This window comes from Akebia trifoliata, chromosome 9 (genome assembly GCF_017979445.1).
Source record: "Akebia trifoliata isolate Shusen 1 chromosome 9, ASM1797944v1, whole genome shotgun sequence".
Taxonomy (NCBI): Eukaryota; Viridiplantae; Streptophyta; class Magnoliopsida; order Ranunculales; family Lardizabalaceae; genus Akebia; species Akebia trifoliata.
Window position 1 is genome coordinate 20368571 of NC_141383.1, and position 144179 is coordinate 20512749.

The 144179-nt window shown below is 34.5% G+C and overlaps 9 protein-coding genes and 2 pseudogenes across 13 annotated transcripts; 4 read left to right on the forward strand and 7 right to left on the reverse strand.

The window, feature by feature from the left end:
- Nucleotides 1-7108: 7108 nt before the first annotated feature.
- COX10 (cytochrome c oxidase 10) lies at nucleotides 7109-16023 on the reverse strand. Its single transcript, XM_086453845.1, has 7 exons — nucleotides 15552-16023; nucleotides 14164-14293; nucleotides 11572-11709; nucleotides 11329-11462; nucleotides 11084-11209; nucleotides 10427-10530; nucleotides 7109-7704 (listed from the first exon to the last, which is right to left on the reverse strand). Exons 1-7 carry the CDS (start codon nucleotides 15917-15919, stop codon nucleotides 7328-7330), a joined length of 1377 nt encoding a protein of 458 aa, XP_086309971.1. The 5' UTR covers nucleotides 15920-16023; the 3' UTR covers nucleotides 7109-7327.
- Nucleotides 16024-21438: 5415 nt separating this feature from the next.
- LOC147394554 (cyclin-B1-2-like) lies at nucleotides 21439-26373 on the forward strand. The gene is made up of 4 exons (XM_086454401.1): nucleotides 21439-21611; nucleotides 21692-21792; nucleotides 25250-25353; nucleotides 26108-26373. Exons 1-4 carry the CDS (start codon nucleotides 21483-21485, stop codon nucleotides 26206-26208), a joined length of 435 nt encoding a protein of 144 aa, XP_086310527.1. The 5' UTR covers nucleotides 21439-21482; the 3' UTR covers nucleotides 26209-26373.
- Nucleotides 26374-33185: 6812 nt separating this feature from the next.
- Nucleotides 33186-49659, forward strand: LOC147394555 (uncharacterized). Its single transcript, XM_086454089.1, has 7 exons — nucleotides 33186-33920; nucleotides 37837-37959; nucleotides 46102-46478; nucleotides 47607-48351; nucleotides 48467-48563; nucleotides 48830-48884; nucleotides 49271-49659. The coding sequence occupies exons 1-7, from the start codon at nucleotides 33374-33376 to the stop codon at nucleotides 49331-49333; spliced, it is 2007 nt and encodes a 668-aa protein (XP_086310215.1). The 5' UTR covers nucleotides 33186-33373; the 3' UTR covers nucleotides 49334-49659.
- A 1831-nt stretch (nucleotides 49660-51490) lies between these two features.
- Nucleotides 51491-58319, reverse strand: LOC147394556 (transmembrane ascorbate ferrireductase 2-like). Its single transcript, XM_086454090.1, has 4 exons — nucleotides 58043-58319; nucleotides 53986-54034; nucleotides 52047-52246; nucleotides 51491-51940 (listed from the first exon to the last, which is right to left on the reverse strand). Exons 1-4 carry the CDS (start codon nucleotides 58184-58186, stop codon nucleotides 51635-51637), a joined length of 699 nt encoding a protein of 232 aa, XP_086310216.1. The 5' UTR covers nucleotides 58187-58319; the 3' UTR covers nucleotides 51491-51634.
- A 1303-nt stretch (nucleotides 58320-59622) lies between these two features.
- On the reverse strand, nucleotides 59623-73589 carry DCP5 (decapping 5). Of its 2 annotated transcripts, XM_086454853.1 has the most exons (8): nucleotides 73350-73589; nucleotides 68337-68437; nucleotides 67402-67473; nucleotides 66288-67286; nucleotides 62063-62134; nucleotides 60463-60666; nucleotides 60263-60373; nucleotides 59623-60160 (listed from the first exon to the last, which is right to left on the reverse strand). In XM_086454853.1, the coding sequence occupies exons 1-8, from the start codon at nucleotides 73492-73494 to the stop codon at nucleotides 60008-60010; spliced, it is 1857 nt and encodes a 618-aa protein (XP_086310979.1). In that variant the 5' UTR covers nucleotides 73495-73589; the 3' UTR covers nucleotides 59623-60007. The 2 variants fall into 2 exon arrangements, with proteins under 2 accessions (XP_086310979.1, XP_086310981.1); XM_086454855.1 differs by lacking the exon at nucleotides 62063-62134.
- Nucleotides 73590-86005: 12416 nt separating this feature from the next.
- LOC147394558 (Nucleic acid-binding, OB-fold-like protein) lies at nucleotides 86006-90359 on the forward strand. Its single transcript, XM_086454645.1, has 4 exons — nucleotides 86006-86325; nucleotides 86713-86939; nucleotides 88527-88627; nucleotides 89734-90359. The coding sequence occupies exons 1-4, from the start codon at nucleotides 86062-86064 to the stop codon at nucleotides 89808-89810; spliced, it is 669 nt and encodes a 222-aa protein (XP_086310771.1). The 5' UTR covers nucleotides 86006-86061; the 3' UTR covers nucleotides 89811-90359.
- Nucleotides 90360-94119: 3760 nt separating this feature from the next.
- Nucleotides 94120-97016, reverse strand: LOC147394559 (early nodulin-like protein 6 pseudogene; annotated as a pseudogene). The gene is made up of 3 exons (XR_015181313.1): nucleotides 96981-97016; nucleotides 94987-95194; nucleotides 94120-94508 (listed from the first exon to the last, which is right to left on the reverse strand). The product of XR_015181313.1 is annotated as an early nodulin-like protein 6 pseudogene (transcript).
- On the forward strand, nucleotides 97009-98346 carry LOC147394560 (early nodulin-like protein 6). The gene is made up of 2 exons (XM_086454455.1): nucleotides 97009-97299; nucleotides 97780-98346. The coding sequence occupies exons 1-2, from the start codon at nucleotides 97113-97115 to the stop codon at nucleotides 98115-98117; spliced, it is 525 nt and encodes a 174-aa protein (XP_086310581.1). The 5' UTR covers nucleotides 97009-97112; the 3' UTR covers nucleotides 98118-98346.
- Nucleotides 98347-100627: 2281 nt separating this feature from the next.
- On the reverse strand, nucleotides 100628-114551 carry LOC147394561 (P-loop containing nucleoside triphosphate hydrolases superfamily protein). Its single transcript, XM_086453396.1, has 12 exons — nucleotides 114115-114551; nucleotides 112419-112604; nucleotides 111154-111339; nucleotides 109145-109228; nucleotides 103958-103999; nucleotides 103809-103880; nucleotides 103427-103726; nucleotides 103267-103305; nucleotides 102606-102710; nucleotides 102444-102509; nucleotides 101082-101207; nucleotides 100628-100978 (listed from the first exon to the last, which is right to left on the reverse strand). Exons 1-12 carry the CDS (start codon nucleotides 114478-114480, stop codon nucleotides 100796-100798), a joined length of 1755 nt encoding a protein of 584 aa, XP_086309522.1. The 5' UTR covers nucleotides 114481-114551; the 3' UTR covers nucleotides 100628-100795.
- A 7025-nt stretch (nucleotides 114552-121576) lies between these two features.
- Nucleotides 121577-122773, reverse strand: LOC147394562 (protein MIZU-KUSSEI 1 pseudogene; annotated as a pseudogene).
- A 5355-nt stretch (nucleotides 122774-128128) lies between these two features.
- On the reverse strand, nucleotides 128129-142235 carry LOC147394563 (uncharacterized). 3 transcript variants are annotated; one of them, XM_086453158.1, is made up of 9 exons: nucleotides 142082-142235; nucleotides 139851-140293; nucleotides 139531-139612; nucleotides 139343-139415; nucleotides 135954-136034; nucleotides 134240-134358; nucleotides 130732-130981; nucleotides 129211-129274; nucleotides 128129-129117 (listed from the first exon to the last, which is right to left on the reverse strand). In XM_086453158.1, the coding sequence occupies exons 2-9, from the start codon at nucleotides 140230-140232 to the stop codon at nucleotides 128426-128428; spliced, it is 1743 nt and encodes a 580-aa protein (XP_086309284.1). In that variant the 5' UTR covers nucleotides 140233-140293; nucleotides 142082-142235; the 3' UTR covers nucleotides 128129-128425. The 3 variants fall into 3 exon arrangements, with proteins under 3 accessions (XP_086309284.1, XP_086309282.1, XP_086309283.1); XM_086453156.1 differs by having other exon boundaries at nucleotides 128129-129123; XM_086453157.1 differs by having other exon boundaries at nucleotides 128129-129123; nucleotides 139851-140263; nucleotides 142082-142229.
- Nucleotides 142236-144179: the final 1944 nt, after the last annotated feature.

The following is a 144179-nucleotide window of genomic DNA, read 5'->3' on the forward strand; positions in this document are numbered from 1 at the left end:
ACTCTTCTGATTGATCGAGATGCTAAAATTTCACCTCTAAATATAATTTATATATAAATTGGAGGGGAAGTATCAAATCTCAAGTATTACGAATCACTATACTCAATTAACCTAATTTATAATCTAAGAACAAAAACTAATCATATCTACACTGATCAAAAACTAATTTTTCTCAAAATTTTATTTTCTAACCTAAGTCGAGCTTTGGATAACTCCCAATAACACTGTCCGTAATGTCTAATCGCTTCAGCAACCTCTCTAACCTTCGACAAAGTTGAAGATTCAAGAATAATAGCCGAAGAGGCGAACCCTAGAGCTCTCTCTCCTCTCGATTTATTCTTCTTTAAAACATAAGAATTCTAGTACTTAACCTGTGCCTTCTTCTTCCATCTTCTAGATCTCCTGAGGCAACCATGTTGAGGAACTCTACGAGACTTCCTTCGAAACTCGTTTCCCTATAAAATCCAAACCCTAATTCTACCATCTTAATCTTTCCAAATCCTCATTGTTCTAGGAGTTTTTTCTCTATCCATGGCATCCACAGAGGAATCCTTGAGAATTACTTCCACTCATCTACCAAGGTAATGCCTCACGAGATCTAGAAGATTGAAGAAGAGGGTTTGAGGGTTTGGATAGAGCTTCTTGGCGACATCTACTCCTGCAGGGAGCTAGCAAACGTTTGGATAAAGCTCCTTAACTTTTTTGCTCTTACATAGAGAGATTTTTGCTCGTGTGCAGAGAGGTTTTTACTATTTGTTGAGAAGCCCCAAAAATATGTTCTTGAGCGGAGAAGTTGAGTTGCTATTGCAAGTAGAAGTTGGGCTTCTGCTTTTGCATAGAGAGGTGTATCTATTCAGGGCCTGTTCGGATACCAGAAGCAGAAGTACTCTGCCAAAGAGTAGGAGTTAGAGTATTCTATGAAGGAGCTGGAAAAGTACTTCTGTGCTGAAAGGGTGTTTAGGAATCAACTCTTTGAAGTACTAACAGCAATACTTTTGTGCTGGAAGTGTGTTTTAAAATCATACTGACTCTTCATGATTTTCGAAAAAAAATACCAGAGTACCATTATATTCTACTTGTTACTAGTTTTTGTTTTTTAGTGTCATAATATGTCTTCAATGTGTACTGTTTTTGACATTTTAACTATAAATATAATATAATTGTATTTAAACCCAAGTACACTCAAAATTTAAAAAAAATTGACAGCATCTCCCTTAAAAACTGGATGTTTTCACCTATCAAAACTACATTCAAAGATTTACGACCAAACATATGTATTTAAATTCAAATGCATGAAAAAGCAAAATAGATAAATCAAAATACATAAATCACCATTATGTATTTATGATAATGGTGATGATGATGAAACATATAGCATCAAGTCTCCTACTCTTTGGTAGCCTTTTAGAAGAATAGATGATGCAATGATCCACTCTTGGAGCCATTTCCACTCTTTGTTGTAAAAGCTCAAATTTGATCAAAATAGAAAATATGAAGTGTAATGATCCAGAAAGTCCATATATCAGACAAGAAAAATTTATGATCAAAGGCCATGTTTAATGGGCAGGCGGGCTATATTTATAGTATGCAGTACCTGAGGGAGGATTTGAAACTTGATTAATTCTCCAAGTAAGTAATTGTAGGATCTCAACACATGACATCTTAAAGTACAACCAAACCCCCAAAGAATTACCAAAAAAAATTATCGATCAACAAAACACAAAAACCAAATATTCAAAATAAAACATGATAAAAAAAGACCTAGAAACACCCATAAACAGAAAATTTCAAAATATACCGAAAAAATAATCAAAAAGCATAACTTTTCTTTTTCAAATTTATACCTTCTGGCCATTGTGGGAGTGAAGATGGTAGCGAAAAAGGCACTGGTTCGACTGAAAAAGGATTAGAGAGTTTGTTCCAATAAAAACACTCGCACTCAAACATCTTCTCAAAGCACTTAAGAGTATCAAATCCCCCCAAAACTCGTAAGTTTCAAGTCTTTGGGTCTTTGCAATTTGTATATGATTCTAAGCATATTCGCTAAGCGAATATTCAATTATTTAAACAGTCATTGATGGAACATTGAAAGCAAAAAAGAATAAAGTAAGATCTAAGAGTTAGTGAAGCACATATAGAAATATGAGGGATATCCTCATAGAAAAACATAAAAAGGTCAAGGGCATTTTTGAAAATCTACAGTATTTTTACTGTGTAAATTGACTACCCACAAGATCTATTTGAAAAGCAGTATTTTCAGACTTCTAGTCAAGAAGCAAATATTGCTCTTGTGCGGAGTAACTCTTGGATGGAGTTCGTTACTCAAACAGTCGCCAAGCGACTTCTAGCTCTCCGCGAGAGTCAAAAGTAGTCAAGAAGTCCTATCCAAACACCTTTTGAAGTTCTTTTTTTTTTTAAAGAATTGGATAATTAGAAAACTACCCTACAAATTAACAAGGGCGACCCACACCAAAACCTTTTTTTTTTGTCTTATATGAGTTAAAAGTTTGATGAAAATCACTCTCATCCTCACCAAAAATCAGTTTTCAAAACTTGCAATCCCATCAAAACTGGTTTTCAAAAAAAAAAAAAAAAAATGAATAATTTATGATTCTTGAATTTGTTTTGATATGGTTAGAAGTTTCAGGACGGTTTTTTTTTTAATTTTTTATGAGGATGATCTCCTCATCATAGAGACCATCCTCACCAGTTGGGATGCCAATAGCATTTCTCTAGACAAATCATCATTGCATTGTATTCTCCTATTTATTGTAATTCTACTTAAGATCAATCTATGAATTTTTTGATAAATGACTGGTCTTCGAATTGACTATCTGAAATTGTCTTCCTTTTTTTTTCCTAAAAGGACAATTTTCATTCAAGAAGAAAAAGACTGCTTAATATTTTTAGGGGATATGCTCTCAAAATTTTAAGAAAATTATTCTAATTTTTTAGGTTGTATGTCTTCAAAATCAATATTTTTTTTTTATAAAAAACTTGAATAAGTATGATTTTATTTTTATTTTTTGAAATTTATATGTGAACTTTTTTAGGTTTTTAGGTGTTAGATTATTGAATTAGTTAAAAAAAATATTAAAAATTCTTTTACATTTTTTTACATTCTTTGCACAACCATGCAATTGAAAAGTTTTATGATGATAAGAAAATGGGTCTACCTAGCACTACAATCGCAAACAACCACGACTGACAGGAAATGAAAAGTTTTACGTTTTCCTGTATTTCATGAGATACCAAGCAGGGTCTATGTGTTTATATTATGCTAACTTTGATCATCATTGTAATTGCTCTCAAATTTTTTATGTTAACTTTGATCATCATTGTAATTGCTCTCAATTTTGAGATAATTTCATTGTTATTCTTGATTCATGTTGATTATCGAAAAACCCTAGGGTTATTTTCTTATTTGGTCAATTTAGTTTTACGTGAATGATTCTTAAATAGGATTTAATGGGTATTTTAGAATCATTTTTTACCATTGTCATATGGAGGATAACAATTTAAAGGGTGCGAAAGCAAATTGAACACCCAAACAACATAAAGTTTGGGTTGAGATATGTTACGGATTAGTTAAAAATGGAAGCAGACCACATAAAGTTCTTGACAAGATTACATATAGAATCATACTGAGGGAGTTTTAAAAAAAAGTGTTGTTTACTATGATAGAGGACAAATGAAGAACAAGTGGGATAGACAAAAAAATATTTGGAAATGTTGAAATAAGATTTTCTTGAATATTGGCGTGGCTTATGATCCTAACATGGGTATGTTAGATGCAATCAAAGAGTGGTTGGATGGGTGGTTAGAGATATATAATGTTAGTTTTTTATAAGAATTTTTTTTTCTTTATATAATTTAGGATTAATATTTTTTATAGCATCATCCAAAATATGCAGTATTTTGAATGAAACTTATGAAATTTACGAAGGAATTGAATTTCATCTTTTGAAGCACGTATGCTAATGGTGGGAGGATGTGGTTACTTGCATCTGGTACAATCTCACTTGTTAGTAGATTAGGAGCTCATAAGGAGGACCTTGATGAGGACGATCCAGATTATGTCATTGAAACCCAGTCCCCCAAAGTCTCAGACACTTTTGGACTTGACTCCTGATGATGTCGACGAGGATGATGTTAGCCCTATTATACCCCCAACCCCAAAACATGTTCATCGTAGAGGTAGAGTTACTCTAGAACTTTAAGGTCATAGACAAAAGATGACTACTATGCGATTTGACCAGACACTGGATAGGCTTGTAAATGTGGTTCACACCCAAACATATACTACTAGAAAACATCCAGTATTCAAGAGTACATCAACCTTTTGGATCAGCTAATAGATGTAACCCCCACCAGTGATCTCTATCATTTTGTGTCGAAAATATTTATAAAGAACAAAAATTTAGGGAGATCTTTGGTGGGTTGTGAGCAACAGTTATTCGTTGTGAATAGTTAAAGGGCGAGATGGCTAATTTTCTTACTAGGCATAGTTCTCTTTTTTCATGGATATGTTTGTATAACTTTTTATGTGTTTGTTTGTCACCCTACCTATAGGGGTGCAATATACTTTAGTTTCACTATGGATCTATAGTATGAATTATACAGTGATTACATCTTGTACCTATAGGGTACAATATACATGGTTACATTTTGTACTAATATGATGCAATATACTTTATGTTGGATGGATACTTTTATTTATGCTTTTTATGTTTAATTGATATAATTATCTATGTTTTCTGTTGTATGTGGTTGACATTATTATTTGTGTTTCGTACTGTCAGTTAGTTTGTGTCTAATTTAATATATATTCATATGATGATATCACTGATACTATTGATTCAATCGATGAAACAAATCCCCTCAATTCAAGTATTTTAAATTTAATCACGACGAGAGCGACATTAGGTTCATTGTTTCATTACAAGAATTTCTTAAGTAAGGAGCCACGTAGTAATGGTCAGTACACAGGGACTAACTTTGTGCCGGATACATTCAATGGTAATCCTATAACATGTCACCAACTATTTAGAATGGAAAGACACGTCTTTATGAATTTGTATACCATTTTGAAGGAACAATATCTACTTAAGATGGAATGATATGTTACCATTCAAGAATAAGTAACGATGTTCTTATTGGTAATAGGACACAATCAAGGGTAAAGAATACTTGCAAATCGATTTAATCACTCATTTCAAACGGTTAGCATGTATTTCAATATAATTTTTTGACTATCGTGAACTTATCTATGTCCTTAATTGTACCTCCCAATCTTAATGAAATCTCATTTCACAACCGTAATAATCCTTATTTTTTATATCGTATTTTAAAGTAAATCCTTATACATATACTTTACAAATATTTGTTTCATTAATATTTATAAATTAAAGTACTGAAATACACATAGAATTGTATTGGAACGAAAGACGTGACACACCTTACTACGTAAATATTTTTGTCCCGATAGAATAACAAGTGTGATATCGAGGACATAATGACCTCACACAAAACATAATAATAAGATGTTCGTTTGACATGTTGTTCACTCATGTGATGACTGGTTGAGAATGGTCGATTAATGATTCACGTGTCTTCATAGATATATTGAATAATCTCAGTTTAAAATTTGCATATCCTCTACCAGGTCTGAATGTGCTAAATGAGAAAAAAAAAACATGTTTTTTAATGAAAAGTTACTTTTATAATCCTTTTTTTAGCTTATCGTGGATTATCCTCACCCTTCGGGTGAGACATATCCCACGGCCATGCACCACGCCCTCGAAAAATCCTAGATGCAATTGGTTGAATCAAGGGTCAATTGGACCCTGGCGCGTGGCCCTAAGGAATTCATTGTTTTGTGGGTTTCAAACACTTGACTTACCTTTCCCAAGGAGCTTGTCAAGGCTCGGCTTGCTCCTCGTTAGCAATTTCACTTTTTATTCTTGAAAAATTCACGAATTTTTCATTTTTTTTTTTTTTTCAATGAAAGTGTCTCCAAATTATTAGACTATTCTGAATAATTCACAGGTTTTAAGTTTGAAATTTTAAAATGTAGTTTTTACGAATTTTTATAAAATTTGGTGAAAAAAAATGCTATTATAACTTGTTATATGTTGTGAAGTGTAAACTTGTAAGTTGTGACATGTAACACAAGTCGACTTTAAAACAGCCATACTCCAAAATTTTGGAAGAATCTACTTTTTTACATGACAAATATCCATTTTATCTTTATAAAAACAATGACACAGCCCTCTACATTTATTTGAGTTACACCTTAATTTTCCAAATTTATGATTTGTCCCTCTACTTGATCTTCTTTTAAAAATCAATGGAACAATAACCTCGATGTGCTCATTAGCACTAGCATCACCAATTTCATCATCGCGATCACTATTAAAATCACTATCATATAGCCGAATTTTTGATTTTTGAATTTTTGAAATGAAATGAATAATACACACGTATGAAGCATATGCCGCATATTTTTCATTTATTGAATTTTTTGTCGAATTTTAGACCTGCCTTTTACAATCCCAAATCGAGTTCTACTGCTAACAAGGGACTTGCCACTAGGGCAACCCCCTCGGGGTTAGTTACTTTCATAATCCAAGAATATTAATGTGGATGTACATTAACAAACGGGACGGCTCATGAGCGTAAGTAAAACCATATGTAAAAACAATCATTTTTCAAAATATGGGTTAAAAGTTTTGGATTGAGCTGATTTTTTATGAGGATGATCTCTATGATGAGAAGATCATCCTCACAAAAAATCAACCCAATCTGAAACTTCCAAATTCATCAAAAGTAGTTACTAATTATCAGTAAAAAAAATCTATGGTCCACACTCTAAATCATTTTTTATGGGATTAGAAGGTCTGGACTGGGCTGATTTTTTGTGAGGATGATCTTCTCATCATAGAGATCATCATCACAAAAAATCAGCTCAATCCGAAATTTCTAACCCATATTTTGAAAAACAATTGTTTTTACATATGTTTTTACTTATGTCCCATGCATGAACCGTCCCCTTAACAATAACTCACCATTCTAGAATCAGATTTCCTCTTATCCAACTGTTATTAAATTGAAGTCAAATCAAAATGCCAATATCTAATACCGATGCAATCCAAGAAATTATCCAAACATCAAATACAACTTCTTAATTTGTTGTAACATTTTGATAAACATATAATGGTAAAACCAGAGAAGGAAAAATGGGTAGTACCTCAAAAAATACATGAAGTGAGTAGCTTCTGCTTTTATTGGACAAGAGTCGTGCAGACTACTCAGCACCATTGGCCCATCATAAATCAGAATTAGCATACACAGGAGCTGGCAAGAACGGAAATGGGGCAATGGAAGCATACGCAACAGGTGGGCGTGTTTGGATGCCTATGGAGGACTCCCTCCCCCTCAGTTTCATTCCAAGGTGATCATTCTCACTTTCCTGCACCTCGTCAAGTCTACTCGGATTTGTTTCTGTCAGATCTTGTTGATTATCGGTGGTGAGGCGATGAAGCAGTAACCCAGACATAAACACGGGAAGATACAAAAGGCTGGTATGGAACATCCGCCTGGCAGTTTTGGTTGTGCGATCACGATAAAATGAGAGAGCCGTGACACTCATAGCTAGAGTTAATAGGCTTGATTCAAGGCAAAACCATCCAGAAGTGATACCCCCTGCCAGATATTTTGGTTATTAAAACACTTACAATTATTGAAATAATGTATCTGCTGATGAAATCACCGTAATAGTATTTATTATTCTGAAAAGACAACAATTGTTACGTAACAAAATAAGGAAGAGAAGCACAATTTTTTTTGTTATCTTGCTTCTTCTGTTATTTGCAAGGGTAGAAAGATTGGTGATGATGTTGCCTATAGAATTAGAGCTGAATGGTTCAAGTGCAAGTATGCCCCTGGAGTAGTGTATGATCTTACATTTAATCAACTTGATACAAAAAACGACAATAAAACTGACTATGCTTTTACATAGGTGAATTTTGATTAATCAAGAAATAATATATTCGTAGATTGACATTGGAAGAGATGGAGACACTTATATTTGACAAACTGATCAGCTAGATTGCCAAGTCATAAAATTAGATAAAATATAAGAAATAAAGTAAAGGGGGCAAGCTGTGGGACTAGCAGATATGTATATGCCTTTATATGATTTCCAAAAAGAAGGGAAATACAAGCCAAGGAGATCAAGAAGGCCTATCTTATTCTTAGTCAACCAAAATAAGTGGAAACTAGTTAGTTGTCCCCTCAATGATCATATGACATCTGAAGACGAAATCCTCAAAAAAAATGACAGATGACATTCTAAAGAGCTTGGACAAAAGAAATATAAGAGGATTTACCATTTAAAACAGTTGATTGGATCTGTTCATTCTTCCTACGAAAAACCTTTCGATATGCTCCTTTAACTGCTCTCAAAATGAGAAGTCCAACATAAACCAGCTTTGGAGGTAGGATTGGCCATGGCTTGGATTTTATCCGGTTCCCATCCGAAAAAATTAGGATTTAGATCAGGATTTTGAATTTTAGAATCAGATTCAGTGTGAAATTTACTGATCCAATAAAATTTCGGATTGGTTTTGGATTAGCTACAGCCAGATCCGGTAAAAATCCACAAACCAAAATTCCATATAAACACCCATAAAAGATCCCATTGCAGATACAAAACCCATTTAACCTCTGATCTCTCTCATGTTTAAAAGTAAAAATCTCTAATAAAACCTATCATCCTCAACCTGGAGAAACTCTCCCAAAACCCATCTTCTTCAACATCTTCCACGGCCAAATCGTGACTCCTGCTCCACAGACCCTCTCTCGAAGACAACTCCTTCTTCTTCTACACCACAAAACACTACTTACAGGTCCCCACTCGAATCCTCTACAGGAAATCTTCATCTTCAATCTTTTGTTTCATCTAAGGCTGTGTCATCTTCTTTAATTCTCCAAAAACGTTAGGCTGTATCATCCTCTTCAATCTTCTCAAACTCTAGGTATTTCTTCCAAACCCTAGTTATTTCTTCCCTAAAATCTCACTCTCAAACCCTAGCTATTTCTTCCCCAAACCCCAATTTTCTCTCTCACACACACACAGACACACAAAAATTCTTGGATCAGATCGGTTTTGGGAAGAGTGAAATCTAAACGGAACAAATTCAGTTCAATGATTCATTGATTCGATCGGATCGGATTGGATATGGATCATAGGGAAGATATTTCGAATTGGTGACAGTTTGGTGCAGATCCGGTACCAAACCTATCCAATGCCAGCCCTATTTGGAGGTGGTGCAACATTGAGCATGGCAAATTCCAGTAGAAAACCAAATAAGCAAATAAAGGTGAATCACAAATCCTTTGCAACGTTAAAATGAAGAACGTAACGGCTATTTCACCGATATATTTTTGCAGGAACTTAAATTAGCAATGATCCCCATACATCAATCTGATGGTCGATGGTGAAAATTTGTATAGAAAGGCAGCCCAAACAAAGAAAACCACTTAAACGAACAAAGCAAGAGCTATCATGGTTCCTCCACCACAGCCCTCAACCCGGGGGGCAGGAGAGGGGGGGAGGGGTTGTTGATCCAAGTGATCAAACTAGATATGGAGTCTACCTCCAATCATTTTGCAGATATATATCCAAAGTCATATGGTAGTTCATCACCATATCAATCAAACAATAAAATCCGACACCCCACTAACCCCGTGCTTGCTTTAGCCAGAAAAATGATCTTTCCTAATAGAAAAGAGGAAAAGGACAGGAACAGAACCCAAAGAAGAAAATGGATCCTATCACCTTTGCTCGCCTTAAAACACAACTCTTAAGTAAATTCTGTGTAACATTCAAAATTCCTTTCCAAACACCAAAACAAGATTGCGCCTCACCAATACCACACCTAAGATTTCCACTACTACCATACGAGTTCAGAATATTCCTCCCCAAAAGCTTAGAATGCTTTTCAACAGACCTCTGCAACAATTTCGCATTCATAACCTAGACTTCTCTAACCTCAATTCACCCCATTTTTTAGGAGGATAGATTGTTCTATATTCCAACAAATGGTATTTATGAATATTCCATATTATTCAACAAGTATTTGATCAACTTTTGAATCTTCTTCATGATTGGTACTAGGATGGAAATAAAACAAATAGTAGGCACAGCTGCTAACCAATGTGCTCTTAATCAACATCCCATTTTCCCTTGAGAAGATACTGTTTTACCAAACTACATTCGTATTTGTGCATCATTTGAATGTAATTGGCATGTGGAAACTATTTCCTTTAGTTGAAATTTTTTTTGTCGTATATAAGAACAAGATATCAAATACAATCCTTACGAGAAATGAGGAAATGATTTACACAGAAAATTAGAACTCACAATCATAAGCTAAGAACCCCAATGGAAGAAGATACATGCAGTTCCTCAAAGCCACCAAAGCAGTTCTCCGCCCAGAAGTATCGGCAAGAGAAAACATCCTAAACCTGAAAAATGCAACAGATGCCACAATGTGAGAAGCAGTCATTTAGTTCAATTGAAGACTTTACGGGCCAGAATATTCCCACAGATGACCTCCATCTGACATATACATCACACATAACAGAGTTGGAATCAACCAAATGATAAACCCTAGCAGGGCTACCACGGGTCAAAGACAGATCCATGCATCCCCATCCATGGACTTCAATTTTGAAAGGTTGAGAGTTGAACACTTCTCAAAAACCATTCACAACATCCTTGCCCTTAACCAACCTAAACAACAGGAAAAGATTGGATGCTGACGATTATTCCTATTTTTTTACATGGAAGATTTCCTACCCAAGAACCCCAACATTTGTTCATATGCAGCAGCAGGTGACATGAAGGTCATAAGGAGAAATCCTGACTGAAGCATTTCTAAACCAACAAAGCCATTACTGAGTTCATCTACTATATTAGGGTTTTTTTTTTTTTTTTTTTTTTTTGTTTAGTGTAAAAATTTTATCAGATATGAAAAAAAGCAGATCTACTATATAAGGGTTTAGTTGCCACGAATACCCTCCAACAGCATAATCATTTCGACACAAGTACGCAAGGGCCATAAAATGGGGTATTTGCCAAAAATATAGAGCTGCTGGAAGAATCATCCCGTTAAGCGAGATCTGGCCAGAAGCAGCAGCCCACCTAAAAACAAACACAAAAATGGTGTTAGCATGTTCTATGACATATAGGATGAATCAAGAAAATACAAATGCTTCCAAAGAAAACTATGTGACAGACATCTTTTATCTGAAATAAGTTACCCAAGAAGTGGAGGAATGGCGCCAACAATAGCTCCAACCCATGTATTAACTGGGTGTATTTGCTTTAATGGAGTATAGACAAATGCGTAAAGAGCAAGATTAGAAGCTGCAAGGCTAGCTGCCAAGATATTAGCCTGCAATGACCTTGTCATAGAAGTTTTTACAATTAGCCCCTACGCACATTCATGGCATATTCTTTTTGTACGTAAACGGATGCAAAAAAATGGAGAAACAAGTGCACACCTTGCACAGTAATAAACCAGTGCCAGCAACTCCAATACTAGTTGCCCAGATGGCTGCGTGAGGGACAGAAAGACGCCCAGAAGGTAGTGGTCTTTTACTCGTTCTCTTCATTTTAGCATCGTTATTTTTTTCAAAGACCTGATGTACAAAAAAGATGATTAAACTGTAACACGTGATCCTCTATATTATTTCACAGAAACAGAGAACCATATGCACATATGCAATCCAGTAATAAGTATAGGTACGGGTTGATAAAAACAGGAACTTCCTTAAAAAGGGATATAGAAGGAAGGCAAAGCTTTATATATTATATCCTCAATGAAGTAATGGTATCATAAAAATAATTTGATAAGAAAATGAGCAGATTTATTAAAATGTAGTCAAGATGACCAGCAAAGGTACAAAAGAAAACACAAATTCAGAGGAGCAATATTACAAACCCACTTCCATCTAACCATGAAGCCATCAAAGAGAAAAACCCCTCTAAACTCTTTATACACTTTACACCAAAAGAACAAAAACCCATAATGGATATAATCACATCATCAAAGGTAAGCTCCTTTCCATTGAAGGCACGCCAAAGCCGCTCTCTACAAACACTTTAACAGACCGCAAAAGGTGTAATAAACCATTAAATTTTCTTGGTGACCCTGAATGGTACTCCCAAAAAGGCCCAGGATTCAAAAAGAGCTCTCACTGTTTTTGGATAGCAAATTGAGACCCCAAACAAACCTAGGAAGGAGCGCCAGTTGGGTGAACAAAGGCTTTTATGGATAAGTTGGTCCATCATAAGAATTTTCTCCTAGGTCGCCATCCAAATGAAGAAGGAAATCTTAGACAGGACACTCAGCCCCCAAATAGCTGCAGCCGGAAAGTGCAACCCCTCCATTTGGGCAAGAGAGCGAACAGAAAATGGACCATCTTTCGATTCCTCCCACACTCGAGTGTCATTCACCCCAATAGCCAAGGAAGCACCCGCCAAGCAATCAATAACCCTTTCCAAATCCTCCACTTCCCAATCATTGAATGCTCTTTTGAAGCCATAATCTCAGGCACACAAGCCATCCAAGAGTACCATAAAGCAGAAAATCAACTGTCCGTTCTTAGAAGACAAACCAAAGAGTTGCAGGAATTGATCTGATAGGGGGCCACAACCCAACCATTTATCCTCCCAAAATCTCCCAGTGTCTCCCTTTCTCACCTTAAACCGAGTTCTTGTATGAACAAGAGGGTGTACCTTATGGATCCCTCTCCACACTCCACATCCAAGTGCCCCTTTAGGCAAACCACTCTCCGACTCATGGTGGCTTTTACCATGCTTATCCACCACTACTTTTCTCCAGCAACTCTGTTTCTTGATTCCAAATCTCACTCTCCCAATAATGCCATATTCATCACCCCAGCTTCTAAAACCAAGCCCCCCTTATCTTTAGGAGTGCACACCCTACTCCAACGAACAAGGTGAAATATGCCCCAAGAAATTGTGACACATCTTATCCAACTTGATCTCCACACTTCTTGGCATCCTAAATAGAGACAAAAAAAAAAAATTGGAACGCTGGAGAAAGTGCTCTTAATTAGGGTCAACTTGCCACCTTTAGATGGATACTTTGCTTGCCACCTACTAAGTCACTTTGGAAGTGACATATATCACTTTGACGGAAGGAGAACTTGGAACACCTTCAATACTTAATGAGGATGTGCTTAAAAAGGCACATGCAGCCATATTAAGACATATGTAATGACCAACAAAAATACATCCTAGAGTCAGCCATACGACTCTCAACTTCTATACAACTGTTCATAATCCTTCTAAAATCTAACCCCCATGTCCCACCACCCTTTTGAAAACCTCCAAAACACTACTCCCATACACCCTAGTCAAAGCACCAATTCCTTATTGTCCCAATTATAAACCAGCACCTATATTGGAAGGTATTCCCATGAATTAGCATATCACTATTTTGGTTTGTGTCTTAGTGGTACATATTTAAGGAATAGGTATTTCAGCAATAAGAATCTATGCACCAAAAAGCACCATTTATGCATTACTTCTCCTCACCCCATGTTCTTGATAAAACCTTATTTTTGACAAGCATGTTCTTGCAAAAACTGAAAGCACCATAATTGTAAACACCCCTATCTGAGTGTGTAGGCTGGATAAAGGACAAAAACAAAAAATTCCTTCTTGGATGAAAATTGAAAGTTCTTACCAAATTGTAAATTGATTTCATATAAAAACTACAAACATGAAAAATTCAAAATTTCCATCAAATCCCAAGAATGCAACACTATAAAATAAGAAACTACTTGGCTAAGTTGCAATTTCATGTGACATTTGAGTTAAATGTTATGAGGGTGATGATGAAAAGAAACAGCAGCTGCACATGCTTGTCCATATTCACTAGAGTTGTCATTTTAAGATTTAAAACAAATGGTATCTTTAGGTCATAAATTACATAGGGGAACATTACATATGAAAGAAGTTGATAAAAAAACAGAAAATAATCAAATTCGGATAGGAATGTAGAAGTAAAATAGTTTGAGAGAGAGAAATTGGTCATGATTTTGTAAGATAGTTCAAGTACCGACTTGATTTAAGGAATTGGCAGATGCAGCGACCATCATGGTTCCAGTACAAGTCCAACAAAGGCCTGCAAAATCAATGGCATTGCCACTCCCAAGGACAAACCCAGCTCCAGAAGTTGCAACAACTAACATGCTGGAAACAAACACACATGAAGAAACACAATAGTTACTTCCAAAAATAGGATATTTAACTCCCCTCAACAAGGCATCTTTACTAATATATTAAGGGAAGTAGACCCTAGCTAGATAGCAAAATGGTGTTTCATAGCCCTATAAGCCCACCAGATTTTCCCAATATTTTTCCAACAATACACTTAAACTATTCTATCAAAATATACAATATCATGGTCAACATACTAATACATGTAATAGTAAAAAAAATATAACTTATTAAGAAGTCAGTACTCAGTTACAATTCAAAAAACCCAAGTACACCACTCATATCTTTACTCTTGGAACTAGTTTATAATTTCTCCATCTTTCTGAGTCTCTTCTAGTACTTCACCTTTTCTTCACCCATTTCTTTTTCTAATAGGTAACAAGAAACTTAATTAGAATAAGAAAAACTTTTATTATAATTTCCTTCTCTCTTTTCGGAGGCACAAACTCTCCCCCGTTTCAATTCTCACCTGTTAACACCTATTTCCTTTTGTTCAATGATCTCTTTGTATTAATTTTAAGGCAATAGAAGAAAATGGATTAGGTTCAAGGTGGGCAAAGGAGACAAGGTGAGATTCTTCGCCATGATCTCCACCCTTTAAATATGTGCTGTGTGCATGATATATCTATAGCTGATAGTCAAATTCAATATACAGTTGGCAAATTTGATGTGTGCATCAAAGATTTGGCTAACATTGAGCAATGTAGATCATGGTTTTCAAATCCGGTTTCTCATATTGGTCCCCATGAAGACCGAGATGTCTCAGATGAGTCAACTCTTGTCAGAAAGTTAAATCATTTTAAAAGGTCTAAATGAATTTTAAAATAATATTTACGAATTTTTTTTTTTTTTTTCCTGTGATATATATACTAATGTAATATAAATTATAAAATGAAAGAAAGAAAGGAGAATCCATATCTTTATGCAGAACAAGTTTGAAATTTCTGCAAATAGGATCGAGATGAGAAGCATAAAGTTCCTTGTTGGTCTCAATCAAGGTTTTAAACTATGAATTGTAGATCAAGTGCAATCATTCCGAACTGTTCTGATTGATCGAGATGCTAAAATTTCACCTCTAAATATAATTTATATATAAATTTGGGGGGAAGTATCAAATCTCAAGTATTACGAATCACTATACTCAATTAACCTAATTTATAAACTAAGAACGAAAACTAACCATATCTACACCAATCAAAAACTAATTTTTCTCAGATTTCTATTTTCTAACCTGAGTCGAGCTTTGGATAACTCCCAATAACACCGTCCGTAATGTCTAATCGCTTCAGCAACATCTCTGACCTTCGACGCAGATGAAGAAGACAAAGCTGAAGATTCGATAATAGTAGCCGAAGAGGCGAACCCTAAAGCTCTCTCTCCCCTCGATTTATCGAATCTTAAATCCAAGGAATTGGTCAAAGGAGGTATCACCTTGGTAGATGAGTGTAGATGACTCTCGAGGATTCCTCTGTGGACGCCATGGAAAGAGTAAAAACTCGCAGAACGACGAGAAATTGGAGAGATTAAGATGGTTGAATTAGGATTTGGATTTGATAGGGAAACGAGTTTCCAAGAAAGTCTCGCGGAGTTCCTCAACATGGCTGCCTCTCGAGGCTCTGCTACAAGTAAGAAAGAGAGAGACAGAGAGAGAGAGAGAGAGAAGATGACGATCTCACACGAAATTGGCGTTAAAGAGCGAAATAGTTGGAGTTCATCCTTTCCAGGTTTGATTGATTTTTTTATTACTATTATTTAAAACTCGGTTTCGCGTCTCGTCTCGTCCGTGCCAGATACCGAGTCGTCTCGGACGAGTTTTTCAATATCGTTCAAAATTTTGAAAAATGAACATGACATATTAAATCTCGTTCAAAAAATTGATTTGTCCGTCCATCTCGTTCATATATGATATCGAGATGACTTGAGCAATATGTCTCGATCTCAGACGAATTTTTAAACCATGAATTAATGTTGATGCTAATTAGGGTTTTTACGGGTGTTCGTTTTTCCTCGACATTTTAATGTATAATGGAAATTTAGATAATAAGTCTCTAAACCTTGAACTCTCAGTGCAAAATTTTATAACCAACTGCTAGCAAATTCTTTGTTTTTGGTTGGTTGCATAGAAATATGATAATGTGAGGAATTTTTTAAAAATAAAAATAAAATTCTTTTAGTAATTCACTTGGGTTGGATATTACGAGCCCATTTTAATAATTAAATAATTTTAGTGGTTATTAAATTTGATATTTGATATCTACTCTAAATAGGTTTTGTCGTTTTGGGTTGGGATTCTTATTTCTTAGAGATTTGATTATGTGATTGATTAGGTTAGTTTGGCTTTCATATCTTATCTTTAGGAAGTGTTTTATAAATAACTAGAGTTCGTTCGTGTCTACGGCTCGTACATCCTCTTTGGGGTTAAGGTTGTAAAAAAGGAAAAATAATAAAATTAGAGGGGTATTATTAAAAAAAATCTTAGAAGATGATGGGATAAAAGAATAAAGATAGTAAAGTTAGAGGAGCATTATTAAAAAAAGGAAGAAAATTGGGGAGGAAGAGAGTAAAGACAATAAAGTTGAAAGAGGATGAGGAAAATAATAAAGTGGGTCACTATAGTTGGATGGGATGTTTGTTTCCTGCAAATGGGCCCTACTATTATTTTATTATATAGATGGTATAGGAATCTAGGTTGATAAAAAGACCATCATTCCTTATATGGACTGCTAATTCCTTGAATAAATGTATGTCTAATTATAGAGTTAAATGGAAAAAAAATAAGATTTTTTTTTTTAATTGTCAATAAACCCATTTTTTTATGCCCAGTGATTACAAGATTAAACCCAATCCTATGGTATCATTGAACATAGAATTTACCAACTAAGCTAGCTTGCACCTTCAAATAAGGCTAAGAAATTTAAAGAGATTATAATTTATAAGAAGCACCGATGCAGGACTAAAAACTAATTAAAATGTGGTTAAGAAATTTCGAAAAAAATTATCAAGGACAAAGGATATTATAAACTTCCAAATTCTACCACAAAGAAATAAGAAAAGTTTAGTAAATAGCTAACAAATAATTATAAACAATATTTTAAGTCTTATCAATTTTATATATATATATATATATATATATATACTATTAAATTAATGGATCTTATAAAAAGGTAGAACTTCCAACTAGCCTAGGGTATAGTCTAACAATGTCTAAGATGATCTAGTGAATTAAGGTTACTAAGGTCAGATGTAGGGTTGGAATAAGTTTAGATTAATAAAAATATGAATTTAAAATGGTCTAAGCTTGCTGTAAATTATTGGGTAGAAAATAGGGATGATTTATTTTTGATTTAGGTCATTTTTAGATTAGTTTGGGCTGTGCGGCAATATGGTAATTTTGAGAGGGGTTTTAGTAGGTTCTAGTATGTGTAGGATCTCTTAAAGAAATGTTGGTAAAGGCTCACCTAGGGTCTAGGAAGAGAAAAATCACAGAAAACTATAAAAATAAGATGAAAAAACGAAAAAAAAAAAATTAAATTAAATTATACATGCAAATCAAGAAGAAAATATGAGATAGATGATTTCTGCTCATCAAGACGAATGCCCCAACACTCAAGATAAGAAAACTAAAAATTCTATAAATTGTATTTAGAAAAAAAAATCCTATAAAATAACATAAAAATATTTTTAAATAGTAAAAACAAAATCCTAAAGAGAAAAGACCTAAACTACCCTTAAATAAAAAAAATAAATTACAAAAATTATATAATTTTCATAACTTTCTCTCTCCTAAAATTTCAAATCTTAAAAACTTAAATAAAATACAACATAAAGTTACTAAGGTGCTGTTTGATTGAGTTTCAAAACGTGGATTTTTTAGTGTTTGCGGTGAGAAGCTGCGTTTTAAAGCTCAATCAAACGCGTCCTACACTTTTAAATTTTGCGTTTTGAAAATTTTAATGCAAATTTTCGTTTTTAACCATTGTTTTGAAAATGGATTGGAGAAGCTTCACACAACAACGTTTAAACACATTCATGTGAAATGGCATTTATACCCTTCGACATTTTTAGAAATTCCATCACTGTCCGCAATCAAAACTTCGTTCACACTTCATATGTCTTTACCCTTCGATTTCAACAGCAGAAGCTGACTGATCTCATTGACGACGACAACTACCGAAGCACCAATCTAACCCATTGACGACGACCACCACCGAAGTACCGATCTAACCCATTGACGACGATGACGACGTTAGTTTTGTTCAAATGAAACCCATCGATAAAGACGTTAGCTTCGTTCAAACGAAATCCACAGGCTTGAAAAATCCACTGTCAATTAACAACATTCATCGTTGAACCCAACCCTGATCAAGACACCGACGAAAATCGACGCCATTAACGATCCCATTTGCGATCGATGGCATTAACGATGACGATTCGAAGTCAGATTGAAATCAATCCCTCCGTTTGACCCATTTTTCCGATCAACACCTTTTTCCAATCTCTGTGAGCTCTCTCTCTCTCTCTCTCTCTCTCATCGATTTCAATTTTTATGATTCTTGACGAAATTGCATATTTCAGGTTAGATTAACAACAATTTTTCTGTTAGGGTTCTAATTTCTTAGTAGATTTTTATTAAAATAAAATAATAGAAATAATTTCTATAGAACTTGAACAAAAGGGCACGTATATTGATTTCAATTTTTGTGAATGATTCTTGACAAAATTGCATATTGAAGGATGGATTAACATAAATTTTTCTATTAGGGTTCTAATTTCTTGATAAATTTTTATTAAAATAAAATAAAGAAATAATTTCTATAGAACTTGAACAAAATGACATTTATATCGATTTCAATTTTTGTGAATGATTCTTGACGAAATTGCACTTTGAAGGTTGGATTAATAGAAATCGGCATATTAGATTAATATAAATTTTTTTGTTAGAAATTTTTGTGAATGATTGTTGTTTGATTTAATTGTTGCTTGTTTTGTTGTTTAAATTATTGCTTGTTTTGTATAATTTTTGTTTGAATTTGCAAAAATAACTTGGAATTTTTCGATTTGAAATTTTTCTGTTTATAAAATGAACTTGGAAAATTTCAATTAGTATAATTATATATTTAGTGTAATTATATATTTATAGGGGTATTTTAGTAATTTTTTATACATTCTGAGTACATTATGTTGGATTGCGTATTATGCAGGTATTTTGTTTATCAGGAAAATTTCATATGTCTATTTTTAAAAGGAGATGCTGCCGAAATTTTTATAGAATTATAAATTTTTCTATATTTTTTTTAGAATTATAAATATTTTAAAATTAATACAATTATATATATATATATATATTGTAATTACATATTTATAGGGGTATTATGATCATTTTTAATGCATTCTGGGTACACTATCAACCTTAAGGGTATTCTGATCATTTTATCCTAATACAGTAGATTCTTAAAGTTATATCAAACAATAATTACCAGATTCTGATCAACAACACAACACTTTTACAAAGCTTTATTAAACAAACTTTTCAATGTTTCAGCTTCTAACAACAAATTCAAGAAGCTGAATCAATCAACACCTAAACTACCCCTAAACTTTAAACTATGACCATAAGCCAATAAAACATAAAAATAAGCCCAAAACATTTAAAAAATCTAAAATAAAGTCCAAAGCAGAAAATGAAATAAATTTCTAAGTATTCTAATACTATAGTTACGTGTTCATTCTAATTCAACCAATAAGTCCTCCTCGATCCAAATGCAATCTATATGCACTCTCCAATGTAAAGTCTTCAAAAAAGATTTTGCACATACGGTTTTCAAGTCCTTTTCGTAGCTATCACAAATTCATGAAACAGCTTGTGATTTCCTTATCCTATGATGATATTTAGAGGGTGATGATCTGATGTCCCCATCAAGCATGATTTTAAATCTCTTCTAAGAGTGAGACGACTCATCCGATTCGTCTCGATATCGTCCACCAACGAGACGGGTTGAATAAGTCATCTCAAACTCGATGTGTTTCTCAAAAGCCACTCCATTGTCTCATTGTTGAATGAGATGAGACAACAAAATGAGTTTTAAAACCATGATAAGAAGACTACTAAACAAGTACATTTGTGTTAAATAACTTAGTAAAGTAATGTATGGAGACTGGAACACAAACATTTTTTTTAAGTGTAAGATTTTATAAAACCAAGAAACACAAAGGCAAACAAGTGAGATGAAAGGACCTACCTCCAAGATCAAAAGAACAAACAAATATAAAATTACAGAGCTAGATATCTTCCTTGATGACAAGCTCCCAATCGAATACAAAATCATGCCTTGTGTCCTTAATAGTCGGTAATATCTGAGAGAGGACTTCTTGCTACATGTCTTCAATAAACAATTATTTTCATTGATTTCTACTTTATTTTAGTTTCCAAAACATGATTTTCCAAAGAATTTGTTACTTTTATATTCAACGCGAATTCGTTTATAAAATACCAATGAATTGACAAAGATGTTTTTGGAATTAAAATGAATAATGTATTGGACTTAGAATTCTGTCATATTCATAGCATGAAATGGAATTTCACCATTATAAAAACAGCTATGGTGTTTATTCATAATATAATGGTGTGATAATATCACAACCCGTCAACTCAATTCAATATAGGGTTTTAAATCTGGTTTGAGACCGAGATGACTCGCCCGAGTCATCTTGGTATTGTGTGATACGGATATACTCTATGCCTCAACTTTCGCATCATCTTGCGAGACAAACGAGATGTATCGAACGACATTTTGAAAATCTCGGCTGAGTCAATTGGGATTTTGTAGATTGTAATTAAAATAATTAATTTTTTTAAATTATTATTTTTAGAATTTAATTATTTTTTATATAAATAAAACATGATTTTATGACTAAACATCGTCTACTCTACCTTATTTTATTAAAAAAATTATAATTATTTCAATTTAAATATATGTAAATCAATCATTGTAAACCGAGTTAAATGATTTGTCTCGTTTGAGACGAGTTGACTCATCCGAGACAACTCGGTCGCTTCCAGACGACAAGCCGAGTTTTGGATTCAGTAACTCAGTTTCTTGGGTAAAAAGATGCTCTGCTACAAGTGAGTGAAAGAGAGAGAGAGAGAGAGAGAGAGGGAGAGATGGAGAGTTCGAAGATGACGATCTCACACGAAATTGGGGGAATCCAAAACGACACTCTGCGATTCGGATTACAGGGCGTTAAGAGCGAAATAGTTGGAGTTCATCCTGTAGAAGTTGCCTATGAATCGGTATTAATTTTTTCCAGAAAGTTTTTTTCTTCATTCTTCTATGTTTCTCTTCTGAGATTTAAATTTCGTTTATCGATCAGACTAAGAGGTCGCAGAACGAGATGAATCGAATGACCCTCGCAAATGCTTACGGATCGGCTTTTCCCTTGAAGATGGATCTCGACCGTCAAATCCTTTCCAGGTTTGATTGAATTTTTTATTATTTAAAAACTAGGGTTCTTTTGATGTTAATGCTAATTAGGGTTTTTATGGTGTTTGTTTTTCCTCTTAACATTTTAATTTATAATGGAAATTCAGATAATAAGTCTCTAAACCTTGAACCCTCAGTACAAAATTTGATAACCAACTGCTAGCAAATTCTTTGTTTTTGGTTGATTGCAAAGAAATATGACAATGTGAGGAATTTTTAAAAAATAAAAATAAAATTCTTTTAGTGATTCACTTGGGTTGGGTATTACAAGCCCAATTTAATAATTATATAATTTAGTGGTTATTATATTTGATACTTGATATCTTCTCTAAATAGGTTTAGCCGTTTTGGGTTGGGATTCTTAGAGATTTGATTGAGGATGTGATTGATTAGGTTAGTTTGGCTTTCCTATCTTATCTTTAGGAAGTGTTTTATAAATAACTAGAGTTCGCCCGTGCCTACGGCTTGTACATCCTCTCTGGGGTTAAGGTTGTAAAAGAGGGAAAATAATAAAATTAGAGGTGTGTTATTAAAAAATATCTTTGAAGATGACGAGGTAAGAGATGAAAGATAATAAAGTTAGAGGGGCATTATTGAAAAAGGGAAGGGCGTTGGGGAGGAGGAGAGTAAAGACAATAAGGTTGATGGGGTAGGAGAAAAGCAATAAAGTGGGTCACTATAACTGGATGGGATGTTTGTCTCCCACAAAAGGGCCTTGCCGTTGTTTTATTATATAGATGGTTTAGGGATCAGGGGCGGAGCTAATAAGGAGCTGGTGGGGGCAATTGCCCCCACAGAACTTTGAGACACCCCTATATTTTCAACTAATTACATGCCCCATTTGTCCCCACTCCCTCACCTCTTTCCCCATTTTCCCCCACACCTTCACCTCCCTCCAATTTTTGCCCCCACACCCTCACCTCCCTCCATTCAAGTTCTTCAACCATACATCTAATCATAGTTTGCCCCCACTACAAGAAAATCCTAGCTCCGCCCCTGTTAGGGATCTATGTTGATAAAAAGATCATCAATCCTTATATGGACTACTCATTCCTTGAATAAACATATGTCTAATTATAGAGTTAAATGGAAAAAAATAATGTTTTTTTTTTTTTAAATTTCCAATAAGCCCGTTTTTAATGCCCAGTGATTACGAGATTAAACCCATGCCTATGGTATCATCGAACATAGAATTTACCAACTAAGCTAGCTTGCACCTTCAGATAAGGTTAAAAAATTTAAAGGGATTATAATTTATAAGAAGCATGGTTGTAAATCTCTTTTGAGACCGAGACGACTCGTCCAATTTGCCTCGGTAGCGTCCACCAATGAGACGGGTTGACAAGTCATCTCAAACGTGATGTGTTTCTCAAAAGTCACTCCATTGTCTCATTGTTGAATGAGACGACTCGGTCTTGTTCATGGACGAGATGAGACATCAAAATGAGTTTTAAAACCATGATAAGAAGACCACTAAACAAGTACATTTGCGTTAAATAACTTAATAAAGTAATGTATGGAGACTGGAACACAAGCATTCTTTTTTCTTTTTTTTATAAGTGTAAGATTTTATAAAACCAAGAAACACAAAGGCAAACAAGAGAGATGAAGGGACCTACCTACAAGATCAAAAGAACAAACAAATATAAAATTACAGAGCTAGATATCTTCCCCGATGACAAGCTCCCAATTGAATAAAAAATCCTCAAAATATACCTCGAGATTCTTTAAAGAGCTACTTCATGAACTGCCCAATCTTTTCCATAAAAAATAATCATGTTCCTTTCCTTCCAAAGGATGTAACAAACCATGGACGTATACAAACTTAAGAGGATCCTCTTTCTATATTTGAAAACCATGATATGCCACAAACTGCAAATGTTATCCAACTTTGTCCACAATTGATGTCCATCCTTCTGTGGCTAGCTTGTAAATACCAATGTTGCTTACCTCTTTATCCCGTACAACGTTAATACCACTTGATACACAAACAATTGGAGATTGCTCCTGGCTAAGATCCCTATGTTTCCAAACTTCCCAAACTATGGTCTCATCTCGTAACTCCAATTTAGTTTTCTGTATGATATCAGTGACTACTTTGCATTTCTTAATCATCTCCTTTATGATAATTCGTTGGTCTCTAAGGCATACCCTTTGCATTCTTAGATAATGTCTTTGACTTTGTTGGTCCCAAGACATCTCCCCCCTCTCTCTTTTTGGCCGTCATGATCAGCATCAATTGCAAAACTCTATTTGATGAAGTTCCCTGTTGATTCTTTTTTTTTTCTTCCCTAATATTTTAGATTCCATTTGCTTGGGATGAAAATAAAACTGTTTGACTGGTCAATCCTTTCTTGTAATTCCTCCTGAAGCAAAATTCATTCTGTTAAATCATTTGTTAAACCATATGAGAACTGTTGTTGACTTCTGCTCCATACACAAGGCAAATGGAGAATCTGTTGATCATCTCTTTTATTGTGATTCTGCTAAAGTTCTTAGGGGTTCTTTTTTTAATAATAATTAAAATCTTGGAAGCTTCCAAGTTATTTTATTTTATCTTTTGATAAATATTACATTTTAGTAGAACAAAGAAAGAGAATATAAGGGAAAAAAAGGTCGTGTAGACCACCCTAAAAACAAAGAAGAAAATAAAAGAGAACAAATTGAGAGGATGTGTCAGAGGTTCCATCCCTTGTGATTTATGGGTTTGTTTGTGTGGGAAGCAGAGAGTTTTCTCAAAGGCAAGGAAAAAACTTGTGATATCATTCTAGATATTAAACCTCTCATTTACCATAGGTCCTAACTATGGGTTGTAGAGGTTTAATTTTTGAGGAGTTTGTTTTCAGATAGTGTATTATTGTACGAATGTGTGGATTATTCTCTTTATGTGCTTGGTATGTCTTCTTACCTCCTTAGGCTTCTTTGTATTCTCCTCTTGCTTTTATTAAAATTTATATTTACCTAAAGAATGTGCTGCATGGCTTTCACGCTCGTGTACATAGTCCACATTCAAGTTTTTTCTATAATGACTGGGATCATAGGGAAGTCTGACTCGACCAGCTCTTATTTATGACAGCCTTGAATAAATGGTTTGAATGAAGGGAGAGAAATGTAATACTGATAAAGAAAGAAAAAATTTCCGAGTAAGAAAAGAAGGCAAAAATTTCATCCTTGGATGGGCTTTACTAATGACGAAATAAACAATTTATAGACACCACTTGTTTCTGCAGTGCTATTTTTAACAGATGAACAATGCAAACAGGAAACGGAATATGATCATGAAATTGGATCATCATCATTATTTGTAAATAGTGATAATAGTGCATGTCTTAATTCGTACTACTTGTTTTTTTGTTTAGTTTGTTCTTAAGCTTTCTCACCTATTTCACTTATTTCGTTTATTCTTTTTCATTTTGTTTCTTTTCTCTTCTTGTTTTGCCTTCTGCAGATTTCAGAGGCCTCCAGGTGCTTTGCCATCTGCAGCACTAGGTTTCGAGGCAATCACCGGTAGACTGGACGACTTTGACTTTGAAGATTACCATTACCTCAATGGTTAGGACACAGTATTGACATATGAGTGTTTTTCTAAAACAATCTTTTTCTGCATTACTCTCTGAAGAAGTTTGCCAAAATTTCCTATATGTGGCTGATGGGGATTGGGGATAAGCTAGTGCTCAAGTTCTCATAACTTGCTTGAGACAAAGCCAGGGTTCGGGAACAACTCAGCAAGAGAAAACTACGGAAAAAGTCGGGAAAACATTTGATAAGTTAAAAAATAAAAATAATTTATTTTTAGTATAAGATATGTATTTCATATACTAAATAATAAAATAACACTTAAAAATGTTTAAAAAAAAATAATTTGTGATTTTTTTTCAAAAAATCGTTGATTAAATCATGATTGATCGTAATTTTTTGAAAAAATCGTGAATTAATCAACAACTATTGACATTGTGTTTTTTTTATATAAAAAAAAATCACAGATTTTTGTCACGATGCTCTCTAGTGATAACCTGTCGATGTAACTTTTTGTATTATTTTTCTCCTATCAATCGGTAGGAAAACAAATAACCTTATGAAATCAAAATGGAATCTGTGCTTTGATCTTGTCTAGTACACACCAATCCCTTGTTTATGCATCATTGTGTGGTGAAGTGCTTCCCTAATCCATACAGGTCTATGAATCTTGTTGAAACACCTTCAAATTTTACAGGCGATATTTTAAGTAACTGCTACTGTTAAATGTTCTAAAATGTTTATTACTTTGGGTTTTTGATTTACCTCTTTTCATTGTTACTTCCTACAGATCCACGTGAATCCGAAACTTTCAGGCCAGCAGACATGCATCATGGGATGGAAGTCCGCCTAGGTCTCTCCAAGGGACCGGTCTGCCCAAGTTTCATCTGATCTATGCCTTCAGCCTAAGATGGTGATAAGCTATAATTTTTCAATCGCAGTTTTATGGTGTTAGTGTTGGTGGTTACTAGATGTTGACTGATGCCATGATCTATTTACTGTCACATGCAATTGATTATGAAATCTGAAGCAGTGTTTAGATTTCTGTTATTAGAACTTTGGGCTTCTCTTACCACAAAGTACTCTTTTCATTTAGAGTCAAGATCCTATACGGTGTTCCCGTTTCTATAGATAGGAACGGTGTCTACGTGGCACAATTTAATTAGGAAACAAATGCATTGGGCTGCATGAACGACTTGATTAGGAGTCTGAGGTGTTTTAAACACCAACTAAAGTGTGCCACACAGACACCTATCCTATTTTATAGGAACGGGAGACCGAATTCGATCCTGAGTCTTTTGTTTATGCTGACCAATCTGTTGTGTGCAACACATCCTTAATTAAGCAACAAACAAAAAGAATGTTTAGATAAATTTTCCGATCGTCCTCTAATATCTATAATCATCAATATTTCAAAACATCATATTGTTTCTAAAGACATAAAGATCAACATACATTAAAAAGAAAAAAAAAGTAGTTAGTATAGTGGGTGGAGTGAGACTCTTCATGAAAAGCAGTTCTCAATATATTTGGAGGAACTGGTATTGAAAAAGGATTATCTTGGAAAGTGTGCTAGAGTGAGGTTTGGGAAAAAGTGCAACAACCCTAATAGAAGGACCTGATGACTCAGGTCCACGGCATTTGTCAAATGATGTTATGTGAACTATTCAAAAGAGAAGTCTAGAGTGTTTGAAAAACGGAGGTCAAGTGTGAGAGTTGAAATTTCAAGAGTTCAACTCTCGCAAAAATAGGGATGATGACAGATGACAATTGCCTGAGAAAGGGAGTGAGAGTCTTACATGATTTTGAATCAGAAGTCTCCAAAAATGGGGATGATGAGTTTGGGTGAAAGTTGGAAACCCTTATTTTAGGTTGTTGGATGGTTGGGTGAGTTGGGGACTCACGTTAATTGAGTCCCCCACACCCCCTCCCAAAAAAAAAAATTGCGAAGTGCGAAGTTTTATGTCACAAATGAAATATCGTGATTTGTGATTCTTGCCTTGAAAGTGTCATATATTCCTATTCTTGCATATATTCTATAATTGATGGATGGTATTTTAGTGTGTAATATCTTTATCTACACCCTTGTGACTTGTGAGTTCTACATAGGTATCATGTGACCTGTCAAATAATTGTTCACATCTTGTAAGTCATCCTCACTAAATTTCAAAAGTGAGTTCTATTTAAGAACTAGATTATTTGTTTAAATTGTTACTTTATATTAACTTTTTATATAATTAATGATAGATTTTTTATTTATTTACCCCCCCCCCCAAATTGGTTAGATCGATGACTCGAGTTCTCAAGATCCATAATTCAAATTATTGAGATTGACCTCTATTCCAATTGTTGAGATCACCTTTTACAATCATTGAGATCAAAAGATTGTAAATGATCGATATCTACATTTGAACTTGAATCATCAAGATCAATACTCAAGTTGTCGAGATCAACCTTATCATTGTCAATCTTGACATTTCAACATGAATCATTGAGAATAAAAATTCAAATTGTCAAGATCAAATATTTGAATTGTTGATCTTGACAATTTGAGTTCGATGTTTTACCAGGAGAGGGGACTTTTAGAAAGAAAATTTTTACTAATTGGATTGTTAAGAAATCATCCCAAAATTCAAGGTGTATTTAGAAATGCATCCCTCCTGTAGGGTCTGTTAAATAATTTTCTCTTAAATATTGGTTGTATCATCGAAATTATTATCCATAAGAAGGGCAAATGTGGATAAGAACAAAAATATAGGTAAAAAAAACTTGTATTTTAATTACTTATGGTCAGCTATCTTTTCAAAATATATTGGATATAACCTACTTTTAAACCTTTTGGCCCACAGAATCATTGAAATAAAGAAAATTATTCAAACGATAGTGATCGAAATATCGATAAATAAAAGGAATTTAATGAAAAGAGATTCTTTCACTACCATCCTCACGTATGATTTTCAATAAGTCTTTGAGGATGAGTTGATTGTAACTTACGAGGCTAAAAAATCTGTTGTCCTATTGGCTTTTTATAAATGAATAATGATTTTCTGACGCCCCCCCTTTGGCATATGCTCCCTGATATGGCATGTGCTAGAATCATAGAATTTTTTTTCCTTAGAATACAAAAATGCATATATTTATAAAGATGTGCCATTGTGTATCCCGAGAAAAATCTATGATTCTTACCCGTGCCACATCAGGGGCGTAAGAAAATCATGACTCATGATTAATAACATGAGTTTAAGAAAAAAAACTTTTTTTTTTTTTTGGTGAGATATTGTAGGGTATCCCTTTGAAGACATGGACTAATCCTACGGTTGCACACCCTACCCCACGAAAGTTTTCTAGTATGCAAGAAGGTAAGTCTAAAGACTATTTAGTTTTGAACACATTTGTCATTTGTTTTACCACTGAGCCAACTCGTTGTGTGTAAGTTGATATTGTGGATTGTCCTGTTTGATCCTCAAAAGGATCCTATCATTTAAAATGCAACCAAAAATTGGCCTATAAGCTTGTGCAACAACACTGAGTGAGCTTGAGCTTGAATTGCATATACCACAACCTCAATGGCTATATATCGTTATAACCTCTCAAGATTGCCCTCTAAACCCCTTGACTTGTCTGTAAGGAATCACCAACTTGGTGGAGATACACATGCACAAGGGTCGTGAATAGATTAAAAAAAATTGCACTAGAATTGACATGACTTCAATTGAACTTGGGGTTTAGCTGAGATGGTAAAGAGCGATTAGGTTTGCTTCCCAGGTTATGACTTCAAGTCTCAACATGTTCCTCCACAGAAATGTGGCTACTTAAATGTTGTAACACTTAACAGAGTGTTGGATGGTGCATGCGCTCCCAGGTAGATTAGTCTTACCGAAGGTGGAGATACTCCCTGGTTACCAATATATCTATATATATGTATGGTGACGTTCGGGAGCCAACACATTTGTCCAATGTGGCTTAAAAGTTTCGAATTGATATGATTTTTCATCTATGGTGAGGAGATCATCCTCAGCAAAAATCAGTTGAATCTAAAACTTCTAAGTCCATTAAAAGTGATTTAAAATCGTAAATCATCACTTTTTTTTTATCAAAAATTGTAAATCACTTTTGATGAACTTAAATTTTCAGATTCAGGTGATTCTTGGTGAGAATGATCTCCTCGCCATAGAGACCATTCTCACAAAAAAACCAGCTCAATCCGAAATTTTTAAACCACATAGGACAAACGTGTTGGCTCTCTAACGTTGACTTCCGAACGTGAGGTCAAGTTCGAAAGCCAACATTAGGGAGCCAACACGTTTATCCTATATGACTTGAAATTTTTTGGATTGAGTTAATTTTTTTTTTTTTGTGAAAATCTCTCTAGTGAGAAGACCATCCTCACCAAAAATCAGTCCAACATGAAAGTTCTATGCCCATAAAAAATAGTTTAGAAATTCTGGATCGTCAAATTTTTATTGAAAATCTGTAAATCACTTTTGATTGGCGTAGAAGTTTTAGATTTGACCGATTTTTTGTGACGATGATCTCCTCATCATAGAGATCATCCTCACAAAAAAAATCAGTTTAATCTAAAACTTTTAAACCATATAGGACAATGTTGATTGCCAAACGCCACTCATATATATACATAATTCTCTCAAATGTTTGTGAGTTGAGATAAGTATTTATTTTCAAATGTACTTCTCATCTTTTCGTTGATGTATAATATTTTCTTTCAATTATTAATAGAGATATTATTAAAATCTTTACTAACTTGAATGTAAGATTGTATTTTTGACAAGTACCTCACAAATAAATGAAGAAAGTAAAGATCCATATAATTTATGACTCAAATCATGTATGTGGAACTATGGGTGTCAATGGGTCGGTTTCGATTGAGTTTCTAAGGATCTTAGAATCATAACCATTATATTTAGTTCGATTCCAGGGTCTGATTCTAAAATAAATGGAATCGGGAACCATAAAAAATCACGGGTACCCATCTGTTCCGATTTTCAAGAATCAAATGAGAAAAAAAGTATTTCAAATCCTTATAATTTTTTTTAACATATTATCAACAAAATTATTAACTTAGTTATAATTTATCATACTAAAGATACAAATTAATGATTTTTTTTCAAGAAATTTTTTTTTATCTTATTTAAAAGTAAAATATTTTTAAAAGAGTAACTCATTTTAAGCTCCAATCAATAATTTATATGAAATGTTGAAGACTTTGATATAACATGCATTTATTTTGGGGAAAAAAAAGTAACATGCATCTATAATATGAAAAGAAATGACAAAATAAATTGGTTTTGGGTACCCTTGGGTCCCTATTGGATAAAATCTAACAGTTTCAATTCCTATCAATTCGATTCCTTTTTAGACCCGACTTTAAGCGGTTCCAATAAAAGGGAATCAAAATCAGAGTTTTCGATTCCAATAAAAGGGAATTGGAATCAGAGTTCTCGATTCGAGTTCGATTTCAGATAAATGGGTACCCATCAACACCCCAATGTAGAACCCAAATTACCTATTTATACCTCTAGTCGAAAGTTGACTTTTGACTTTTTGACTTGTACCCTTGATTGAGCTTGAAATCCACAGTTGGATACTTGGATTAGGATTTTGCCAATAGTCCGGATCGTTTGAGTTGTCTCGGTGTCCGAGTTAGACGATTCAGTGGTCGAGTCTAACACACAACTTTAAAACAAAAGACGTGGTAATTGCACGACCTCATGGCGCACGTTAGTTTTTGACTAAAATGAACGTGGCTCTTTCTAGTTACGCATCCCAACTCAGAAAAAAGACAAAATTTACCCGACAAAGAACAGCAAGGCTGCTCCACCGTTAAAAGCCAGCTTTATATCAAACTCTCCCGTCAAAACAAAAGAAAATGGTAAATTACACTTTAACCCTCTATAGTTTGGCATAATTCCATTTTAACCCCTAATATTTTGATAATTACACTTACCTAAAATTTAGATGTTATTTTACTATTTTATTTTCTTATTTTATGTTATTTTTTTATTTAACAAAAAAAAAAAACCAAATTTTAGAAGAATAATTAAAAAAAAAACCCACCTAGGCATTGGTTGAACTCATTTTCTCATTGTCATATTTTTGTGTGTAAAAAAAAAAGCATTTTAAAAAGGGCAAAATGATATTTATGAAAAAAAATTAAGTATTAAGATGATGGAAGGGATTAAGTGAACCCGTTAGGGGTTTAAAGTAGAATTATGCCAAATTATAAGGTAATTTACATGTATCCCCTAAGTTTTAGTTAATATTTAAGATACTTCTCATTCTCAAATCGATGACAAACCCTTTGTCTGCCTGACCTCTTGTTTGATAAAATAAAAATGATTTCTTAACTTCAGTCTCAATTTTAAAACCCCTTGAATTTTTTAATAAAATAATAATTTAGTTTATTTTATTATGAGAAAAAATTGAATGGATTGAGGAAAAAATGAGAATTAAATGTTGAATTTGAAAGAAAATGGACTTAAGGTGCAATTATTTGTGTAATGGAATTCTTTAATTACTTGGTTATCTTCTATGAGTGGGTTTTTTTAATAATCTTTTGCCTTTAGATAAACCATGATCAAGCTGGAGTGATTTGACTGCCTTGTCACAATAATGAAAGAAATGGCTCTGAATAGAGTGAAAATGAAGGAACAAGATTTGTTTAGTTGTCCTTGAATCATTTGAATAAGGCTTTGATGATGATAATGATGATCAACGATTTTTTTCTAATACATGGTAACAAAATTTTCTTTGTTGGATGGACATCATCCTACACATGAAAGGAAGCATGATTGATGATTTTTATTTGTTAGATTTTGATATATTTTTTTCATGATGGATGAAATAGTCTTACTTTTGGTATTTTGATCTATGACGTGAGGGCCAAAATGATTTAATAGGTTCAATGAGTGTCACATGCCTTAATAACCCACATGTAATAAGGAGAACGAGGGATGGGGGTTACAAGGACCATCATAGAATTTGTTAATGGGTTTGTGGTAGTTAGGAAAGTGATGGTGGAGGTTTGGCATAATGAAGGTTTGTGAAAAAGAGTTACTCAAATAAATAATAATTTTGATTGGAAAAGTGTTGTACAAAAGTCTCACGGCTATGAGGTGTGGATGGGTATCTAAAGAGTGCTTCATGTGCATTGAAAAGAGTTTTGTTCAGAGTTGGCAAAGATATTTGAATTCCTTATTAAGAGAATCATTGGTAGGGTCAATGAAATGGTCGTTAAAAAACAACAACAACAATAATTGAAGAAATAAACAAAACATATCGAAGATGCAAGTAGTGCATGACACAAATTTTTACATTATTTCCCCAAGATAGAGGTACGTCAATAGAGTACAATATCTTTTCCACTAAAAATAACTACAAACACCCCTGACGAATTAGGGTTTACAATCTACCATAACAAGAATTCTTTGTCAGCACCATCATACTCCACAAACTATAACAATGAATTGCAGGTGGTAGATACCAGTTAGCTTAGTTGGTAAAATCTTTAGATAATGATACTAGAGACCTGAGTTCAAATCTTGCCAAAATCCCCTTAAAAATAAGTTCTCTTAGTTATTCTTCATGCCTAATAAGAATAATTTACCTATTAAAAACTTCATGGTATGGTCAAAGAGAGAGTTGACATGAGGCTTTAACTTTAGAAGTTGCAATGACCAATAGTAATTCTTTAAAAAAAAAATCATTTTCCGTTAGTATCTCACAGAAGACTCAGTCAAGGGGTGTGTTGCCAATTTTGAAAAAGTTTGAGGCGTCTCAAATATTGAAAAGTATCCAAAGGAGCATATTTAAATTACTTTAAAATAAAATAAAAAGATTCTCCAACTTCTTTTTCTCTGAAACGAGAGCCGTGAATGATCACTCTTCTTCTTCTCTCTCTCTTCTCTGCAACTCTTCAAACCCTAGTTTCTCAAACGAAACTAATTTCTTCACTCCAATCTCGAAAACCTACTTTTAATGGAAGAAAAACTCAATTTCAACTATCCAGAATCGAAACCCTAGCATTCCCTCTCCATCCATGGACACGCGAAGATCTTCAAGAACTGTGATCGATCCTAAAGTTCGCCAAGTCGGATTCTTCGCTCCAAGTGCTCCTCCAGATCGAACACAATCCGTACCGATCGAATTAGCTTCTCCTCCACTCTCCAACGTATCTCCATCTGGAAATTCTCTCTCTCCAGTCATGATTCCTCCTCCACGACACGCATCCGATAATCCTTCTTCGTCTATAGCTTTTCAACCATCTCGAGCTGCGCCAGTTCCGGTCCCAATGTCGCCTCTTCGGAGAATTTCGATTGGAGATAACATGCCGCTTGGGAGCTATAATCCTTCCGAATCACTTTTTGGGACGTCTCTTACGCCGTCTCCTTCGAGTAAGATCGATGATGGAGAGTTCTCGGAGTTTACGCCCTCTCCAGGAAGGATTCGGAGGAGTAATTCTGGAAAAGTTGCATCATCTTTACCGAGTGGTGGATTTGATATGAAGGCAGTGAAGTCGATTAATTTTACAGCTGTGAGTAAGCTGACGACAGTTTCCGTGGTGAAAATGCCACCTGGTGTATCTGGTTAGTCAGAAATCTGTTTTATTTTTTATGGTTTTTTAATATTAATTATTTAATTGAATTTAATTGCTATTATGGTTGGCACAAATAAGTGGAATAGATTGAAGACCTAAAAGAAATCTTTTTTTTATTGAGAAATTTAAGTAATTCTAAGGCTGTCCCTGTTAATGCTACTTGATTGAGATTGATATAGGGTATTTCAAAATGTGATTTTTTTTTCCTCTGTGAAATAGTCAATCTTTTGCAGTAAACACCTTTTTTATGTTCAACATCAATATAGGCAATCACATAGTGTCTGTGGTCAGCAATAGAGGAGAAGAGTAAACAATTCAATTGTTGTCAAGTTTGAATGACTTGGATGCTTTGCTCTCATTTATTTCTTGATTATTTTTTATAAATAAAATTTATTCAAGAAGAAATGAAACTAAATAACGAAGGAGGAGGTTGAAATGACCTACCTACAAAAGGAAAAAGCGAAAAAAAAGGGACAACAAAACAACTACATCTAACTACCTATACTATCGTTCTCTGTTTTCAATACTTAGAAGCATGGAATTGAGGATAGCAACGTTGTTCAAAGATTTCTTTGGCATGACAAGGAATGGAGGAGTAAATTCCCTTTAGTTAGTTGGAGAAATGTTTGTACGGTAAGGAGTCAAGGAGGAATCGGCTTCAGAAAGTTGGGGACTTTGAATGGGGCCTTGTTAGGGAAAATTCTATGGAGGTTTGGTGTGGAAAATGAAGGTTTGTGGTGGAAGGTAATAGCGGAAAATTTTGGGGAGGACATTTTTGGTTGGAAAATTGGGGAAGCAAAAAATCTGTTAGGGTGTGGGGTGTGGAAGGATATTTTAAAGATTCTTCTTCAATTGAAAAAGAGGATGACGCTTTAGGTAGGGAAAGGGGATAGAGTAAGGTTTTGGGAGGATTTGTGGTGTGGAGGGGGACTCTTGAGGGATATATTTCCCATGCTTTTAGCTATCTCTAGAAAGAGAATTCTTCCTATCGCAAGCTTTCGGGAGGTGAATCATGAGACTTTGGGTCGGGATTTGGGTTTAAGGAGGTCGTTGAATGATTGGGAAGTGCCAAAGGTCACAAAGTTATTGGGTCTTCTTGATATAGCATCTGGAGGTTTGAGTGAGGAAGATGTGAAAACTTGGGTCACTAATACCTAATGCTTGTTCTCGGTTAGAGAGTTCTATATAGAACGAGGACCCTACTTTTTCGCATGTAGCAGTGTGGAGTCCAAGTGTGCCTTCCAAGGTGGCGTCCTTTATTTGGTCTGCAGTTTGGGAAATGATCCAAACGCTTGATCTATAGAGGAGAAGGGGCTTTAACTGTCTGAATGGTTGTTTTATGTGCATGTTAAACGAGGAATCAACTAACTATTTACTTTTGCATTGTGAGGTGGCAAAGGAGGTATGAGCTCATTTCTTTTATTTGTGTTTGGGGTGGATTGTTGTGTTCCAAGCTTGGTTAGAGAAGTTCAGGGGGAATGGATTCAATTGGGGTTGAGCTTTCGGCACTCTAAAAGATTGCTTTTGGAACATTACTCCGTTTTTGTTGGGGCATTTGGAAAGAGAGGAATGCAAGAACTTTTGAAGGATAAGCTCAATCAACTCGAGTTGGTCAAAATGGTTCTCGGGTTTTTATTCTTTTAGTGTAAAATTTTCAAAGAGTTCAAAGGGTTTTTTTTTAGGACTTCATTGTCTAGTGGGATAGCATTTGTAACATTTCAGTTCCCTAAGTTGTTTTTCCTTTTTCTTATTTTCTTTTCTTTCTTGGGTGGGTCACTCGACCTACCTGGCTGTTATTGCTGTTTTTCTTTCTTTATCAATAAATAATAAAAAAATGATTTCTAGCTTAGAGACAATAACATCATGGTTAGATCTCTCCTTACCTTGAAACATCCGACCATTTCTCTCTTTCCACAATAGCTACAAATAGCAAGTAGAGTCAACTTCCGTATAATTCTTTTTTGGTCTATAGAAGTCGAGGATTGCCAACTTTGGAATAAGGGGGACACGGACCTTGAAAAAGGCCAAGAGATATGAAAGAGAGATCTAATGATCTGAGCTTATGGACAATGAATAGGAATGTGATCAAATGATTCCCCATTACTTTTACATAAGAAACAAAATTTGATACTTGTGATACGCCACAATTACATGATCTTGAGTTAGAATCCTATCAAGAGCCCCTGCTAGCCAAATTAAAAAGGAGACCTTGGAGGGAATTTTATTACCCCAAAATGCAGATGTTGGGAACTAACGAGAAAAATTGGGATTTAAAGTAAAGAAGAGAGATGGAACAAAAAAAGGACCACACCTACTTTTCAAGCTGGCTCTACTGTCATCTGTTGAACAAAAGATATGGGCTTAGTTGATACCCGACTAATCAAGTCAGCAACGAACTCAATCTTCCAATCATTAAAATTTCTTTTGATGCCAAAACTCCAAGATATGTTGTCTCTAGTCAAAGACATGAACCATTGAATTGCTAGACCTTTCTTTTTTGTTTTTATAAATGATAATACATAAATTTTAAACTGATCTTCAAGAGGAGAAGAACCATAACAACAGTGGTTCCAAATTCCCCATTGCCTACCTATTCTTGAATCCTGACTTACTGACTATGCTTCCACAGACCAACAACCTCCTCCTCGAACCTTGACAACCACTTACCAAAGAGCATAATCAGTGAGTCTAGCTCTTCGAATACCTACCCCTCCATTTTTCTTCAGTTGGTAAATGGACTTCCAACTAACAAGATGAAACTTCCTCCAATCTACCTTATGATTCCACAAAAAAAAAAAGCTCCACGTAATTTGGAATGAATACAAGATATAAGAAATAAATGGAGATGCTAGCCAAGGTGCTCTTGAAATTGAAACTGATTGCCCTAATACTCAGATGTTATTTATAATTGATCTGTAGTTTTTTGATAAGTTAATTGGTCTGTATTTTAATAGAGAGAGTTTATTGTACCAATGTTCTTCAGATGTTTTCTGGACCTCTGACGGACCATAGGTAGTAAATGTCTTTAGGGGGAAAAAAGAGCAATCACATACTCTAAATATTATGAAGAGAACGGAAGCTATCACCAGGAATCTCTCTCTCTCTCTCTCTCTCTCTCTCTCCACTATCATGATAAAATAAAGGCAGTAGATGGAGGGGGGCTCCAGTGTTTGGTTCACATTGGTAGTTACGTATCGCATGGGATGTACTGTCTTCCCCTTTTTTGGAAAACGCTATACGATTAGCATTCACACGAAATTATGAAATCTCATAAGGGATATAATCTGAAATTATACTGGAAAGCTTGTTCCAGGATACCCAGGATTCCTAGTGGTTGAGTAAGGATTGACCCATCAATGACATGCACAACAAACACACAAACTGACTTGTCTTTTAATCTGGGTCCTGCTGCTTGTTTCCCAAAACCATCAATCGTCCATGTGAAGTTTAGAATCCTATTCTTTTTCCAAATTAATATAATGGTTTCAAATATGACAAGAGCTTGAGTTATCCAAAAACAAATAAAAATCACAAGGGCTTATCCTCACTTTGAAAACTGGGCTAACAAGTTTTATGTTGGATTGAAGACATTCCTTTGCCTTGTTATCTATGTGGTGTGCTTTTTAAAATAAGCTTGTCCATCCATCCTCTCTCTAACTGCTTATTGAGTTAAAAGATTCGTACTTCATGAAATTTCTGGTCTCATTCTCAAATCTGATGCCTTCACAATAAATGTATACATATAAAATAAAATAAAAACAAAAAACAAAAACAAGCTGACCTCATGTAAATCTACTTTGTGCTATTTCATATGGACATTGTGTGTGGCTATATGTCTAGCCATTTTAGGGGTTTCCATTGCTCTCATAATGAACTGCAGCATTTGATTAAAATTTTTCATACAGAAAAAGGTGATGGAGGATTGGTAGAAGTGCGTAAGGAACGCCCGCCAAGTTCGAATAAATTGAAAGAGAAAACCTCGAAAGCTGAAAGGCGTGCCCTTCAGGAGGCTCAGCGAGCTGCAAAAGGTACAAATAATCCATTTCCTTATTTTCTTGAATACTGCTATTATTTGAAGTTTTTGTTTGATATATGGTATTTAACTAAATCTGAGACCATTGTCTCAGTATCTATATTCTTTGATAAGTAACAAGTGTTTGGGAAAAAAATTGCAAACAGCTCCAAGGAAAAGAAAATTATAAACAGCAATAAGGGCACAGTTTTTTTAGTGGAAAAGAGCAAGAAGATGCATTCAAAGTATATTTTTTTTCCACTACTTTAAGGGATAGTTCAATTTGCTTGCTGGAAATTTTATATTTGATAAGCACGTGATAAAAAATCAGTAGGAGCCTTTTGGCATCATGAGCATGTGCTGTGTTGTGTAGATTTCTCCATACATAATATGGACATTTTTCCATGTGACATGTGATAGAATGCATTATTTTATATAGATATGAAAATTGGCTTATGATATACAATCCTTGTATTTTGTGATTAGACAATGGGATTTATCCAAATCTATTCTATTTGTTTCATTTGAGTCTTTTACTGGGTAATGTTAAAAATAAGTGCCGTTTACATATTATCCCTTAAAGTTGAGAAAACTCTCTCTACCCTCAACTTCGTCAATTTCATTACGCATTCACCCATCTAGTGGGTCCCACACATATCTTTATCTTTAAAAGACTCAAATACCCCTCATTTATAAATATATTTAAACTGCCTTCTCAATGCATTCACCCATCTAGTGGGTCCCACAAATGTCTTTGTCTTTAAAAGACAGATATACCCCTCATTTATAAATATATTTAAACTGCTTTCTCAAAGTAACATGGCTCTGCTATTAGTCTTTGGAAATTCTATAAAACAAGGATAAGAGATAAAAAAAAATTGATGGATCCATGGTACAAAAAGCTTGGTGCCGCATAAAAAGTGACTTCTCATATTTTTCTAGGTACATATGAATATTTCGTCTATCTCATTTAGTAAATTGGCCAGAGACTTTTTGTGGCACTATAAGAATGGGGTCAAGGCAATGCATTTAGTAAATTGGAAAGTGGTTTGCAATTCCAATAAGGATGAGTGTTTAGGTATTAGGGGTTTCAAGGTCTCAAATAGGGCTTTATTAGCAAAGTGGTTGTGGAGATTTGGAGTTGAAACATCTAGATTTTGGAGGAAGATAATCAAGGCTAAATATGGGAAAAGTTGGAATGGTTGGGAGACTGGGGAGGTGAAAATGTAGGCAAGGGAGATAGGGTCAGGTTTTGGGAGGATTGGTGGTGCAGGGATTCAATGTTTTGTACTCAATTACCGCTCTTTACAATCTCTCCTTGAAAAGTGGCTACCTTGTGCTTTTTTCTTGAATCTTGAGGGAAACGAGAATGTTTGGGAATTAGGTTTCAAGAGGGTTTCAATGATTGGGAATTGCATGATGTACAAGATTTAATGACTTAGCTTGATCATGTTCATTGGGCGACCACGGAAGATGATGGGATGGACTGGATTCGTACTAAAGGTTCTAACATCTCTATTAGTTCGTTTGCCTATGGTATATCCACGCCTACCACTTCCTCTTTGCATTTCCCTTTCAAGTTCATTTGGGGATCAAAGGCTCTCGCTCCCTCAAAATTGTGTTTCTTTACTTGGTTAACAACTTTTGATAAATTACCACTCCTAATCATTTAATCAACCAGGGTTTTGTGACTCCAAACTTTTGTTATCTTTGCAATTCGAATGGAGAGTCCGTGGACCACATTATGATGCATTGCTAGTTGTCGTATTCCATAGGGTCCCATTTCCTATGACTTTTCAAAGTTTTCTGGTTTTTTTTTTTATATGTAAAGATAGATTAATGGTTAGCATAAGAAGTATGGGTTGATGGGGGTTTTCCCTAATACATTATCATCTTTATTCCGAAGTTGGGATTCTTCCATTTTCTGAGGAGAAAGAAAATCCTTGGAGGTTCCTTCCTTTTGCTTTTACCTAGGGGTTATGGTTGGAGAGCAATAGGAGAATTTTTGAAGGGGTGGTTTCTTCTTTTCAGGATATTGTGTTGAATGTTCTGGACCTATTGTTTTTTTGGTGCAAATTATGTCTAGAGATTAAGGGTGTCTACTTTGAGGACTTCGTTTTTAGATGGGAATCTCTATGTAACACTTAGATGTTTTTTATTTTTTGTTGGTCATCTCGGCTGGTTGTTGTTTTTGGCTCTCTTTTAATAAATTTATACTTATGAAAAAAAATATTTCATCTATCTCATGGTGTGTGTCCATTGAAGATTTTTCGAATATTCTTGCGTCAATAGACCCCAAAAAAACCATTGCATTTTACTATCCCAAAATGATCGTATCCAATGGATAGAAAAAATTCACTGATCAAAATGATATTTTGTGTGTCCATTGAAGATTTTTCGAATATTCATGCGTCAACAGGCCCAACAAATTACCATGTAGCATGGTTTGTTCAAGGGGTGTGACATGAACCTCTTTGTACTAGGGGGACATAAAAAATTCTATTTTGGAGTTTTCTTGGTTATGGATCATCTAACATCATGTCTGCTTCTCTTGAAGTGAGATGTGTCCAGCATAGATTAAGTTGCACCCACATGCAATATTTCTTCCTGTCAAAATTTTCATTGCTAATGTTTCTGCACTTCTTCCCATCCTCATTTTGCATCTTTAGTAAAATAGGGCACCTTTATATGCCTTCTAGACTTCTAAAGGTACAAATTTCAGACTCATTTGTACTTTGAAAAAAACATGCAACCAACCAACTAGTTTTATTGGCAAATTTCCTTGTCCAAATACGAAAAGTTATCATTTGAGATCACTGTCTTGAAGGTATCATATTCCTATTCTTGCACATGTTAGGTTGTTGATAAATTTACTTTCTATTTGCACTCCCACTTGTGAGGCCCAATATAAAGATCTTATTTGTTGATAAATTTACTTTCCTATAAATCTTCTTTTTGACACTAAAGATCTGGATCTACGTCTTGACTTGTGAGTGATGGGTTAGGTCATGGACCTTCGGATTTTGGGGTGTCATGACGTGGTATTAGAGCTGGTTGAAGATTCTTTTTTATTGCTTCATTTGATTGCATTCATGCATGTTAGTGTTATTATACCAGTATAATCACTGTGAGGTTTGTTGTAGGCACAAAAAAGATGGTAAGGCAATTAATCACTCCTTACAAAAAGATGGACCATACTCACCACAGACCCCCAGCTAGAGAAGAAAGGGAAGAACCAGCGCCTCAACCCAACCCTAGAAAAAGAATGACAGGCCCGGAGTATCGCCTTTTGTTAGAATCAAAGCTCAAGCGACCTTGTAGAACAGATGAAAACAAGTTTAACCAAGAAAACAAGGAACTTGAAGCCACGAGTGACCCCAGGATTAGGGAAATGCAAGAAGTAGACGTGGTGGACAAACATATAATTCTGATGGAATGATTATCTTAGGACCAAGATTATTTTTACCTTTTCCATCACTTGATTACTTTTACAATTTACCGTTTATTCTGAACATTATTGGAATAAAAGTTTGATTAACTATATTAATGATTGTTTAAATTTGGTGAATATTATAAGATGATTGACTCTGATCCAGGATAGAACCTAAAAGTAGGAAGAGAACTTAAATCCCTTGTGTGTAAATAGGTCATGGTTGGCTATGGAGAAACTTCCTCGTCGGCGATGAATTACAAGATGTTTTCCAGGTATAATTTGGGATGACCAATTCTATCCAACAACAATAAATCTTATTGCGACAACAAACGATAGCTGTACCACCTACACTAGTGAGGGGAAGGGCGAAGGACATAACAATGAAGGCGATGGGGGACTTCAAACAACTCTCAGCCCCAGTGTTCAACGAACCCACTAGAGGCAGAGGCACGATGGAAGGAGATAAGTAAATACCTGGACACTCTCTTAGTGCTAGAAGGATCGAAGGTGGTGTTTGCGTAATCCATGTTCCAATGAAAGGGAGACTTTTGGTAGGACATGGTAAAAAGATCTAAGAATATTGATTAAATGACTTGGGGGGTGTTTGAGAATGTTTTTGGAGAAGTACTTCCCTTACACTGCACGCAATTAGAAAATAGCAGAGTTCATATAGCTACTGTAGAAGGAGACGATAGTAACCCAGTATGAGGCTAAGTTTGCTGAGTTATCACGCTACACTTCTAACATAGTGGCAAGCGAAAAAGACAAGGTTACTAAATTTTGAAAAGGGTTGCAGTGGAATATAAGAGAAAGACGATAACAATGTTAAAATTGAGGATTCTAATGCAGAACACAAATCAAGTCAATAGTCAAGGGTTTCGATAAAAAATTTGTAATTATTTAGGTTTTTACTTAATTGGGTCTAGATTTATTAGGACTGTTGGTTGATTTTTTGATTTATAGATTGTATTAAGGTTTATTTACTGAGAATGAATGGAATAAACAAAATTATAGAAGTCTTTGTTTTCTTTTGAATGTCGGTGCATTCAATGTGGTTGATGCCATGGAAATCATTGGGGTGATTTCAAGGTAAATATCATTTTTTTTCTTTAATTTTCTTCTTATCCTCTATCTCTTCTTCAATCCATCTTTTCTATTTTATTTATTTATTATTATTTGTGAGAGATCAAGAAACCTTTAATGCTTTCAAAAAACCAATCCATAAACTATGTTTTCTTGATTTCTTTATTCTTGGTTCTTGAAAACCCTTTCTTAATTCTTGATTCTGGAGCCCTACAAATCCCATTTTATTTTACCCTATCTAATCCGAATACCCTAAATCTTCCCCTAATCGTAATTTCAAGTTGTAATTGGAAAACTTTGTGTTTTGGAAATCATTTTCCTATTGTTGCCCAATTCCTTAACCCAATCCCCAATCCCCGAGCAGATTTACCTATACCCCATATTTTCCCTTTCTTTCCTCACTGTCCTGCATCAGATTCACTTTGATATTGTTGATAGAGCTCTTTTAATGGAAAGAGAGTTGGAGGAAATTCACAAAATTCGTGAGAAGAAAATAAAGAGTAGTATTTCTTCAAGTCATAGTGATTTTAAAAGACAACAATTTAGTCATCCAAAAAGGTTCGATCAGGGAAGAAATGTTGGGAATCAGCAGGAGAGGAGGAACCATACAGAAGGGCCACGATGTCATAATTGTGGTCAGTTGGGTCACCTCAGGAGGAATTGCTTGCGATTCGGTGGACAACGAACTCAACATTTTCGACCCCAAAACTAGTAGTTTTCTTATCCTCAACAGCCTTAGCTGTGGAGACAGCATCCGCAAAACTTTCAGGGGAACCAACAAAGGCAGTGGCAGGATCCACCTAGACCCCGACAACAGCAAAACCAAAAGCACTGGCCACCTCAGTAGCAACATCGAAATAATCAGGTCGGGTCAAGGAGCAAGAGCTCAGGAGAGAGTTTACGTAGTAGTGCACTTGGATGCCAAGGCTAATAATGCAGCAATTGGAGGTACTGTTTTAGTATGCCATTCTTTGGCTTGTGTGCTTTTCTATTTTGGGTCTATTCATTATTCTATATCTTCTACGCTCGTATCATTCTTGGGATTAGAATCAGAACCCTTACCTCAAGTTTTGTTTGTAGCTACCTCGGTAGGAAATGGTGTTGAAACCAATAGAGTTTGTCAATCTTGTATAATCCGGATAGTTGACCTAGAGTTAGAGGTGGACCTAATCCTTTTGGATATAACTAAGTTTGATGTTATCCTTGGCATTGATTGGTTAGCAGCTCATCATGCCTCAATGGATTGTTTCAAGAAAAAAGTAACCTTTCATTTACTTGGTTGCCATTTGGTTCAATTTATCGGAGAAAAGGAAAGAATATCTTCTTTTCTATACCATCAACTAGGACTGATGTTCTTCCGTATGTTTTAGCTCGACTATCAATAGATGATGAAGGTTTTAGTAATTAGGAAGATGATCTTATCATTGTCAAAGAAAATTCAGATGTTTTTCCCGAGGAATTCCCGAGATTGCCACCAAAGAGGGAGATGGAGTTTGTCATTGATCTTTAGCCTGGGACAACTACTGTATCTATCACTACATATCGAATGGCTCCAATAGAGTTTAGGGAGCTAGATAGTCAGTTAAAGGAATTTCAGGAAAAAGGGTTTATTCACCCTAGTACGTCGTCTTGGGGAGTGCCAGTATTATTTGTCAAGAAGAAAGATGGATCTTTGGTTCTGTGCATCAATTATATGCAGTTAATCGGGTAACGATGAAGAATAAATACCCTCATCCTCTCATTGTAAAAGATTTTTCAGATGTTTTTCCCAAGGAATTCCCAGGCTTGCCATCAAAGAGGGAGATGGAGTTTGTCATTTATCTTTACCCAGGGACAACTACTGTGTCTATCACTCCATATCGAATGGCTCCAATAGAGTTGAGGGAGCTAGAGAGCCAGTTAAAGGAATTTCAGGAAAAAGGGTTTATTCGCCCTACTCGTCTCCTTGGGAGCGCTAGTATTGTTTGTCAAGAAGAAAGATGTGTCTTTGTTTCTGTGCATCAACTATATGAAGTTAATTGGGTAACAACGAAGAATAAATACCTATTGCCGAGAATAAAAGATTTATTTAAATATCTAGTTTGTATCTAAATGTCTCATGTGTATCACATGTATTCACATCATTGGGGCATCACATCAACACTCGATGCCAATGATGTGAATACATGTGCATTGGGATATAAACACTTTGGCGTACATGATATTCCTTTTTCAGATAGGTTGTGTTACATGACACTCTTGAAGGATCTATACTCCTGTGGCCATTGTCCACCACACTACCCTTTCATAGGTGAAGATGGATTTTGGTGTGCCATATCGTGATCATACATAAATAATAGCTCTTTCCTTAGAAGAGTTATAAGGTTTTTTTTTGGGAAGACTTATTAAGATTGGAGACTATTTGTCCTATTAGGGATGGGGATTCTTGTAGCTTCTATGATGTGCTTTTTTTTTTCGTTCTTATTTTGCTTTTCTTTGTTAGCCTTCTTGACTGCTTTGGTCCTTTTTTTTTTTCCCTCCTTGCTTTGCTTAAAAAAAAAATAGTACATATAATATGCTTATGGCATGCTATATCTCTTACCCTATTGATTTCTATTATTTTCTTTTTTATGTTTAAATAGAATAACATTTATGATTAATAATAATATATTTGAGACTTAGATTGCGCATGTACTCATTAATATGCTTGAGGCCCATCATATGTCCATGTAGTTGTTGCTCTAAGATGTTCCTATTTTTGTAATAATTGAAATATTTTGATTAATTTTTTTCTTTCTTAAATTTTTTCCGCCATTTGCAATTGTTTTGTTCTGAGTACATCTAAACATGTCAATATGGATAAAAATATAAGATCAATTGTAATTTCAACATTTTGATATTTCCGATACTTATCCTATCAATCATTGTCTAAACAAATCTGAATCATTTTGGCCGTGACTTAAAGTAACAATACTGGTGGGCTCCCCAAAGATTAAATATTAAACGTGTTTTGAAAAAATGTGTTCTAGAATGAAATTTGATTTTTGAATTCAAGAATTGAAATTTGAATTTCAATTACTTAAATAAAGGTAGAACATGTCCATTCTGCAAAAAATTTAAATAACACCTATGAACAGTAAAATGACCCAATAGCAGAATGCCGTCATCTTTCGAAATGAATAACTAGTCTTGGTTGTCACCATTATGACGGCCACATCTAACTACTTCCCTCGCTCCAAACAAAAGAACCTTTAGCCTATTTACTGTTTTGGAATTTAAGACAAATTTGTGCGACATGGGGCTGAATCGCAGTGAATCATGGCAGCAAGGCCACTCTTTCCTCCATATGAAATGGATGAATGTTTTCGAAGTTTTACTTAATTCCTCCTTTTTATTTATTTTGTTGTGTTCATTTTAGAAGGTGTGCTTATGAGACCCGTCATCTTGAGGCATAAGTCCCACACTTTTTAGGCCATCAAAGCACTGACCCACTCCTCCACTTTAGGAACCTTTTATTATTTTCATTGTTTTCACGTACTTTCTATAAGATTGACCAGTTGTCGAAAGTTCTGAAATGCCATCTATTGTTAATGTTTTTGTTGAGTTATGTACTAATCATCTGGACATTGGGTGGGTATGCTCTTCTTTCGTGATGGTGATTAGCTGAAGGAAGTAAGATTGCTGCTTCTTCTTCTGGTGGAGTGGCTCCAGTGAATCCAAAACCAGCTAAAGCTGTGAAGCCTCCACCACAAAAGAAAGATGGTGCTCAAGTTGCAGCTTCGGTAACAGCTTCTGAGAAGAAGGGAAGTGATCGCATCCAAGAAAAAGATAGGAAGAAGGATGTCCCTCAACCACGCATGCAATTTGATGATAAGCACCGGGTTGAAAAAGCTAAAAGGCGTGCTGTTGTCAAGCAAACTGAAGCTAGAAACAGAGTTGAATTGTTTAGACATTTGCCACAATATGAACACGGAACTCAGCTTCCTGATCTTGAGTCAAAGTTTTTCCAACTTGATCCGGTGCATCCTGATGTATACAAGGTATTTTCCACCACTCTGTCCTGCTAGTTTTTTTCCTAGAGGATACTGATTTCTTACTGCATATAGTGTAAAGAATGGCTGACAATATATACAAGATATATATATATATATATGGGGACGGTTCAGCAGCCCTAAAGTTTGCCAAGTTTGGTGCCAAACATTTTTCAAAATATGGGTTAGAAGCTTTGGAATGAGCTGATTTTTTGTGAGGATGATCTCTATGATGAGGAGATCATCCTCACCAAAAGTCAGCCTATTCCAAAACTTCTAACCCCATCAAAAGTGATTTACAAAAATTGGACGGTCCACGATTGTTCAACTTGTAAACTAGGGTTAGAAGTTTCAAAATGAGCTGATTTTTTGTGAGGATGATCTCTTCACCGTAGAGATCATCCTCACAAAAAATTAGCTTATTCCAAAACTTCTAACCCCATCAAAAGTGATTTACAAAAAATGTTTGGCACAAAACTTGGCATACTTTAGGGCTGCCGAACTGCTCCCTCTCTATATATATATATGTGTGTGTGTATTTTAATTTATTATTATTAGTATAAATTTATTAATTCAAAGGAGAAAAAAAGAAGAAGAAAAGGAAGCCGAGATGGCCCCCACAACAAGAGAAACAAAGCCAAAAAAGAAAGAAATAAAAAAGTAATAAAACAAAAGGCCCAAGGCCGCCCAAACCCCACAACAGTTGCCCAGCACACAAAGAATCCCACTTAAACACAAAGTCTTCAAAGGAAACGTCACCAAAATCTTTACTTAATTTGGTCCAGAAGTAGATGAAGCACATAATCTCCAGAAGCTCAGCTTGGGAGGTGCTTTCCTTTCCCTTAAACACCCTTTTATTCCTCTCTTTCCAAAGGCCCCAACAGATAGCAAAAGGAAGAGTAGTCCAAAGATATCTTTTTCTATTGGAGAAGACATTCTGAGACCACCCTAATAAGAGAGAAAAAATATCACGAGGGAGAACCCAATCCAACTGAGGAGAGGAAGTGCACTCGAACTCCAAACGAGAATGGACAATGGATTATAATATGATCAACTGACTCCCCTATTGTACTATACACTCATCCTTTTCTATTGTACTATTCACTCACCTAATATATTTTCTGCAATTATGATCAGGTTGGATTGCAGTATTTGGCAGGCGATATCTCTGGTGGTAATGATCGTTGTATTGCAATGCTTCAAGCATTCAAAGATGCCATTAGAGATTATTCCACACCATCAGAAAAATCTCTTGTTAGGGATTTAACTGCAAAAATCAATAGTTATGTTTCTTTTCTGAACGAATGTAGGCCCCTTTCGATCAGCATGGGGAACGCAATCAGGTTTTTGAAGAATCGCATTGCAAAATTACCTTTGACCCTTTCCGAATCAGAATCTAAAGCAGCTCTTCAATCAGATATTGATCGTTTTATAAATGAGAAGATAATACTTGCTGGTAAGGTAATAGTTGAGCATGCCGTGACAAAGATTAGGGATGGGGATGTACTTCTCACATATGGGTCGTCCTCTGTTGTTGAAATGGTATTATTATATGCTCATGAACTTGGGAAACAGTTTCGTGTTGTCATAGTAGATTCACGTCCAAAGCTTGACGGGCAAGAATTACTTCGTAGGTTGGTGGAAAAAGGCCTCACCTGTACGTATACTCATATAAATGCTATTTCTTATATCATGCATGAAGTTACACGGGTTTTCCTTGGGGCTTCTTCGGTGTTATCTAATGGAACAGTTTACTCAAGGGTTGGTACTGCATGTGTGGCTATGGTCGCTCATGCATTCCGTGTTCCAGTCTTAATATGTTGTGAAGCTTACAAATTTCACGAAAGGGTGCAGCTTGATTCGATTTGCTCTAATGAACTTGGTAAGTTGTTTTCCTATCAAAGTTGACGTCGGAGTGGACTTTTTTCTTGTAATTGAAAATTAATTCTTCTGGGACGCTTCCATGTTATAAGCATCTGTCTTTTTTGGGTTTGCAGGTAATCCAGATGCCATTTCAAAGGTTCCTGGAAGGAAGGACTTGAGTCATTTGGGCAGTAAGGGTAGTAATGAAAATCTGCAACTTCTAAATCTTATGTAAGTATTGAATTTTTTTTACAATAAGCGGGTCCATTTTTTTTTTCTTTAATCTTTTGACAAGTTTAAAGTGACTTTTTTAGAGCTTCTATTGCCGCACCAAATTTTGATAATGCCACCCAGAGATGTTTGCTAAAAGAATCTCCCTTTGTTGATTTACATATGCATTGGGGTGGCATTAGCAAAAGTTGGTGTGGCAATAGAATCTCTCCTTTTTCCCCTCAGTTTCTTATTTAAGCACGTCTTTTGTTTTTATGTGGTGACAGTTACGATGCAACGCCTTCAGATTATGTCTCAATGATTGTTACAGATTATGGCATGGTAAGTCGGACTTTGGTTTAATACTTCCAACTTTTTTGTCCCTTTTATTTGGAATGTTAGCTCAAAAGTTTATGGAGTTCTTCACATTCTAATTTTATTCTTGCATGGTGAAGTCATTTACAAGCCAGAAAAATTATTCAGTCATGAGCATGGGGTCTAAGCTTGACCGTGGGAACAATTTGATGAGATAAAATTACAGGCCTGAAAATTTATTTTTCACCATTAGACGAATAGATAATTTTTTTTTCTTCCATAAATGAACTATCAAGATGGATGGAAAATTTTCTTATGAAGCAAACTATATATGGAAACAAACAACAGCTTTGCTTCATTTATTTCCTTTCAAATTTGTAGATTGCCAAGTATGTTTTCTGTGCTTGTTTTAGGTCCCGCCCACAAGTGTACCTGTCATCGTGCGAGAATACCGAAGAGAACAGATATGGATATAGGAAGGAGGGCACACTGTATGGCCAGTTTCATTCCAAGAAGTAGGGAGTGATTTTCAATTTTCTGTTAGTACTCAGCTTTCATGTTACACACCTGTGATTTCATTCCTTGGATAATAAGACTTTCATCCTCTTAGGATCCTTCTACCATTTTCCTTTTTTCAGAATAATGTCTCATGTTTCACCTTGATTTGGATTTTTTGTTGTGGTTGTTGTTGTTGTTGTAACTTGTCTCAGTGAAGAGTGTGATTTCTTCGCCTCTCCGAGCAATTTTGGGATGTTTTCTTCTCTGGTATAATCTGAGTTTAATTTCCGAGCAAATTTTATAATTCTGCTCTTTATTTGCTGTATTATGGAATATTTTTTATACATCATCTTGTCGAACAACCCCATGGTGCATGGGACGCCCATCGTTGGATGGCCTTAGTAATTCTTGAAATGTTGGGGATGATAGATACTTCCTCTTCCCACTTTTCTTCCACATAAACCAGTACAAAGCCTTTTGGGACACTATTGATTGGTTGTAGCTTTTTGTGATTCTTCATATGAGTTGTTAAACTCAAATTTCTTCTTGAATGAGCCGAGTTTTAGAAATAAGTTTTTTGTTGTTACACTTTTTTGGGCCCACATGATATACCCAAGAGCATTTTGATTCATGTTTTATCAATATCGTTTACCAAAAAGTAACACAATCTCACGGCTATAAACAGGGTCAACTAAAAGATTGGCCCATAAGGAGCTAGAATTAATCCAACGGTTATAAATCACAAATGAGTCTTTGACTTTGAGTGTAGGTCCCTTGATGATAGCTAATCAATCATCTATGCCTCATACCCAATAATCAAAATAGGTTGCCCCATAGTCCACAAAAATATATGCAAATCATGGATGAATTACATAAATCTGCCTCGTTTCTTAACACAATGGCTCTGCTTGATAACCTTCGTACAATGGTGTAAATCACCCAAAAAAAACAAAAACAAGTTTCTCATGAGTTTGCGTTTTACGATTTGCTTGACTGGTCGTAAAATAAGTGGGACCAATGTTAATTGCTGCTAAAAGTTGCAAAAATACATAAAATGATTTGCAAAATGTAGTAAAACTATTTTTCTCTCTTCATCCAAGTCCTCACGTCTAATAATAGATCAAAATAACTGGTTCTCTCTCTCTCTCTCTGGTGAGATTTTATTAAATATAAACATAGTCTACACAAGTAAAAAAAAATTTGCTAAGAGACTTTTTCTTGATAGATCTGCTGGCCCATCGATACTAATGGGATATGATTTTCAGTCATACATGTGAATGATGCAAACCAATACACTAAATGTAAGAGAACAAAAGCCGATTTTGAATCCATTGTGCTCTTCCTTCTCAAATAATTCATATCCCCAGGGACTAAACATTTCTTGCTTCCTTAAAAAGCAACTTCACATTCTAGATTATGAGTAATAAAGAGAAGATGAGAGAGCATGGTTTTAAATCTTGTCCAAGTTGTCTCGGTATCATCCACCAACAAAACGAGTTGACAAGTCATCTCAAAGACATGGTTTATTCTAATTCTAATACATTTTCTGTTTTTGTTTTAATCTCGTCTGAAACGAATCAAATAAGTCGGATATCTCATCCAAGATGACTTGGTCTCATTCATAGACAAGATGTCAAAACAAGTTTTAAAACCATGAGAGAGAGAACCCTCAAAATGGGCCTTTTTGGGTAGAATCAACAGGTCTCTTTCGATTTCTATCTTTTGTGAGAATCAAAGTCCCACTATACATGTCACTCCGAAAAGAAAAACTAGAAAAATTGATGCACAGAACGCTAAAATCTAACCCTAATAATGGAATCAATCTAAATGGAATCGCCCTTTATCTACTGTGAGTCGCTCTCTCAGCTTCTGTCATCGGTTCAGCAGTTTAAGCTCAGACACATGTGATCCTCATCGCCTAAAATTGTTCCATGTCTTCACATACTATCAATTAACTAGTGTCCTGACTCTTACTTGAAACAGTGAACTCAGTTTAGTTCTGGTTGGCACCATGCACCACACACTTGAACCGAATAATAGTCTGTACATTATTATTTCAAATTTGAAGATTATTACGAATAGATTCTCTGGAGAAAAATAGTTGTGACTACAACCAGGTTTAAACAGAGATGCTCTATAGAAATCGATTTGAAGTAAATTATGGGATTTCACTTTGATTTGTCTCTCATTACAAGAACAAACAAACACACTAATTCCAATAAGCGAAAGATACAAACTCTTGCTAACTGGTTAATCAAATACATGGTTCGAAACTTTGCCTATTCCGCTATTCCTTTATGAGCATCAGTTTTGCCATTCATGGGAGTTATGACCGCGAGAATAACAAAACCCCCAAGAACAACAATCAAGATACCCAAAGAGTTTACTAACAAAGCTTCAGTCGAGTAGCGTGATATTATGTTATTGCTTTGAAGGAACGTCACCTTCTCTAAGATACCAGTAGCAGTAGTAGCCACAGCAAGAGCGTATATATAAACTCCAAAGAACATGTGCCATGGCAGCAATGATGTTCTACCGTTTCTTGATCTACCAGGGTACCAAAATGTTGCAAATCCAGTGACCCACTATCCAAAACAATGGTTGCAAGAATTAATAACAGAATATATATAGGGAATTTAAGGATTTTTATTTTTTGCTAGGCTAAAACCAAGAGGGAATTTAAGGAGGAACCTGAATGCCAAAGAGAAATAGACAAGCTAGACCCAACCAGGAGTGCAGACTGTAGAAATTATCAATGCCCTTGTCATTGTGGAATTTCCAAGCTGCCCATAATCCAATAAGGCTCAAACAGAAAGCCAAGGATTGTGCCGTAAGATGAACCAACTTTTTGAAACTTTTTGTTCCCGAGACTGTCTTGTAAGCTAGCATGGCTGCAGTCATAAGAGGTACAAAAATATTTAAGATGGGGAATGGATGGATAAGTGGTGCAAGAAATTGCATTAAAGCAAGTTCGTTGACCATTTAAGGAACTAAAATAAACTCATAAAGGATTAATTCCACTTTATTTATTTAGGGCAAATTGAAAAAAATTATTGTCACTTCTCTGAAGGCCTAAAAGCTAGCAAACAAACTAAGATTAACTATTACCAGTTTTTTTTATAAATAAATAAAAAAAAAAAATTTTGCATCTTTTCTTTTATTTTTTGGACCAGTATGTGGTATCTTAAGATGAACTATGAATCACCAAACCACAATGAACTGATTCAAATTTTTTCAAACATTCAACAAGGATATTTGTTATGTTATAATTTACAATATTTTAAAACTGTCGAGGTTCTGATTTGACTTGAATGGCATTGATTAACCAACGAGATGGGAAAACTAGTAAATCAAAACTCACAAATGTAAAAGGGATTAGATCCAACAATGGCATAAAATGACTCTGAATTGACAATGAGCTCGTAAAACTAGTGAATCAGACCTTACAGGTGTAAAAGCAATTAGATCTAATGATGACAAAAAATGAATCCATATTATGTATGTACAAAACTATCGAAGTCATACATTAGTGATCAGGAAACAAAAAAACATAAACCATAACATGGTATTTCATCTGCATACCAGTTTGGCATGTTTGGAAGTCCAAAAACTGTAGCGAATCACTTCTACTATTTTCTAATTATTTACTGTTTAGTTCATATGAACCATGTATCATGTACATCAATAAATTTGAAGGTGTCAACTTAGCTAAGTTGGTAAGGCTTGAGGAGTGTTGATCTCATAGCCAAGGTTTCATATCCCATTAAACACACCTTCACCTCTGGCCACTAACCCCTTGCTTGCCTAGAAAAAAAAATGTACATCGAAAAATTCTTGTGCACAGAATCCCACTACTGTAGTGAGTTCTTATTGCCCAAGGAAGATCAATACTTTATATATGTACATATGAGATAGGGTTGCATGGACTAAAGGACCACCTACGTGTAGCACCCTAAAACATGATCAGAAGCCACATAGATGTAGAGCACAAAGTCCTAAGAACACTACGAAAAAAAACTTTTCCACCATTGACCAATCGTTCTAAATTTGGGAGTTTAGTGGTCATCCTTTATCGAAGCCTTTGATCAGGCAAAAATAAGGGTTTTTTTTTTTCCTAAACCACAAACCTTAAGAGTGTCATTTGGGAAAGCATGGCAGTCCACATGACCCAAATGAGAACTTCGTTCATGTAACCTTTTTCCTATATATGTGTGTATATATGTAGTATTAGAATTTGACTAAATTTGATAACTAAACTACAAATTAAGTGGGACGATAGTTAACTTCGTTTTTATTTTCAGTATTTCAAACCAGGATATGGTTCATTAAACTCTTCAGGTTTAGTGTTACTAGAATGCTAACTCTAGTATTTCTCAGTAGTGTTTTTATCAATGAGGTTCTTTATTTACTGTTTCCACTTAATGAATCTCTAATCTTTTAATGAGGAAAAAATTCTCTTTCATATCTTGCTAGAAAATTTAAAATTCCTATTTTTCATCATTGTTGTACCTATCATCTCCAACTTCAAGTAGATAGAACTTACAACAACTTGTCTTGACAGGCATGTAAATCTGGTTTAACTGTAGTTTACTTCCCCATGCTCATCAAAAAACAAGAAAAAGAACCTTACCTTCACCGTTCAGAAGTATAAGCCCAATCACCATTAGTACAGGATGGACCTAAAAGGAAACAACAAATAATTTCATCAAGATCTATCAAGTGAAACCTAGTGCTATCATAGTCAAATCAACAAAAGCCATATGTACAAAACAAGACTTCATGATATTATCAATAAAATTAGAGATTTAGAGTCAATAATCATAAGCCAAAACTCATTAGATTCACAGAAGCTCATTATAACATAAGAACTTACTCTATATCTGTTTTAACTTCTCATAGATATTGATAACAAATGTTTATGACCCTTACTCAAGCATCTGATGGAGCTTCGACAGGCAGGATTTGGATAGTCTATAAATTCTTTAGTCGGGTCACACTGGTGTATTATTGGAGACTCCAATGTTGTGCTTTAGCATGAGCACAACAAAAAAAAAAACAAAGTATAATTATCTCATACAATGTTTTGTTCTCAAAGTCCATCCAAGAGCTTTATCTTATTGACCTCTCTCTTTAAGGGCAACAAAATTTTAAGTTCCTAGTTCCTACTAGTCTCTAGTCTTTCATATAAACAATTATTTCCTCAACATCAATGCATATCATCCAACAAGCCCTTCTGATGGGGACATTAGAGTCCATGGGCCTAACCTATTTGGGTCAAGTTTTAATTTTAGGATTTTATTTTATTTAATTATCGGGTTTTAGTCATGGGTCTTTCATTTTTTTATAGAAGTTTATTATTAAGTTAGTTTAGGAATTTGATTCAAGTCTAGGTACTATTCACGTCATTTTTATTTAGACATTATTTTAAGAGGTCAAAACTTATTGTATTAAATTGATTTTGGTGTCGTTTAAAAGGTTATTTAGTTACCTATCCAACGAGTCCAAGATTTTGCGATTCCAATGAGTTTTGAGAGAATTATGATCAAAATACTATTCACGTCATTTTTATTTAGACATTATTTTAAAAGGGTTAAAACTTATTGTATTAAGTTGATTTTGGTGTCGTTTGAAAGGTTATTTAGTTACCTATCCAACGAGCCCAAGATTTTGCGATTCCAATGAGTTTTGAGAGAGTTATGATCAAAATACTGGTAGGATATCAGTTCTACAAGGGATTTACATCTCAAAGTCAAAAATGTCATTTTTTTTATAATTTTAAAATTAGGATTTTGAATGTTGGTGCATTTAATGTGGTTGATGCCATGAAAATCATTGGGGTGATTCTAGGATAAACATATCATTTTCTTTAATCTTTTTATTATCTTCTATCTTCTTCCTCAATCCCTCTTTTCGGTAATTTTTTTGCTTATTTGTGAGAGATCAAGAACCATTAAGAACCCTTAAATCCTTTAAAGAAACCAATTCATAAACTATGTTTTCTTGATTTCTTAAATTCTTGAATTTTGATTATGGAATTCTTCAATTATTTAACTTTGATTCTTGAATCTTGATTTCTTGAAAATCTTTTTCCTCAACCCTTAGTCCTTTCCCTATTTCTCTTAACCTTTAATCCCTACCCTATAAACCATTTTCCTTTAACACTTATCCAACTCCAACCAAAATATCGTAATTTACAAAACTTTACATTTTGCATCTCAATCGTCAATTGGGATTTTGAAAACCCTTTTCCTATTGTTGCTCAAATCCTTAACCCAATTCCAAATCCCAAATTTGATCCCCTAACCTTACAAATTTTAACCCTATACACCTAAATCCTAATCGTAATTTTAAAATGTTGTAATTAAACCCCACAACCCAATTATTGGGGTTTATCCTAAATTTTTGAGGTAACTCTATTGTAACTAAATCATTAACCCAATCCTAGATCCTTAACCAAATTCCCTAATTCCCCTCTTTTTTTATCTTCTTCCATCCCCGTGCTGCAGCACCTTCCCCCAAGGTAAATGGTAAGAAATCATTTTCCTCACATTAGTTCAAATTAAATACATGTTGTCTAGAGTTAAAAAGGGGAATACTAAGAGTGTGTTACAATCAAGTAGACTTCATAACAATCTCACTTCGTATTCTGAAGAGGAAAAGACAAAAGAAAGGGAGCAAGAAATGGAGGATAAAAACCGAGAAAATGAAGACATATGAAGCTCTTTTTGATACCAACTGTCATGGTCGTATTCTTTCGAAGTGAGGTCATGCGGCGTAAGGGGTGCTAATCCACAAGCAAGTTTGTAAAAATGATCGTACACCACAAACGTAGCTAGCAAACAAGTAAACGAGGTAAAACCCGGAGGCAACTTTGTTGATATAATATTGAGATTACACGGTGTAACACGTAGTAAAAGCAATAGGTGTGTTACAAGCAATAGATGATCCTATGACACGCGGGACTTCCATGCAGCTTGGCTCAAGGACTTCAGTCAACGTGGGCCTCTTAGAGCACCGGACTAATCCCATGGGGTACACATATACCAAGTGTATTGGGATAAATCCCAAGGGGGGGAGTCAAACACAGGACCTCCACTTCTTGAGGTGTTGTCTTGGCCATCTCACCAACCTCTTGTTGGTTCAAGTATGAAGCTCTCTATATCCAGAACTAGTGAAGATTGACAGATTGACATCTCTTTAAAGAATATGGTTTCCTTGTTTGGTGGTGCAAGACCGTTTTTAGTTGGTGGAGTAATTTATCAAGTCAAATTGCCACTAATTCGACTAAATCCATCCAACTAAGATGAAAGCATTCATCATCTTCAATTCTCCAATGGTCATACCAAGTTGATACAATTGGACAACATGGAAACTGATGCAACTTTGTACCAACGCAGCAAAAAATTCTCCAAATAAGATAGGATTTATGGATAAAAAGTTGGATATAGTAATTTCTATCTCTCAACCTAAATTTTTTATCCTCGTCAACATTAAAATTCTGAATTAGGGAGGTTGAAGATGATGGGTTTTGGGAAGAAACCCAAAAACATCAATTGTATAACTTCCGAAATTTTCCCAATTTTTTTACGAAATTTTCCCAAATTAACCAAACTGAACCCCTACTGAATAATTGCCCTGTTGCCGAATCCCAACTTAGTAACAAAGTCTCTATCACGACCCCTATCTAGTAGTTGAAAAAAATTAGGGATTTAGTAAATAATATCCTATTTAATAAGATTTTGTGTTAGATTAGGATTCTTAAAGGTTTGATTAGTTACAATAGATTTATCTTCTTATCTTATCTTTTTGGGAAGTAGGCTATAAATAAAGGTTTAGGAATTTAGGTTAAAGGAAGAGAAGAAATAGTTGGGAGAAATCCTATAAGAGGCTTTGCCCCTCGAAGAGGCAAGATGTAAGGAGGTTCAACCCCCACAAAGTGGTCATATCAATAAAATATTAATTAGTTTTTTATTTTTATTTATTATAATTATAATTTTCAGATTCCTAACAAATGGTATCAGAGCACTTTCTTGGGCTATGGGTTCTAATGGAGGACGAGAATGTTGTGAAAGCCAAAGGATGGAGGAAAACCCCCTCGAAGCGGTCACCTTTACTTTCGTTCTCATTCAAAGACTACATTACATTCATGTGACGATTCAAAGAAGGCAAGACTTGAAGAACTGTTTGTGATCAATGGAAGACTACATTTGGAAGAAATTATTTTTTGGGAAGTAGGTTACAAATAAAGGTTTAGGGATTTAGGCTAAAGGAAGAGAAAAATATTTGGGAGAAATCCTATAGGAGGCTTTGCCCCCTCGAAGAGGCAAGATGTAAGGAGGTTCAATCCCCTCAAAGAGATCATATCAATAAAATTGTTATTAGTTTTCTATTTTTTTAACTAAATTTTCAGGTTTGTAACTGTCTCACACAGATATCACTAAATCAATCACCAAATGATCTATAAAATATCAATTCTCTTCCATCACCATCGATCACATAGTACAATAATTGGATCCATCTCACAGAACCAAATCCTGATTTTTCACCTCTCAAAATCACAATTAAGGCTACAATCTCAATAAATAACGCATCGATGACAATTGACAAGAAGATCACTAAATCTAACAACGAAGATCTAATTGAAAACTACACGTTGATCTATAGAATCATAATAAAATATAGCTTACGTTGAAGATGAGAGCTTTGTCGTCGGAGATAAGAGCTAATCCTCCTCTGTAATGGAAAGTCCATGTAAGAATCAGAGCCGATACCACCACTCCCATTATTCTCACCAGTAGAAGAATCGGGAATCCAACAACGGGAACCGCCATTGTTGTTGCAGAGAGAGAGAGAAAGAGAGAGATGATCTTCAATGGAGATCAGATTAGGGTTCTTAATTGCAGAGTTTTGATCGATAGGACTGTTACGAACAGTTTATAAAATGAGGGTTTTTTTTTTTAATTAGTCTGATCTGCAGTAAACTTTCAACCGAGAATGTGTTAACCCAACTCTTTTTGACGTGTCTAAGCTTTTAGAGATGAATTTAAAATGTTTTTAAAATGAGTCTTGATAATATAACTGGACAGGTGGCATACCCAACAGACTCCTTGACATGAATCTCGAGGTGTACAGATCTAATGTTCCCGAAATTATCCACGAAGTCAATTGGATATGTCACCTGTCGAGTCATATTTATAAGAATCGGATAGCCATTTTGGTGCACTTATTGATTTTACCAAAATGGATTCTTAATGTATAGTCACATTTATGATTTTACCTTTATAACCTTCTAGTAACCTTAAGTAAAAGGGTTGGGCTCTCTTGACTCAAGAAATAGGACATAAGATCTTATTGTATTAACACAAAATTCAATAGTTGAAAATTATCCTTGAGATAAGTATCATTAGGATATGTATTGTTAAGACATGAATTAAAATCTCAAATGTTTTACATGGTCAAGATCTCATGTCAAAGGAAACCCACCCAATAAACTATCATATCTTATTAATAAAATTATGAAAAATCTAAAATTATAATAGAGTGAATCTCATGTTGAAAATAAAGGGTAAGAAGGTAAATTCAACTAATTGGGTATCTTTATGGAAAAATATGAATTTAGAAAATGGTTACTAGAGTAAATTAAGTTTTATTCTCATGTATTGTATATTCATTTGGGTAAAAAATAAAAAATAAATAACAAAATGGGAATATATTTGGTCATACATCCCACACAAAGATGCACACTACTTCGCATCATGGTTTTAAAACTCGTTTTGACATCTCATCTCAGACAAGTTTTTCTGGGACGATCAAGTCTTGTCCCGTTCAAAATGTGAAAAATAAACCATAATTTTAAATCTTGTCCAATACAGTTGACTCGTCTATCCATCTCGTTGGTGGACACGATATCAAGACGAGTCATCTCGGTCTCTGACAACATTTAAAATCATGGTTCGAAGCAATTAAAAAAAAAGAGAATCCAACCAAATAGAAACTCTGTAATGTTTGAATGGTGTGTTTAATCTTTAATTCAATGTGATGTGGGTGACAAATAATTTTACAGAATTGAGGTGTGTAATAAGTAAAATTTGGGGTGCCAATAGCAACTCTCTAATCTTATATGTAAACCAACCCCCAATGTCCACAAACCCCAATTTTTTTGGAATCAACTCCAAAACTCATTTTCTTCAGACATAATAAGCCCTTGGTGAAAAAATGAATAGGTCCAAACAGCAAAAATCACCAATCATGATTATTGCTAACTAACTTAAGTATAAAAGCTAATTATTTATTTTCTAAATAGGAACACAAGTGAGAATAAGAACACAAACATATGTGGATGGATGTTCACATAGAAATTTTAATGCATTTCAAGACTTTATGGACATCCCATGGTCCTGGACTTCGCTTTATTTTCCAGCACAATCAAAACTAGACTTAGACAACACAAACATTCTAACGATAGCTCCGCCCCCATCAGTTCTATTCCTATTTTGGTGGGCTCTGCATAAGCATTTAGGTCCCCGTGACGTATTTAGGTGCCACAACGCAAACATTCCAAAACGAATGAAAACCCTAACTAGTAGCCGTGAACTGGCATGTTCTAGCCCCAACCCGACCCATCTCGACATAGACATAGACGTACTCTTTAACTAGTAGCCACGACCTGGCATGTTCCGGCCCCGACCCCTCCCAACATAGCCATACCCCCTTCCATAATGAGGATTCCATGAACGACCACCACGACCTGGACCACCACGTCCACCTCGACCACCACGATTATGCCTCGGAAAATCACCAAATGTCTGCAACACATCAATAGACAAATCTCATGAACCAAAGTTCTAAATCTTTTTATTTTTATTTTTTTGATAGGTAAAGATAATAAATTCGAGAGGGCACGTTACCTCGCTATCTATTTTCATTTGTTCAGAAAACTTGGTCCTCCCAGCCCGAGATGCATTGTCGAGAGCATTGGAAGAAAGGGTATCGAAAAAATCGTCCTTAACATAAACAGGCTACATAACAAGAAAGACACCAATATACATGAGCCGACAAACAAAGGAAACAAACAGAAGTGTAGTTAAACAGAAAAATATAATTTCACCTTTTCCTCAGATTTCGATGGTCCAGTATAATCCTCATCTTCAGGATAATCTTCATCATCCTCATTCCCATCCCCCCCTTGTTTGTCCCTAAACTGAGCTTTGTTACTTTTACCAAGATGACCCCATACTTCATCTTTCTTGAATTTCTCATTCATAGCAATGAAATCAAATTCCTCTGTGAATTTGGTCACCGGGCGTGAAATCTGTAAAACCAAGGTCAGTGGTCCATGTCATCAAATCCCCCCCGCCAAAAAAAAAAAAAAAAGATTGCAAAATGAATGGGGGAGAACTGCAGTTAGTGAACTCAAGTGCTTTTGCACCCTCACAAACTCACAAAAGCCTTAACCAGGTTTGACCCAACATTTGAGCCAAACCAATAAACAAGATTGAAATAAAATATGGATCCTGAATTATTGAATGTTTCGGATGGTCTTGAAATGTGTCAGAATGTCTTGTAATGTTTCGGTCCTAGACAGTTTCGGATTTTCATACCATCTCAGAATGTTTTGGTCGAGATTAGAATGAAATAGGGACCCTGAAACATTGGATGTTTCGTATGGTCTCAAAATGTCTTGTAATGTTTTAGTCTAGACAGTCTCAGATTTTCTCCCAAGCGAAACATTTCCTCTAGAGATAGAGGAAATACCTACTCTTGAAACAAACCACGACCAACTTAAGACCCTTTACACCCCATAAAGACCTTATACCAAAAATATGCTAATCCTAGCTAATGATGACCCCCCTAAAGTTAGTGATTCTTCCCTTTAAAGAGTCTACTATTTATTTCCTAACAAATACCCTCAACAAAAAGACAAAAGGGATTGATCCCCACAGTATCCTTTCTTTACAGTGTAGGCTTTCGATTTTATTCTTTTTAAATATCAGTAAAAGCAATTTGTATTAAAAGTAGTCAAGGTGACCGTCAAAAAATACAAGCAAAAAACAGCCAATAAAAAAAAAACGTAATAGCGTAAGCTTTTGATTTGCCAACTATGAACCAAAGAACAAACGGTTCAAGGGAAACACCATGAGATGTGGAAGAGCGATAGGAAATGAGCCCAAAGCTCTAGAGCAAAAGAACAATGACTATTCATATTGTACTAAATTCCATATTTCTATTCGAACTTTTATGACCAAAATATAGTACAAACCTATATGATCATTTCACCATCCCACTTAACTATAATGTTTTATTACTTTCTTCAGTTAATCTCAACGATCTCATAAAAACAACTTAAGCAATGTTGTACTTAAAATCACTTGCAATCCACGTATTCATATGGAAAAGTCAAGGAAAAGAAAGCATATTTCCAAGTACATCAAGACCAGTCTGTGCGTTAAACTAGCAACAGCAATAATAAAAGATTTTTTGTTAAATAACATAGAACAATCTAGGAATAAATCATTTAGAACATGCATCTATAAGCAGAACATCTCAGTTATCAATATCATTGCAGGCTATCAATATCAGTTTCATTGTGTTTGTACTTTGTACAAAATCAACTAATACAAATTTGCTACTAAGTTCACTGAATTTTTCAGATTGTTAAGTTGGAAGAAGTATGGAAAATCCTATATAATAAGACAAAGTACACATACCCCATTTCCTCTTCCTCTTTCTCGACCCCTGTAACCGTGATTGTGATGAGTGTGTAAAGGAGCTCGACTCGGCTAGAAGGAAGAACAAAAGAGCAACAAAAAGGAATTTGTTACGGTCCTAATTAGTTAAGCCAAAGTAGAAAATCCTCAAAATGAAAATGTATACACCTATAATGTAACTAAGAAACATGAGTTATTAGAGTTTGCTAGAAGCATCAAGGGAAGAAAGGATGACAAGCATATGAAGATTACAGAAAATAAAAGTCCGCATACCTTACCTGCTCACACAGTCTGACAAAATACGGAACTTTTAACAGATTGAGACAAAATATTATAAATAAAATAAATAAAAGATCAGTAACAAAGCTTCTAAATCAGATGCAGTCCATAACAATTATCTTTATCAATTTCTTTTGGTAGTCAGTAATCAACATCAGAACTTCTGAAAAATCTTGGAAAACAAATGAAAAGAGGAACATCATTGCACCACACATTGGTCCAAAATTTTAGTTGTATTGATCAATTCGAACTTAAATGTATAGAAAGTTTCTGAATTTCCAGCAACCACTACCAGAAATTCAATTAAGAGACAAGTTAATACGGGATTTTTGAATTTCTTGGTCAGCTCATGAAATTCCTACTTTCTTCAAGGGTGGATTTGGGCATCCAAACACTGGACTGATGGCGAGGATTCCAGGTGGGAATTCCTATAAACAACAAATTGCCAAAGTTCTTCCAACTTCTACTGCCAACTCTCGAGAGTTGCAATACTCGTGAGTTTCAACTATTTTCATCTAAGAACTTTTCTATTTTTTGAGGATCAAAACAGGCCCTAATAGTAATAAGCTTTCTAAGATGGAAACAGCTCTGCTTCCATCTTCCACAAAAATCAAAATAAGAATCAGATTGTGAAGAAATATGGAATCTAATCATTATGTTCCAAGATTGTGCTCCATGCTACCAGCACCAGGAAACAAGTCAAGCCTTGATTGATTAGAAACCAATGTCTTCAGAACATTCTATTGTTAGTAGGATTAGAAAAGTAAAATGTTTAGTAATCCTAATTGTAGTTGGGCTTCAAGATTTTTATATTTTTGGCTTTTGAGTGGGATCGAGATCTTTGAGGATGCTGTCCAACACCTCTATAAATATATCTTCTACTCATCAAAGTGTATCAAGAAGTTTTTGTGTCAAGTTTCTCGAGGCTCATCCTAATGTTTGGATGCAATCAAAAGTTGTTCAATGATGAGAGTCGGACTTACCAGCATAGTCACAAAGTTCAACGAATTTTCGCGAAAATTCGGAAAAAATAACAGAACAAGGGGGTTGCCGATTAATTCTGCGTTTAATCGGGTAAAACGCTAAATTGGTGGTTTAAGAAGTGATTCAGCGATTAATGAAAAAATCACCGAATAGTTCGCTTTTGCCGCGCTTCACAATTCGCACAATCACACCCACATGTCAGTGACGTCATCACTTTATAAATTACTTTAAAAAAACTATTTTTTTTCTGTAATATTTAGCTGCACTTTACAGCACATCACACCATGTCACACGACATAAATTATCAATTGAAAAAGAGAGCTGCTATTGTCATTCCGACTGTTGCATATTACACTCCAAATTCTTAAATTATTTATCACACCCCAAGTAAAGACAAACATTACAAAGTTTTGACTCAATTTATAATCTCAACATTACAACACTCAGAATTGAACAACTTCAGTAGTTGTTTACAATTATGATTAGACTCATAAAATCCTAAGCCCAATAAATAGAAATTTAGCACCAAGAGAAAGAGAGAGAGAGAGAGAGAGTTGGGTGCCAACAGAAGCTCTCCAAAAAACCTATTTATTTTTCTTTTTGCTGTTCACCCTTCACAATTCATGCTGAACATTCAAAACAGAAAACCCATTTACACTCAATCTCTCCTTGTGCCACGATTCTGATAACTGATAAGTGGTGATCTGGCAACGGTGGCAAGTTATGTTCCTCTTCCTCCTTTTTCTTCTCCCCAGATTTTATTGTGTGAATTATTTTTCCTATTTAAAATCCCATCATCTTCAATCTTTTTCAACCTCTCTGAAATTTCCCGAATTAAACCCTTACCGAATAATTGCCGAATCCGAACTTTGTTACTATGCTTACCAGGTTGTTTTGTTTCTTTTCCTAGTTACTGCCAAGTACAATGTCCCTTGCAAAAATTCTGTTTCATTGTATCATGCATCAATAGGACTAAATGCTTAATATGTTCCATTGTCCCCAATTAGTCCAAAAGAGGGCATACTTTGAAAATAGGATCACAGTTCAATAACTTACTTGCCATACTATCATGTACTATATATGCTGTTAATGTGATTTTGAGCTATATGATTGCCACATTATCACATGATTAGCATCTATGCATATGACACTGATAGAAAAAACTTTCAATACACTTTTTCAAATATTACTTAATTATTCCCAAAACTGCAGGTAAAGCCATGCAAACCTCTAAGATTGCCCTCTCTCTCACACAAGTTCCACTAAGTTTCCAACTTTTCACAATTTTTTGCTCTACTTATTCCCATCTTTCTTGGTCCCTCTGAGCATTGGTCCTACAGCAGGATAAATTGAGAAAGAAAAATGTATCCTTAAGCATTTCTATATCATCGACTACATCCTCATATTGAACCAGCACTACGAACTCCACTTTTGATCTTTGCTTTCTTTGCAGTTCTAGACTAATTAACAAACAAGTGAATTAAAAGGCGCATCCGAGTGCACAAACTTGAGTCTTCAAGCATTGCACTCCTTAGGATCTACAACACAAAAATGGTGCACACACTAAGTGCACAAGGCCTAGAGAGAACACTGCACACCAGGCACACATACCAAATAACACCTTAAAACAAAGGAAAATGCTAACGTGACACAGGACACTGTGTTAGACACTGAGCTGATGTGGAGATGTGCATGGAACCGTAGATGCTTTTCCTCAAGATACAAGTGAAGTCTCAGATTGTTCTGTGGACACCTCCATGTCAGCTCAGTGTCTAACGCAGTGTTCTGAGTAATGTTTAAAAACCCAGACCGGCCAGTTGGACCGGGTTGAACCTGACCCGGAATCTTTCACGGTCCAATTCAAATATAAAAACCCATTTTTCTAAAATCAATTGACCCATCCAGTTCAAATGGTTTGACCGGTGACTCAGCCGGGCCTGTGAAGTGTCCGGTTCTATTAACATGTGTTTTCTTGACATACCCCTCCACAGTTTGGTTAATACATTAGATATCCCTGTTTTTAGAAACTGAAAATTGGCCCCTTTGACCCAGGTTCTTTTCTTAAAGACGAATGGTAAATGTTCTAAAACATTCTCATCTTCCTCGATTCAACCTATCGAAAAAATCCTAATTTTTTCTTCCAAAACCAGTCATTTTCAAGCTCTTTAACCTCATCTTTATCCCTTTAGAAGCTACAAAAACTCTTCTTCAATCCATTATTTTCATGTCCCTTGTAGAAAACCCTTGATTTTTCCAAGGGATTTGTGCAAACTGTAACCAAAATAACCTGAACTTCTTTTTTATCAAAACCAATCATTTTAAAGCTCTTCAACCTTACGGTAAATTATTTTCGATCCATCGTTTCAATATCACTTTTATCCCTTGTAAAAAATCCTAGATTTTTCCAATCATGATTTCATCATCCTTTACTTGAAAAATCCTATCAAGATTGTTAGGTTTGAAGGTTGAAGAATTAAATAAAATTTTAAGGTTGGAAAGAAACATAAAACTGATTTGGAAGGTTGAAGAGTGGTAATTCTTTTTCTAAAGACTAAGAGGAAGAGTTGAAGTTGTCTCGTTTGGGGAAAAAAAACCTAGAAACATTCACTGTATGTTACTTTTGAATCAGACCCGTTTGACCCACTGGTTGGAGTGGTTCGTACCAGCCAGCCCAATTGAACAGGTCACTGGTCGGTCCAGTTTTTAAAACATTGGTTCTGTGCAATCACTCTAGGATGACTCCAAAACAAACAAAAAAACTAAATTGCCCAGAAATGGGTAGATCAACATGGAAATCACATACCAACTAAAACATATAGATATCTCCTAGCATGTAATAGATAGCACTCCCAAAACATGAGAAATCTATTCATACAAGATAATTATCTGCATAACTACTACATGAGGCAACCACGGATATTTTCCGCAATCAAAGTCAGAATGAGATATAACGGTAAAATACCTTTTGATCGGGTAGCGATGGTAGTGGCAATATCGGTGCCTGAAGTTCTGTTGAAGCTGATGGCAACGTTTGCGACGATGATACTTGAACCACCACTACATCTTTATGTGCTGGCTGTGAAGACTGAGATGCTGAAAGTGTGGTGGGTCGTGTCGGCTGTGAAGACTGAGACGAAGAAAGTGTGGTGGGCCCAGGCTGCAAGAGCTTACCTGGGGTTACCAAAGGAGTCGATCCTCCATGGTGACTTGAACTGGATGATGTTCCAACAGTAGATGACACAGATTGAGTCACAGTTTGATACGGCAAGGATGGGCCAGGAACGGTCTTAGGCTTGTTAGATGTTGGTGGAATACTGGTGGCACTTTTATCAAGACTTGAAGTAGTCAAAGGAGACACTAATGGCAAGCTAGCACTCGATGTTGCTGTAGAAAAAGCAGTAATAGGAGCCTTAGTTGTTATAAGACTTGGTGATGTTTCAGAAGCTAATGCAGCAGAATGGGCAGAAGCCAGAGTTGACGGCAAATTAGATGCCAAAGCACTCGAGGTTAAATTCAGGGGACCACTACTGACAGGTGGTAGCAAAGGAGGAGGGAAGTCTACTAAGTTTGAAGTGGGTAAGTTTGAAGCTCCAGTCGGCTGCATTGATGTGCTCATGCCGGGAAATTGCATTGGTTGCTGCTGCATGGAATGAGGCATTGACAAGCCGGGTGGTGGACGAAGCAAAGATTGTTGTTGCATATGAGGAGGGAGCCCACTAGGTGGGCCATAGAATCCTTGCCAATACATTGGCATAGCGAGCCCGGTACCGTTTGCACTAGGAGGAGGAGGTGAAGACCCCCAAGACGCTAAATTTCCTCCGGGTTGATATAGAGGAAGACCACCCTGAAATGTTGACCGCGGGAGTCCCAACTGTGCTGTCTGCGAACCAATTTCGGTAACGGGCCCACTACCAGCAGCGGGCAAGGTTGTAGATACGGGTGCAGGATGGGAATAGTGAGACTGAAGAAGGAAAAAGAAAAAAAAAAAAGTAGAACAAGTTAACAATTAGGTTCCATGTAAGCTATAAATCTGAATTGACAAAATGCATCACCAGTAGAGAACTGGGTTCATCTACCTGTATAATAGCAGGATCATTGTGAATAGGTGGTGTAGGTTGCACAGTTGGGGAAGATTTGACTTGTAAATCCTGTAACCATATGCCAAAGAAAAAGATTCAAGGCCTATTTAGTTGTTATAGACTTATAGTAAACTAAAATATAAAAATAATCCTACCAAAAAATGAAGTATACGAAGCTGTCTGAGATAAAGTAACAGGTTCCCACATTGTATGTGAAAAGGGTAGTTCATTACAGAGGGTAAACACTAGACGTTGTTAGGTGAAAATGTGTGTGTGTGCATTTATCTCTCTTCGGGCAATCACCCTACAAAAGCCTTGCAGACGTACAGGAAACTCATTTGGGCACTGCAATAAGTCGATGACCATAAAGAAAGACAGCCGCTATTAGCACACCAACTTGTAATTGAAACACACCAATCCATAGGTAAGCAATTGCTTAATTCCAAAACGATTGGTGTGTTGTAAGAAAAAGTAAGTGTGGCAATAGAATTTCTCTACAGAAAATGTGATATTTCCACCATACTACTAAGATGCAACTAGCGATTAAAAAAGAGGAAACTGTAACTATTTTCCCCTTTTGATGATTCTGCCCAGTCAGAAGGAAGTAGACCTGGTTTGTCAACAAATGGATAACGGAAGAGCTTTTAGGACTTAGGGCAATATATTCCCTTCTTAATAGGGAAAAGGACAAACTTAAACAAGAAATGGCTACTCTAAAAAGTAAATAAAGAAGAAATCACCATCTGTCATTCCCTTAGGTTTTTTCCCTGTAGTACATCTTCTACTCAGCATCTATGCTAAGTCAATATAGGTAGTCAATCATCGAAAGGAAAAATATAATGAAAAATAAATTTTGATAGTTGTTTCTATCCATCTATTTATAAATGTAAGTCTTGTGCATGCAGGTATCTCTTCGTGCTTGTATCATTAACCTTGATGTCACTTCCACGGAACAGAATGTACTCATAAACTTTGTCATTTGGCGGTACTTGCAGACCATCCTTCTTTCGTCCTTCCGTTCCAAATGATCTTACTGCCAAGACAATAAGAGATGAATCAGAACAAACAATAAGTTCTCATAATTTTTAATACCACATTAAGTAAGTAAAATTGTAAGAAAGAATTGATTCAGTAACAAAAGAGCATATATGAATTTATTTCCAATTATTGGACAAGCAACAAAAACACAAGAAGTGGTTATCTTGATAAAAATGGAATAGTTTCCCTACACCATTGTGACCATAACAGCAACAAAAGGATATGGTTCATCAATATTAAAAGATGTTTGGCCTGGATATTTTGAAAAACCATGAACTATAAACTTAAGATTAAAAATTAAATGCAAAGAAGAACTCACATTTAGAAAAATAGACCTCAATACTTTTCACTCATCGTCATCCAAGCTTGTCTCAACTATTAAGGGTTGGCTACACAAATCTAGCTCCACCATTTCATTCTATCTAGCGCCATATCCTTCACTAGTGTTTACTCCAAATCATTTTTAACTACACTTACGAACAAATTCTTCTCGACTTTCTTCCTCTCCTTTTTAAAGTTTCATTGGTGCTGTCAATGACTTTTGTGGCACACTTACGTTACAATATAAAGTTTCCAACTCCTAGACATAATACTTCTCAACCACCTCACCTCTCACCCGGTAAAGGATGACATTTTAATGAGATTGGACCTCATCCTTTATATGGCTATCATCACTTGGCAGATCACATCCATTCCCACCCTCATCTCCCTTGGCTCATACGTCATTTTTAATGCAAACTGCACCATCAAATTTTAAATTGTAGCGCAAATATTCATAGGTTAAAAGTATATTTCTATTGAATTTTTCCTTCCATAATATGTGCAGTATATATGTAGTCTCTAGGATATCTACTTGTAGAAAATTGAAACAAAAGAAAAATCCAAGCAACTGCCCCAAAACAGAAGACGGTGATAAAAATGCCACAAAATAACCCTTCAGTAAAATTCACTTCTCTTCATGAGGTGCTATACTTCTTAGAGGATAAACAAAACGTTTAAACAAGTTAGCAATACCAATTCTTCACTCCTAATTTGAGATGAGGCTCCCAAATGGCTCTTCCAATTCAGACTATTGTCTGGCTTACGAATAAGACCATAATGAATTTCGGAAATATGGGTACGAAGCACTAACTCCCTATTCATAATCTTGATCTAGTCAGGGAAAATTCAGAATTGCTGTGCTCACCTAAACTGATCTTCATAAAAGCAATAAATTACAACCCACATGGCCACAAATACTTTTTCCATTTGCAACCCATGTTTCACTTAAGTTGGGTTCAAATCTGACCATTTTAGAATTGGTTTTAATTGAGTTAATAGAACCTGATTAATCTTGTTCTGATTAAATTCATATCAGGTTCAGTCAAATCCAATCCGTACCAAGCTTAGTAAATGCCACCACTATGCCTACTAGTGGTGGTAATTCAACTGAATGACATCTTATTTTTTCTTTGTTTTTAAATAATCATGGAGCAACTGTTAGAAGGATGCAGCTCAAAACTTAAGTTATTTATCATCAAAACACCAATCCAATACGAACCAATAGCCTGAGAAGTGTGAATCCAGCATCAATGCCAAGATGGAGTGGGAGGAGGAAAAATATTTGTGGACTAAAACTTATGAAGTTGTATCATCTAAATAACATTTGTACAGAAAGGAAACTGGTTTCTTAATGTAAATTAGACATCAAGGTAAGAGATTTAATTACCAACCATACTAGAAGGATGCAACAACGTGCAGTTAGGTCATAGTGACCTATGCAGGATAAAACAAGAAAACAAGGGAAAAACACAGCTATCTAGACCCAGACACACTCCTAACTCTCACCTCCAAATTAAATCCCATTTGAAAACAAAATCCTCAGTGAAGTAATCACTTCAACTCTCCAAAGCTCTTAGAGAAAAGGTTCAAGCAACCCACAATTGCACAAAAATCCATGAAGGAGGATTCTTCCTCAAAAGATTCTATGATTTATTTCTTCCCCAACGATCCTTCGATTTCTTTCTTCCCAGATACTCCAACATACAGCAAAAGGCAATAATTTCCAAAGAATCCTCCCTTCAACCATTTAAGAAGGTTGAAATTGAGACCGAAAGAGTCTAGTTGACGTGGAAGTGTGAGAGAAAATGGAACAAGATACTTTTCACCATAAGGTAATGGATGAAGAGATGATTGGCACTCAAATTGATAATGACACATCTATGAGCAATAAAATTTTGAATAGTGAGGGTCTTATCTACAACAGCTACCCCAATAAAATATGTGACTTTAGATGGATTTTTCAAACCCCAAATTATGGACCTGAAAATGAAACCTTCAAAACCACTAGCTTAGCATAACCTCTATGTCACCAAGAATATCCCATCTCTGCGCCTTCACCATGATTTCTTATCCTCATAAACGGGAAATAAGGGAATGCAATTATGCAAGCATGATCAATAATCATCAAAAAAATTCAACTAGAATCACAGCTATTAGGAAAGTAGTCTACTCGCATGGGTAAAAGTATGCTATCCTTCGTTCATGGTTGACAACCGTTCATGTGGAAGATGCTTTGGTAATGACTATAGGGTTGCCCCACTTACCAACACACCCTCTACAACCCTTTCTTAAATTATCAAAAAGTCCTCAACTGAATGCAAGTCAAACAAAGAGGAATATCTTTGAGCTATATCATTCCATTTGCAATTTGTTGGAGGATCTAGAAATAAAGAAGCTGAAGTGTTCCAGGGAGAGGAAAAAACGCCTCAACAAGTAATCTTGGAGATTTTGCGCTTGTATTTTATTGGTGCACGGTTTGCAAGGATTTTGACGAGGTCTTCTTCTAGGACACTGTATTCAAGTGGGAGGAGCTATGCTTCTTGTAATTTCTCTATGGTTTGGCTAGCCTTGTGGCAAGCATCCTTTTGTTTTTGCTCTTTCTTCTTTTATTCTCTTTTCCATTGTAAGGGGCTCATCTCGTCTTCTTTTTCTCTCGTTTTTGCTTTTAATAAAGTAAAAAAATTATAGTTAAAGATAATTTCATTCAAGGAAAAAAAATGGAGGTCGAGAAGAACACCCAAAAGAAAGCAATACAAACCTAACAAAAGGCTGCCACAGCCAGGAAAAAAACAGAAGTTACCCCATACTTACATTGCACACCCTCTCCCATCTAACAAGGAAATCTTCGAAAAAAATGCCCATAAATTCCTTTAACCTTTTACACCAAAAGAATAACAAAGCTAACACCTCCAAGACTAGCTCTTGCTCATCCCTTGCTTTATTTTCAAACACCCGATTGTTTCTTTCCTTCCAAATCAGCTAACACAAAGAAAACAGAACAAAATCCCATAACACCCGCTATGCCTTGGTAAAGAACTTACCCCACTCCATCCAAATATCCATTAATACCTTCACCGAGTTAGGCAAGCAACCTACCACCCCGAACAAGTTAAGAAAACGGCTCCAAACCTTGTAAGTATAACGGCAATGTAAAAACAAATGATATGCTGACTACCCGCCTACTTGACAAAGACTACAAAAGCTGATCAGGCGGGGTAAAAAAAAGGGAGACCAAAATATCTTTTCCTACACATGTGAGTAGGGCTAGCATCCCTCTTATTGCTATTCTTTGGGAATCTCTTAGTATCAGTTACATGATGTGATCAAACAAAACTAGTTTCACCAAGATAAGGTCATAAGGGTATCAACTGTCCAAAAAGTCTTGAGGAATAAATTATGCTCCAACTTAATGACAAAGAGGTGCCTAATATAGATGAAGGTAAGTGTCATCCGTATCCAGCTTCACTAAGGTTAGGGCACTTGACTCAATATTTCCACACCTGATTTCCTAAATAACTAAATGACGTCATCTCCCACGTGATAATTGGAGGAAGAAATCAAGGAAAGGAAACAACATTGAGATTCATTGTCAAGCTCGGGTATTACTGTCTTTCTAATTTTCGTTACACGACAAGTTACATTACATAAGCATATAAGTATGTGGGCCTCAATCTTGCCAAGAAACAAATAACTCATCTCCTTGATGTCTTCAAGCATCATTACCCCTAAAGCACAAAGACTCACCACCAAACAACACCAAGTTTTCTACACACAAACAACCTTTCTTGTATACATGCATGTACTGGATATGATCACCATCCTTTCAAAATCAAGAGTTAAATCTACAATTTCAAATTATCCCCAAGTTCCCAACACGTTAAAAACCTAGGCTAAAATTCTGTCCTAGTTATATTAAATCCAGGATTAAAAAAGAACCTAAATTCAAAAAAAACAAACAAACAAATGAAAGAACCAATTCCCTAAAATCAACTTCAATCCATCTCATAGTAATTAAATCACAAAACCCACTTCAGATTAACCAAAACCCTGCCCCCAAGACCAACAAAATCAATAACCCAGATAACAAAATCTCACAAAAATGGTTTATAATCGGAAAACAAGAAAAGCCCCTTAAAACAATAAGCAAATGAAAATAACCAACACCCTAATATCAATCTCAATCCATCTCTTAGTAATTAAAACACAAAAACCCAGTTCAGATTAAACCAAAACCCTACCCCCAAAACCTACAAAATCAACTACCCCGATAAAAAAAAATCTCACAAAAATCTCTTATATTCGAAAAAAGAAGAGAAACCCCCATCAGAATAACACCAACCGTTTCTCAATCCAGTTCTCCATTCTTCAGTGTTAATATTGTAGAGAACAATAAACACATAAAACGAACCAATTCCCTAAAATCAACTTTAATCCATCTCAATAGTAATTAACCCACAAACCCATTTCAGATTAACCAAAACCCTACCCCCAAAACCCATAAAATCAATTACCCAGACAACAAAATCTCAAATATATTAACTTAAAATCTTGAAAACAAGAGAAACCCCCATAAGAAAAACACCAACCGTTTCTTAATCCGATACTCGATTCTTCAGTGTTAATGTTGTAGAGAACGCCTTCGTAACGGATTTCGGACTTCGAAGTCAAACTAATCAAACTACCTATGTAGGAATCGGCAGGGCCACCAGATCTAGAGGCCTCTGCAGCCATGGTTTCTCAGCAGATAAAGCAGAACGAGAGTGCGTAAGAACTCTTCTGTAGCTGACGACACAGGCTCCCCTCTCTCTCACACACACTATAGGTTTATATATATATGTACCTCACTTTATATATATATATATATACTTCTCTTTGTACAGGTGTAAATGATAAAGAGCTTTACGAAAACGGCCATGCATTTTGTAAAAATTTACTGAACCAGTCATTTTATACTTTAATATTTTACGAAAACGGTAATATACACATAATTGTTTAATTTTATCAAAACGGTTATATACAGATTTTTGCTATTTACTTAGGGTATGTTTTGTGGCAAATTTGTATTTTCACATGTTTGACATAGCAAATCAACTAAAATTGTATGAAAAACGATTTTTCCGCATGCAAGATTTTCTTTGATTAAAGGCAAATCATTTTCTTAACCCCCTTAGGAATTGATTTGCCAGCACATGGTCAATTTGATAAACGCACAAAAAAAAAATATTGCAATTAGAAACTCACATTTCTCAAATTCTTTTTATTTTTGTCTTTCTCAACCAGAAACCCTATTGCTACTCCTTAGTGTAAGTTCTTTTTCTCTAATAATTTCTTTGATTTTTCAATGATTCATATTGATTTTTAAACATTGATTTATATTTCCCTATTATAGAATAAATAAATTTAAAAAAAAAAACATAACAATTCCCTTGGTCGTGTAGCCATAGAAGATCTCTCGTTATTTTTTTCATTAGACTTCCTATTTTTTAAACTTTAGGATGGGAGTTTATATGATTCTCGAGTGGTATAGTGTGAAACAACTACTACTTGAGGAGGTTATAGTTGTTATAAACAACTACAAATAGATTGCACGAGTAGGTAGTACAATGTGAAACAACTACTCATTGATTAAGTTGTAGTGTAACACAGCTAGGCTTCTTCATGTTTTAAACAACAGTTTGAACAAGTGGTTTAATGAGAGGATAATTGAGAAATATTTTCCTTACTAATTTAGTAAAAATTTTAAGCCGTTAAAGGGTCATTTTGCTCAAATGGATTATCATATTGGCAATCCAATACCACAACCCTCTAGATTTCATGGAAAAACTCATATAAAAAAATAAAATTTAAAAATTAATTTCTTTTGCACTTGATCGAGGGTTTTGCAAATGGATGACTACTAAACTTGCACATAACTCCCGAATTTAAAAGTAGAATTCAATAGTGAAAAATAACTTTCTTTTCAAAGTTCATATGATTTTATTCTCTACAACCCAGAAGCATTTGACCATGGTTTCGCTTATAATATCTGATCATGGTTTTGTTACGGGATATGCTATTGACACCTCAACGTTTACTTATATCTCCAATTAATAAAAAAAGATTGAGAATCAAGTAAAAATTGAGATGCAAACAGAAGTTATCTTGATTGTTAATTATTATTATTATTATTTTATTTTTTTTGCTAGATTTTTGTTTTTGGGGTTTAGGATTTAATATAAACCTAATCAAAATAATTTGGACGAATGATAATGATTTGTAATATTGAGATTATAATTTCAATCAAACCTTTGTATTGTAGTCTTTTAAGTGTGTGTTCTATTCTTTAATTGGGTGGTGATAAATTATTTAAGAAATCAGGGTGTGAAAAGTAGGTTGGCGTGTGAATAGCAGCTATCTTCTTCAATTAGTTGTACTTGTGCTATGGTTCTAGTTACATATGATTTTGAGTTTCTCGTTAAAGATCGATCACTCGAGCTCTGTCTTTTCTTTATATTAAGTTATAATCTTACTAAGTTAATAAGGATTTTACCCTTATTAAAGGTCCTTGGGCCCACCTCTTGGCATCCAAAGAAATAATCAATGTTTCACAGTTGTAAAAAATGAAATTCTATGAACTTTAAAAAACAAAATTATTTTTTAACATTAATTTAATTTTTAAGTTTGAGAGTTATGTGGAAGTTTTGTAACTATTCATTTTCAAAAAATTGGATCTAGTTCAAAAGAAATTATTATTTGTTATCTAAGTTTTTCCATGAAATCTAGGAGGGTTGTGCGGTTGAATTGCAAATTTGGTAATCCATTTGGGCAGATAAATCCTTAGTAAGACTCAAAATCTTATTATGTTAGTAAGGAAATGATTTCTCTAATAATTTGAGCCAAACCTTTGTATCATTAGATAGTGTGTTTGAATTTTATTTGGGGTGTGATACATAACATAATAAATTGGGGTGTAATAACTAAAAAGTTGGGGTGCCAAAAGCATGTCTTTAAATCTTTGAGACATGAAAATATTAAATGATACATTCTATTCAAAAATATAAAATTGGAAAAAAAAATCTTACAAAAAATGCATATTGCAAAGTTGTTGTTTGGATTGGGCAAAATAATATAATTATTAGTTACATTGTTATCACATTCATTCTAATTTTTTTACTTTGGGATTTATTTTTAAAATAATTCTTCGTCAAATTTCTTGGTATTGCTTCCATGAAGAATATATACATATTTTTATTTTATTGTGTGATTGGAATTGTTATAGGATCAAAATGGCACTCTATGGCATTTGTTAATCTATCTGAGAGACACAAAGAAAATTAATCTAACCCGAAGATACTAAAGAGAATAATTTTGTTATAATGATTACTTCGATGTAAGCCCTTGAGCCTCACTTTGGTGGGTTAACACAGAGAGAGGTTTATTGTTATAAGATAAAATTGGCATGCATATTTAGTATGTAAATGGATTGGTTTACATTTTTGTTAATTGACTATATTTGAAATGTAAGTTTCTTATTAAGTAATTTTCCCGTTGCTCATCCTACAAACAAAACATTATAGATGTCTCAACTACTAAAATACCTATTTTTTATGGAGAACATTATATAGAGTGATCATATGATCCAGATAATGAGCGTTATTTTTGTTATGTGAGTTGAGATTGAAGTTTAGTAGAATTATTGTTTTATGTATTTTTGGACTTTCTTATATATATTAACATCACACATGCAGTGTCTTTTTGTATATATGTGTTCAAAGAGTGAGAGTTAGTGTTTATGATGTGGATAATTATTGATCAATGTGGGATGTGTAGTTGATATATATAACACTTTTTGGTTGTATTTATAGTATGTTTTTTTATAAATAATATATATTCGATATGATGTGGTGATTAAAATACAGTTGGATATATGAATTTTGATTGTACAGGTATATCTATACAAGTGAACATTTTTTATTAAGTACAATTTTTAGTGGAAACGCAGTCAAAATTATTTGAAAGAAATTAATATCACATTTAAGATTTGAATATTTTGATTTTTTTTCTCTACCCTCGAGATTTGAGAAAATCTAGATCCTAAATCGAGGGCGTAACAATAAGAAAGTTTTCCATTATTAACTCAAAACTTTTATGTGGTGTTCGACATGAAACTCCCTAGTCATTTCCCACAAGCTTAACATGTGTTTCTAAAATTCCATCAAATACTTCTTGTTTATAATTTTTCTTTAATTAAATACTTCTTGCTTACTTTGCAAGAATAATAATAATAATTGAAATTTAGATAATTTTTTATTAGTCTACCAAATAACAATGAAGTCAGGGACATTTCAATGGTTTCCAAACACGGGCATCACAAACATTCACCAAAATATGGAGGGTTAATTATAAATCACCCTATTTCTCTTTTCTCGTAAAAAAAAAAAATTAGAATCTCTTCCTAGAAACTTTAGGTGAATTGAAAATTCGTCAAATACATCAAGGATTTTCCTTGCAAAAGATTGGGAAGGGAATTTTATATTTGCAAGAAAAGGGCCATCAAAGGAGAAGGATATTGCTTCAATTGAATTAAACGAAATATATGAAACTTTGTCTTGTACTTGGGAGAAAGATTTTTTGAAAGTGGGAAGAAAATCAGATTCGTTGTATGTTGTTATTAGTGTCAATAATAGTATGCAAGCTGTTTGGAACCATGTCATTATCCTAAGAAGAACTGTAGAGATGAGGTAGAAGTTTGTCATGTCAAGTATTCTTTTCTCATGAAAGGAAGCAAATCAAGTAACTAACTTCTTGACTAAGAGTGGGGATTTTTGAGTTTGAAAGATTATAGCCATCTTTATATATTAGTAAAGGGGATGGGTTATTCATTGCCTTAGCTTCCCAATATCAAAAATGTTTTATGTAGAAAATAATACTCCAAGTTGTGTTAAATGAGATATTAGTTGTTGTATTAAAATCTGCATTTCTCAATAATTTTTTTTTTTTTTTTTAACATTGAGAAATAATATATATATTGTGTGCAAAGTAGGGATACTTCACCTCCCTACCCTCAATTGGTAGATGGTCTTGATCTAAAGTTATTAGACTCTTCATAAATATTATACTAAGATCATAGGCAAATAAAACATCAAATAAGCCCAAAAAAGATAAAATTAAAGCCTTTAAACATAAATCTAAATAAAAATTAAGATTTATTATTCTAGCTTTGATGCCCCCATCAATTCTCCTAGACTAGGAAGATTTTTTCACTAGCGAAATAAAAGTGTAGTAAATCTCATCATCGGTTGTGTTTCACATTATTCTTTTCTTATTGGAGAAAACCTGTTATCGAGTTTTAATGTTCTTGAGAATGATCATGACGATTTGTGATTTATCCCTTTCAACAAAGATTCATCATCATATCATGATGTTGCATTGAACCATTAACTTTAAATTGTGATGTTCTATCTTCGTAAAGTCTTCATTGTACCTGTCTAAAATGATTAAATCGATTTGAGGTAGTGATAGAACAATTGAATCATGAATAAAAATTGTAAATGTTGTCTCTAAAAGATCTTCCTTAGGCTCTTTGACGTTTTCTTTCACTTCACGATCTTATTCATGCATTGATTCTAGAGTTATAGGCATACCATCTTCTAGAGCAGATTGGATTAATGATAATACATGAGTTTATTTTTATGGACAGGCCTTGAGTAGATATTGTCTGCATGAAATAACACGTAGATGATTCTACTCTGAATTAAATGTAGCTTATACGTGTGAGATCCAATTTCAATCTAATACAATATGATAATCTTTTAAGGGAATCACCTTGCACTCCACACCAGGGATAAAATTTCTTTGATGGAATTGAATGATGAAACCTTTATAACAATATCCACAATATATCCAATCTTCAACATTCTGCAATATCTTCTCAAAAAGACGAATGAAAATCAAGTTTTCCTCATACTCATCACTGCACAATACCCTAAATGACTTCACAGAAAGTAAAATAAATATGGTTTTGACTTCGAATACCATCTCTATCTATTTGATTTGACTCCGAAACCAAATTTGATACAGGACAGTGAGAGAAGTAAAATAAAATAGGGATTTAAGAGATCTGATTTGATTGATTTTGGAACTGAGATAAGGATTTGGGGTACAGTAGGAAAAGCATTTCCAAAATCTCAATTGGCAATATATTGAAATGTAAACACAGAGTTTCCAATTAAAATATTTTGAAATTATAATTAAGGGAAAGTTTAGGGTATTTGGGTGAAGGGGATATTTGGAAAAAAATAAAAATAAAGTAAAGGTTAAAGAAAGTAAAAAAGGATTTAAGGGTTAAAATAAAATGGGATTTATAGGTTTTAAGAATCAAGAAAATCAAGAATAGCAAGAATTAAAACAAAATCAAGAAAAAAAGATTCTTGAGGGATTTAAGAATTCAAGATTTCAAGAAAATCAAGAAACAATAAAAAAAAAATGGACAGATGAAAAGATGATAGAAAAGAAAGAACCATAGAATCACATCAAGAATAGTGGAGAACTCACTTCACTCAATGAAAGAAACTCATTTTTTTTTTCATCAATATTCTTCGTTAAGAAAAATGTAATATAATTTATATATAAATAAAATAAATCCAAAAATCTTAATCAAACTAAAATACCAAATAAATTACATAATTTCCTAATTTTCTCTTTCATAAGTTCCAACCCTAACAAACTTAAATAAAAGACAAATTAAAATTATTAACTACCCTTAAATATTATACTAAGATCATGGACCAATAAAATATCAAAATAAACTAAAAAAATATATAATTAAATCCCTAAAACATAAATCTAAATAAAAACTAATATATACTCTTCAAGCTTTTATGTCTTTATTAATTTTCCTGAACTGCGAAGATTTTTGCTACAAACAAAATAAAATTGCAGTAATTCTCATCATTAGTTATGTTTCATATAAATAACTTCTATTTAAGAAGTTGGTTTATTTTTATTTGTTGTAGATATTACCCATTATTGAATGTTGATGGTTAATGTTATAACTGCATTGGAGGGATTTATCCGATGATCCATTAACTGTGTTTGCAATCAATTTATATGATCTTTTACTCGTTTCTTTGATTTATTTTTTTATTTTTTGTATTAAATTTATCTAATCTCATACTTGCATTTTCTTTTTTTCTTTGATAAATATAATTGTATTCAAAGGAACAAAAATATATGTAGAAAAGGTAGTCAAGGCGACCAACCTTAAAACAAAACAAAACAAACTTGGAACACAAATACTCCTACCTAAATACAAACTTTTCAAAAGGGTTGAAAATCCCTTTGAATTCTAAAAATAGTTTACTCCAAAAGAATGACTTTAGAATATTAATTATGAACTCCTGAGATGAGGAATCAACTCCTAGGAACACTCTCTTATTCCTCTCCAATCAAATCCCCCAACACACTGCAAAGGGGAGAAAACTCCATAAGATTTTCTTCCTCCCAAAGAATAGTAATTGATACCAACATTGAAGGAGAAACAAGATCAAATTTGGTATCACCTAACTTGCATTTTTAGCATGTTTTATCCTGTGTTTAAGCTTCTTGAGTAAGGTGATTGCATTTTTTTTTTGTGTGGGAAATTTGCTTCAATTGTTGAAATCTCGATCATATATCCTAGCATGTTTTTATATATGAAAATGAACATTTGACGCTAGAAGTCATCATAAAAATTTTAGCTATGCATGCCTTTCAAAAAATTCAACGGTCTTCACTATGAGCAATTTTTGGGGGGATGAGAGCTTGTTTCTAGGGAAGAGTTAGAAAGTGCTTTGGATTACTTCTTTTTATAGGTTCTGGTTTGGTGCATGGTTTTAGGTTGGTCTACCTAACCTCCTTTTATTTTGTTTTTTGTTTTTTATTTTTCACGGGAAAAAAAATTTCTTGAGAGAAATAAAATAAAATAAAAAGTGGCTAGGGAGGCCACTTACAAAACGACAGTAACAAAGAAAAGTAAAAAAATAAAAATAAAATGAACAAATGTAAGGCAACTAAAATATCATGATTCGCAAAAGTGTCACATTCAAATAAGAAATCTTTGAAAAAAAATCCTTTGAATTCTTTGTAGATCTCGCTCTAATAGAAAATCATCTCTTTGATTGATGTGAAAACTTCATGTAAGGAGTGCTCATTTCCTTTAAAGTTCCTATTATTCCACTTCAACTAGATTCGTAACAACCAATAAATGGGACTAGAGACCAAAAGATTATCTTCTCAAGTGAACGTGCATTTAGGTTCCAACAATGGCATACGTCCAAGATCTAGGAGGAAAAACACCAAGACATGCAGAATAGAAAGAAAAAATGAGACCCCACCTCTCGAGAATAAGAACAGTGAATTAGAATGTGATTAGCCCTATTCACCACTTGAGTTACAAATGAATTAGAAATTAGTCAAAGAGATTCCCTTTGACATGAGCTTCTCCATTGTCAGAAATTTTCCAAGGGAAGCATTTCAAATAATAAAAAAAAAGATTTTGAAAGGAATTTGGGATCTCAAATGACAATTTCTGTATAAAAATCATGGTTTGAGAAAATCAACAATTTGATAGAGAAACATTTCACTCTAATGTAGGAGTTGTTATGTCTCATACTTATAGGGATCTTCGTTTTTCGCCTGTGCCATTTAACTACATTGCTCATCTTGTTCCAAGGAATCAACATGTCATTAAGATCATGTGATTGTTTCTAATTTTGGGTTGTGGTCCGTCCATAAGATATTGAGATTTCCCTATCAATTAGATGATTTGGATTGTTAGCACATATTGGTTTCATCCTGATAGTCTCTTATACCATTTAATAATTTATTAAATAGTCATGTTGGGATATCTATGGTAGGGGTTTGAAGGGGTACCCATTTAATCGAATTGAGACCGAAATCAAAAACCCTAATTCTAGATCCTTTTTTATTATAACCAGGTTTAAAATGGAAATGAACTGTTAGGTTCTATCCAATGGGTACCTGCGATTGATTTATGTAGCCATTTCTTTTTATACTATATATGATTTAAGATATTCTTTTATTCAAAATTAATGTATCTTCTATAAAGTTTTTCATTTTTTCATTTTTTCATAAAACTTAGCGATTGGAGCCTAAAATGAGCTATTTCTTTTAAAAAATTATTACTTTTAAATAAAATAAAATTTAGTGTAACAAATTAAAACTAAGTTAATAATTTTGTGGATTATTTGCTCTTTTTTTTTTTACAATGATTAGAAATACTTTTTTTCCCATTTGATTTTTGAGAATCGGAACTGATGGGTACCCGTGTTTTTTGACCATTTTGATTCCATTTATTTTGAATTCAGACCCAAAACCAACAAGAATTGGCACTAAGATAAATATAATGGTTAAGCTTCTAAGTTTCTTAGGAACTGAACCAGAACCAACCCATTGACACCCCTATTCTATGGTTTCTTACCTATCAAAAAATAAAAAATGATATTTATTGTGTCTCAATCAATCTCATAATGACATTGATTTGTTGTTCCATGTTGGTAGAAAATCATGTGTACCAGTGTTGCCTAGACATGTCACACAGGTGCCAAGGCTCGGGGTGTTGTTTTATATTTGGCACAAACTTCTGAAAATTAGAATAAGGAGACTCGTTTATACAAAAAGTAATATATATATAGGGTCGGGTTCCGTAGACACATAAAGTTACGCATAAAGCTACAACGTTTTTGTCTCATGTGAGAAAAAAGGTTCGGAATGGGCAGATTTTTTGTGAGGATGATCTCTGTGGTGAGGGAATTATCCTTGCAAAAAATCATTCTATTCCAAAACTTCTAACACCATCAAAATTGATTTACAAAAATTGGACGGATTAAAATTTTCAACTTGTAAACATGGGGTTAGAAGTTTCATAATGGGTTGATTTTTGGCAAGGATGATCTCCTCACCATAGAGATCATCCTCACAAAAAATCAGCCCATTCCAAACATTTTTGTCCATATAAGACAAAACACATTGTAGCTTTATGAGTAGCTTTATGTGTTACAGATCCTAATCCATATATATATACACAACACAACAATTATTTTAGAGTTTGTATTTACATGAATACCTATTATTTTCTTAAAATAGAGATACGTAAAGAAAAGGAAAGAAAAAGAAAAAGATGTGCAAATTGTTTGATATGAAAGATAGAAAAAAAAAAACAAAAAAACTACAAGTCTCGGAGAGTTGATTGGAAAATCTAATTGCCAAAAAAAAAAAAAAAATTTTGAAAAGTTAAAATTATGTCCATGTATGTTAGTCTTAACATAAATTATTTGATATCATAGAAGGAGTTTTAAGGACCCCAAACATTATTATTTATATATAGTGAATCTTTACTTGATTTTACATTCTTTTTTCATTAATAAACACTTCATTTTATCTTACTGAAATTGGACAGACTATATATATATTTTTTGCATATTTCTAGAAGTGACGTGCCATGTTGAGGAGTGCCGAAGTACCAACAGGTGTAAGCACGACAAAAACCCAAAGTCATAATGCCAAGGTAACATGTACTCTTTTTTCTAAAAATATAAATCACCTTCACCTGAGATATTGGGCTCTTTTCTTGTACTAGGCTTTTGAATCCTCAGTAGAAAGAATATTTTTAATTGTGTATCATCCTCTCTAAGTTACTTATAATACTTGTTCACATTAATTAAGTTGAATATAATTCTAGTTTCCCCAATATAGTCTATTGAGACTTTAGTCTAACAAGTTGTCCCCATTCAAGGACTTGGCATTCAATTTTCCTTAGTTTTCTTGACATTAACATTTCTTCACTTTCATCCAATTGTTGTAGTGTTTGAGAGATCTTTATGTTTGGTGGTAATTCCTGCTAAATGCTTCAAAAATCTCATCACCCCCCTCTCTCCAACTTTCCAATTTTGGAATTTTAAAAGGTGTTAGGTAAAAATAAGACAAAAAGTTAGATCCTCCTTTACATGTAGTTTTAACTCATTTCAGAGCATTTGATAGCTTATACTCTTCTTAGAGTGTATAATAGTTTAAGTTCATCTCGAAGCACTTTATAGTAATTTAAAACTCATTTCGGAGCTTTTGGTGAGCTGTCAACACGAGTCAATAAATTAGGATGAATCTAATATGAGGTGTCTACATTAATAAGAAATAATATAAAAAAACGTTGGTTGAGATAACTAATAAAAGAGTACAAGAACGTAGAGTAGGGCGAATTTACAATGGGGGCTATGAGGGTAGTTGCCCTCACAAGAATTTTCAAAGTCTATTGATAAGTGTCGAAATATTCATATTTTCTCTATATTAATTACGACACTTAATAGACTTTTTTATCATAACTCTAGTATTTGTATGTGCAATTTTGCATTTAGTTCAAACGGGGTTGTACATGTATTTTTAGTTTAATCATAGTATAAATTACGTAAATAAATGATAGTTAAAAATTCTAATTTTTAGTATATTTTTGTAGATTATCAATTAAAGATCAACAAGATTCGAAGAACAAAAGATGAATGTGGGAAAGTCAAGAAGCAAAATTGAATATGTTCATTTCACTTTCATTGCAGTTATTATTCATTTCGACTATTATTTTTTGCAACACGATAAAATGGATTGAACAAAAGAATGTGATGATCAAGGATTTGATGAAGTGGTTGCAATAAATACGATCCAAGGCAAAATGGGATCGCATACTGAAATAGTTGAGGAGGTTCTTAAACCACCAAAATCAACTCAAATACAAAATCCCAAAGCTTATGCTCAAGCTCAATTCATTAAAAATTCATAATCAAACCCAACCCAAACTCTTCAATTATTTTTCACAAAAATATTTCCTTAATTTTCTCATTGATTCCCTCTAATAGGTCTCAACAAAATATTAAATAAATCCAACCACCAAACAAAGCTTCCGAAATTTCTCATCAATTTCATATCTCACATTTCAACAAAGTGTTAAATTAATCCCTCCATTTGTTCTACAAATACCCTAAGTCACTCTCTACACAAACATTCCTATGCCATCCCATATCTCTCATCCCCCATCCTCTTCTCTTTTATTTTTCAGTTAAGTTCTTTATTTTATTTTTGTAATTTTTGGAGGATAAAAAGAGGGTGTACATCAAGTTCTACAATCAATTCAAGATCAAGATTTCAAGACTCTTGTTTTTATTTTCTTATTTTGTTCTTATAAAGATAATTGGTTAAACTCTCTCCTCTTGGGAAATTGAGGAAGCCAATATCAAGTTTAATTTATGTATAATTCTTTAAATTCTTGTCCTTAAATTTATTAATGCTTAAATATGTCTCTCTTCATTTTTTTTACTTGAATTTTCATTATTATATATATATTCTATACCCATGAGGCAAAGTGTGATCCTTCATTATTGGGTTCAGTCCCTTTATGGATAATGCTCACCTTGATGGAGGATAATTGGTAGATATCACACAAGAAAGGAAGGAGATCTTGGCCCATTTAATTACAAATCAAATCCGACCTAATCAAACCATCTTCCGAATCAAGATCAATTGCTTGATCTTGATTTGAGTTATAGAAAGACTAGAATTTAGGGGATTACATGAATAATTCAATCCTTGTCTCTTAGTGGAATCAATAACCCTAGACTTCCCTAATCATTTAATTTTATAAATCTATTCCACTTTAATTAATTGCTATGAAAACATCATCACAATTTTAATTTCTTGCATTTTAATTCTTGTTAAATTTGATAATCCCCATTTCCCTGTGAATTCGACCCTTACTTGCCAAAACAATTAAGGACATATTTATTTGTTCCATCACATAAAAGAAACATTGAAAATCTATGGGATTAGTGAGCTATTGCAACAGATTTTAACGGTGGATAAAAAAATCTGCCATTATTACCTTCACAAAATGTTTTTCCACTCTTAGTTGCCCCCCACAACATTTGGAAATCTAACTTTAATCTCCAATTTTTAATGATTGGATTTTCAATTGTTACGAGCTTAGGAACCTAGTCAAAGTTGATTTGCAATCGTGCAACATAACTATAAGGTCTAGTTTGACAGGTGGTCCAATGATGTAATTAGTATCTTTTTTTTTTTCTTTTCAAATATTATTTTTAATAAATAATTATATATATATTTTTTATAATTTTCCCTATTAAATAAATTTAAACTGATTTGACTCAACCACTCGGACGAGTCAACTCGGTAATACCTGGTTTTTAAAAAACTACTTGGGTTGGGAAGGGTTTTTGTAAGGGTTTAAGCCAAGATCAGAGGAGAACAAAACCTTCAGAAATGGCGACCTCCTCCTCTTCCATGGCTTCTTTGTCCAAAAGACTCTCTCGTTCTCTTCTCTCCACTCAAAAGCTCTATCAACTCGCCATGAATTTCTCCACCAATTTCACCTCGAACAGCGATTCTGACTCCAACGATTCCACACTCGAAGTACCAGACATCAACTCGTCCTCTTCTTCTTCTTCATCAACGACAGATTCGAACCAGCGTAGACCCATCTTTCAAAGACCTCTGGAGAATGGATTGGATGTTGGGGTTTACAAGGTAAATTCATTTAAGACGACTTTAGGGTTCTTTTATAGGGTCAGTTTTTTAGGGTTTTTGTTATTTTTAGGCGATTTTAGTTGGGCAAGTTGGGCAAATCCCAGTGCAGAAGAGGTCCAAAAAACCCTATCAACTCACCATGAATTTCTCCACCAATTTCACCTCGAATAGCGATTCTGACTCCAACGATTCCACACTCGAAGTACCAGACATCAACTCGTCCTCTTCTTCTTCTTCATCAACGACAGATTCGAACCAGCGAAGACCCATCTTTCAGAGACCTCTGGAGAATGGATTGGATGTTGGGGTTTACAAGGTAAATTCATTTAAGACCACTTTAGGGTTCTTCTCAAAGGGTCAGTTTTTTAGGGTTTTTGTTATTTTTAGGCGATTTTAGTTGGGCAAGTTGGGCAAATCCCAGTGCAGAAGAGGTTGAAGAGTGGTCGCGTTGTGACTCTGTTTTCGCTTGGAACTGGTGGAATTAGGAACAATCGAAGGCCATTGGATAATGAAGAGCCGAGGGAATATGCGGATCGGTGCGCTGTTCAATGGCATAGGGTTGCTATTTATCCGGAGAGATTGGGCGGACTTGCCATGAAGAATGTGAAACCAGGGTGAGAAATGATTCCACCCCTCTTTTAATTTTTTATATCTTATGTTATTGTTTTTATTTATTTTAACATTCTATCAGCAGCCCATGGTGAGAATGCAGCGTTAAATCCTTAGAAATGTTCTTCATGTGGCTGGGTTCTTTGATTTTGCTCAAATTACTCGGATTTAGTTTTTTTTTTTTTTTTTTTTTAAATTTATAATTTATTAATATTAATTTAAATTGATTTATTTATTTTTTAATGTCTGATAATTGTTTATACTTCTAGGTATTTACATTTGGTGAAATTTTCTGTTCACAGAAAAGTCAATCCAGGATTTCATGTCGCATGTATTGAGGTCTTCCCCAATTTATAAAAATACCCACCTTGGGGAAGCCCTCAATGCACACAAAGTCCTGCCATTGGTCAATCCAGGATTTTGTGAAATCCTGAATTGACTTTTCTGTATAAAAAAATGCTTTGGTTGTTTGGGATTGAGATTTGTTTTCATCATAACCTTGAGCTTCTTAAGTGTAATTTTGCTCTGTTGATTGATTTGTGAGTGGGTTCCTTATGTTTCTTGTACGAAAGTCTATGTGGTAGAATGTTGACCTTCTTTTTAGTAGATTAGGAGTAAGAGTTTGGTTACGCATTGAGGGTTCCAAAGGGGGAATTTTGTCATTGGTGTTGTTATATATTAAATAGAAGCACATGGAATCTGATTGTCTGTTAGAGCGAGAGCATGGTTTTAGATCTTGGACGAGACCAATATGACTTTGGAAGACATCTGAGTTAGATTTACACTATGATTTGCTCATCGTACTAACTTGTATGAGATTTAAGCAATCGGTCAAAACACCCAAAAAATGTGTTAGAGAAATAATAGAAGTCTGTCTTCATCTTCTTGTAATTCTTATTATATTCCATCTTTTAGCGTGCTTTCGCCATCTCCTTTTTGTGAAGTTTTTGGTTTTGTTGTTCTAACACCCGAAATTAAATTCATGGTGGTTAATAATAGCCACATGGATCCAGTGACACAAGATGCAGTAAAGTAGGTAATATAACTGACCAATCAAGAAACTGAAACAATATGAGTATCAGGTTTCACAAATAAAACATCAAACAAATAGAAGAAGAGAAAAAAATAAAGACAAGCACTCTAACAGTGGATTAAAGGATGACAATAATCTACAATAAAACCTATAAAGAAATAGGGTGTGTTGATGATGATGGTGGTGGTGTTGAGATCAGATTGATACAAAAAAGTAGTCATATTGAGTAGAGAAGGTGCTTTAATATTGTATATCCCATGAATTGGGATTTATTTCTGTAGACGAGAAAACTAAGTGAGCTCCAAACCTAGATTTTTTAGAATTTGTTTTCCCGAAAAAAGACAAAAGGTTAATACTATGAATAGATTATATTTGTGGGGGCTCTAGTTATATAACAAAACCTTTAGAAAAGAAAGTTACGTAAAAAAAAAAAAAAAAATTGTGGGATCTGTCAATTAGAAAATATGCTTTCGTTATTTTCACGTCTTTGAAATTATCACATATCAATTTAATCATGGCCAATGCAGTATATACATATATTTTGCCTCTGTTTTTGTAGCTCTATTTTATATTTGGAGGGGAACTTGGAGACCAAGATCTTTAGTGATCCGATAACTGGACTTGCTAGGCGTATAAGAGAGATTGCCATTCGTCGAGATGGTATGTGCATCAGTCTCTTTCTTCCTGTTGTTTCATTTCCAAGTTTTGATTCGTACTCTAAGCTAAGGAGTTGTATAATGCATGTGAGTTTTTTTCTTTGTGATTGTGTTTTTGCATGCCTTCTGGGGATTCGAGGCTCCTAAGTTTTGTTTCTGGACTGAAATCACAGGGAAGTGGATTCCATATTGTTTCTATACATTAGTCTCTAGACCCTCTCCACAACTTGACTAAATTGTGTTTTGATTATGTGAGATGGGCGTCGGTTTGTGGGCCTAAGTCGGATTCGGCCAGGTCTATTTGAAATGAGCCGTGCTAAATTGACTCATAAAAAGATACTCAAAACCACTCAACCATATATTTTTCTCCTCGAGATATCCAAATAATATATATATATATATATATATATATATATATATATAGGGTGGCGTTCGGTGGCCTTAAAGAGAGCCAAGTATTTTTTCAATAATGGGTTAGAGGTTTCAGAATGGCCTGATTTTTTGTGAGGATGATCTCTACATCATAGAGATCATCCTCACAAAAAATCAGCCTATTCTGAAACCTCTAACCTCATCAAAAGTGGTTTATAAAAATCAGACGGTCCACGATTCTTCAACTTGTAAACTAAGGTTAGAAGTTCTGGAATGAGCTGATTTTTTGTGAGGATGATCTCTATGCTTCTAACCCCTATTTTCAAAAATGTTTGGCTTTCTTTAGGGCCTCCAAACGGTTCCCATGTATGTATAATTTCATTTAATATTTATCAAATGCCAGGCCTCAGACTGGCCCGTTGACACTCCTGGTGAGGACTGCATTGAGGCTTCTTAAGCCACCCAGATAACCATGATCATACATCCTTCACCGATAAAAAAAAATGATCATGCATCATGAAGATATATTTGTCATATATGCTTAGAAGAAGAAAAGAAAGAAAATTAGCCCATTTTCCATAATCTATAGGTTAGGGTTCAACTGTAATGTAATGAGTCTGGAATGTTTTTTCATTATATGCATGTCAAACATCTTAACGCATTGATTTATACTTTCCAAGGGTACGTTGGAAATTTTTCTAGTCAATTTTTATGTCTCCTAAACGTAACCATATGCAGGTCGGCTTGTATTTCTTGGCAAAGATGACGGTGGGCAACCGACAGATACGGGGTTGAAAGGCGTTGGCTATTACTGACAGTACCCGAATCTTGGGCGAGACACCAATGTAGAGATTAAAGACTAAAAGGCAGCAGAAGTTCTTACAAGAAATAATCAAAATACCTAATCTTTGATTTCGCGCTATTTTCTCACATTGCTTCAAGATCTCTATCGAACAACAGTGTCATGGAAATGAAGGCAGAAAATGACGCCTAAGGTGCAGTATTCTTTCCAGTGATTTTCATGTATTTCTTTCGTTTTCAAAGAAAAATTGACTGAAACAAAACTTAGTTTGAACTTCACGTTTTCTTCGACAATTAGGGTCCATGTATGATTGCAGGGAAGTTATCAATGGATCGGATCAAAACCAAAATCCGATCCAGTTTTTAAGTGTTTATTCAAGGATTTGGGGTCAGGTACAAGTTGGATATTGTTTATGCTTTAAAAAGCTGGACAAATGATTGGATACGGATATCTTAACCTAATTGGATAACCTGATCCACATCTGATCCGTTATCAACTTTACCTATGGAAAGATTGGATTTTTAAATATAATTGTAAAAAAAAAAAAAAATCATTAATTTATAAATAAACTGTTTTCAGTTTTGCCTGACAAATATAAGCATTAAGGATACATAAATAGAGCTGTAAATGGATTTGATGAGACTTGAAATGGAATCCATCATGACCTGATCCAATAACCTATTGGGTCAATATTGATTCGAATCGTTATTTGAAATATTAAAAAAAAAAAAATGTATATTTGATATTTTATTTAGATATTTAGATATATGATGTATGCTATATTTTATATAGACTTTTATCAATTAAAAAATATTGATCTTTCAGATTGGGTCGAATCTGAAATGAATATGAGATGAGGTCCGTTCCAATTCAATACGAACCCGATCCATTGAATGAGTAGCACAAGGTCAAATATAATGAGACTTTGTTGCTAGGACCTAATCCAAATAGGGCCTTCGATTGATCTGATTTAAACCGAATCGGGTTGATCTAGGACCAAACTGATAATAAATGGATTGGATTTGGAATCTATTGATACTTAATGCATATGGCATCGGATCTTAATATTGGGACCCAACTTTGATCTGGTATCAATTACATCTGATCCGGATCCGAATAAGTCAAAATAAAATATAGAAATACATCATATACATAGATAAAATCAATACTACAATTTATATAATTTTCCACGAACTATAAGACCATGTCTTATTGGATTTAGATCTGATCCGAAAAATTATTGAATCGGTCATTAATGGATTGAGTCCTAATGGGGAGCCCAAATCCTTGATCTGGATTCTGGACATGTATCATATTAAAATGGATCGGATTTCGGGTATGACCCGACCAGCTTTCATATGGTAAATATTTAGGGTGATTTAAGGTTTAGATTTACCCTTCCATGTTTTGACCTTTTTTTCTCAACAGGTCATATTCTAACCACATCAATTTTTAGCATCCAAAAACATGATCTATTGCACATGATTATAAAGGTCAAATTCTAAGAATTAAAAAAAAAAAAATAGTTAATTTTCACAGTTGAATTTTAGTTTTAAATTTGAGAGTTTGACAACATCTACGATCAAGTTCAAAAAGGTTTTATTTTTTGAAGTAGTTTTCAAATCTGATTTTTTCCGTGAAATTTAGTAGACTTTGGTGTTGAATTGCTAATTTGACAATCCATGTGGACACAATCACCCTTAGTAAGATTTGAAATCTTATTAAGTTAGTCATGGTAATCGGATTCATAAAGGAAGGTTTGTGCAGATAATAAACAAACGTATGAAGTATGAGAGTTTTTATAATAAAATTGCGACAGATAGGTCTGCTTTCTAAATCTTTTATTTACTTATTTATTTTTTTTTTTTATAATTCTCATCTTAAACCTTAGTCTCCAACCTTCAAAAAAAAAGTAATTAATATTTTTGGGTAAAAAATAAATATTTTCTAGAAGAATTGAACGCTAAGGATCGAAAATGAGATCAACTCAATTAAATGATGCCCTCCTTTGACATATGCTCCCATTCGCCCTGATGTGGCATGTGCTAGAATCATAGATTCCTTTCACGGGACAGACAACTGCACATATTTATGGGGATGTACAATTGTGTATTCCGATGAAAAAATCTATGATTCTAACTCATGCCGCGTTAGGGGCATATGGGGGTGTGTGTCAGAGGAGGATGTCGGAAAATCAAGAATCTTAAAAATAGTAAAAATTACTTCAAAGATCTTAATATAAGGTTTTTTAGTCTAAGCATATATCCCCTAATTTTTGGACAATAACTTATCAATTTACTAGTTAGTGAATTTTATTTCATATCTTTCGAAGTACCAAAAATGTACATTCTCATGTCTTTTATATTACCTAAGTTTCGCAATGGCCTTTTTGATTCATTTCAATGATTTATAATTGTATTAAATGGCATGCCATAGTTTCAAAGATTTAGATGTAACTTGATTTCTATTCTCATGATTTATGATTGATCCGAAAACATCCGTTTTGCAATAATTATATATGCATTTCAGGTATTTAGAAAGAAAGCCTAATATCATATTATAGTCTTTTAACTAATTTTCTTTTCAAAAAATATTAGGTTGAAGAACTTGAAGATAATTGATTTTTGGGAGAAAAGTCTTTTTTTTTTTGAGTCGTGATTTTCTGATGCCCCTATGACATACACCCACTGATGTGGCAAAGGCTGGAACCACATATCTTTTTCCTCGGCGTACACAACTACACAATCCCATAAATATGTGCAGTTGTGTATCCCGAATAAAAAGATCTATGATTCTAGCACATACCATGTTAGGGGGTGTCAAAAAATCATTATTCTTAACCCTTGACACCACCGACAATCTCCCAACCATTTTCACTAACAAAACACCAAAATTGTTTTTAACTTTCATAATGGACTTTTGAAAGTCGTACTCCCGAGAGTTCAAATCTTGAAAGTCTAATTCTCACCCTCAATATTCGTTTTCCAAACACACCTTTAGATTGCTCACATGCAATATCTTCATTGAACCTACAAGGATGCAACAAACTCATGAGCGCTCAACACGAATAGATAGCTCATTCTTCGTATAGAGAAACGAACATTGTGTGAACAAATTAGGGATGATTATCAAAATACTTTAATTTAAATCTTATTTATCAAAAAAAAATTTATAAATTTATCGAAAGAACCTATTTTGAGAGTTTAAATGTTAAAATATATTTTTTTAATCAAAATTTTAGTACTTGAAATATCGATTTTTTTCCAAAAAAAATTTTTAATCAAAATTTTGACGCTTAAAGTATCAAATTTCTTTTATTAATTATTTTGAGTTACCTATTTAAAGTGTTTTAATTAATGGAAACGTGAGAACTGTAGAGATCGTGATTTTAGAAGACAAAAAAATAAGAACAAAGCTTTTGCGATTTTAGAATATTTTGGAATTTGACACATTCATGGGAATGGTTGGTGACATTTTCGAGATTTCCGCGAAATCCACTATAAATCTCAGATTCTTGAGACTTTTGATCATACCAGATTGTTAAAATATTTATTAACAAAATTTTGGAAGAAATCTTTTAAAATGAAGATATAGCTCTTTAATTCTCTCTCTTTGAATATTTGAGTCATCTCCTCCTTATTTTATCAAACTATACTATGCACTTTTGACCATGGTCTTCTCATATGTACTGATAGAAAATAATAGATATTCTATTGCCACACTAAATTTTACTAATGCCACTCCAATTCATATGTAAATCACCAAAGATAAGTTAGTGTAGCAATAGTAACTCTCAAAAATGATAAGATAAGGAGGAGATTACTCAAATATTCGAAGAGAGAATTAAAGAGCTATATCTTCATTTTGGAAGGTTTCCTCCAAAATTTTGTTAATAAATTTTTTAACAATTTTGTCCAAAAAAGTAACAACCATTACCATGAAAGTGTCAAATACAAAAAAAAAAGCTACCCGCACACCGCTTTTTTCTCTAATTTTTTTTTTGATCATACAAATTAGGTGAGCCTTTGTTTTAGATCATCTTTTAATGGAGGGGGCCCACATACTTGTTAATGGTCCAGATCAATCAAGGATTTGGGGACCCATATCACAATATGTTGGATTAGTTTCCATTAAGACTGATGGACCAAACCAAGACCCATCACAAATCTTACCATAATTTCAAAGTTGTTCCTACAAATTCAAACTAAAATCCATCAACCCATAGCATTAAAAATAAAAAAAAAAATCACCCAATTGCTCCTTTTAGTGGGTTTAATAACCCACTAAGACATCTAAATCCCCCTAACCCTAACTACTAAAAATTAACAGAAACCAATATCTGAACTTAAACTACTGTCAAACCAAAAAACACTAAACAAATAACCCAAAGAAAGACATAACAATAAGAGAACTGATCTCCCAGCCACTGTAACAACAGCACCAATGTTACCCGATGAACTCGGTGGTGAGTCGGTCGTTCCGTTCTGATTTCCCGGTGGAGGCGGATTTTCTGTTTCCAACACCTTAATTATCATCTTCTGTCCTCTCTCACAATGACCCGTGACGCCGCTTATGAAATAAAACAGCCCCGGACGCTCTAATTTGTAATTTGTGTCCCCGTTGTTGGAGAAGAAGATTGGGTGAGCGGAGCGGCATTTGTCGTACTCCGATTCAGTTACCACCAAAACTGAATCTTTCTTGTATTTGAAATCTGAATACATAACATATGATCAAGTCTTAAAATTTTATTTTAATTTTCAAAATATTCAATGTTTTATGATGGTCTAATTTAAAACATTTCGAGATGGTACGAATCTTTAAACTACGTTTGCGATAAGAAAATATATCGAAAAGAATTTTTGTATTATTTAGAGATTATTAAGACTTAAAATTTAGTTTCGGTAACTCAAACTTCAATGTTATGTTCTAATCTTGGCATTTAAATCATATTAAACATATCAAGAATGGGTATCTCTCTAAGATTCAAGAACATTCAGATTTTGGGTACTTGAGGTTTAAAATCTTAACTAAAGATTTCATCTTGGTTAAGTGAAAATCCAAACTTTTTCACTAAAACAGTCCAAAACATTCGATGTTTAAGTTCTAGTATCAATAGAGAGACATTTTGAAACAATACAAAACTTCAATACATACAAAAGATTTAACACACTCAGTTTTGGATTACTTACTGATAACATCACCGATTTGGAACCTATGTTTCGATGCCCACTGATTGTAAACTTGATCGTTCTTCGATGAGGGAACAACCCATCCTTTGTCGTCCCCGACTTCAAATTCGACGGCGTAAACAGATATGATTTGGATGGAAGAGAAGAGTGTTAATAAGAGGAAGGTTTTGAGAGAAGAGAGGCCATGTTTTAGCTTTCTGGGCGAGCCCTTGAGTTGTTAATTTGTTTGAGTTTTGAAGGAGTGAAAAGTTGGTTATTTGGCTAAAGAGAGGGAGCGCGATATGGAGAGAGTGGGGATTGTTGGAGGTAACCGTTTAGTAAGTGTGCCTTGACTTAGTCCAACTGTTTTTAAACTGACCGTTAGACACTACGCTTACGTGGCACTAGGCAGTGAACCATACATCTCTTTCTTCGAGATGCGTGAGATTAGAGTTTTCAATGAATTGGGTTTGGATCGGATCGGATCGGATCGGATTGGGTCGGGTGAATCTAAGGTCAATTGATTTAGAATTTGTGTTCTGGTCGAAATTAAGGTGTCTATGGGTACCCATTTAACCCGGAACCAAAATAAAAAATGTTGTTCTGATTTCATTTTTATTGGAATCAATAGCTCGGGTTTAAAATGGAATCTTATCGATTAGAACAAAAAATCGTTGGGCCTATACAATGGGTACCTGAAAATCAATTTATTTTATTATATCGCTTCACCACCTTGATGCTTAAAAGTTTTTTATATTTTTAATGTAAGTTCTTCAATTTTTCATGTAAACTATACAATGAGTTTTAAAATGGATTATTTCTTCTTCTAAAAGTTTATTACATATAAAGAAGACGAATTTTAATTTTTGAAAAAATTCCTCGATCTATCATTAAAAGAACAAATTGTATTTAAATTGTATATAATATCAATATATTTTTTTTTTTGAAGGCAAAAAAAATTTATATATTTTTTTTTTTCTCGTTCAATTCTTAATAATTGGAATCAATGGTTTTTCGTGTTTTTCAGTTTCAGTTCTGCTTATTTTATAATCAAAATAAAACCGACAAGAACTAGAATAAAAAAAAAAATATGGTTTTTATTTGGCTCTAAAAATTTGCTCTAATATCAAAAGAGGCCGATGACACCCTTAAAATATGTTTTTGTGGTCGATACCAAAATATTTTTATGACCAAACAAATCATATTGTCATTTCATGGGGTCAATCGATTAGTTCTAGATGCAAATTTCTTATGAGCCAAACCAAAAATCACCATTTTTTTTTTTATTCTAGTTCTTGTCGGTTTTAATTTTGATTATAAAATAAGCAGAACTGAAACTGTTAAAAACACGAAAACCCATCGATTCCAATTATTAAGAATTGAACGAGAAAAAAAAAATTTATTATAATTTTTTTTTCCTTTAAAAAAAAATTAATATATTGATATTATATACAATTTAACTACAATTTGTTCTTTTAATGATAGATCTAAGGAATTTTTTTCAAAAATTAAAATTCGTCTTCTTTATATGTAATAAACTTTTAGAAGAAATAATCCATTTTAAAACTCATTGTATAGTTTACATGAAAAATTGAAGAACTTTACATAAAATATAAGAAAACTTTTAATCATCAATTGTGTGAAGCGATATAATAAAATAAATTGATTTCAGGTACCCATTGTATAGGCCCTAACGATTTTTGTTCTAATCGATAAGATTCCATTTTAAACCCGATGCTACTTGATTCCAATAAAAATGAAATCAGAACCAACATTTTTTATTTTGGTTCCGGTTAAATGGGTACCCATAGACACCTTAATTTCGACCAGAACACAAATTCTAAACCAATTGACCTTAGATTCACCCGACCCGATCCGATCCAAACCCAATTCATTGAAAACTCTAATCTCACGCATCTCGAGGAAAGAGATGTATGGTTCACTGCCTAGTGCCACGTAAGCGTAGTGTCTAACGGTCAGTTTAAAAAAGTTGGACAAAGTCAAGGCACACTTACTAAACGGTTACCTCCAACAATCCCCACTCTCTCCATATCTCTCTCCCTCTCTTTAGCCAAATAACCAACTCTTTCACTCCTTCAAACTCAAACAAATTAACAACTCAAGGGCTCGCCCAAGAAAGCTAAAACATGGCCTCTCTTTTCTTCAAAACCTTCCTCTTATTAACACTCTTCTCTTCCATCCAAATCATATCTGTTTACGCCGTCGAATTTGAAGTCGGGGACGACAAAGGATGGGTTGTTCCCTCATCGAAGAACGATCAAGTTTATAATCAGTGGGCATCGAAACATAGGTTCCAAATCGGTGATGTCGTCAGTAAGTAATCGAAAACTGAGTGTGTTAAATCTTTTGTTATGGTTTGAAGCTTTGTATGATTTCAAAATGTCTCTCTATTGATGATACTAGAACTTAAACATTGAATGTTTCGGACTGTTTTAGTGAAAAAGTTTGGATTTTTCACTTAACCAAGATGAAATCTTTAGTTAAGATTTTAAACCTCAAGTACCCAAAATCTGAATGTTCTTGAATCTTAGAGAGATACCCATTCTTGATATGTTTAATATGATTTAAAGGCCGAGATTAGAACATAACATTGAAGTTTGAGTTCTCGAAACTAAATTTTAAGTCTTAATAATCTCAAAATAATACAAAAATTCTTTTCGATATATTTTCTTATCGTAAACATAGTTTAAAGATTTGTACCATCTCGAAATGTTTTAAATTAGACCATCATAAAACATTGAATATTTTGAAAATTGGTATCTTTTAAGACTTGATCATATGTTATGTATTCAGATTTCAAGTACAAGAAAGATTCGGTTTTGGTGGTAACTGAATCGGAGTACGGCAAATGCCGCTCAGCTCACCCATTCTTCTTCTCCAACAACGGGGACACAAATTACAAATTAGAGCGTCCAGGGCTGTTTTATTTCATAAGCGGCGTCACGGGTCATTGTGAGAGAGGACAGAAGATGATAATTAAGGTGTTGGAAACAGAAAACCCGCCTCCACCGGGAAATCAGAACGGGACGACCGATTCACCACCAAGTTCATCGGGTAACATTGGTGCTGTTGTTACAATGGCTGGGATCAGTTCTCTTATTGTTATGTCTTTCTTTGGGTTATTTGTCTAGTGTTTTAGGTGCAATAGTAGTTTTAAGTTCAGATATTGGTTTCTGTTAATTTTTAGTAGTTTAGGGTTGGATTTAGATGTCTTAGTTGGGTTATTAAACCCACTAAAAGGAGCAATTTGGGTGATTTTTTATTTTATTTTTAATGCTATGTTGTGATGGATTTTAGTTTGAATTTGTAGGAACAACTTTGAAATTATGGTAAGCTTTGTGATGGGTCTTCTGTTTGGTCCATCAGTCTTAATGGAAACTAATCCAACATATTGTATATGGGTCCCAAATCATTGATTGATCTGGACCATTAACAAGTATGTGGGCCCACTCCATTAAAAGATGATCTAAACAAAGGATCACCTAATTTGATGATCAAAAAGCTATCTGAACCATTAACATTATTTTTCCTTGGATTGGCCACCAGTGTTTTTTCTCATAATATGAGGAATTGATCATCACCAAACATCCATCTTGATTCATTTGATCTCAGATGTTTGCGACTCACATTATTATTAAACTTGCCAAGAATAATATTGAAATTAAATATTCTAAAAGAGGTAGAAGAAGATCCAAATTAAAGATCTTTAGATGCATGTATATTTTAATTATTATAAAATTTTCAAATATATAATCTTATTTTATTATTTAATATATAATAATGGCTTTTTTCTAATTTAAAATATTACCAAAGGTCATTTTGAAAATAATTAAGAGTTATTTTCGTAGTTTTAAAAAATTAATGTGGTTCCATAATAATAATAATAATAAGGTTAAATGTAAATGTAGGGGCATGGGTAGTAGTTTTGGTCTTACAAATTTTGAAATCGTAGGACACTCCACCTTCTCTTCAACATCGAATGGTTCATGAAAAAAATACTCATGGAAGAACACATCTGGCAATTGTAAAAACACGAACTCTTTTTTTTTTTTTTTCTCGCAAACCAGGGTTGTTAGTAGTTCTCGTTCTATCGATACATAGAGACAGATCTTCAAGAATCTACGCCATTATATAGACAGGGTTTGTCTGCCCTCGCCTACTCAACAGTAGCTGGCCTTGACTCGGTGAACCCCACCTCAAGTGACACACACGGAAACAATTTAGAGCATTTGAGCCTAGGTCATGGGATAAACACTTACATGCGCTTGGCAACTTAGCCAAGTTGGCACTTCTAAAACAAAACACTTTAGAGCATTTGAGCCTAGGTCATGGGATAAACACTTACATGCGCTTGGCAACTTAGCTAAGTTGGCACTTCTATTAAAACACAAAATCCAACCTTTTACACATCCCAATTATCTATACCTTGGAAGATATTTATCCCGAGGATAAAAATCCCAAATGTTGTTTTTTGCGTTTACATAGTCGCGATCATGTATTTTTCAGGAATTCATTTTAAAATTAATTGACATATCTTTACTATCACTACTATTTGGTTCTCTGCATACAAAATTCAATAAACTAGAATTGTTGAGTTGCGAAATGTTTTCATTTAATACAAGTTCTACAGAGAACCAATTCAACGAGTCCGACTTTGAAGTGGGCAGCCCGCTTCAAATTGACAAGACAAGTGGCGTTTTGAATTTATTTCACACCCCTACATTTTCACCAACTCCGTGTAATTCAATGGAGAGGGGTTCTTCAAAATTTGAAATGAGCTACTCACTTAAAATTCTTTTTCCAAATTCAACTATCTATTTGAAACAAATCTCGTGAAAACACATAATTTAATTCAACGACAAAAAACTTGGTTTTGTCCAAAATAAAATAAAGAAACAAGAATTCGTTTAGCCGACCCTCAAGCAAGGTTGGCCATTGTAAAGAAGTTTTATAAAAAAAATTATTTTCTTTAGAAAATGTATTTTTGAGAAAAAGTTTACATATGCTTAATTAGTGTGGAAGGATATAATCGTTTTTCATCTGGATTGTTCATCTACACTATAAACACACATCCCGAGGCAAACACATGACATTATTTGAAGAATATTTTAATTTATTAAGAAAGAATCCTAATTTAAAAGGATTCTTCCCTTTTTTTTTTATGTAATTAATATTTTGAATAAAAGACAATATGGTCAATTGTAATTAATTAAAATTAAGACTTTAATTAAGATTTCTCTATTTAAAAACCTTGAGACCATTGTAAAAAAAAGGAAGAAAGATGGAGAGAAGAGAAGGCTATGTAAATTTGAGATGTATAGTGAAACGACCCCCTAAACCCGTGGATGTAGGCACGTTTGTTGAATCACGTAAAAAACATTTTTGTGTTCTTTCTCTTTTTCGTTATTTTTTCGTGATTTCTATGATTTATTGGTGAATGATCTTGTTAAAAATGAGATCTCGAGATCCACTACCAAATGACCTTCACAATTAGCATCTTGGCAAACTAACATTTTTTTGTAGGGGAAACTATGAAGCGGCCGAGGACTTGCAATCAAAACATCTGAAGTGGCGTCAGTCTTCCAAACAGACCCTAAAGGATTGCCGAAATTTAAACTAGCTTAATAAAGCATCTTATAAATTATAAAAACTAAAAGATTAGATTATAATAAACTAATTAATTAAACAACAAAATTTGTAAAAGTAACAAAGCACATAACTCAGAATATGGAACCCTAACGAATCTAGGAGGAAACTTTAGAACAAAAATAGGCAAACAAAAAAATCCCTTGTTTGATGCTTTAATCTGTTAATGCCTTACAAATTGCCGAATATCATTTCCACCTCTATGCTTCCCATAAGGGTTGCTTTCATTGATCCCATGGCGGCCTCCTTCAACTCTACGCGATTTCTTTCTAAATTTGGATGAACTACTATCTAAGTTCAGATTTATCTTTGGAGGGCTAGAAAAACAGAATGACTGTGCAACCGCCTGTCCACAATGAATGTTCATACATAATTTCACTATATGCCTTAATAAGCCTACAATAAGAAGTGGATATAGAGATAAACGTCTTTTGAGTTAAGGTAAGTACCTGAAGGTCAAGACGGTGAACATTGAAAATGTCCTTCATAGAATGTGAATTGTATGCTAATAAATATGATCTGTACGCTTCCTTAGCCGATTTATTCAGATAATAATTTTTCGCCACCAATTTCTCCTGCATCAATCCTCAAACAATTTAAGTCCCTTGCATGGTAGAGAGTTCACTTGGACTACCCACCTAAGGCTTAAAATGGGTTGGGTTAGCATCAGATACGAGTACATCCAAATCCAGATTCGAATTTTTTAGTTAGATCCATCTATGTCTCATATCCTACTAGATAAAACCATATCTGAGCCATTTTCTTCCACTAATTCTGGATCCAGATCTCACTTGACCTGACCGAATTACTTGATTCGGATGGGATAACATCAGGCCATTCAACCCCCACTCCCCAATCCCCCCATACCCAGATGGAAAACAATAAAGTGGGTTAAAGAGGAAATATAACAAAATTAGAAAGAGTGAAGAGGACAGGTAAAAAAGTGAACCCCAAAAAAATATGGGATGTCCCCCCTCCCCCTCCCCTTGGTCCCTACAATGCTGTTTTATCAAATAGATGTTACATTAAAGTAGTGAAAAGATATTTTGAAATACAAAAAAAATATATATATAATTTTCAAAGCAATATATCATTTGAATCTAGGCGGATATAAGGATGGATCCATATCCAAAGGGACATCAACCCATATTCGATGCATTTTTTTATTCGGGGTCTACTCCCAGGGTCCAAACCTGCTAAATTTGGATTCGGATCACTCGGATTACGGATAAAATCCAACCCATCCTATGCCCCTACGCCCACCCCACCAGCACACGAGGAATATATATAGCCTTGACAGAAGTAGAAGAATACCAAGAGGGGCTTCACGTTGGCCAACCCCCACTCCCCAATCCCCATCCCCCCCAGATGGAAAACAATAAAGTGGGTTAAAGAGGAAATATAACAAAATTAGAAAGAGTGAAGAGGACAGGTAAAAAAGTGAACCCCAAAAAATATGGGATGTCCCCCGTCCCCCCCCCCCCCCTTGGGCCCTACAATGCTGTTTTATCATATAGATGTTACATTAAAGTAGTGAAAAGATATTTTGAAATACAAAAATATATATATAATTTTCAAAGCAATATATCATTTGAATCAAGGCGGATATAAGGATGGATCCATATCCAAAGGGACATCAACCCATATTCGATGCATTTTTTTATTCAGGGTCTACTCCAAGGGTCCAAACCTGCTAAATTTGGATTCGGATCACTCGGATTACGGATAAAATCCAACCCATCCTATGCCCCTACGCCCACCCCACCAGCACACGAGGAATATATATAGCCTTGACAGAAGTAGAAGAATACCAAGAGGGGCTTCACGTTGGCCAACTTTTGCTTATTCTCAAGTACTTGAATGGGTACTTTGGCTTCCTGTCAGTAAATAAAGAATAAGTTATTAGAATGATGGATCTTCCTTCCGCGAGTAAAACAAAATAAGCAGTGACCTTATTTATAAGAATATTAGACCTTAAGGTAACGAAGAAATTGTAACTCTTCTGGGATAAGGATGAGCAGAGCACGCCCTTTTCCACCTTCACCACGAGCTGTACGACCAACTCGATGAATGTACTCCTGAAAAAGCAAAATTCACAACCATCGAAAGTTATTTGATGATTGGGTTATCCACAACATAGTAACAAAAAACTCCTTTTTAAAATTTAAAAAAAAAAAAAAAAGTCTCATTAAAAATGCATTTTGTACCTCTAATGATTAAAACAATAAATAAATAAAACACGTTTTTACTTTTTAAACAGGATTTTTCAGAAGAAATAAAAATAATAAGAACCATTTTCTCAATATCTTGATAATGTCTTGATGTTATGTGTTTTAAATTTTTTCAACAGTATGTTAATTTGCTCAAAAAGATACATTGATGGTTAGACTCGTTTCATCACAAAAATTACAATTATGTGTGGAAACATGTTATCATGCAGAGATACTAAATAGTATTATATATATTTTTATTTTGTACATTTATTGTTTTCTTTCCATTTTATTCTTGTTTTTTCCCAAGTTTTCCTTGCTGTTTTAAACCAATAACCCAACTTGGTGACTATGTCCAGAATAATGAATGCCCAACAAACAAAAGCTACATACAGTTCATTGGAAAAGAATGAGTAGAAAGCACCTTGGGTTCATCTGGAGGATCATACTGCACGATCCAGTCCTTCAAATTGGAAGCAAAAAAAGAAAAAGAAACGGAAACAATCAAAGTGAGCTATCTATGATACATAAGAAAGAATGCCAGTCCTGTACATCAAATCAAACATGTAGAAGAAAAGACGTACAACAGCAGGAATATCAAGCCCGCGAGCAGCAACATCAGTACATAATAGGATGCCCTTCTCTGCCCTGCAGAAATCGAAAAAGGTGGATGTACGTTTTTGCTGTTTTTGTTTTCCATGAATATCATAGCAATCGACCTTAATGTATGTGAGAAGCTCCGAGTGAAATTTGACCGAGTTGCACGAAGAGAAGAAAACCATCACTTTCTTTGACAAATTCCTTTTCAAGAAAGAATATAACAAAATAAATCTATCGGCGCTTGGAACAACAAAGTAGCCTTGCTCCAACCCTTCTACAGTGACCTACATTACCAGATGTGAGGTTAGTTGACTTAACAGTGAAGATTGAAGAACGAGTACAGAATTTTCGTTGCTATTTATTTACCTTTGACCTCCTATCATCCACATCAATATATACTGGAGTTGTTTGAAATGATAATCGTGCAAGGTCTTCAACCTGAAGAATGTATAGGTTTTTTAAGTCTTACGATAGACAGCCGTGATTAGGGTAACATTTCAATGAGACCTACAAACCTTCTTTGTCTGGGTAGCAGAAAAAAGAGCTGTTTGCCTCTTCTGCACATTAGATATTGCAATTAGCACAAAAAACTCCAGAGATAACACAAACTCTACATCATGGCATTCAGCCACATCAGAAAGAAATAAAAACATAGAACTCCTCATATTGCTAACTAGTAGTGGATTTTTGACCAAATATGGAGTTTCTTTAAATGATGGAAACGGAAAATCATCATCAAAGCCTTATCCCAAAAAATGGTGGAAACAGGGGAGACAAAACCTAATGGAGCAGAAGGAACCCATCAAAATCTGAGAACTGAATTGATTAATCTCAATAAGTAATATATAAAGAGATATAGCTGACCAAAAAAAATAGGCAGTGATATTACAACACCATTATATTATAAATAAAAACCATAAGTGATTTTATTATATGAAGAATAATTTACAATAAAATCTCTTATGATGGTTATTCATAAACATAAGGTGTGGTAGTAAAGAGAAGAAATAAAGAAAAGCAAACTAGCATACTAAAGAGAAGTAAGAAATCTCTACTCACTAAAACTCGATGTCTTGAGAACCAGATCTACCATCAATCTTAGTAAACGTTAATCAAGTAAAGAAATCACTCGTGGGTGAACATCAATTAATCAAGAAACAGATCCCCCATTCACTAAGCAAAGTTTCTGGTGAACCGGTTAGCTCAAACTAGTGAACAGAAACTGAGTTAATGGCTCAGGACAGACAATAAAGTAGAAGGGGTGAAGAGGAAAGGCTCAATGTAGTTCGATGGAACGTTTATCCCCCAAAAAAACTATAACAAAATGGGACCCACCGTTGCTACATTTTTGTGGGGAAAAAACCTCCCAACCAGCTACAAGGTTTTTCCTCTTCACTCTTTAACCCTTTTTCAATAATACCCCTCTAACTTCATTATTTTTCCACTTTTACCCCCTTAACCACAAAGAGGATGCCCGTGATTAACAAGGTGAAGTTAGGTCCAAACCTAAGATGTGAGAATAATACTCCATGCGTCTTACCAACTTAAGTAAGTTGGCTTGAATTAGATTAATTTCTCAATATTTAAGAAATAACGTTAAGGAAAGGCTCACTGTAGCTCAATGGGAGTAAAGATAGTAAAGTTGAAGGGGTGCAAAGAAAAGATCATTGTAGCTTGATGGACGTTTATCTCCCACAAAACATTTGTTTTTAAAGTTTAAATTCCATTCATAAAAGAGAGAGAGAGAATACAAAAAGCGGTCGAGATGACCGACCAATAGAAAACAAAAGGCGCCTAATTACAAGAGTCCCATCTAAAAACAAACTCTTCAAAGAAAACACCTCTAAATTCATAAAGGAGCTTGCACCAAAAGAACAGTAGCCCAAGAATGGAAAGGAGAATCTCATGAAACGTGGTTATGGCATCTTTTAATACTCTCTTATTCCTTTCCAACCATAACCCCCAAGTAATAGCGAAGGGAAGAAGCCTCCACAAAATTTACTTACTCCCCGAGAACATGGACGAATCCCAACTTTGAAAAAGAGACAACATCGAATTAGGGACAGACAAAGAAATCTTAAAAAAACCCAAAGAAATGTGACTAAATACCCCTTTTAATTAAATGATTAAGAGTATGTAACTTAAATGACAAAGGACCCACCATTGATACAATTTTGTGGGGGACAAACCTCTCATCCAGGTACAATGTCTCCCCTTCACCCCCCTTCCCTCCAATTTTACTATCTTTCCCCTTTTTCCTTTTTTTCAATAATAGCATTCTAACTTTATTATCTTTCCTCTTTTACTCCTTTAACCCATTATTTTTCCTTTTCTACCCGTTAACCTCGAAGATTTTTAATGATACCCTTCCCACTTTAATATTTATCAATTTTTTACCCCTTTCGATTACTCAATATTTAAAGAAATAATGTTAAGGAAAGGCTCACTATAGCTCGATGAGAGGAAAGACAATAAAGTTGAAAGAGTGAAGAGGAAAGGCTCATTGTAGCTCGATAGGACATTTATCCCCCACAAAACTATGACAAAATGAGACCCACCTATGTTTTACTATATATATATGATAAAACACAATTGTAGGGTCCACCGTTGCTACAGTTTTGTGGTGTACAAACGTCCCATCCAGCTACAGTGTCTTTATCTTCCCCCCCTTCCCTCTGATTTTACCATCCTTCCTCTTTTACTCCTTTAACCCATTATTTTTTCACTTTTACCCCCTCAAACCCAAAAAGGATGCCCATGCCATATATATATATGGGCAACGTTCTGTAGACAACGTTTTGTCCTATATGGCAAAACAGTTTCGAAATGGGCTATTTTTTGTGAGGATGATCTCTATGGTGAGTAGATCATCCTCACAAAAAATCAGCTGATTCTAAAACTTCTAACCCTATGAAAAGTGGTCACAAACTAACGGTTAAAATGAATGGTCCACGATGTTTTAACTTGTAAACTGGGGCTAGCAATTTCAGAATGGGCTGATTTTTTGCAAGGATGATCCCCTCACCATAGAGATCATCCTCACAAAAACTCAGCCCATTCCGAAACTTTTTGCCCATATAAGACAAAACACATTGTCTAGAATGTTCTCTACAGATCCCGACTCTATATATATATATATATATATATATATAGGGTTCTTGGTTAGCAAAGTGAAGTTGGGTTCAAACTTGAGACATGAAAACAATACTCCACACATCTTACCAACTAAGCTAAGTTGGCTTGAATTAGATTACTCAATATTTAAAGAAATAACATTAAGAAAAGCAAATTAGAACAGTTACATGAAGAAATTATTCCCCAATCTACATTACCAATGAAAGGAGTTGAATTATTGTTTTTCGAATCCTAATAACAAACTAAACAATCTAGCTATTCATTGTAAAGATAAAAATACAAAGAAGCTTTGCTTGCCTAAGAAGAATGGGGGATTGGACTTTCGTAACTTTGGTTATGAATTCAACTTTGTTGGGAAAGTGGCCTTGGAGATTTGGGAAGGAGGGGGAAAATCTGTGGAGAAAAATAATTGTGGATAAGTATGGGGAGAATGAGAGTGGGTGGGAAAGTGGTCCGGCTCGAAGCGCATTGGAGTGTGGGGTGTGGAAGGAGATCCTTAGAAGACTTTCGATTTTTAAGAAAAGAGCGAAGTGTAAGGTGGGGAGGGGGAATAAGGTGAGATTTTGGGAGTATTGGTGGTGTGGGAATGGTCCTCTTAGAGACATGTTCCCGAAGCTCTTTGATTTGTCTTTGAAAAAGAATCACGTCATCTCTTGCTTCAAAAATTTCAAGAATGGGAAAACTAATTGGGACTTTGGGTTTAGAATATCCTTTAATAATTAGGAGGTGGATACTTTGGGGAGGTTAATTTTTCTGGTTGAGAGTAGCAACATGGAGCACTCCTCGGATGACAAGAGGTTGTGGGGAGGCATTGGGGATGGGAAGTTTATGGTGAAATCTTTGTATAATGGTATTGCGCCAAGTTATGCAACGTCTTTTCCTCACTCATTTATCTAGGGTGGTAAGATTCCTCCTAAATATCGGTGTTTATGTGGTTGGTGACTTTAGGGAGACTGGCTACTACGGACCAATTAATCAAAAGAGACTTTATTTCTCCGAACCAATGTCATATGTGTAAATTACTGGAGGAAACGGTAGATCACTTACTCATGTATTGCCGAGTGGCAAACCATATTTGGTTGCACTTCTTATCTTTGTTTGGTATAGTGGAATGCTTTCCCCGATTAGTCAAGTCGGCTTTGGAATCTTGGTTGGTATAAGGAGGTTCTTTCTCGTCTTCTAAACGAATCCTTTGGTTCTTGATGTCGTTTGCGATTTGCTGGGGAATTTGGAAAGATTGCAATCGCTGTATTTTTTAGGGGAAAGTGTCTACGTTGGAAAGATTAGTTTTATCAATTTTGGAGATTCTATTATCTTGGTGTAAACTTTATAAGAATTTTAAGGGGGTCTTCTTTAAAGATTTCATTGTGATATGGGATAGAGTTTGCTCTTTATCGTGAGAGTGATTGGTTGCTCTCACTTCGTTGTTGTTTTCTTTACTTGTTTTCTCTCTTTGTTTTGGGTTGGTCCCCTCGACCCCCCTCGTTGTTCTTTTCAATAAATTCATCTTTACTGATAATAATAAAAAATAAAAAACAGATGGGAACTTTTACACATAGATGGATTGTGGTGGGATTACGATCTGAATGTCCACCTAAACTAGCCAAGTGGTTGTATGGTCACCGTTTGGGTTAGGGAGAAAACTTGATAGGATTGATAAAACTTGAACCAGAGATGAGTGGAGACCAGGGTGGTAGAAAAAGAAACGGATAGAGAGAGAAAAAAAGAGAGACCGTGTAAAGGCAAGTAAAATGTGTAGAGAGTTTCCTTCAGGGTCTAATGATTATCCCATCTCAAGGGACCACATGAGTTTATATGGATGGGTCTTTCTCCTATTTGTCTGAGACAAAGGGTGCCATCTAAGATAATAGGTGGGTGGGTCACTGTAATACTTTTAAGTCCGACTTCCCTTTTGGTTACATGTTGTCTATCTTGTGTTAGCAGGGAAATCAACCTATGACAACTAAGTCAACCTAGGATTCTACTAACATAATTGTCATCAATGTTGACACTCTTGTTGAGCCTAGTACAAGGTTTAGACCTTATGAGGCTGCCTATCACCTATCATTCTCGCATCTCTCGTGAGAGCCCACCAACCCTTGGTCTCATAGTGCTCCTACTGGTGTTAGTCCAAGTTCTAGAGTCCTTTGGGTTTGGCACACCATAGATGCCATTCACAAATTGAATGAGGATTGCTGGTGTAGGGCAAATGTCACACCAATATGGTGACAATGTGGGTCAGGCATGGTAGCAAGTTGGATGCCGACAGAGGGTTCCAAGGCCCGCTAGCGCATTTATAAGGTGCCACATTAGCATCCGTACGTCCCAGCTTGCATCCTCGAAATTTGTGTTATTACAATTACAAAACATTTATCAACACTAGTCAATAGAAACTACGTCATTTAAGGGGAAAGGGTTCAGTAGGCTAGTCCACGAGACCTAGTGCTTCAACATTTCAACAGAGAGTGAGCTTAACCAAATTAATGAACAGATCAATTGAAGGGCTCCCTCTCAAAAGTACCTTAGTTATTTCAAGTAATAGCTTTTTTTATCTTAATTAGTAGTACCTTGGGTAAACTCTTAATAATTTGCCTCAAGTCATCCTCAAAATTTGATTCCAAAATTCGATCAGCTTCATCAATCACGAGGCACTGCACATCCAAGAGTGTTCTCAAAAAATATTAACACATACATTGAGAAACCCAATAAATTATCAGCACTAAATTCAGTAGTAAATGTTCTAACTTCAAAAGTACTAAATTAAACTTGAGGAGTGGGTTATATATCCATGGCTCACTAGCTAAAGAAAATGACAAGTAAGAACTAACAAGGAAATAGAAAGAAAACAAAAATAGCAGGCATACACTATTGTATTTTATAAAATACATTGACGTACAAAACATTATGGACGCTACGTACAAAGAAAAATGGTGCAAGTTAAAACTGGTTATTTACAATTTTGACATCTACATATCACATTATAAATAGTCTATCAAACTTCAAGAGTACCCTTCTCTCTTTGATGTTTGTAGGTAAGTGTGCATGTTAATGTATATAAACTAAACAATGACTATTTTAAAGGCCATGGTTGAAAGAAGGGGAAAATTATGAGCTTTGTACCAAGAGCAATAGTATTGGGTTTTTTTTTAGGTAGGCATAATTTTGGGATTTTCAGAGGGGTGTCTTTGAACTTCTGGAAGTCTTCTTTAAGAGTAAAGGATTAGTATTTAGGGGGAGAATCCTAGGGCAAGGATATTCCCAATGTTAGGTATTAGAATAGATGCCCTCATATTGTAGATAATGGAGATGCTTTGTTGTCAAGAGGTTTAGAAGAGCCTTTATAGCTTAGGACATTAAGCCTGAGGCTCCTCCCATGGCAGATGTTGAGGTTGGGTAGAAACCTTGCTTCCCGCCTCGCTTCTACAGGGAGCGCTGCAGTTTTCAATTTTTAATATTCAACTGATAAGGTACCCTTTATGAATTCTTTTCTTAGTAATGCAGTGAGATCCTGGATTGCAGCAAAATCCACCCACCTTGATTTGACTATTCAAGTCCAAAGATATGGTCTAACATTGCCAACTCTTGAATAAACCATATAGCACATCCTGAAAGCTAGAAATCAGAATGAAAAAAATAAATACTGAGTTTTCTGCCATGATAAAGCATATCTCTTTTCACTTTCTGGTAGGTATCAGTATTCTTATCCATTGAACTTCGTTTTGACTTCATTTTTTTTCCATTTATGCATCTACCATCCAGTCCTGTAATCCAGATTTCTCTTTTCCTTTTTCTTTTTCTTTTCTGCATTTTTTTTTTTGTGTAGAAATTCATGTTGGACATATCATGGGAAAACATCCAATACAAATAAATTTTACGTAAAATTGTTTGCATTTTCCTTTTTTCTATTTTTTTTCAAATTAATAGACTAGTTTGAACTTACAAAAATAATTTTCAGATGGATGAGTAACATAGAATCACAGGGATATGTTTGAGCATCATTGTATTTTTAAATTAATAAGCAGTTCCATTGTATTTTAACCTCATCATCCCAAAAACATATCAAATGTAACTAAAGTCCACAACATCGATCATGCTTGTGTTCTGAAAATTAAAATATTATTAGAGCAAGAAACTGATTGAAGGCTACTTTCATAGTAGTCACGTCTCCTTATCCTTGAGCAATTGTTGGCACAAATCATGTCCATGTAAAATAAATGACATCCGAGTATCCTACCCAGATATGCCACGGATATGACCCTGGTATGACTTACACTTTGATATTGTATAGGAAGAGCATAGATTTTTAGACATCACAAAGCTGTAACTAGATAATGGGAAAATTTTATATGGAATGTACGATCTTCAGTGTGCGTTATAAACATCTGACCCACATATATCACACTCAAAAGGAAAAAAAAAAAAAAACAATCATGTACTAAAGAAAGAAAGAGGAATTAAAAGGAAAAAAAAGAGCATAACCAGTAAAATCAAAACAAAAAGAATTTTATCTTATTGTCAGACTAAACAGGCACACGCATGGAGTCCCTCATGAATAAATTAAGAAAGATTCTCTTACCTGCAAATTTTTAAATATGAACCCTTTAGTATTTTGAAGATGATCGAGAAGTCGACCAGGGGTCGCTATTAATAGATTAACCCCTTTTACAAGGCGTTCGACTTCTCCCCTTCGAGATGCACCACCCATAACCAACCCAAGAGTCTGTGTGTGGTACTTGAGAAGCTCCTTTGCCACAGCATGTATCTGCATTATTTAAATGGACGATTAGTCTGGGGATCCTTACCCTTTTTGCACATAAGGGCACTGCAATTATGCTTAGTAATGATAATTTGTTATGATTTAAAGATGAAAAATACTCCAAAATATGCTCCGAGAAAAGAAAAAAGAAGGATGCAAGGGATTGTGAAGGTCATTTTTTTCATAAGTAAAGAAGATGCATTCAAAGGGGGTTGTCAAGATGACCAAACCCAAAGGATATACAACGCTATAGCCCTTAAAAAATTGCTATACCACAAACCCAATCCCATCTCCCATAAAATCATCAAAGAACACCCCCTAAACTCTTTGAATGCATTACACCAAAAAAACAAGAAGTTCAAAACAGATATCACAATATCATTAATACCCAACTCCTTGTCATCATAGACACAACTGTTTCTCTCCTTCCATAACCCACAACCGATTGTGAAGGACAAAAACCTCCATGGTAACTTCTTTACAGATGAGAAACCTACACCCCAATGACGCCAACTAAAGAAAAGACTTCACCGGCGAAGGAAAACAGCCAGTTACTTCAAACATTGATACAAAGTGCCTCCAAATCTATTGGGAAATGGTATATTGCAAAAGAAGAAGATCCACTGACTCCCCACTTTGCTTGCAAAGGAAGCAAAGAATAGGACCTACCATCCCTCTTTTAGTGAGTTCATACATGGTAAGAATTCTCCCCAAAGCTGCAGCCCACATAAAGGAGGAGACCCTAGATGGCACCTTACAATCCCAAATCATCTCTGATGGAAAAGAGTGACTCAGAGATCGCCGAATCAGTCGATACAAAGATTTAACTTATGATCTAGACACTAGATAGTACTTTAACATTTAAAGATCCGCAACAAAATTCAAGCAGGAAACAAATTAAACAGGGTTTTAAAAAGAAGAGGCATGCAGCAAGGCATTAGGACCTTGTGATACAAGCTTTACCACCAACCATTTCTATTTTTCTTTCTCAAAAAAGCTTCTAATGATAAAAAAAAAAAGTATAATTATTAGGTAACCTGTCATGAAAATACAGGACTACAATGAAGAAGGAAGGGCGGCCATACCTGCATGGCAAGCTCTCTAGTTGGGCAAATGACAACAACACCCGTCCCATTACGAGGATTAAAATGGATGTGATACAACAATTCAATAGCTGGTACCAAGAAAGCAAGGGTCTTTCCCGAACCTGTCCTCGCAGCTCCAAGAACATCCTTCCCTTCCAAAAGGGGTGGGATAGATCTAGCTTGAATCTGCGGATATAAATAAGAAACATACCATCAGGATTAGAAGTTCCCTCAGGAGGCTTCTATAACGAGATAAGAGAACTCGTGAAATAAATAAAGATAAGATTGTAGAATACAAGCATATGTTTAAAATAAAATAGAAAATTGATGAATAAGCACATGTAAAATTCCAACCATGTAAAAAATGAAAGTGTAGCTATTTGTTACCAGGAGAAAGATATCCCGGTAAAGGAGTCAAATTATCAAACTTCCAACAAAGTCAAACAAAAGGCAGCAAACCCTCGATGCCATATTGTGTTCATAGTTAGCAATTCAGGTAATAACTCGCAAACCATAGGAGTTTTAGGGAAAAAATAATTCCATTAAAGAAATAATAGTACGACCATCCCATTCAAAGGTTTGGCATAATTGGTATACTCTTAGACTTGGCTGAAGTATTAGAAAATTCATTTTACTCAGTCACGAAATCATGATTAATGAGCCCACCCACAAGGAGAAAATGTTATCTTTTTGCCAAAAAATTTAATATCAAACCCATATCGAACTCGAACTCTCCCCACACCTTATGGTTTCTGTATACTGAACTGCTAATTATGGTGGTGCTATAGGAACAACTAGAACCATAGTTATCAAAATTTACTAGACAAATTAGTTGCATTGCTCATGAGGGAGAGCAATAGATATTTGCTTTACTCCAAGTATAAATTCAACTCCACCAAGCAAATTCAGAAACAAGAAATTTCTCTACTTAAGACAACTAAACATTACTATCAAAAAACTTTAAAAATTACTAACAAACAAAAAAATTACTAAAACAGATTCAGAAAACTAAAACATTCACGGCCATAGTCACAAAATTCTGATGAAATTTATAACCATAGTCACAAAATTCTCAAGAGTTTTTCCAAAAATTAGTTAAATTCTCCGAATAAGGGACAAGCCAATTAAATCAACAAATCAACCAAAAATTTATCAATTAATTTTTATGGTAAAATTTTCACCCTTCATCCTCAAAATCTTATTTTCTTCAACATTCAAATCTCAAGAAACGGTTAGGGCTTTTACCTTTTAGGGAGAATGAAGATGATGGGTTTTGGAAAGAAAAAAAAAACCTCAAAAAACATCATTTTTACCATCCCAAAAAAAAAAAAAAAAATTGTGAAACTTTCACTAACTCATCCAAATTAACCGAACTGAACCTAACCCAATAGTTCTCAAATTGATTACAGCACCAATAATGAATATTTAGGATTCAGATTTTCACACCCACTGTTTTATCAAAAAAAAAAAAAAGCTTCCGAATTTAGGATTTTCATACCCAGAATTGGTAAAATCTCCAAATTTTCCCTGTTTTTTGACGAAACTTACTCGAACTTATCCAAATTAACCAAACTGGACCTAACCCAATAGTTTCCGAGTTGATTACAGCACCAATAGTGAATATTAAGACTTATGGTTTTCACAGAACTGTTATATCAAACAAAGTTTCAAATTTAGGATTTTTAGAAACGGTTACCTCAGTCATGCTCTTGAACCCCATATCTTTAATGGCATTCATGGTGGGTTCAGAAAGTCCCAACAGAGAGAAAGACTCAGTGCTCATAATTCCTGATCCCTTATTGTTCTTCGGCCTCAATTCGACAACTTCCTCTTTCTCCTCATCTTCATCTTCATTATCTCCTCCAGTCAAGTTTTTATTTCTTTCCTCTGCAACATCTTCTGTTTCTTCCTCTTTGACTCCATTAATGGTTTTCTCTTCTGTATCTGACGAGTCTGTAAGTGTAGTTCTTCTCTTCTTCTTCTTTTCTCGCTTTCTCTTCTTCTTGTTGTTGTTCTTCAACTCTTCGTTCTCGTTGTGAAGCTCTTCTGTTGAATCAGCCATGGCGTATACTCTGTGTAGCGCCTCTGGTTTGCTCTGAATTCTGATGGAGAGTAACTGTGGGTGTCGACTAGGGTTTTTATTAGTCTTTTAGGGTTTGTGCAATCCGATAAAATTTCCTCGAGATACGCTATATTACACATTATAGCGTAACTGTTGCATTTCTATTAAAAAAAAACTACTTTACCATGTTTGGGGTAATGATTTCTGACTCAAAATTTTTCACTCACTCAATACGCGGCTGACGTGGCAAGGGCATAGAATCGATTATCTTTGTCTTTGTGTATCCCGAAGAAAAAGATCTATAATTTTATGCTTTTGCCACATCAGCAGTGTCGAGTGAAAATTTTCGAATCCGAAAATCAGACTCTACTTTATCAAGCTTGTAGTTGGTATCCACGTCATAAAATTCAAATTGAAAGAATTAATTTGTTAGTTAACATACCTTGGAGTGGATCCTAACCTCATCAATTTTTGTCATCCAAAAATCTAATTTGATAATTCATGTAGGCCAACGACTCTTAATAAGATTTGTAGTCTTACTAAGTTAGTCGTGCTAGCTTGATTTATAAAGTAAGGTTTATTTTGATAACAAACTGGATAAAAGTAAGGATGTTTTTGTAATAAAATTGTAATAGATAGGTTTGCTCGATAAATCTCTCTTGTTTTTAATTAACATGGTTTCTCATCTCATTCGAGTCATTTCATCTCAGTAAAATTCAAATAGTTTAAATCGATTTTATAATATATTGATTTATCAAAATGTTGTGTTGAAAATAAAAATACTAAATGGCATGATGTTCATTTTAATTCCGAAATCAATAATTTATTATTTTCAAAATTAAAATATTTTCCTTAAAATGTTCTAGTGTTTTATAAAATAAAACTTTTTTTAATCGAATTTAAAAGGAAAGTATTTATTGTTTTATATCATAGGAAAAAAATTCACTTTAATGATATTATTTTAATTTTGAAAATGCTATATAAAAATGAATAATGTGCTGTTTTTGGAATTTTTCAAAATTTTCTACCTTTCTGGAAAAAATTTCTGTATAATATATATAATAAAAAATTCAATATTATTATATGATGTATTAGTATATGCTTACTTAGTTATGAATTATTTAGAAATTATTTTACTTTAAAAATTACAAAACTCAATTTTAAATAATAATAAAAAACATATTTGTAAAGTCGACCTATATGGGTTAATTACCAAATTGATAGAGAAAATGTTGAAAATGATAGATTATTCGTTTCAGTTTTGAAAATGATATTTTGTTATTTTGGAATTAAAACATCTATATTATAGAAAACAACGATAAGTCCCAACTCTAACTACAGTTCTAGGGGTATAAATGTCTCACTTAAATTACAGTGGGGTAGGATCCACACTATCCAATTTTATTATCTTTCATTTTCACCCCTATCAACTTTATTGTCTTTCCTCTTCATCCTCCTTCCCTCCTCCCTCTTTCAATAAAACACCTCCAATTTTACAATATTCCTTTTTTTCATCATCTTTTTTAATAATATTTCTCTAACTTTACCATTTTTCCTCTTTGACCCCAAAAAGGATACCTTGTCGTTGGCTTAGGCAAACTCTAGTTTTACATAAATGAGAAAAAAATGATGTTTAATAAAGTAGAATTTCTTTTTACTATTTCTCTAAAATTAAAGTGAAAAAATATTTATCATTTTAAAAAATAGCAAAAAATAAAAATAAAAATCACTTACATAAAATATTTTAATTTTGAAAATAGTAATTTACCATTTTCGAAAGTAAAACAAAGAATCTATTGTTTTGGGAATTTTTCAATTTTTAAATGCATAATTTGATAAAATCAACCTATTTTCAATACTAGTGTTTGATTGTGCTTACATCACAGGCATTCTCTTTTGGGTTAGGGGGGAGGGGAGGTCAAATAAAGTTGGAAGAGTATTACTAAGAAGAGGGGAAGAAGAGGAAAGCCACTAAAGTTTGAAAGGTTGATATTGGTAAAGGGGAGGAGAAGAAATGCAATAAAGTCAGGATATTTTTAGAAAGAGAGAGAAGAGAAAAGGTAAAGTAAAAAAATGTTCTTAAAATACGTTCTATGTATTACCCCAAAATTTAATTATTATTCTAAAATGTAGAGTGATAATCTTTAATTAATTTAATAGTATTAAATAATTAAATCTAGAGGTGTTTATTGAATAAAAAACTAAGAATGATAGTTTTGTCAAATTTTAGGAATTGAGAATCCTATTTTAGTAGCTACTTAGGCAACAAAAGGGGAGAGTTGTTATCCCATGTAGTACCAGTTTTACTATTTCAAAACTCTTTTTTCTTATTTATTCTTTAACCTTCTTAAGAGATTCAAAATCTCATGGAAAATTCGTATTAAAAACCGTAGGTCCTCCTTGTTCGCATCTCATAACTATGTAAACGTATAACTTTACGTTTACAAACTTTTGTAATTACGGACATTTACGTCTTTTTATGAGTGGAGTGCTTCGTAGCACTTGCACAGTATTTTACTAGTGCTTGGTTAATTCATAAATACAAAACAAGTTTAATTTTTTAAATTTTATTTAAAATATATATTTTAAAATTGAGAAGCACCTAAAAAACAACTTGAAGAAGCTGATTTGCGAATAATTTGACAAGAAGTTGGCGCAAAGGTTTTTGTCTAGCCCACGCATCGTCCCAAAGTCTGATAAAATTTCCTTTCCCACCCTTTAACGCAAGCCTTCATGGAGAACAAGATTACCTTTTTGAATACATTTTTATTGGTAAGAATCAATGAATTTTAGCTTACAATCAAGTAATGACCCTCTCTTTAAGATATTTAGTTTTGACTACCTAGACACATAACGCTTCTGGTTTCTTCATAGCATTCCATCCAAATTTTGCGAGCAATGTCAAAGATGATCAAATCTTATCATCTTAAGTTGTTGTACTATGATGTCATGTGGATTTGGGCTCGATTTTTTATCTACATTATTTGATCTACTGTACTAAGATGGTTCTTGCAAGATTTACAAAGGGCTCAATATTTTTAATAAGGATTGTCAAGGAAGCATTGAACCACCCTAACAACAAATTAACTTAAAGATTGAATATGAATTTTCATCAGATCTAAGGAAAATAAAAATCAATGTACTTCTTCCATAAGGATGAGAGAGAGAGAAAGAGAGTGTGAGATTAGTTGAGTTTAACCATGAGAGAGAAGGAGAACAGTTCAGTTTAGCCATGAGAAAGAGAGAGATAAATGAGAACAATTTCGCCATGTGAGTGTGAGAAATATTAGTTCAATTTTTCCATGAGAGAGGGAGGTAGATAAGTTTCGATTAGAGGGAGATTACGAAGTCAATTTGTTCGTCTATTAGAGCTCAACTGGAGATGGGATATATAATAAAAAAAAAAGGTTTTGTGGAGGATTTTATTTCGCAAAAATTTTATGGTAACTTTTTCGTTTTTGTTTTTGTTTTCGTTTTTGTTGGTTTATTTGTTTTTGTGTTTCTTTACTTCTATTTACGGTGGAACCCACATATGATTGTATAACCAAACATGTCCATGTCACAAAACACCGGAAACATTCCCTATTATTACCTCGTTTTGCAATGTAAGCAAGCGAGGCATTAATGTCATTATGTTCTCTTCACTTTCCTAAACTTCATTTATCCTTAGTCGTCGTCTATTTTTCAATGAAAATCCCAGCTTCTATAGAGATTTAGCAAGATCAAAGATTGGAATATAAATTATTTCTTCAAGTTGTGCGTTATAGTAAAAATAAAATGCGTTGATTCAAAATACTTATGTTAAAATTTAAGATAAGAAACTCAAAAAAGAATTGATTCAGACGTCATAAAAGAAGAATCGAGCAACGTAGGAAATGAATAGGTGCATCCAACTTTCTTACCATAAAACAAGCTATTTTTTTAAAAGTATTTCGATTCTATGTAAGGGGAGTTTTGTTGGATTTTCTATGATTTTGATAAACTACGTATTTGTTTTACTTTTTATTTTCATTCATTTGAATGTTGAAGTTTGTTATTCAAAAAAAATATTGTAAATATTAATATAAATTCATGATGGATTCTTGAATGATCATACTTGTGCATAAAGTGACAAAATCGAGTGTTAATAATTAAAAACAAAGAGGAAAAAATATAAAATATTGTACGAAAGATCTCGTGTATAGAGATAACCTAATGGTTGGCCAAGTTGGATAATTGATTGAACCATACTTAATGGTTGACTAGCCCAGGTAATAGTTAGTTCGTGTGAGCAAACTTTATGCATTCACATACATCGTATCATTGATTGTCTTGTAAATAAATAATTAGAATAATTTATTTTGTACGAAATATATTAGATCTATCAAACTCCCCCTTGCAATTAACATTTTTCAGGATATGTTTACTTGGAAGATTAGCTGAACCAAAGTAGAGAATAAAATCTTAAGAATTTATTATTATTTAATTTTTTGAGTATCTTAAATTGTAATTTATTTTATTCTAAATTGGACTAGAAGATTAATGCATTGATGGTATTTATTTATATGGATTTAATTTGATGATTGAATAAACTTTATTGGATTCATCCGACCCTTCTATAATTCCAAAATTTTGGTGTTCTCTACAAATAAAAATTTTACTTGGTGATTTCTTAGGAATGATCTAATTTGGTGGATATTTTCAAGAATTTATGAAAATGGAAAATTTTAGTTGTTTATTATACTGAAATATTGTATTGTTGAATTTTGGATAAAACTTGCATTTATTTTTAGTCATATTATGAAAAAGTATAAAACATAAAAGTTGTGAGGTTTTTTATCTATTTTCAAATTGTTTTGATCTCATTCAAAAATTCAATTAAACAGAATTTATAGGATTTTTTACATTGTACACATGTTAGGAATTACACTGTACAAGAAATTTGAGTTAAAACTTCTATTTTGAAAAAAAAAAAATAGTTAAAAATATTTTATATTAAATTATTTGATTATTTTTTTTCTCATAAATCTTAATTTTTAAAGTTGAATATAAACTCTGAGATGATATTTAATGATTTTTTAAATCACACAAATTAGAATTTTCTGATTTTATTGAATGTCAAAAGATTAGAAAAAATTGGATATTTTAATTTTTGGAAGTGTTTAGTATTCTCAATTATTATTAACATATTTTTAAGTATTAATAGGTCTCTTAAGGTTTTTTTATTGGTATTATTGACGTCGATACAAAATTTCTGCACTGAATTATGATTTTCAAAATCATAGATATATCAAATTTTGTTAGTTGTTAAAAATCAACATCTTTCTTTTCAATTTGACTTTCATCTAATTAACATTATTAATCTAAATTAAATTTCTTTTTAATCACACTTGAGTTTCAGATCTATGAAATAGATAAAGAAATTAGGTCGGGTCTTTGAATCTAAAATTCAAGGCATGACATTTTATATAAGGAATGAAGATTGAAACAAATGAGTGGAGTCCATCGTTGTGTTTTATTATATACATATATATTAAATCATCTCAAATCCCAAAGTGGTCGATGATTCATATTGACCATGTTGTCTACTAACCTTCAAGGTGATTTATTGTAATCTTGAACGAGTCAATCATGGTGAATAATTCACATTGACCACCTCATCGACACAACTCTGGGTAGCCTATTCCCCATGTTGCCCCTTTCAAGGTTTAAACCCGAATTGTGTGGTGTTAACTCTAATACCATTAATTGTGTGGTGTTAACTCTAATACCATTTGAGATCGCGTAATTATTGGAAGAAGTTTTATCCATCCAAAAGATAGGACTAGTACCATCAAATTGTATATTAAATGCGTTAAAAGTCACGAAATATTTCGATTATAAATGAAATAAAACATTATATAGGATCATCTCAATTTTGTTGCTCGAGGATCGAGACTATAGATTGTTTACTTTTAACCTGATGGTCTCCTAGGTAGCAGGGGCGGAGCTAGGATTTTCCTGTAGTGGGCGTAAAATATGGTTAGTTGTATAGTGAAGATGAATGATTTTAGGGAGAAATTAAGAAGTTTTTAGTTAGAAATTGAAGAAAATGATATTTAGGTTATTTCCAATTAATATTTGAGAAGTCCCAGTCGAGAGGCAATGTCATCAACAAAAAATTGAAGAGGTGAGGGAGTGGGGACAAATGGGGCATGTAATTAGTTGAAAATATAGGGGTGTCTCAAAATTCTGTGGGGGCAAAGATTGGAAGGTGGTGAGGGTGTAAGGGCAAATGGGGAGAGAGGTGAGGGAATGGAGACAAATGGGGCATGTAATTAGTTTAAATTATAGGGGTGTCTCAAAGTTCTGTGGGGGCAAAAATTTGAGGGAGGTGAAAGTGTGAGGGCAAATGGGGAGAGAGTTGAGGGAGTGGGGACAAATGGGGCATGTAATTAGTTAAAAATATAGGGGGTGTCTCAAAGTTCTGTGGGGGTAATTGCCCTCACCAACTCCTTACTAGCTCCACCCCGGCTAGGTAGTCTCTATTATGTAATCCTAAGAATGTATGTGAGCAATATTTCTAATATTGTGCAAACCAATATAAGAGATTTCTATCATAGTGAGGGTAGGAATTTTAGTGATCATACAAATATTATTTTTGGGTTTCTTCCCAAAATCATCAACTATAACCTCCCTAAAAGTTCAATCTTGCTCCTGAGATTTGAAGGTCAATTAATCAACAAATCATTGATTGGCTGATTTAATCAGTCTCTTATTCTTATAATTTTTCTTAAATTTCAAAAAAAAAAAAAAAAAAAAATTGGTCGAATTTTGTGTCGGTGGATGCAATATTCTACATTACTAAAACATAATGTGGAGCACTTCTAGAGTGCAGGCATGTAATCCAAGCCTTCTTTTTTTGGAAGTTTGGTAATTATACAAATATTATTTTTGGGTTTCTTTCCAAAATCATCAACTATAACCTCTTTAAAAGTTCTATCTTGTTCTTGAGATTTGAAGGTTGAAGGGATTGATTAATCAGCAAATCATTGATTGGCTGATTTAATCGGTCTCTTATTCTTATTCTTATAATTTTTCTTAAATTTCAAAAGAATTGGTCGAATTTTGTTTCAGTGGATGCAATATTCTACATTACTAAAACATAATGTGGAGCACATATAGAGTGTAGGCATGTAATCCAAGCCTTCTTTTTGTGATATTAGGGGAGGGCAGTCTTCAAAATTTAAGATCAAATTGTCCAAAAGAACAACAAAATAACAACTAAAACTATGAAGAAAATCAGATTTATATTTCATTTTCTCTAGAGCTTTAAGTATTACTCTGTAGATCATCTTTCAAAACCCTTAATCCAATCTTAGACTCTAATAAAAAAAATACTTAGTTCAGGACCACCAGCCCCTCCAAGGTTCATCATATAGAAGGCCTCAGAATCTCTAGACCCAACAACTCGCTCAAATTTAGCCCTCATGTACATGAGTTCACCATCTGATGACTCGGCTCCATTTCCTGGATACACACCAGCACCCCTCGAAATAGGCTCCAATGCTTTCAACACCTTCGACTCCTCAGGCCCACATTCGTGCCTCGTTGCAAACCCGCACTTCTTTCCATTGCAATATGTCCTCCAAATGGGCTCCTCTAGCAATCTCACCCTTTTCTTTTCGTTCTTTTTATCGCATTCCAATGCAATTCGAACCAACCCGGACGCCATTTCTTTGATCAATCCACTCGTTGGTGTGGAAAGTTCAATCATAAAGGCTGGATACGACTTGGGATCTTCTTGGAATGCAAAATGTACGTGCCCACGTCGATACCCGAAAAGGGTTCCCACCATTCGGGTACCAAGACCGGATGATTGGTGCGATCGATGCTTACCTAAGATAGTAAGAAACGATCCAAACTTTGAAATTGTTAGCTTCTTCTTTGATGCTGGCACGACCAACACCGAGGCCTTAACCTCTCCTTTGTACTCCTCGCATAGTTGCGAGGACGAAAAGGAGGTTAAAACATTTTCTTCATCACTTTCATCTTCACCTCTCTTTCTCCAATTAAAGTATCTCTTGGAGAAGGAGAAGGAAGACTCATGAGGAGTCCTTGCCATGATTGTCTTCATTTTAAAAAAGCCAAGTAAATAGAGAAGAAACTGCTTGGAGATGAGTAGGGAGAGAGTTTTGAGATTCTCTTCTATTCTCTTTTGTGGGTGCTTGAGCTCTTATTTATTGATTGCTTCTTGTACTTTTTGTCAACCCTGTGGTACTCAAGGACTGCAAGAGAATCCAAACAAAAAGAAGGTGAGCAGCCTCACCTACCTACATTAGGAAAAGAAGGATAGATTAAGGACTGGTGAGATATGGAGAAATAATAGGGACAAAGGAAAGGTAGAGAGAGAGAGAGAGAAGTGTGGGGTAGGGGGAGAAAGGGAAACTTGACTGGCTATTTGGACTTGCTTTGGAAACAGTTACAAGCAGGTAGAGCCACACCAACCATACCCACCAGGGCCACCACCACTCACACAAATTCTTACATTCCTTATTAACTAAACGAATATCATAGTTTTGTTCTTCTTTTTCATAGATAATGGCAAATCTTTTTTTTTTTTTTTTTAATAATTCTAATTGGAAGCCGATGTGAAACTTTACGATCTCCGAAACATTATGAATCCTCATCTTTACTACAATAACACCCCTTATATTTGAATTTTAATGAAAGTGTCTCATAAAATGTTAATGCTAGAGGTAGAATCCTTTAAAATCTTCTATTTTCGTAATTTATTGAAGAATATGGAATGAGAGGAATGCCAGGTTATTCGAGGGAAAAGAAAGGAAGGTTCACGACATCGCTATAAAACCTTCTATACTACTTTCGGTCTAACGTTTTTACGGAATTTATTTTATTATTACTTCGTTTTTAGATGGGATTCTTTGATCATGTAATTGGGTGGATTACTTTTAGTATATCATTGTTCGTTGATTATTTCGTTTTCTTGGAAGATCATGCGTGTTGTTTTGTGCATTTTTCAGTTCTACCAACAATTTTTCGATCCCAAATAATGTGATGGATAGAATGGCTGCCATGATGTTGAAATTTTTAGCATAGAAAACCCATTGAGTGGTGTTTTATTTTCTCTCAGATGAGTCCATTGTTGGGGGTGGTTGTTGGTTCCATGAATAGGTGCAAAATATTTGCTTAGGTTCAACCTAGGGCTGAATTTTGAGGGAGCATGGCAAGTCCATCAACCCACATGGAGTGAGTTACTAAGGCCCATCAAGTATTACTATATGATTTCTCTGTCACCAACTATATTAGGATGTAATTGTTTCCTTTTTTTGTTTTTTTGTTTTTTTTAAATGGATGATGATTTAGACATGCCCCTCTACTTTTCATCAATATTAGAGATACATCCTATGCTTTCAAACTTATGATATCCCACCCTTACTTAGGTTTTGTCTGAGAGACTAACTTGAAATGGCTTAAATAGCCTTATTTGAGCTTCAAGCAAAAAAAAAACCCTAGTTTTTCTTGAATCAGGATCACATACGATGTCCCATTCCTATAAAATAGGAACGGTGGCTACGTGGCATGTGTTTGGTTTAGCGTTTAAAATAAATTAGGATCATAACCAAGCCATTTTCTAGTCATAAGCAACTCGATGTGCTTAACCTCCAATATAAAAAAAATGCCACGTAGACACCATAGGTTGCTATATGAACGAGACACTGTTCTGGATCACGACTCATTTTTCTTTCAGAAAATCTGCCACCTTCAAGCTAGCTGTTAATCTCTAGGGTAAATTATTTATAATTTATTCAACCTTGTCTACAATGTGTTGTAGAAAATCCTTCACTATTCTATTGAAAAATCCATCTTTTACTTTTTTGAAATATCCTATCTTAATCTTTGAGGTTAATTTGAAGGGGGTAGAATCTTAAGGTTGAAAATAATGTAAAACTCTTTCATCTTCAAGTTGCTAACTTCTGGAGTAAACTATTTTTAACCTAATTAAGCTCTCCCCAATCCATCGCCTTCAATATCTTATAGAAACCCTTAATTTGTTTACCCAAAATTCCATTGATTTTCTACTTCTCTAAAAATTCAATCTTGTTCTCTAGATTTCAAGGTTGAAGAAGATAAAATCCGAAGCTTGAAGAAGAGGGTAAAAAACTTTACCAAGTTAAAGATGAAGGAATTTAGGTCATTTACGTTCATCTCTTAAGAGAAGACCTAGGTCAAAAGTGCATGTCATTAGCCTGAAAACACAGGGTGTATCTTTATATTGACCAAAAGCTGAGGGGCATGTATAAATCACCACCCTTTTTTATTTTATTGCTGGTGGGGGTCCATCTAACCACTGACCACTCTTTATTAAAACATAAGGTAAATTACACTTTTACCCATGTAGTTTGGTATAATTTTATTTTGACCCCTAACATTTTAATAATTGCACTTACCTTCTCCCATCAAATTGTCGTCAACCCAACAGTTAAATTCTTATTTTACCTTTTTTAAAATATTATTCTTTTTTATAAACAAAAATATGACCGTGAAAAAATGAGTTCAATAAATACTAATTAAATGGGGGCATTTTAATTATTATTTTAAAATTTATTTATTTATTTATTAATAATAAAAAAATTAGTGGGTAAAATAGTAAAATAACATCTGAATTTTAACCGGTCAATGAAAGGAGAGGTAAGCGTAATTATCAAAATGTTAGGGGGTCAAAATGAAATTATGCCAAACTATAGCAGGCTCAAAGTGTAATTTACCGTAAAAATAATAAAATAAATTACCTGACCTAAATTCACAGATCAACAAACAACGACCCAAACTTAAGAAACTAAGGCAAATTTGGTGAAACGTTGAAAATAATTGCTTCAAATCAGTTTAAAATTTGAGAATAAAGAAGTGAAAATGAAGTTTGCGTGCTCTAATGGTGTTAGATGTCTTATGTCTCATCTTTGCATTGCTGACCTCAAAATCTATTAAATATAGGGTGTTTTATATTAAAATTAGGGTGATTCAGACATGCCCCCTCTAAGTTTTGTCAATATTAGAGATACCCCCATGACATATGCCCCCATTGACCTAGGTGTTCTTTGAGAGAGAAGAGTAAATGATCTAAATGCCCTCATTTTCAACCTCTAGCATATACAACCCCTTTGATTTTATACCAAAAACTCTCATCTTCAACCTCTAGCAGAAAACCCTTTTAATTATATATCGAAAATTTGTCATCTTCAACCTTTGGGTCAATTTTTTTTTTTTTTTTCTCTTGATCTTCAACTTTCAGATTTTATCTTCTTCAAATGCTCTCTGTTTGATTTTATTCACCAAATCCATAATCTTCAACTTTGGGAAAAATTTGTACCGTCTTCAACCTTTAGATTTTATCTTATTAAACATCCAAACCTCAATAACTAGATAGGATTTTTGAATAAATACAAGGATGGATTTTCATTTTTCCAAAACGAGTCATCTTCAACCTTGAAATTCTACCTACTCAACCTAAAAACTTCAAAAACAGAGATAAGACTTTTGGGAAAATAGAAGACAAAGATGTTCCAATACTTCATAGAAGACAATATTAAGTTGTTCAATCGTTTGACGACTATAGACTTTCTATGATCACTGACAAGCTCAAGAGAAATTCTTCGTGTTTAAACCCATCAAGCAATTCAATGTGAACATCAATCATCTCTAGACAATATAGTCGATACAAAATTACAAACAACGTTTTCTGTTAAAGATGAAAGGAATTTCCTGACTGTCACTAAAATGTCTCATACCACCAAAAAGATCAAACACCTCAAATGATATTCTAACATATTGTATCCGGAACAATGACAATTACTTTTACAGTCATTCACTAACCTTTTAGTAGCTTACTTTTATATATCTATCGGAATGCATTTAGAGACCCTAAAGAAAGTCAAACATTTTTCAATACATATACTAGAAGTTTTAGAATGGGCTGATTTTTGGTGAGGAGGATGATTTTGACGCCGAGAAGATCGTCTTAAAAAAAATCAGCCCATTCTGAAACCTAACCTCATAAAAAAAACGGCTTATAAATAATTGACGATCCATGATTCTTCAAAAAATGACTTACAAAAAATCAGCCCATTATGAAACTTCTAACCTATATGTTGAAAAATGTTTAGCTCTCTTTAGGGCCTCCGAACGCTCCCCATATATATATATATATATGGGAAATGTTCAGCAACAAACATTTTGACAAACATTTTGGCAAAACATTTTTGAAAATATGGGTTACAGGTTTTGGAATGGGCTGATTTTTGGTGAGGATGATCTCTACAGGGAATAGATCATCATCACCAAAAATCAGCCCATTCCAAAACTTCTGACCCATCAAAAATGGTTTACAAAAATGGACGGTCCACGATTTTTCAACCTGTTAACATGGGGCTAGAAGTTTTGGAATGGGCTGATTTTTATGAGGATGATCTCCTCACCGTAGAGATCATCCTCACCAAAAATCAGCCCATTCCAAAACCTCTAACCCATGTTTTGAAAAATGTTTTGCCAAAATGTTTGTCAAAATGTTTGTTGCTGAAAGGGACCCTATATATATATGAGGTAAGGATCCGTAGACACATAAAACTACTCATAAAACTACAACATTTTTGTCTTATATGGGCAAAAAGGTTCAGAATGGGCTGATTTTTTATGAAGATGATCTCTATAGTGAGGGGATCATCATTGCAAAAAATTAGCCCATTCCAAAACTTCTAACCTGATCAAAAGTGGTTTATAAAAAATGGACGGTCCAAAATTCTTCAACTTGTAAACATGGGGTTAGAAGTTTCAGAATGAACTGATTTTTGGCAAAGACGATCTCCTCACCATAGAGATCATCCTCACAAAAAATCAGCCCATTCTAAACCTTTTTGCCCATATAAGACAAAACACGTTGTAGCTTTATGAGTACCTTAACGTGTATACGGATCCTGATCCATATATATATATATATATATATATATATATATATATATATCATTGTTTATATAGAGTTCTACTATCATTTAAAATGCACAACATGTGTGTGTGACAAACCTTCATTTTTTATTCAATCTGTCTCTCAATCTATCCATCCATCTATTTCAATTTATGTGGCATAGCCCACAACATATCCATTCTTTCAATGGAATCCTCCCCCCCCTCCTTGCAACGTGACAGCTCCACTTCGACTCCTCGGTCTCCACAAACCTTTCCACGTCCAGCTAGTGGAACATTGCAGGGCTGTGATATGTCATCACTTTGAAAACATAGGGATATCTCTAATATCGACCAAAATGTGGAGGAGTATGTCTAAATGAACCTTAAAATAACTAACAGACATTATAAAGTTTTAAGTCACAGAATTAAGAAAAGCCAGGGGCTAACTCAAATAAAGCTCAAATATAGATGGGATTTGGGTGTGAAATTTGAAAGAATAATTTCAGTCGGAGGAAAGAAGTGACAGGCAGAGATCAAATAGCTTGTAAACATTGAATTTGCTGTAAGTTTTCTGTCTGCATCATACCTTTCCATAGAAATCAATGACACTCCTAATGATGCACTTATAACACAAAAGTATGGCTGTTGATCTCCTCGCGAAATTTTAACTATCTTGCTCTCCAATCAATTCTTAGCAAGAACAAGCAGCTAAACATAAAGCAGATGGCTTCTCCTCAAATGAACAGATAGTAACAGTTACAATTTGTCTACAAGAACAATACCTACATGAGAAATTAGGGTTTTTTTTTTTTTTTTTTTTTGAAAAAAAGGAAGTACAAATCAAATACATTGGATCATCAACTACTTCACAAACTCAAGGGTCTCCATCAAATCTCAAGGGAGCCTCAAGTATCTAGGTTTTGTCCGAGTTAACCTCTGTGAATGTTACTGATGAGATACACGTATGTGTACAACTAACCTAAACAATAAGGTGAAAATTACTTGTTCACTTCCTACGATGATGATGATGTTGGTGGTGATGATCATGCCTGTCCTTCCTCTGCGACAAATAGTCAGAGCTCGAGGTACGGTGGTTATCATAGGCCCAATTCTCATAACTAGCCGAACTGTGGGGAGAATGTCGAGTGTTTGGCGACGAGTAAGGTAAAGAGTTATAGGGACTGTGACTAGGTGAACCTTCATGGACTAGGGGACTCCTCCTCCCTCTATCGGATAAAGACCTCCCGAGACTCGGACTCCTTGGAATTGGATTACCTCTCGAGCTGTGAGCTTCACTTGCATATAAATTCGGATCGTAACCACTGTATCTCGGTAAGTGACTAGAAATGGATGAATCAACTCCAGGGTTGACACCAGGTGGGCCATCATCTCTATAGTCTCTAGACCGCCTTGAATCACTGCTTTGTCTTCGGCTGATGTTTTCGGATGAACGATGATTGGTAACAGGATGTAAGTGATTTCTAGAAGAATCAAAATTGGGAGCGTTTCGTAAAGATGCCCAACGTCTTTCGTCTGCATTCTCCGGGATTGGTGCATTTATGCCTGGAAATTCAACACTCATCTTCTTCTTCTGCTCTGGGTTGTTGTCCGTTTCAAGAATTTCTCCATCCTCCTCTCCTCCGTCCTCGCTTTTCTCATCAGCGTATATTGTAATTCCAGAAGGCTGATCCTCGTATTCTGGATCTAACAAATGAAAATTTGAGTAATAAGGAAAGCATTTATAGAACATTAAGCTGATAACTAAAATTGGAGCAAAATAAATGCAGTTACCAAGATATCCAGGTGGATAACCTATTTCACGCATTCTGTGTAGCCATGGAGGTGGATCGAGTTCCTAATTAACATGAAAAAAATGAAGATGATTACACAACGGAATGGGCACATCCAAAAACATTATCTTGGAGAGACCCTAAAGCACTCATCGTATAATACGAATTACAATCCAAAACTTGGGGGTGGGTGGGGGGGAAAGGAAGAGAGAGATGTTATTGGCAACCCAGATTTTACTTATTAGGCACCAACTTCTTAAATTATTTATCACCCCAATTAAAGATTAAAACACATAATTCAAACATTAATACAAAGATGTGGCTCAAGTTGTAGATCAACATTACAGAACCTTATAACACTCATTTAAATAATTTAAGTAGTAGTTTATAATTAGGATTAGGCTCTTATAAAATCCTAAACCTTAAAATATTGAAATCCGAGAGAGAGCTACTATTATCACCCCAACTTTTACTTATTCTCAACCATTCACTTTTTTTTTTTTTAATTAGGGGTGTAATAAGTAAAAGTTGGGGTGCCAATAGCAGCTCTAAAAAAAACGAAAGAATGCCACTACCCGACTGCAACGTGATATGATATCATCGTGGTGCCCAAAGGCACGCTCTAATAATATGAATTACAGGACAAAACTGTGAAAGCAATGAGAGGAAATGTCACTACCCAACTGCAATGTGTTATGATATCATTGGGGTGCCCAAAGGCCTGATCTACTAGACTAGTATACAGTAGTTGGATAATCCTTTGCTGAAGTTTTAAAAAAATGGCTGCTGTCAGCAGCACAAACAATGGAGAAATCCGCTATCAGGTGTGGGTGAATAAAGTTGTCTTTTGTACTCAATGACCAGTTATAAACAGGGGGCTTGAGATGCATATGATGAGCTAGAACACTGGTTGAAGAAGCTAAATAGGGGGCTTGAAATGCATATGATGAGCTAGAACACTGGTTGAAGAAGCTAATATAGCTATGTTAAAAGTTAATTGAGCACGTCATGGTGTCATTGGTGTCACACAGAGACCTTTGTAACTACAGGCTACAGCTATAAATAACCTTCGTAAAAACAAAAAAAAACTCTTTCAGCGCACGACCCATGACCAAGTTGGTTGTATAAATATGATCAGCTATCAGGGGAAAAGATATTCAGGCATGAACCCCACCCCTTTACATAAGGATAATCTTCAAGTAAAACACACGAACTCCATGAAAATTACAAACCAGAAATACAACAGACCCAAGATACTTATGATAACTTCTTATATCAAGCTCAACTTTCCCTCGAAAAAACGGTTGTTTCTCTCCTTCCAAATGCCCTCAACAAACGGCAAATGGAGTAAGCCCCCAAAGGATTCTCTCTCTTCCCAAAATACCCTAGATAACCAACTTCGAAACAATGAGAACAGAGAAAGGGGAGCATCCATGATGATGTTGGAAAACATCACAAAACACAAATGCAAATAAATAAATAAAAAGAAGCAGTTTTTTGTTGACCAAGAAAATTATATTACCCCCAGACCCAAAAGTTTTCTTGTTTCGGAGCCAAGGAAACCTGGTCTTAGTCCATCATATTTCCCACCAGGAGAATTTTGATAATACCGAGCTGAGTTACGGGGACCGGCAGTTTGGCTTCGTTTGGAGTTGTGCTGCTTACGAGCATTATTGACAGCAACATTATTTCGAGGCTTAGGGCACTCCTTCAGTGAATGGCTGTAGGAACTACAATTGAAACAGCGGGAAGCTTCTAGTGCTTCCATACCCCTACAAAATGAATAAGTAAAATGTATAATGTAAGAAGAAATAGTTCAATAAATGGTGCACTGGCCGGAAAAAGAATGTATGATTAAAATATGAAATAAATTTAAGCATAGAACTTAGATGTATGACCAAATTTATAGAGGACATAATAGGGAAAGATGCAGACCCAAAACTAGCTTAAAGGGCACTGCCATTAGAACAATGGAAGAATTATAACTCTTGAAGAACATTACAAATTATGAAGAAATTTACAAAGCCAAATTGTATCACTTAAATGACCACGAGTAAGCATGGTTTCAAAACTTGGTTTGATGTCTCGTCTCGTCCATGGACGAGACAGTCCATTAAACTCAGTTTATATTGATTGATTTACATATATTTAAATTAAAATAATTATAATTTTGAAATAAAATAAGATAGATTAGAAAATGTTTAGTCATAAAATCATGTTTTATTTATTTAAAATCTAAAAGATAATAATTATTTTAATCAAAATCTATAAAATCCCGGTTGACTCAACCAAGATTTTCAAAATATCATCCAAGACATCACGTTTATCTCGTTAGATGATGTGAATATTGAGACACCGTGTATATATGTATCGTTGCTGAACGAGACATGTCGGACGAGATTGAAAACCATGCTAGGAAGGCACCCCTCCCTCCCTCTCTCACTCGCTTGCACCCCCCCCCCAACCACTTTTGATGGGGTTAGGAGTTTTGGAATGGGCTGATTTTTGGTGAGGATGATCTCCTCATCACAGAGATCATCTTCACAAAAAACCAGCCCATTCCAAAACCTCTAACCCATACATTGAAAAAATGTTTGACACAATGTTTGGCTCTCTTTAGGGCCTCCAAATGCCACCCTATATATATAGCCGGACTTGAACCCACGACCTCGAAGTTGTTTTGCAATGTGCCAAACCAACTGAGCTATGGATCTAAAGCCCAAAATGAACTAACAAGCAATTTTGCAAAAGCAAGCAATTTGCAAGTTAATAAAACAACTACCAATATATCATCAATTATTTGTTATATCTCTTGATCTAAACATTGACTGAAGTATAGTTGGGTACTGTTTAGATGATGATGAACACTTTTGTTAAGTGAAATTTTAAGTTTTATTTGCCTGAAGTTTTAAATATCACTCAGCCTTCTAAACAAAGAGGAGCCTTTTATTGTTTCCATATACAAGTCTTAAATGCAGGAATGGAAAATGCACTCGGCATCAGATGCATGTCTTGGTCGGTTTCGTCACTTTTTCATGGCATTTTATGTGGATCATCTACAATAATTTCTCTGATAAGTGACACACATACATACTGACCATACATTAAAAAACGTACAAATCAGGGAAAAACATTTTTTTATGAGTCGAAGATCTTTATTTAAAAATGCGCTTGAGGTGACCATGTACAAAGATACAAAAAAAGAATGAGAAAAAGAAAAAAAAACAGAGCCAGATTACAGCTCAATACCACACACTCAACCCCACTTTGTTACAAAATCTTCAAAGAAGACCCCATTTGATTCCTGGAAGACCTTGATCCAAAGAAAGACCTCATTCAAACGAGGTCTCCTTCCCCTTGAAAATCCTAAGGTTTCTCTTTTTCCAAATCTCCTAGCAAAAATTGCAGGGATTTTTTCTTTTAAGGCCGAGAACCCCACTTCAATGGCTAACCACCCATCAACTAACTCACAAAAATTCCACTTCAATAGAGATTCTCTATTGAAACCTCCTCTGTAACTCAATTAGTTAAATATTTTTTTTAGTTTTTTCCGTAGAATCTTGACCTGGTATAGAAACAAAAGTCTTTCATTTTTATTTTTTATTTTTCAAATTTTTTTTTTTTGGGGGGGGGAATTGTTAAGCAGACATATTCACATTGTTTATCAGTGTCTATAGGCTTCAGGAAAAAAATTGCATTGCCTAGATTAAATGACAGGTCTGAGATCAAAAAATAGATTACTGAAAGCAATTAAAGATATAAACTAACCCTCACTTTATTTATGATCGGTAAAAGGGTAAACATTTTATTAAAGATTGAGCAAGAATAAAGGCGACCGAGGCAGCTGCCATACAAGGAAAACAAAGAACAAAAGGGAACAATATCCTCAAATGTCATAAATCATGCCCCACTTGAATATAAAGTCTTAGAAAATAACTCCTCATTCATCCATAACACGAGAAAATCAAATAAATAAATACGTTAAAGTCCAAGGAAATCACAATCCCACAATGTTAAATCCCTCAAATACAAAGAGAAGTGATTCCAATTGAAGATTGAACTTCCACTAGCTTAGGGTTCAGTTCTAGTCCAAGTATCTCGTAATTCTTCAAGGATTTTAAGAAAAGTTCGAGGCCTAACTATTATATTGTAATGGGTTATAATAGTGCTGGGAATTGAATTAAATCTAATCTAACGTAATAAAATTCAGCACTCTATTTGAATTTAAGCACAAAGTGGGACAGAACCAAATTGGGAAAGAAAGGCTTATGGCTGGGTTATAGGGAAAGGTTTAGGAGGCGAAGCCTAAGGTGATGTGGGAGGGTCAGGGATTACTTAGGACTGATTTTGGTATGAGTTAAGTGCACTGATGGAAGATCACAGTTGGTTTAAAGGATTCTAAATAGGGTTCGATCAGCCTAAAAGGACAACAAGAATAACATGCCAGTGATCCACACAACTTAGAACTATAGCAATACAGAACATTCTCAATCCCATATCTTGCACCAATTTGACCATTATAAAAGCATTACCAGCCAATGAGAACCTAACCCAATAACACATAACATTGGATGCACGGACATACATAATATATCGTAAAAAAAAAAAAGAGCATCTTGGTGGAGTAAAGCAAAAAAAAATTTAAATGAAACAAGTACAAACTATTGAACATCAAAGAACATAAATTTGACCATGGATAATTAAAGGTACTGACTTGATGAGGTGGTAAGTCTGTAGTAATATGAATACCAAACATAAATTTGACAATGGATAACTGAAGGTACCAACTCGATGAGGTGGTAAAGTGTGTGTGTGTGTGGTTATACGAATACCACAAACTTCACACTCAAACCTAGTAAAATAAGTAGTAAATAAAACAAGAAAAGTCAACCAGAAGCTTAAATACAGATTTTGAACAAAATAAATAAATGCGCCAACACAGCATGTGTTTAAAGTATCAGATGCCAATTAGTCGAGGATTTTTCAAATATTAAGAATCTTGTCATTATCAAACAGAAGTATTAAATTACCTCTCCTGGTTAGTGGAACCATCCAACGCAAATACACGATCATAAAGAGGAACCGTATCATCACTCAATGGGATGTAGTTGCTTTGCTCTTTTCTTGTTTGGTTGTCCATCCAGAAAGACTTACATGTAAAAGAGGAAGTAGAGAAGTACAATTAAGATTACAAAGAAAAAGTTCCCAATATACTTTAGCCATCTCCGTTATGTAGAACACAAATATGTAAAAAATTAACAAAATACACTGACTACAGAAAATTACATCTACCACGTATTTGAAGGTCCACAACCAAATAAAAAATAGCCCCATACTACATATCCTTAAGGATTTCCTAGGCTTTCCTGGGTGGATAGAGATCCATTTGGATGCAGAAGATTTAATAACATGGGAATGGCACAACACAAGAAAGTTCTTGGTCAGATCTTTCGAGTCCTCATTTCCACCCAAGATGGATTCTGGAAGTCTGGTCGCATCTAAAGTAGCCTTTTCCCTGTAAACAGGATCTATGGCCACTTTTCTCCAAAATGCTACCATATTTTCTTTTCTTCATGTTTTTTTGGCACAGCACTATTGGCAAGTAGCTCATAATAATAAAGTTATTTACAGCAGTTCGGAAATTTAGAGGGGCACCTTTATAACCATCCGTTAAGTTTCTCAAATTTACAATATTGTTGAGCCACTTTAAAAGGTAGTTTTGTTGCCTTCCAGTAGGTAGGTTGGTTTGCGATAAAAATGGTACTGTCAGAAAGCTCTTGCCTAGATCTTTACAACAATACCAATATTAAATATTTGTTTAAATATAAAATTATTATTAAAAAAATCCTATACTACCCTTAGTACTTAATTTTTTTTTATCAACGATAATGCGCATAACAAAATCGACATTCTAGTTAGATCTTGTAAATACCTTTCCAAATTGCATACCCATAAGTGCACGACACAGACCCACTCACCCAACCTAAATGATCAATGCCATATTAGCCTTAATAACCTCCTTCCATAAGCTGGAACTCCCATCCCCAAACCTCCACAACCACTTTCCAAGTAGTTGCATTCATCACTCCAATCTTCCTAACGTCAATCCCCTCATTAATCTTAGGGAGGCGAATTGGATTCCATCTCACTAAGTGGACCTTCCTATTACCATCCTTGTCATTATATAGAAAATCTCGAATCATCTTCTTGATCTGCACCTTGACACTTTTAGGCATAGAAAATAAGAATAGGAAGTAAATTGGGATACTCAAAATGGTGTTGTTGATCAAAGCCACTTTTCCCCCTTTGGAAGGTATTTATATTTTCCAGGAACCAATTATTTTCCTTATGCATTCTATGACTGGCTCCCAAAAAGCTTTACTCCTATAGACAGTCCCAACTGAAAGACCTAAGTTGGATGGCAGGAAAGAACCTACTTGACAACTTAGATTAGCAGCAAGCACGATAATACTTGTGGTTGACCCCACCTCGTAGATTTTGTTCTTATGCAGATTTATTGCTAGACCTGAAGTCACAAAACAGACTAGCAACCCCTTGAGAAATCTTACCTGATCAATAGAATCATCTAAAAAACAAAATCGTATCGTCCGCAAACTGTAAGTGGGAAATTACGGGGCTCTCCGATTTCACATTGAACTTAGACATTCCTTCAATACTGACTGATCTTTTTTACTCCAAAATATGTTGCATTGCATGAAAATAGGCACAGAAAAGCAAACATACCACTGTGGAAGCCTTCTCCAGGCCAACATGTAAGGCTGGAAAGAAAGTCTCCTCACCAGATTCCAAGGTTTCATTTGAATCCTAACATGATGGAAGCATAGAACTTAAATCAGTACAACTGACGAGCAATAAAATTTGCAAAAACTATCAGAGCCAAAAGAAGATGTGCATCAAATTGATATTATAGAGTAGTTAAAGCTGAAATACATCCACGGAAAACATAAATAGCTATAAATCTGAAAGAGTATGGCATAACTTCTGTCCAGAGAGCTTGATAGGATTTCACATTGAACAGCACATCAGTCACAGCTAAAACATGAATCCTTCCAAGAAGAAAAGTTCAGGATGTCAACTATCATACTGTCCAAAGTTGATGTGAACTGCTGCTTCTTTTTTTTTTTTTTTTTTGAAAAGTATAATATATTTCAAGGAGAAAGAAAAAAACAACATACAAAGAGGCCGAGAAAGCCTCATAGAAAGTAACAAAGAAGAAGAGCAAACAACATCAATGATTACATAAAGAGTTCCATCTAAAAACAAAATCATCAAACGAAGTTCCCACGAATTCTATATTTTGTTTGGACCAAAGGTATAAGAAGCCCAAAATCTCTAAAAAACTTGTGTGAGAGCTTCTAATCTTGCCATTAAACACCCTGTTATTCCTTTCATTCCAAATCCCCCAAGCAATAGCCGAAGGTAGCATAGCCCACAGGTAACGTTTTCTGGTGTGAAAGACATTACTGGTCCACTCTTTCAACAACGATGAAAACTTATGAGGGAAAACCCAAGTCATACGGAATAAACCAAGGAAACTTGACCATAAATTATAGGAAAAAGGGCAATGAATTAAAATGTGATCAACAGATTCCCCTTCCATCAAGCAAAGGGGACAACAATTAGGAGTGATCCAACCCCGAGCAATCAAGTTATCCATCGTAAGAATTCTACCAAGGGAAGCCAACCAGACAAAGAAAGAGATTTTAGAAGGCACTGACCTAAACCAAATGATGGAAGCCGAGATGGTACGCTCAGCACTAGGAGTGAGCCATTTATGGAAGGATCTGACAGAGAATCTCGAATCCTTCGCTCTAATCCATTCCCACCTATCCTGTTCACTTTCGTTGCGATGAAGCGTATGCAAGAGATCGAGGAAAGATGTAACCTCGGTTAGCTCCCAATCATTAAAATTTCTCCTGAACCCCAAATCCCAAGTAGGATCGGACTCGTTGTGAATCAAACATTGCTGGATTGAATGATTCTTCTTAACAGAACAGACGTATAAAGATGGAAATTGAGAAGCTAGCGACGAAGGTCCGCACCAACAATCTTCCCAAAATCTAATTCTGTCCCCCACACCTGCTTTGAATCTAATCCCTTGCTCAAAATCCTTGCTAACTTTCAAAATTCCTTTCCATAGGCTACACCCATACGAGGTTTTAGACTCACCGCTATACCAACCTAGACTCCTCTCCCCATATTTAGCCATAATAACTTTCCTCCACAAACTACCCCTCTCCTCGCCAAACCTCCAAAGCCATTTTCCTAAAAGCGCTCTATTAGCTAATCTAAGACCCCTAATGCCTAGTCCTCCATTCGTTTGGGCATGCAAATCACCTTCCATCTAACCAAATGATACTTCTTCCTACCACTCTTGTCATTCCACAAAAAGTTCTTCATAAGTCTTTCCAATCTAATTTCAACGGACCTCGGAAGCGTGAAAAGAGAGAGAAAGTAGACCGGAATGCTCGTTAAGGTACTTTTGATCAAAGTCACTTTCCCTCCTTTCGAAAGATACTTAGCCTTCCACGTACTCAACCTTTTTTCCAATCTTTCAATCACACCATCCCAAATTTTGATACTATTGTAGGGTGCTCCCAGCGGTAAGCCCAAATAGGAAGTGGGCAAAGTATCATACCCACAACCCAAAGTTGAAGCCATTAAATGAACATCATTAACTTCTCCTACCCCAAAAAGTTTGCTTTTCTGCAGGTTAGTATGTAAACCTGACATAGCCTCGAAGCAACACAATAACACTCGAAGCACCCTCACTTGATCCCTCGAATCCTCCAAAAAAGTTAAGGTGTCATCCGCAAATTGAAGGTGAGAAATTAAAGGGCCGTCATTAATCCTAAAACCCGAAAGCTTACCTAAGTCTTACCTAAGTCAACCGCTCTTCTAAACAATCTCCCCAAGGCTTCAGCTACAATCAAAAACAAAAATGGAGATAAAGGGTCCCCTTGCCTCAAACCTCTCGACCCTCTAAAAAAACCGGCTGGACTCCCATTGACAAGAACCGAGTAAGATACCGTCGTAACACATTTCATTATCCAACTTATCCATCTCGAACCAAAACCCATCCTCCTCATCATATACTCCAAGAACTCCCAGCTCACATGGTCATAAGCCTTTTGTAAATCAATTTTTCCTATTAACCCCTTATCCTTGTTTTTGATCCTAGAATCAAGACACTCATTAGCCATCAAAACACCATCCAAGATCTGTCTACCCTTGATAAAAGCCCCTTGCTCGTCCCCAATAAGATTAGGGAGAACAGTTTTCAATCGCGACGCTAGCACTTTGGATATGATCTTATACACCGAACCCACCAGACTAATTGGTCTAAAATCTCCTAGCTTATCCGCCCCAGCTCTTTTAGGGATCAGAGCCACGAAAGTACTATTAAGGCTGTAATCCAAGCACTTCTTATCTTGAAGTTCCCTGATAACCTCCATAAAATCTTTCGAAACGATATCCCAACAATGTTTGAAGAACTCCATATTAAAGACTGCTTCTTCTTCTTCTTCTTCTTCTTCTTCTTCTTTTTTTTTCGTGTGTGTGTGTGTGGAGAGGTGTGTGGTATGTATCTTTAAGAATAGAGAAGCATTTGCATAAGCTAACATAGCTAAACCTAACTTAATGTTTCCTATTATAATGAAAGAAGGCAAAGTAGAAGTGGTTCGACACCAAATTTTGGATCCCACAAATGCCCCCATCTTTACATTTAAACTCAATATAATCATGGTCATTTTGGTCAAAACCCAAGAAAATTGCTGCACATGGCCCTAGATAATCATGTTGTTTAATTTTCAAAATTACAAAAATGTCCTTTTTTACTATGTAATATTCATAAACCCTTTAATCAATATTTTAATTACAGATAAGCCCTTTTGATAACATGTGTGTTGCACATGCCACCTTCTAGTTCTAAATAAAGCAAATTCTGAAAAATCAACAGCATGAAAAATTGAAACATTAGTAACTACATAAAAACCACTAGTCCACTAGTAAGAAGTGACTAATAAAGCTGAAAGACAACTCGAACGCTAGAATGACACAGAAAGAAACATATTAAAGCCATAATGTTCAATTTTAGGAAGAATGAAGATTACATTAGTTGAAGCATGTCGAGCATGCCACGCAGACCATTGCTGCAAAAGTTCCTCAAGCTTCCTTTTGCTAGCTCTGAAAAAGATATCATAAAATGAACCGATAAATAAGCCACAAATAGGAAAAAATCCAATTAATAGATCAAATAATTCTCCTTACAACAAGGCAATAAAACACACAAGTTACAAACCTGGATAAGGAATTGTATTTGACATGTACAGACGGCTCTTGATCAACAAATGTCATTCTAGCTCGCTTAACACCCGATCTCGCTGGAATGCTAGTTATGGGGAACATGAACAAACACAAGATCTGGCAATATACGATAAAAAGTCTGCAATACATGGACTAAGCCTAACATGACATCACCATTCATTTCTGATGTTATATATAGAAAGTTCAGCCGGAACCAATTCAAAATAGCCCTCCAAATTGCTTGTTTGCTGAATATAGTTGAAAAAACTCTTATGAAGAAAAGGAGCACAAAATACCAAAGACGAAACAGGATACAGCTATCAGCTATTCTATGGTTGCTGTTTTGAGCTATTGAACAGCCACTCTCATCATTCACTCCAGAGTTGATCCCGTTAACTTTCTCCATTGTAATAACAGTTTCAGCCAATCCAACGCTTACTTGCAAAATGGGTTCTTTGTTATGCAACTCCTCGTCAAGCTCCATTTCTTGCTCATATTGGCCATCTTCGTTTCCACCATCACCTTCGCCCTGTTGTCCCAAATTCTCCTCATTGATGATGTCTACTTTTAGCTGAGAACCGCTAGGTTGAGAATCAACCTCACTTGGCTCAGCATTAGAACTGTGAAGTTCATTTTTCTTATTTCCACTCCCAGAATCACTAGAATCATGGACGTCGATAAAATCCTCGGGGCCCATATTTAAATGAATAAGAAAGTTGGTTGCAGCACTGTCAATCACCCATCAAATGACAATCATTCTGGATGAAACATAACCACATCAGCAGACAACATAAGCAAAGCATAGACATCCTACTCCCACCCATTTGATCATTTTCCCAAAGAAGCATATATTATTGTAAAACGAATTCATCCTTAAAGAAATCTGTCCATGAGATCCATGACATAAGAAGAATACTAACAATGGCAAAACACTCAATGACAGTTAAATGATGATGGTTACTTCCCAATGTTGTGCAAGACGATGCCAAGAATTAAAAACTCATATTGTAGGCAGAACGAAGCAGAAAAGACTGAAACATTCACAATAGTGGATGATAAGATGGCGACCAACAATGTAATTGCTACCGTTGAACCTACCCTTCACCCCTCCTGACTTATGTTACCCAATTCGTTGCTACTAGTCTGAAGCACAAACCGGTACGAACCGAACCAGTTCCTGATACGGTTTGGACTGGGTTTATAAAATCAAGCGAACCACGAACCCACCGAATTTTGATCGGGTTTGGTGAACCAAAGTATGTCCGTTCAGCAAACCAAAGCATGCCAGTTCGCAATAATTTTAAATTGGTTCGGTGAACCAAACCAATTTATTATATTTTTTTTTTCATTGTTTATATTTAGAATTTGGATTATTATATTAACTATTTAACATAAAAATTGTATTTGTAATTTGTATACTTCAATTATATATGCACAAGCAAACCAAGCTAGCAAACCAATCTAAGAAACCAAAGCGAACCAAGAAACAAATTATCTCAACCTACCCCTACGAGCCGGGTTTATTATAAAAACCATGAACCCAAATTTGAACCAACAAACCAGGTAACATAGCTCCTGACCACTAACCCTTTCTTTCCTAGCCAAAAAAAAAACTCGGCACTGGAACTTTATGTTTGTAGTAGTGGAAAAGGTTTTTCTAGAGATCTCTTCAATTGAATGCGTTGTATGTCCCAATCTAGACTGTTCACCCGGTAGACGACCACGTGAATATATCACAGTTCACATCAAGCCTATGCCATACCACCTACTGCATGAGGCCTATCAATTTATTTGTCTTCTTTTTTTCTTTTCTTTTTGGAAAATTTCAATAAGTTTTTTTATTATTGATTTATTTGTTATATATTTGGTTAAATATGAAGTTGGTTATGAAAAAATGGTATTATTTTTTTCAAGAAAATGTAATTTTGAAAATTACATTCATTCTTCTACTGCCTTCCTTCAGACACTCTTTTCTTCTGATTTTATCGATTGGTTATTTAAATATAAGCACTCAAAAGCCACCTACTGTATTTTTCCATAAAATTGTGACCATCAAAAAATTCTGAGGTGTCAAAATGTCTCTATTTTGGGATTCCATCACTTCTATGAAGATGTTTGGACTTTGGAGAGTAATTAAATAACATAACCCCTTTATTTACATGAATTCTCATAGTTTTTCATAAAAAGATCAAATCCCAATATCTAGGGTTTCCAGTTATATCAAATAACATGAACCATGGATCATTGGATCCAATCTATATCATTCTTTAATATCTTCCTAAATCCAACAAACTGAGACCAAAATCCATCACCTTAACTCTCAAAATTCAAATTAAAACAAAAATAAATAATAAACAAAAAATATACAACAAAATCTAATATGCGAAAGTGATTCAATCAAGTCAAGAACGAAAATTAAGAAACCTAATGAGATTTCTCCTTTATGTCCAGATTAAGGTAGCAAGTATTTAATCTAAATTATCAAAACAAGAATCGAAATGTCGGATCTACAAAGCAAAATTAGGGTTTTAAGAAGTATTTCTTACCTTTCAGATTGGAATATTTCAGGAAAAAAAAAACAACAACTCAAAAACAGTGGTCTTTCCGTCTGGGGTGAAAAATGAAAAACCAATCATCTACCAGACACAGAAGCGAGATTGGGGAAAGATTACGTACACCTGAGGTTATATAACAAGTTTGAAGTCAAAGTTTCTAGAAAATCAGAGCCGTTCATTTCCTGATATTTGTAACGCCACGAATATGGTTTGATTGATGTGATACGTATTACTATCTATCCTAAGAGGACATGGTAGGAACATCATAACAAGATCCAGGCCACTAGATGGTTCTTGAGATTTGTGTATGAGAAATCCCAATTCAACCACCTTATTCTTGGAATTTGAATGTTGAAGAAATAAAAAATAAAAATTGAGATTGAAAAGTAAAATGTTATTATATTTGGCAAGTTATCAATAAATATTTGATCATTTTGTCGATTCATCAAGTTAATCAGTTGATACCCTGCTCTGAAAACTTTACGAAAATTTTAAAACTCTGAAGAATTTTCAATACTGATTCTAATCATGGTTTTAATTCTAGTCCAAGATTGAGATGAGTCATCCTGATATCGAAGGCTATCGAGTGAGACAATCAATGTTAATTGTGACTGCTTGACTTGTCTACAATGGAATATCTTTTAAAATATCAAGATAGGGTGTCAATGGATCAGTTTCGGTTCGGTTCCTAAGAAACTTTGAACCATAACCATTATGTTAGTTCAGTTTCAATTTTTGTCCGTTCTAGGTCCAATTCCAAAATAAATGGAACTGGAACTATCAAAAATCACAAGTACCCATCGATTCCAATTCTCAATAATTAAATAAGAAAAAAAGTATTTTAAATCATTATTTTAAAAAAAAAAGCATATTATCAACAAAATTGTTGTCTTAGTTATCATTTGTTACACTTAAGATACAAATTAATTATTTTTTTCGAAAATAAAAATTTATCTTTGTTAAAAGTAATAATTCTTTAAAAGAGTAACTCATTTTAAGTTTCAATCGATAATTTATATGAAAAATTGAAGAATTTTATATAATATGAATATTTTTCAAATAAAAAAAAATACTTTAAAGCATCTATAGTATGAAAAGAACAAAATAACTTGGTTCCGATTGGATAGAACCTACGCTTATGGTTCCTATCGGTTTGGTTCCATTTTAAATCCGACTCTAATCGGTTCTAATAAAAAGGGATCCGAAACTGGGGTATTCGATTCGTTTTCAATAAAATGGGTACCTATTGACATTCCTATATCAATTTGGTTTTGTGCTTTGGATGTAAATTAATTTAATTTTTAATAATTTAAATATTTCTTATGTGCCAAAGATAAGATTTTGTGACTGAGCATAATTAATCTAGTTTACATAACTGGAATTTTTTTTTATTATTATCATTATTTCTATGTACATTATATTAATAAAAAATAACTAAACAACTTAAATGATTTGATTACGTGTTAAAACCATGGTACCCATGACACAATTTTTTACACCCCTTAAAAATGTCTCTTGATATTTTTTGGCCCACCTCTTGGTGAACCTACACAAGAAATTCGCCATTTGATTTGAATATTTTCCATGGGTGATATTTTTTTCCCCTTTAGATTTGTCATCTTTTTGGATGTTTTGATATGTGAAAAATTATTTTCCCAGTAAAGCCCTAGTTGGTACTATACAAATCATTTGCAAATGCAAAAACTTTGCACTGCAAATGATTTGCTTCATACCAAACAGGGCCTAAGTGAGAAAAGTTTGATGACGACACCTCTATTTGACATCCAAAACACATGATCAATAAAGATCACAAAATTTTAAGTACATGCAAAACATCTATATATAATTACAAAAAGGTAACTTTTCACAATTGGATTTGATTTTTAAATTTTGGAGATTGGTTGTCATCCATTTTCAAAGCCTTTGATCAAGCAAAAAAAAATATTTTTTTAGATATCATCTAGATGATGAACTTTAGAGGGTTAGATTTATTATTTGAACATGTCTTGGCAAGAGTGGGAGCATCACTAAAACAAACACACTAGCTAAGTCTTAATCTATTTGGCTGCAAATCAACAATCAAACTGAT

Bases quoted from the DNA above. Each gene is read 5' to 3' on its own strand.
- LOC147394563 (XM_086453156.1), bottom strand. From the start codon at position 140,232: ATGGGCCCCGAGGATTTTATCGACGTCCATGATTCTAGTGATTCTGGG. The intron at 130,982-134,239 runs GTAATTTAATAC...TTCATTTTGTAG, and splicing joins GGTTCCACTAACCAGGAGAG to GGGTATGGAAGCACTAGAAG. The intron at 129,124-129,210 runs GTAACTGCATTT...TTCATTTGTTAG, and splicing joins TTATCCACCTGGATATCTTG to ATCCAGAATACGAGGATCAG.
- LOC147394560 (XM_086454455.1), top strand. From the start codon at position 97,113: ATGGCCTCTCTTTTCTTCAAAACCTTCCTCTTATTAACACTCTTCTCT. The intron at 97,300-97,779 runs GTAAGTAATCGA...TTATGTATTCAG, and splicing joins CCAAATCGGTGATGTCGTCA to ATTTCAAGTACAAGAAAGAT.
- LOC147394556 (XM_086454090.1), bottom strand. From the start codon at position 58,186: ATGGCGGTTCCCGTTGTTGGATTCCCGATTCTTCTACTGGTGAGAATA. The intron at 54,035-58,042 runs GTAAGCTATATT...GTTTCCTTTTAG, and splicing joins ACAAAGCTCTCATCTTCAAC to GTCCATCCTGTACTAATGGT. The intron at 52,247-53,985 runs GTAAGGTTCTTT...TTATGACTGCAG, and splicing joins TATACTTCTGAACGGTGAAG to CCATGCTAGCTTACAAGACA.
- LOC147394555 (XM_086454089.1), top strand. From the start codon at position 33,374: ATGGACACGCGAAGATCTTCAAGAACTGTGATCGATCCTAAAGTTCGC. The intron at 33,921-37,836 runs GTTAGTCAGAAA...TTTTTCATACAG, and splicing joins AATGCCACCTGGTGTATCTG to AAAAAGGTGATGGAGGATTG. The intron at 37,960-46,101 runs GTACAAATAATC...GATGGTGATTAG, and splicing joins GGCTCAGCGAGCTGCAAAAG to CTGAAGGAAGTAAGATTGCT.
- LOC147394558 (XM_086454645.1), top strand. From the start codon at position 86,062: ATGGCGACCTCCTCCTCTTCCATGGCTTCTTTGTCCAAAAGACTCTCT. The intron at 86,940-88,526 runs GTGAGAAATGAT...CTGTTTTTGTAG, and splicing joins ATGAAGAATGTGAAACCAGG to CTCTATTTTATATTTGGAGG. The intron at 88,628-89,733 runs GTATGTGCATCA...AACCATATGCAG, and splicing joins GATTGCCATTCGTCGAGATG to GTCGGCTTGTATTTCTTGGC.
- LOC147394561 (XM_086453396.1), bottom strand. From the start codon at position 114,480: ATGGCTGATTCAACAGAAGAGCTTCACAACGAGAACGAAGAGTTGAAG. The intron at 104,000-109,144 runs GTACTACTAATT...TCTAATGTGCAG, and splicing joins TTATTAAGAGTTTACCCAAG to AAGAGGCAAACAGCTCTTTT. The intron at 101,208-102,443 runs GTATTCTTCTAC...GGATTGATGCAG, and splicing joins CCAACGTGAAGCCCCTCTTG to GAGAAATTGGTGGCGAAAAA.
- DCP5 (XM_086454853.1), bottom strand. From the start codon at position 73,494: ATGGCTGCAGAGGCCTCTAGATCTGGTGGCCCTGCCGATTCCTACATA. The intron at 68,438-73,349 runs GTTGGTGTTTTT...TTGTCTTGGCAG, and splicing joins GAGTATCGGATTAAGAAACG to TAAGATCATTTGGAACGGAA. The intron at 67,474-68,336 runs GTTAATGATACA...ATATGGTTACAG, and splicing joins TCCGTGGAAGTGACATCAAG to GATTTACAAGTCAAATCTTC.
- LOC147394554 (XM_086454401.1), top strand. From the start codon at position 21,483: ATGGAGAGTTCGAAGATGACGATCTCACACGAAATTGGGGGAATCCAA. The intron at 21,612-21,691 runs GTATTAATTTTT...TTTATCGATCAG, and splicing joins TAGAAGTTGCCTATGAATCG to ACTAAGAGGTCGCAGAACGA. The intron at 25,354-26,107 runs GTTAGGACACAG...TACTTCCTACAG, and splicing joins AGATTACCATTACCTCAATG to ATCCACGTGAATCCGAAACT.
- COX10 (XM_086453845.1), bottom strand. From the start codon at position 15,919: ATGTTGAGGAACTCCGCGAGACTTTCTTGGAAACTCGTTTCCCTATCA. The intron at 11,710-14,163 runs GTCGGTACTTGA...TTTGTACATCAG, and splicing joins CTGCCAATTCCTTAAATCAA to GTCTTTGAAAAAAATAACGA. The intron at 10,531-11,083 runs GTATTCGTGGCA...TGCATTTTTCAG, and splicing joins AATGATTATGCTGTTGGAGG to GTTTAGGATGTTTTCTCTTG.